We start from the raw sequence: 144,179 nt of genomic DNA, 5'->3' as shown, positions 1-144,179 counted from the left end.
AAGATGGCTCCCCCATGTGGACACAAGATAGTCTCCACAAGATGGTCAGCAGGGAGGGCAGTTGGGAGGGACCAGGCCTGCAAGGGAGGGCAGTTGGGGGCGATCAAGCCTGCAGGGAAGGGCAGTTAGGGGTGACCAGGCCAGCAGAGGAGGGAAATTGGGGGCGACTGGGCCTGCAGGGAAGGGCTGTTGGGGGAGACCCAGGCCTGCAGGGGAGAGCAGTTGGGGGGGACCAGGCCTGCAGGGGAGGGCAGTTGGGGGGACCAGGCCTGCAGGGGAGGGCAGTAAGGGGTGACAAGGCCTTCAGGGGAGGGCATTTTGGGGCAAACAAGCTGGTAGGGGAGCAGTTAGGCATCATTCAGGCTGGCAGTGGAGTGGTTAGGGGGTGATCAGGCTGGCAGGCAGAAGCACTTAGGGGCAATCAGGAAGGCAGGCAGGTGAGCAGTTGGGAGCCAGGAGTCCTGGATTGTGAGAGGGATGTCTCAGATTGGAGAGGGTGCAGTGAAGGCTGGGCTGAGGGACACCCCCCCCCCCCCGTGCACGAATTTCATGCACCGGGCCTCTAGTCAACTATAATTGAAAAAGAACAAAGTTATTTACCGATTTTTAACTGCATGAGGTGTTGTTGCCCCTGACCCCCAAAGTTGTTCAAGGGTCAACTGTACTTTCAAATTTTCTTTTATGAATTCCTCTTTGACCCATAGATTATTTAGAATTGTGTTGTTTAATTTCCCAGTGTTTGGATATTTTTCTTGGTTGATTTCTAGTTTGATTCCATTATGGTTGGAGAACATACTCTGCATGATTTCATTTCTTTTATATTTGTTCAGGTTTGTTTTATGAATGAGGATATGGTCTTTCTTAGTGAATATTCCTTGGGCATCTGAAAGTTGTGTTTTCTGCTGTTGGGAGGAGTGAACTATAAATGATAATTAGATGCTGTTGTATTTTTAGATCTGCTTTTTAAAATTTTTTTCTTCCTTTATCTTTTGTCTTCAGAAATTAAATATTGTGTGTACTATTCTGTTTGGGATTTGCTCAGTTTCTTGAATGGTTTATATCTTTTATCAATTTGTGAAGTTCTAAACCTTTATTTTTCAGATAACATTTTCAATTCCATTCTCTCTTTTTCTCTCTAATATATCATCCTCTGATGTTATGAATGTTACCTCTTTTATTACTGTCCTCCAGAGTCCTTGAGATTTATTTTCACTTTTTGTACCTATTTTCTCTCTACTGCTCTATAAATTTTGTTGATCTAGCTTCAAGCTCACTGATTCTATTCTCTGTCATCTCCCTAGTGTAAAACATTTCATGTGAGCTTTTTCAGTTATTTTATTTTTTCGTTCTATAGTTTCCATATGGTTACTTTTCATAACTTTTATTTCTTTGATAAGATTTTTCATTTGTTTCCAGAGGATTTATAATTACTGTCAGAGCATTTTTTGATGGTTGCTCTAAAACTCTTTTCAGATAATTTCAACATCAGATACCTCTCAACGTTAGCATCGGTAGATTGTCTTTTTTCGCGTGAGTTGAGATTTTCCTGGTTCTTGATATGACAGGTAACTTTCAATTCTATTCTGGACATTTTGTCTGTTATGTTGGTAGATCTGAGTCCTATTTTTTTTTTTCATCAGGCAGTCCTTTTGTTGAGGTGTAGTACAAGAGTTGGGTGCGTTTGCATCTTCAGCTTCCCATCATACCCTGCTCATACCATCCCAGCAAAAGTGGAGCACTGAATTCAGAGTGCCTCAGTGAAGATGAATGGTATAGAAGTTTAGCTCCACCTCTTCCCTGCTAACTCCTTCCCCATGTAAGAGGGGCTTTGTGTGCCATACCACTTTATTGCCTATAAGTGGGAATATAAGCTTAGCTCCCAGCTCAGCCCCCAGGTGCACAGAATAAGGGAACGTGGATGACTAACTCATACTGCTTAGTTGTTGCAGGGTAGAGGCAGAATTTCAGCTTCCTACTGAGCTTTACCTACACAAGAGAAGGAAGGAAGCATAATGTTAACTACTCTGCCTCATATTACTTTAGTCAGCCTCATTGATGCTGGGTTGGTATGGAAGCTTAGCTCTCTACTCGGCCTCTCTGACACAGGCTCTTGGAGAAGGGGACACAGTGCTAACTAGCCCTGCCTCATTGAGTCTTGGTTTTTCGAGTGGGTGTAGAGGTTAAGCTTTCCAGTGAGCTTTGCTGACACCCAAGGGTGGTAGGAATTGGAGTCCTTACTAGCCCATAATTTCATTATCTTTTTGTGTCTCAATGATGCCTGGTAGATAAAGAGGTTAGCTCCCCACTGGGTCCCACTGACACTGAAGACAAAAGTTGATGACTAACAGTACCTAATGCTGTCTCACTCTACCTTATTAAGCCTTGGTTACTGCTGGGTGGAGATTTTGGTTCAGTTTGTCACTGTGCTGAGATGACAGTAGCCTGGTAGAAGAATTGAACATTGCCTGCCTCTGCTGGGCATGGAATTGGTGATTATCTCTCCAACCCACCCTGCTGACATTTGCCCCAGCAGAGGAATCAGAACATTGTCTGGTTCCACTCATCAGAGGATCAAAGATCAGCTACCTGCTCAGCTTTTTTGATATCATCTGGTAGGGGAATGTAAATGTTGGTTGGTTCTCTGCCTAGTGAAGGATGGAAGACACCAGGTGCCTACTCAGTTTTGAAGGTACTGTTTAGCCTGGAATGGATCACCTTGACTGAGTCCCATCTCTTTGGCTACACCGATGCAGAATGGATGTATCATCATGCTGAGCTGAAGGGGGAGAACTTTAGGCATTCTTAATGATATTTAGTAGATTTTTTGAATAAATATGTATTTACTGTATTTCCTTAGGATAATTTCCATGCACTTTGAATAGCTGTTTTTAAAGTAATCTTTACCGGTTATAATGTTTTTTTTGGGGAAAGCAGGTCTGAGAAATTCCTTATGTACTATTTTCTTCACTAAGTCCTTTATGTTATCCATTTAAGATCATACTTTTTGAAAGTATGATCATACTGCATTCTTTTTTTTTTTAGTTCAATCATAATTCCTTTGATGACATATCATCAGCTGGACGACCTGATAAATAAATTGAACCTTGAATTAGAGGATCAAGAGAAGCACTTTCTTCATCATACCACCCAGGTCAATGCTTGGGACTGTACATTGATTGAGAATGGTGGAAAGGTTAGAAGATATTCTCATTAATCTAATACCTGCATTAGACAAGTATTTTCAGATGAACACAAGAGAATAGACCTGTGTTTAGTGGTTCATTTTCTATTCCAATATGTTATCACTTACAAACATTTTTCTTAGGTAATAAGTGCCCTGAATTAGGAACACTTTCATATTTGAAGCGTATAAAGAAAATTAATACTGCTTTAAAATTACAATATAAATTCAAATACTTACATTATTGTATTCTTATTTTCCTTTATAGATTACTGTTTCACATGGAGAAGTGGAAAAAGTGAAATTGCATAGAAAAAGGTAGAATCTTACATTCCCTAGGTTGACAGGTTAAAGATCTATCTCTTTAGTGTTTTTTCCTAATTGTAGTTGATTACAATGTACTTTGTCACTCCAAATTCCTTTCACCAGCCCATCTGTTGACTAATTTTTTTCCAGGCTAGAAAATGAATTGGATTTTGTCCTGTCACAGCAGAAGGAAATAGAAGATCCCTGGGTCCCTTTAGCGGAGTCTTTGAAGGACCAGAGTAGTTCTGTTTATCAGAAATATGAAGACGAGGAGCATGCGAGGATGTAAGTAATCGAGTAAAGATAAAGAATGGGGCAGGACTCAGCTACTTAAAAAGGGAAAAATAATTGAAAGGCCAGGAATAAAAATTGGTAGAAGAGGACAACTTCTTGTGGTTGCCATTTATCAGCTTATTTGACTTTTTTGTTTGTTTGTTTGTTTATCTGTTTAGGATTCTTGAAAATAAATTAATCATTCTGGCAATTTTGTTGTACAGCATTTTATAGACTTATTCATTTCAAGCTTGGTGCATGCTCTCCCTTCTGGTAGCATGCCTGTGTCTTTTCCTTCCCTCTCCTCTTCCTGCACAGGCTTCCTTCTAAACACTAAAGGACCCCCACAAAACTTGCAACCAGGGGAGCAATGGGCAGCAGCAGCTTGTGCTGGGCTAACCCCCTGAACCTATCTCCAAGACCCCATTTTCTCTGACTTTCCAGTGAGCCAAAGCCCTGCCTAGTCTCTCTCCTGCTGCTTCTTCTATCCTAAGCCCTTCCTTGTTTCACTGTCTCCAACTTTAATGAACATATTCTCAAAATTTAAACATTTCAAGCTTATATATGATCACTGTAAAGTTTTTATATTTGTCAACTTTGTTCTTAAATTATAAATATAAATTTTATGGCTGTGTTGTCATAGTATTGTAGGATATTTATGGTCTGCTATTTATATTGACTTACTCTTTTTACTTTTTTATTGAATTTATTGGGGTGACATTGGTTAATAAAATTATATAAGTTTCAGGTGTATAATTCTATAATAAATCATATGTATATTATATTATTTGTGCACCCCCTCCTTCTATTACCATTTATCCCCCCCCTTTACCTCTTCTACCTTCCTCTGGTTATCTATATTGACTCTTAAAATTAATGTTCATGCAATTGCTTCAGTGATAAAGTATTTGCTATTTTAAAGGCAATTTGTTAATCTGGGGGCAAACTGCGTAGCTTTAAAAATTGAATGGTTTTGTCAATGTTTTGGGCTGAATATGTTTTACTAGTATTTGTTTTGGGCTGGATATATTTCATTTGTGTACAATGCAGGCTATGCCTTCGATTGGTATATTGCCAGTGTTCCCACAGTAACTTATCCCTCTGGAACTGAGAGAAAATTAAGCCAAATTATATAGTGTTCTTATGAGAATTTGTTTGAATGTTCTATGTAAACTAGATTGAGATTCAATTGGACTTATTTTATCAATGACTTATTAGTGAGGTAAGACTAAGCTTATTTTTAAGAGTTTTGAAATTAACATTTTTGTAGGTTCATTAATCTGTATGGATCCTTATTCTGTTTCTGCTTTTGTTATTTCAGTTTTTGTGAATCTTTTGTGATTCTACTCATTCTGTCATTTTTTCTTTGAATCATATAGGATTGTATTTTTGGCCAAGAGATCCTAACTATAGTTTGAAGAAATAATTGAAACATTAGTGTTTTTTTCCAATTGCTTTTATGTAGTTAGATTTATAATGTGGTAGAGTCTGTACTAGAATCTTCAACAATCTAGGCAACCAATTACCTGTAGGTATTTGGGACAGAAAGACAGTACATAGTTATCAATAAATCTAATTGGTTTTTTTTAATTTTTATAAACATTAAGGTTGAAAAACCCTCTGGTCACTTTCATTCACATAAATATATGTTGACTAAGTTGTGTGTGTCTGTGTGTGTGTCTGTGTGTAAATAGTTTGGATGGAAATCATAAAAATAGTCAACTAATTTGTTGTGAACTTAGCAAATTTATCTTTCTTTGATTATTGTATTATTTCTCAAAACATCTTTTGTTGGATGATGGAACATATTTATATAAGGTTTTACTTTGCAAATTTATGTATTTGAAGTCATTGAAGTCATGTCTGCACTTACTGAATACTACTAAACACCGAATAACTCTTAATATGTCCTATGGGTTTATTTTGTCACCCAAAAGAATTCCTTTGTTTCAGAGCTCCTTTGTCTCAGAACATTAGTAAGAGGGTGAATATGTGACTGTAAAAATGGCAAGGTGGGTAAAAGCCTTCACCTATGAAGTCTTTTTAGAGTATGGTAATAATAAGGTCATGAATACTGCATCCATAAAAATGCGCCATTAGTCATAACTGAGACCCATTGAGAAGGTAGGGAAATTGGGGCAAATCCAGTTGGCAATATCATTGTTGTATGTTAATAATGATACATCAGTGGAGAAAACATTTGTTGCTTGTTAATCCCTTTTACTTTACTTGCTTTTTCAGTTATAAATTAGCAGAAAATATAGATGCTCAGTTGAAACAAATGGCACAGGATCTCAAGAACATTATTGAACACCCGAATATATTTGAAAAAACCTGCTTACACTACTGACCTGGTGTGTTAACTGCTTTATCTACTTAGACAACCAAGATTTAGTATGAATTTAGCATTCTGTGGTTCCTTTAGCTAGTCACCTTCTCCTGTCCTCTCTAGTTCTCCTTATCTGCCTCTAGAGATATGAAGCTCTTGGGTATAGTTAATGAGACAGGAAATATTTAAGGGCAGATAAGGTTGAGAGTTCTTTGTGATTATCCCAGGAGAGTAAAAATATGACTTACCTCCCTAAATTTTCAGGGTTTTCTTCCTGTTCTTCACATAACTAAATCTGTCCCTGTACTTATTTTCCTGTTCACTTACTCATTAGCTAATTCATTCTTTCTTTTATATATTTATCTACATATTCATATAAATGTGAGAATAGATGTTTGAATCTGTTAAATCTATCCAAGTAATCTTATAATTAGGTTATATCTTAAAAGTTTGATAAGTAAACTACGTGAAACTTAAAATATATTTTTTCTATAGAAACTTCGTTAAATATGGTCATTAGGTTTCCACCGGTCTCTACTTAACGCATAATATAAATGCATTATAGCATGGGAAAATACAGTCAAGGCTCCAATTAAATAGTTGAGAAGTTTTGAATTAATTTGGCAATAAAAAGGTTTATTTTTCCCCTTTATCTATACTCTACATAAAGAGCTTATTTTCTCTACCTTTCCCTGTTGTCTTAGCAGCTAAATGGAGTCCTTTTTACTCAATGCCACCCCATGGCAGTAATGGTAAGAGGAATCGCCCATTGTGAGAGCTCCCACTGTACTTTCTATCAGTTGATTATAATTAGGAGTGAAGCCAGGATTTGGGTAGGTGAGTATGAAAGACATAATACATGTGTAGTAATTATTTTTTTAGTAAGCTCTTTGTCCAATTATATACGGACACTTCTTTATCTATAAACATATTACTAGCTTTTTTAATTATGAAGAGATAGCAAGGTGTATTGAAAAAGCACAAGAATTTCATTTAAGTCACTTAATCTCTCTGGGTCTTGGGTCCTTCTTTTGCAAAATGTCAAGGATGGACAAAATAATCTTATAAAAATTATGCCATTCTTTACTTTAGTTGAATCTAAAGTTGAACAAAGGCAAATATAAATTAGTCTGGTATTATCCATGCTACCATCTCCCTGAGTCCATGCAGATGATCAAGAGTTGACATAACATAGGTTTCCTTTTTAGTGAAATATTAGATCACTATTGTGATTCCAAAATTAAAAATTGTTCTGCTGTAATAGAATTTTAATATACAGATAAGTATATGCAGATTTAGGCACAAAACAGAGCTGATATATAGTCTCTGTGTTAAATTAACGTGTTCTAACAGAGAAGTAAAAGGAAACTGCAATCCTATCGTTATCCTTTTTCTCTACTTAGCCTTGGATTAGTTTAGTTTAGTTTAGTTTAGTTTAGTTTAGTTTAGTTTAGTTTAGTTTAGTTTAGTGTAGTTTAGCAGTGGGGAGTAAATGGTTTGAGTCTTTTGTTTTTCCTAGCCATGGAGATTGAGATGTTTACAATGAGAGAATTAAAGGATAATTGCTGCTTTATAACAGGACAAAAGAAGTGAAAGATCAGCAATAATTCATCTCTTTTCTCAGATAGCATAAATCTTTAAACAGTAAGCACAGAACACATGTGTTGAACAATAATATTTTGTAGATAATTTATTCTAACCAGCTCAACAAAGCTTCATTACTATGGGCCATACACCAGGGTAGAAAAATAGCAACTTAAATCACAGTGATGAGATTTACCTCTCGATTTTGACTTTTCTTAGGGGGAGATGGGAGAGACTTCCTAATAGCTAAAATTTTTATTAAGCAAGTCCATATTATGGTCTATGATATTCAGTCACATTCACTTACAAAAACTCATTGTTCCTACTACAAATTATATTTGTTTGTTATACTAGAATACTCTACATTTGCTATTGTCATTACATATACTAGTCTTTTAAGTGTGAAAACATTTTCATTTCCTCTTAGTTTTAATATTATCCTGGACTTTGCTAGAAAATTCATCAAAAGTGTTCTAAAATTTTTTAAATGTTTAGTATTTTTATTACAAAGTTGATATACATACTTGTTTAATATATTAAGCTTAGAAAATATGGAGATCTTTAAAGAAAATTAAATCACCTGTATTACTAGTACTCTGCTAATATATTGGTTTATTTTTTTTCATTTTGTGCCCTGTTTTATTTATTTTTATTTTTTAATTTTTTTTCTTTATTGATTAAGGTATTACAAATGTGCCCTTATCCCCCTATTACCTCCCCACCCCCCAATCCTGCCCTCACCCTCACCCCCTGTTGTCTGCGTCCATTGCTTATGCTTATATGCATGCATACAAGTACTTTGGTTGATCTCTCCCCCTTACCCCCACCCTCCCTCTGAGGTTTGAGCATCTGATCAATGCTTCTCTGTCTCTAGATCTTTTTTTGTTCATCAGTTTCTGTTGTTCATTATAATCCACAAATAAGTGACATCATGTGATATTTATCTTTCAAGTCTTTTTACTATGCTGATAAAAAAAATACTTCTGTTTTGAACAGCATTGGAAACATATACACTAATAAATTAGTAAGATGCAAATTGACCGTACCTTCGCAACGCCCACCAACCAATCAGGAATGAATATGCAAATTAACCCAACAAAAATGGCAGGTTAAGTTGCATACACAGGTGCCGAGCGGCCGGGGGTGGAGCTGGACGCTTGTGTCGTCGCCATGGAGATGACGCAAGTGTTCCGCACCACCCCAGCCGCTCAGGGCCTCTGGGCAGCGTGGGAAGGCGGAAAGGCAGCTCCGGCTGGAGTGAAGGCAGTGCCGGCAGCCAGGGGAAGGAAGGCCCATTCTTGCACGAGTCTTCGTGCATCGGGCCTCTAGTATCTATATAAAGTTTTGTATTCTCTCTTCATTTAATATTCTTTCATGGTGTTTTCCCAAAATTATAACCATTCTTTGAAAACACTTTATTTTATTTTAGTTTAGTTTCAGGTGTACAGTATAGTGGCCAGCCAATTATATAATTTACGCAGTGATCCCCCTGATAATTCTAGTACTCACATGGCACTATACATAATTATTACAATATCATTGACTATATTCCATATGCTGTACTTTATATTCCGGTGACTATTTTGTAACTTTTTATTCCCTTCACCTTTTTATCCATACCCCCACCCTCCTTCCATCTGCCAACCCTCAGTTTGTTTACTGAATCTATGAGTCTGTTTCTGTTTTGGAAAACATGTGTTTTTTTGTGTGTTTTTTTAAAAAATAATATTTTTTTTATTGATTTCAGAGAGAGGAAAGGAGTGGGAGAGAGAGATAGAAACATCAGTGATGAGAATCATCAATCAGCTCCCCCCTGCACACCCCCTACTGGGGACCAAGCCCGCAGCCTGGGCATGCACCCTGAAGGGGAATTGAACTGTGATCTCCTGGTTCATGAATAGATGCTCAACCACTGAGCCTCACAGGCAAGGAAGAACACATGGTTTTAATGACTCTATAATGTTTAATCAGAGGTAACTTTACCATAATATATTTAATCATTTTTTTATTGATAGAGATACTATTTCCAGTTTTTTGCCATTACAAAATTGCTCTGCAATGATCAGTTATGTTTAGATTTGATAATTTTCTCTGGATAGGCTCCTAGAAGTAGAACATACTGAGTTAAAAAGTATGAATATTTTAGCCCATCCGGTGTGACTCAATGGTCGAGCATCAGCCCATGAACCAGGAGGTCATGGTTCAATTCCCAGTCAGGGCACATGCCCCAATTGTGGGCTCAATTTCTGGTAGGCGGCATGCAGGAGGCAACCAACTAATGTTTCTCATCAATGTTGATGTTTCTATCTCTCTATCCCTCTCCCTTCCTCTTCCTAAAATCAATAAAAAATATATTTGAAAAAAAAAAGTATGAATATTTTAGGATTATATATATTGTAAATTTTGCATTTTGAAGGGTTGGATCAAATTATATTTCTATTGGCTGTATATGAATGTACCTATTCCCCCCCACACACTTGACAATTGAATATTACCATTTATTTAAATTTGCTGATTTAGAAATCATGCCATTTGTGATAACATATGCTAAATGAAATAAGTCAGACAGAGAAAGACAGACACTGTATGATCTTGCTTATATGTAGAATTTAAAAACAAAAACAAACCAAGCTAATACATACAGAGAATAGATTGGTTGTCGGGGGGGAGGGGGCAAAATGGGTGAAGAGGTATACAAAAGGTACAAACTTCTAGTTATAAAGTAATTAAATCATGGAGATGTAATACACAGCACAATGACTATATTAATAGTACTATATTGCATAGTTAAAATTGCTAAGATTGCAGAACTTAAAAGTCCTTATCATACAAAACATTTTTTGTAACCATGTATGGTGACAGATGTTAACTAGACTTATTGTGATTATTTCACAATATATACAGATATAGAATTATGTTGTATTCCTGAATCTCATATAATGTTATATCTCAGTTATACCTCAATAAAAATGCTGATATGGATGAATAAAGGCAATATTTAAATTTTTCAATTAATTTCTTGTCTTCTGAAATGTCTCTTAATGTTCTTTACTTCTGTTTGTACTGTAGTAGTCAGTTTCTTATTGAATTCTAAGAATCAGATTTGTGACATTTGCAAAGTAATTAGATTAACTAATATATAGATGGAATGAGCATTAGAAATATGAAATAGCAAAAGAAGCTGTTAATGTTTAATACATTCACAATCCATTTCTTATCAGAAGAAATTAAGTCACTTTCTAATTTAAAAATTTCATTTATTTTTTGTTTACCATATCAGAAATTATAATCTAAATATCTTGTATTTGTTTTTAGCTCCAGCAGATCAGCAGAATTCTGAATGCTCACATGGATTCTCTAGAGCAGATTAGCCAGAATTCACGTGGGAGTTTTTTAAAAAAATTATTTAATAAATCTTTATTGTTCAGATTATTACAGGTGTTCCTCTTTTTTTCCCCCCATACTTCTCCTCCACCTGATTCCCCACCCCACCCTGCCCTCACCCCCCGCCACTGTCTTTATCCATAGGTGTAAGACTTTTGTCCAATCTCTTCTCAGAGACCCCCTTCCCCCTGAGAATTGTCAGTCCATTCCCTTTCTATGTCCCTGATTCTATTATATTCACCATTCCATTCTGTTCTTCAAACTTTTTATTCACTTGCTTTTTAGATTCACTCGTTGGTAGGTATGTATTTGATGTCTTTTTGTTGTTCATAATTTTATCTTTACCTTTTTCTTCTTCTGCCTCTTCTTAAAGAATACCCTTCAGCATTTCATGTAATCCTGGTTTGGTGGTGATGAACTCCTTTAGCTTTTTCTTATCTGTGAAGCTCTTTATCTGACCTTCAATTCTGAATGATAGCTTTGCTGGGTAGAGTAATCTTGGTTGTAGGTTCTTGCTATTCATCACCTTGAATATTTATTGCCACTCCCGTCTAGCCTGCATAGTTTCTGTTGAGAAATAAGGTGACAGTCATATGGGTGCTCCCTTGTAGGTAACTAACTGTTTTTCTCTTGCTGCTTTCAATATTCTCTCTTTGTCTTTTGCCCTTGGCATTTTGATTATGATGTGTCTTGGTATGGTCCTCTTTGGATTCCTCTTGTTTGGGGTTCTGTGCGCTTCCTGAACCTGTAAGTCTATTTCTTTCACCAGGTGAGGAAAGTTTTCTGTCATTATTTCTTCTAATTGGTTTTCAATATTCTGCTCTCTCTCTTCTTCTGGCACCCCAAAAATTTGGATGTTGGTACGCTTAAAGTTGTCCCAGAGGCTCCTTACATAATCTTCATATTTTTGGATCTTTTTTACTTTTTGGTTGGGTGTTTTTTGTTTCCTTGTATTTTTTGTTTTCTCTGGTTGCGTGTTTTTTGTTTCCTCATATTTCATATCTTTGGTTTGATTCTTGGGATACGTTGATCTACAGTTGAGTTTCTGTATATTCTTTATTTCAGACAGTGTATGCTTAATTTCTGACTGGTCCTTTTCCATTTTTTTTTACATTCTAATTGAGGTCCTTATCAAGTTTCTCCACAGTTTTTAGAAGATTCTTGAGTAACCTTATAAATGTGGTTTTGACTCTATATTGTCCCATAGTTTACTTTCCTCCATTTCTTTCATTTGTGAGATCTTTCTGTGCCTCCGTATTTTGGCTGTTTCCCTGTTAATGGAGCAGCTTTGTGTTGTAGGTGACCTATAGGGCCTCAGGTGGGAGTTTATTTGTATACCAAGCTATCTGTATTGCAAATAGAAAATGTGATACAAGTTAGGTTTTGTGTACCATAAACACACTCAAATAACAATTCACTTATAAGGGTATTGCTTAACTCATGGTATGTCTACATTAGTTCTGAAGAACTATAATTGCTTATTTTTGTAAAATGAAACAGAATGATAAACTAGAAACTAATGAAAATAGGGGATGAATATAAATGTGGTAGAGGAGATAGGGATAGAAGTAGGACTTCTCTGCGTATACCTTTTAATACAGTTTTGACATTTGGGCTCTATAAAAGTTTAAATGCTCAAACATTATAATTAAGCAAAAAATAATGGGAAGAAAAACAAATGTTAAAAATGGATACCAACTGAAACCAAACAAACCTGTATAACTAATTTATAACATTCAGTTCAGATAAATTTTGAACATAGTGTCCCTGATGGTGTATTCTTACTAGGATGTAATCTTTTTCTTTTTTTAAAAAAATATTTTATTGATTTTTTACAGAGAAGAAGGGAGAGGGAGAGTTAGAAACATCGATCAGCTGCCGCCTGCACACCCCCTACTGGGGATGTGCCTGCAACCAAGGTACATGCCCTTGACCAGAATCGAACCTGGGACCCTTGAGTCCGCAGGCCGACGCTCTATCCACTGAGCCAAACTGGTTAGGGCCTAGGATGTAATCTTAAGGATAAAAAGAACTGCAAAGAAATCTTAAATGTCCTTAATAGGTTTATTGTAGATTTCAGAATTATAACATATACATACATTATAATATTAGTATTATTTTATATATTTTAGGATAAAGCAAATGCATAAGTATATAAGTGATAACAGAAACCAAGATTTTCATTTAAAAATAAAAGATATATAAAATATTTTCTTTCTTTTATATTTGTATTTTAAATTTGTATTATAGTATGAATTCCTATTCCCTTGTTCTGTACATGGAAAGGGCCAAGAAGCAATGACAGATACCCCAGTAGCCATGAGTATATGCAGCACCTGGATCTTGGTTTCTAAATGCCATTCCCATTAAAAGGAATTAAGGCTACTTGAGGAAATATTTGATTTCAGGTCTCAGAAATATTTGATCCCAGAAAACAAAGATTATTCAAAGACTAAAGAGGTTATATCAGGACACAAGATTGTGCTTAACTAGGCTCCAACTGGCCAAATTAGAATGGTTCAAACATCAAAAAGAATAATGACATGAATGGATTCTAAGACAATGGAGGGGGGGTTGATGACCATGAGTTCACAGTGACACTCCAAAAACAGAGAGAGAAACTTTAGGTACAGGGAAAAGTCTTTATAGAAGATTTCACTACCTTGACTAATTTATAAAAATTTTCAACTGTCAGTCATTTCTTGGCAGAAAAAAAATATGCTAGCAGGAAATGGACTAAGTATATACTGTAAAAACAGTTTTATTGTTTTAATATAAAACAACATAATTTACATACCATAAATTTCACCATTTTTAATTGTACAATATAATGAGAAAGTCACCATTTTGCAGCCCCAGCATAATGATTAATCTAGGCAAGGATCACCAATGAATACTAAAACCATTGAGTTTAAGATTGTTGGGGAACACAATATTTACATGGTATCAGAAGTATCTCTCCAGAGATTACTTTAAAAAGGAGAAAAAGTATAGCTACCTGGCAACTACAACTTTAATCAAGTGATGGAATTTAATATCAGCTATAGTGGGATAATTTGACACTATGTGTCTCTTGGTAAGAAATACACAATACCACACATGTAGTATTCTTATTAAAAATGTTTAACCTGAATCTAATCATAAGAAAATATTCAGACATTCTATGTGTGAGATATCCTGAAAGGTAATGCAGTGTTCTGGTAAAAAAAATGTTTAATTGAATCAAATCACAAGAAAATGATCAGTTTTTGTGTGAGACATTCTGAAAGATAATTGACTTGGACTCTTCAAAAGGCAGTCATGGGAAAAAATTTGAAACAAAAGTATTAAGGAGATTGTTTTAGATGGAAAGAAACAAAATAATCAAGCTTATCATGTTAACTTTGATTAGATACTGGATAAAAATCAAGAAAACATTATTTAGAATATGTGGGGAAACTAAATATGGAATACATATTAAATGATATTAAGGATTTAAATTTTTTTCCTACAGGTGGTATTGTGTTTATGTAGGAAAATTTTTTTATTCCTAGAAACTGAATGCTACATTATTTAGAACAGTGTCATGTCTGTAGTTTGTTTTTTTTTTCCAGTGGTTCAGCCAAAACCATTATGAATAGAAAAAGACTGAGCAATTTTGGGCAAAATAATAACAGTGGGCTAATCTAGATAAAGGGTATACAAGTTTGTTATTTTTATTGTTCTCTCAGATTTTCTATACATTTAAAATAAAAGTTGGAGGAAATCATATTTATAAACTTTTGTCTAAATGTACAATTTAATGAGACCTCAGTAATCGAGACAAATGGGGGCTAGTTAGCCATTTGGAGTTACTATTTTTAAAGACATAGCATGAAAATGACACAAATTTTCTTATTTCGCATTCTAGATTCTTTATCTACATCAATAAAGATCATCAACCATGAACTTCTTTAGCTTCTTTTCCTTCATACCTATGTCATCATCCATCTTGACTCCCTTCTCTGCTGTATTAGAGTAAGAAATATTCTGTCCCTTTCTAAACTGTTTTTAGTCATCAGAGGGATTTTAAATTCTATATTACTTTGTATTAATTACTTAATGGTGAGAGGTTTCTAAGTCATCTGGATAGAGGTTCAAGTTAAGGCATTACATCTTTGTTATTGCTGTTGTTAATCCTCACCCGAGGATTTTTCCATTGATTTTTATAGAGAGTGGAAAGGGAAAGAGAGAAACAATGGTGTAAGGGAGACACATCCATTGATTGCCTCCCACATGAGTCCCCATCAGGGCCAGGCAGAGAATTGAGCCTGCCACTGAGGTACATGCCCTTTGACCGGAATCGAACCCGGGAACCTTCAGTCCACGGGCTGACACTGTATCCACTGAGCCAAACCAGCTAGGCCTAGGGCAAAGCATTACCTCCTAACAGTTTTTGTGACCTTAACTGGCTATCAGAGTTTACTCTGTGTGTGTGTGTGTGTGTGTGTGTGTGTGTGTGTGTGTGTGTGAGAGAGAGAGAGAGAGAGAGAGAGAGAGAGAGAGAGATCATTTGGTTCAAAGGTAGCTATTAAATTGTGTCTAGAGAAGGCAGTTCCAGGTCAATTATCATTGAAAACCACTTAGAGAAATTGTAAGAACAGCTGAGATATGAGAAACAGTCAGTGGCTGGAAACAGTGAGGAGTGAGATTATACAAAGTTTGGCTCAATTGTCTTACTGTCCCATATTTTCCCACAATGAACAATGTGCATTTGGGGGGCAATGCTAAAATGTAATTCGTGCTGTAAAGAAAGATTATAGTGATTTTTTTTCCCTTGGCTGGATCCTCTTTGTCTTAATGAAATCTCAAGGCTCTCAAGCAGTGTTTTCTTAATAATAAAATAAAGATTGTTAGCTCTGCAAAGAGCTTATTTTCTATAAATTAAAAACAAAACAAAACTGTGTCCCAGAGACGTTAAATGACTTTTCTAAGAACACACAACTAATTAGAGGCAGAGCTAAGAAGAGAATCAAAATTTCCTAATTACTAGAACAGCATTCTTTCTACTGGTATGTTCTTAAAAGAATTCTCTTGTGGGCATCACTGGATATAAAAATAAATTTTAATCATGTACCTAACAGTAGAGGATGAGGGTATGATAATGGTAGTGCATTGGGTGGGATATAAGTTTTAGGTTCTCAGTCAATGCAGGGTAAAAAGAGTAAGACAGCAGAGAGTAATTATGAGGAGTTAGTTTTATGCTAAAAATTCAATTGAGTTGGAGAGGCAGAGAGATCTCCTATAGAGTCAACTGAGATAGGTAAGCCATGCTGAAGAATGGAAAAAGGCCTGGTAATTCTTTTTATTTTTTTAAATATATGTTATTGATTTTTTACAGAGAGGAAGGGAGAGGGATAGAGAGAAACATCGATGAGAGAGAAACATGGACCAGCTGCCTCCTGCACACTCCCCACTGGGTATGCGCCTGCAACCAAGGTACATGCCCTTGACCGGAACCAAACCCACCTGGGGCCCCTGAGTCTGCAGGCCGAGGCTCTATCCACTGAGCCAAACAGGTTAGGGCCGTGTTCGGCAAACTGCAGCTCGCGAGCCACATGCGGCTCTTTGGCCCCTTGAGTGTGGCTCTTCCACAAAATACCACGGCCTGGGCGAGTCTATTTTGAAGAAGTAGCGTTAGAAGTTTAAGTTTAAAAAATTTGGCTCTCAAAAGAAATTTCAATAGTTGTACTGTTGATATTTGGCTCTGTTGACTAATGAGTTTGCCGACCACTGGGTTAGGGCAAGGCCTGGTAATTCTTTTTTTTTTTTTAATATATTTTATTGATTTTTCACAGAGAGGAAGGAAGAGGGATAGAGAGCTAGAAACACCAATGAGAGAGAAACATCGACCAGCTGCCTCCTGCACAACCCCCCCACCGTGGATGTGCCTGCCCTTGTACATGCCCTTGACCGGAATCGAACCCGGGACCCTTCAGTCCGCAGACCGATGCTCTATCCACTGAGCCAAACCGGTTTTGGCAGGCCTGGTAATTCTTGATACTGTGGGCTCCTTTTTGCTGTTCTCACACAGGGAACCATTCCCTTTCATATCAGGAAATGACATGAGCAAGTAATGGAGAATGGCAGGGTTTAATTATGCTGTATAAGAGTGATATATATATATTTTTTTGGTTGGTGGTTGTTTATTTTGCTTTTTTTTCTGGGCCTTTGATCATTTTTTTATGTTTAAAGTATTACAAATAGTAGTACATATGTCTCCTTTTTTTTCCCCATTGACCTTCGGGCTCCCCTACCCCCCGGCACATGCCCTCACCCCCCCACCCCACCCCCCCAGTGTCTTGCGTCCATTGGTTATGCTTATATGCATGCATACAAGTTCTTAGGTTGATCTCTTACCTGCCCCCAACACAACCCTCAACCAGCCTTCCCACTGTAATTTGACAGTCTGTTCGATGTTTATCTGCCTCTGTATCTATCTTTTTATTCAACAGGTTATTTATAAAACATAGCAACTGTTATGCCAATAGGATCATGCATTTAACTAAAAAAATCAACTTATTTTTAAAAGTGACTTGGAAATCATACATTATACTTTAAATGTTAAAATATCACACTGTCCAATCAACTTCTCAATATCCATGAGTAAGTTTTAGAGAAGTAGGTCCCTTTCTTCCCCTAACCTATATAGAACTGACTGTGATGGGACTGATCCAGAAAGGGATCAGAGATGAGTATTAAATTAGGAAGTGTCTGAACATGTGCCAGTATTGACCAATTTTCAATTTGATATTTATCCATCATTTAACATTGTGTATGCCCCTTTTTCTCCTGATTAGTATGGACAATTGAGAATTAAAAGTAATTCTAGTCAAATACCAGTTCCCTCTCTTATCTTTCTCTTTCTCTTTCTAAAAATTTGCATTATTTCCAGACTGGCTTGAAGGCAATGCTAAAGTCACATATCTGTCTTCTGAGTTGGCAGTCACTGAGACTGCAGCAACTCCAGCTCTTCTGGGACCACTTATTATAGAGTTGGCAATTGATCTAAGCCAATTTTGTTACTCATTTTAAATATATGGAGATACTTCTTTTAGAGGGGGAGCGGAGGGTGAAAGATAAGCATTTTTTGTTTTTTCATATACCAAACCATTGTTGTACCCATTAATATTTACCAAACATCACAATAAAGTGATGGGCAGTGGAAAATCTTATACTTGCCATTATCTGAAAGTTCCTTTAGTATTTTTATGGCATTTTGCTTCTTTCATGAAGTGTCTCAAAGCTTCACAACTAAAGTATATTTCATCCATGATCATTGCAGCCTTTAATGGGTTAGAACCCCATAATTATTTAATAGCTGCTCACTACATTTCAACTGCTATTCAGGGCAGAAAAGAATCCTTAGATTAACTAAAATTCCATAAGGAATTTTGTGATATTTCCAAAATATAGTTTCATTAGTACTGGTCTATGAACACATTATTATTAATATTATTTTGACATAGGACATTCTTAGTCATCCAGTGTGATCTAACTAACTCTTGGATAAAATGTCTTCAGGACCAGTTTAGAGGAGCACTTTTTTGTGCTATGTTGTAATCATGCTTCATTTTTACCCAATGTCAGTGTTTGTTGTTTAAGGTAATGATTTTAAATCGGATTTTTCAGGATTGGGTATTTTTAATTTTCTTTTTAATTGAGGCATATTTCACATATAACATTACATTAGCTTCAGGTATACAACACAATCATTGAATATTTGTATACATTGCAAAATGATCACCACAATAAATCTGGTTGACATCTGTCACCTTATACAGCTACAGATTTTTTCTTGTGATGAGAATTTTTAAGATCTACTCTCTTGGCTATTTTTAACACACATTACAGTATTATCCTATATAATAAAAGGCTAATGTACAAATTGACTGAACGGTGGAATGACTGTTCGCTATGACACACACTGACCACCAGGGGACAGACTCTCAACACAGGAGCTGCCCCCTGGTGGTCAGTGTGCTCCCACAGCGGGAGTGCCGTTCAACCAGAAGCCAGGCTCATGGCTAGCAAGAGCAGCGGTGGTGGCGGGAGCCTCTCCTGCTTCCATGGCAGTGCTAAGGATATCCGACTGACAGCTTAGGGAGCGGGCCTAAGCCATCAGTTGGACATCCCCCTAGGGCTCCCAGACTGCTAGAGGGCACAGGCCAGGCTGAGGGACCCCCCCCTCACAAGTGCACGAATTTCATGCACTGGGCCTCTAGTTAACTATAGTCCCCATGCTGTATTTTATTTAAGTAGCTGTGGCCCAGATAAGACATGCTTTAAAATATGTTATTAATTACACTAGTGACCCAGTGCACAGATTTGTGCACATTGAAAGAAATTAATTAGAAAGTGGCCAGTGGGGCGGGACTGGGAGAGACAGGCTGGACACACCCTGGAGCCAACCTCCCTGGCCGGCTGTACCTGGGGTGGTGCTGTGGCTCAAAGGGCATCTGCAGAGTGAGCAGGGTCCCTCTGGCAGATGGGGTCCCTCTGCCTGGCCTGCAGGGATTGGGCCAAAACTGGCTCTCCAACATCCCCCAAGGAGTCCCAGAGTGCAAGAGGCCACTCTGCAAAGTTGCTTTCGTACAGGGTGTGGAACGCAAATGCAGGTGTGCAGTAAACCAGATTTGGGGCTGACAGTGCCCCAGCAACAACATAACCCATGGCCGAGGGTGGAATCGCACAGCCCCGCGAGGAATCGGGCTCCCTCCTCTCTGGTTTCAGGGTGCATTACCAGAGAACTGCCTCTGCCAAGTCACTCCTGCATTGAGCATCTGCCCCCTGGTGGTCAGTGCATGTCACAACTACCGGTCGGATGGACACTTAGCATATTAGCCTTTTATATATAGATGCTTTCAGCCCTCTTATATCTGAAGAATATCTAATACTAAGATACCAAAAGATGACTTTGAATTCCAATTGAAGTGCTTTCTTCCTCTTTCATCTTCTAGAATAGAATCTGATTTACTGATTGAAGTGGTTTCTTTTACCTCCCATTTTTGGTTTCTTATTTTATGTATGTATGTATGTATGTATGTATTTATTTATTTATTATTTAAATTTATCTTTATTGTTGAAAGTATTACATATGTCTCCCTTTTTCCCCATTGACTCCTTCTAGCCTGCCCCCATCCACCACCCAAGGCCTTTACCACACTATTTCTTGTGTCCATGGGTTATACATATATGCATATAAGTTCTTTGGTTGATCTCTTACCACTCACTCACCCACCCCCACCTTCCCTCTGAGATTCTACAGTCTGTTCCATGCTTCTATGTCTCTGGATCTATTTTGTTCATCAAGTCATTTTGTTCATTAGATTCCACTTAGGAGAGATCACGTGATACTTGCTTTTCTCTGGCTGGCTTATTTTGCTTAGCATAATACTCTCCAGGTCCTTCCATGCTGTCTCAAAGGATAAGACATCCTTCTTTTTCACTGATGCATAGTATTCCATTGTGTAAATGTACCACAGCTTTTTTATCTGCTCATCTACTGGTGGGCACTTGGGCTGTTTCCAAATCTTAGCTATTGTAAATAGAGCTGCTATGAACTTAGGGATGCATATGTCCTTTCTGATTGGTGTTTTGGATTTGTAGGATATATTTCCAGAAGTGGGATCACTGGGTCCAATGGCAGTTCCATATTTAATTTTTTGAGGAAACTCCATACTGTTTTCCACAGTGGCTGCACCAGTCTGCCTTCCTACCAGCAGTGCACTAGGGTTCCTTTTTGTCCACATCCTCGCCAGTGCTGGTCATTTCTTGATTTCTTGATGGTAGCCTTTCTGACAAGTGTGATGTGATATACCTCATTGTCATTTTAATTTGCATCTCTCTGATGATCAGTGACTTTGAGCATTTTTTCATGTATCTCTTGGCTATTTGTATGTTCACTTTGGAGAAGTATCTATTTAGGTCTTTTGCCCATTTTTAATTGGATTGTTTATCTTCCTTTTGTTAAGTTGTATGAGTTCCCTATATATTTTGGAGATTAAAACTTTATCAGATATATCATTGGAAAATATGTTCTCCCATGCAGTGGGCTCCCTTTTCATTTTGTTGATGTTTTCTTTTGATATGCAGCAGCCTTTTATTTTGATGTAGTCCCATTTGTTTATTTTCTCCTTAGTTTATCTTTCCCTAGGAGATGTACCAGCAAACATATTGTTGCGAGAGATGTGTGAGATTTTGCTGCCTATGGTTTCTTCTAGGATTTTTATGGTTTCACAACTTCCAGTTAATTATTTTGCCATTTTGAGTTTAGCCTTGTGTATGGTATAAGTCGGTGGTCTAGTTTAATTTTTTTGCATGTACCTGTCCAATTTTCCCAACAACATTTATTAAAGATATTATCTTTACTCCACTGTATGCTCTTGCCTTCTTTGTCAAATATTGATTGAGCATAATGCATTGGGTCAAATTCTGGGTTCATTGTTCTGTTCCATTGATCTATATGTCTATTTTTGTGCCAGTACCAGGCTGTTCTCATTACAGTGGCTTTGTAATATAACTTGATATCTGGTCTTGTGATTTCCCCAACTTTGTTTTTCTTTCTCAAGATTGCTGTGGCTATTCAGGGTCTTTTTTGGTTCTACATGAATTTTTGGAGTACTTGTTCTAGATCTGTGAAATATGCTGTTGGTATTTTAATAGGGATTGAATTGAATCTGTAGATTGCTTTGGGTAGTATAGACATTTCAATGATGTTGCTTCTAATAATCCATGAACACGGTGTAATCTTCCACTTGTTTATATCTTCCTCTATCTTTTTTCCCAACTTCCTGTAGTTTTCCAAGTACAGGTTTTTTACCTTCTTGGTTAAGTTTATTCCTAAATATCTTAATTTTTTATTGCAATGGTAAATGGGATTGCTTTTTAGTTTCTCTTTCTGAGAGTCCATTATTGGTGTAATACCAATGATTTCTGTGTGTTAATTTTGTATCCTGCTACATTGCCAAAATCATTTATTAAATCTGGTAGGTTTTTGGTGGAGTCTTTTGGGTTTTTTATGTACAATATCATGTCATCTGTGAATAATGAGGGTTTTACTTCATCTTTCCAATTTGGATGTCTTTTATTTCTTCTCGTCTGATTGCTGTGGCTAGGACTTCCAGTATTATGTTGAATAAGAGTGGTGAAAGAGGACATCCCTATCTTGTTCCTGTTCTTAGGGGAAATGGTTTCAGTGTTTTCCCATTGATGTTGCTTGTAGGTTTGTCATATATGCCATATTATTTTGAGATATGATTTCCTCTATTCCTACTTTGCTGATTGTTTTTATTGAAAATGGGTGTTGGATTTCGTAGAATGCTTTTTCTGCATCTATTGATATGATCATGTGATTTTTTTGTCTTTCAATTTGTTTCTGTGATGTATCACATTTATTGATTTGTCAATATTGTACCAGCCTTGCATTCCTGGAATAAATCCCACTTGGTCATAGTGTATGATATTTTTAATGTATTGCTGGATCTGATTTGCTAATAATTTGTTGAGAATTTTAGCATCTATGTCAGTGATGGCGAACCTATGACACGCGTGTCAGCACTGACACGCATAGCCATTTCTGATGACACGTGGCTGCTGAGGTGGCCGCATGCCGAGGATGAAACATTTGCTACTCCTGAGGATGAAACATTTGTGAAATAATGTTTTTTTCCTCAAAGTGACACACTACCCGAGTTATGCTCAGTTTTTTGGCGAAGTTCGACACACCAAGCTCAAAAGGTTGCCCATCACTGATCTATGTTCATCTAGGGTATTGGCCTATAATTCTCTTTCTTTGTAGTGTATCTGGTTTTGGAATTATTATAATGCTGGCCTCTTGGAAAGAGCTTGCAAGTATTCCTTCCTCTTGGATTTTTTGGAATAGTTTGAGGAGGTTAGGTGTTAGTTCTTCTTTGAGTATTTGGTAGAACTCCCCTGAAGCAGTCCGGATCAGAGCTTTTGTTTCCTGGGAAATTTTTTTTTATTACTGCTTCAATTTCATCAGTTATGATTGGCCTATTTAGGTTTTCTGATTCTTCCTGATTCAGTTTTGGAAGATTGTATTTTTCTAGGAATTTGTCCATTTCATCCACATTGTCTAGCTTATTGGCATGTAGCTATTCATAATATTTTCTTACTATCTTTGGATTTCTGTGGTGTTAGTTGTTATTTGGCCTCTTTCATTTCTGATTTTATTTATTTGGATCCTCTCTCTTTGTTACTTTTTTAATGCTTTTATTGATTTCAGAGAGAGGAATGGAGACAGAGATAGAAACATCAATGATGAGAGAGAATCATTGATCGTCCTCCTGCACACTCCCTACTGGGGATCGAGCCCACAACCTGGGCATGTGCCCTGACTGGAAGTCCATAAGTCAAAGCTCAACCACTGAGCCATGATGGCCAGGCCCTCCCATTTTTCTGAAATTCTTTGGGAAACCTTCGTGACATTGGTTGATCGGTGAGGTCATCTCTTATGTTCTGGAGTATAATGTACCACTTCAGACACTTGAGAGGTGAATTTTCTTGATCTGACAGAGAAGTAACAATACACAAAGAGACCCTTTAAAGGTCTCTTAGGCTCAACAGAGACAAGTACTCACTTGCTTCTCACAATTGCAGTTAATTGAAATATGTCTTATGTCTTTCCATTGTTTAATGAGCTACCTGCTCATCTCTGATCCCCTTTACAAAATAGATTCATTGTCACACCATTGTTCCTTTATTCTGAAATTTTTCTTGTAGGTTAGATTAGGATATTAAAATTAAAAATGATAAAGTCTTCAGCTCCTTTTAGGAAAGAGTGAATGATATCTAACATTCTTAGAGCTCCTCTTCCCAAACCTCATTTTCTACTATTTGTAAATCCAGATTTGAAGCACACTGGATACATCTGAAAAATTAGATGTTTTATTAATCTTACTTATGTGCATTTTGTGCCCAAATGCATTTATTCAAGCTAGAGGGCCTCTCAGATGAATTATGTGTAACATGACTTAAATCACTCTCAAATAGCAGAATTTATATTGTTTTTGAGATATACAGATATTTCTCCAAAGCATTTTTTCCTATTAGTAACTAAAAACTAAAATGCTGTTTTTGGACTCAGTGTAAAATGGCCAGGTAGTATTTCACCAATGAAATCTCCCCATATAGGATTCAGATAGGCCTAACTTATTTTGAGCATTTCAGTGTTGAAAGGGACAACAAATAACATTATGCTCTGGTGCCCATTATTAGCTAAGCATGATACTTTTTATTTAAAACTAGAGGCCTGGTGCACGAAATTCATGCACAGAGGGGGGAGGTCCCCTCAGCCCAGCCTGCACCCTCTCCAATGGGACCCCTCGGGGGATGTCCAACTGCCGGTTTAGACCCAATCCTGGAGATGGGCCTAAACTGGCAATCGAACATCCCTCTCACAATCCGGGACCACTGGCTCCTAACTGCTCACCTGCCTGCCAGCCTGATCGCCCCTAACTGTTCCCCCCTGCTTGCCTGGTCTCCCCTAACTGCCCCCCCCCCCCCGCTGGCCGGGTCACCCCTTACTGCCCTGCCTGCCAGCCTGGTCACCCACAACTCCCCCCCCTCTGCCAGCCTGGCTGCCCCTAACTGCCCCCACCCACCTGCCTGGTCACCCATTACTGCCCCCCTGCTGGCCTGGTCACCCCCCAACTGCCCCCCCCCCCGCCAGCCTGGTTACCCCCAACTGCCCCCCTACTGGCCTGGTTGCCCCCAACTGCTCCCCCACCGGCCTGGTCACCCCATGCAGCCTGCTGTTCAGTCATATGGTCGTCCTTCACTAACCCCCTGCTGATCTGGTCACCCCATGCAGCCTGCTTTTCAGTCATTTGGTTGTCCCTCACTAACCCCCCTGCTGACTTGGTCGCCCCATGAAGCCTGCTGTTCAGTCGTTTGGTTGTCCTTCACTAACCCCCCTGCCGGCCTTGTTGCCCCACGCAGCCTACTGTTCAGTCATCTGTCTGATTGTTTCGGTTGTGATGGCCCCTGGCTTTTTATATATTAGGATTTTCATGGCATCAATAAATAGGTGCACTGTAAAAGAAAACATACTCTTAGATGGGACTCTGAAGATACTAGTCTTAGTTTTGGCTTTTAGTGATAATGGAGGAGAGAGTCAAAAAGTCATAGGTGACTCCTAGGTTTATGAGATCGATATTTTGGGTGTTTCCTTTAACCTCTGAAATTTCTTAAAAACTTGAACAATTTACAACTTACAACATACCCATTATTCAATACTAGTAAATACATTAGCTCTGTGCTACTACAATTCCCAGAGCCACACACTCCACCACAATCACTTAAGAGTCTGCCACATAGAATCCTGGTACTTGAAGTCCACAGCCTGTTTATCCACATTTGAGATAGAAGCCTGTCAGCATTTATCATACAACTTAGAGGCCCAATGCATGAAATTCGTGTAAGAGTAGGCCTTCCTTCCCCCAGCTGCTGGCACCAGCTTCCTCTGGCACCTGAGACCCGGGCTTCCCTCCGGCCGGCAACTGGAACCTGTGCTTCCCTCACAGCCCTGGCTTCATCCAGAAGGTCATCCAGAAGGATGTCCTGTCTAATTAGCATATTATGCTTTTATTATTATAGATATTGCAGTTATATACTTACATGTCTGTCTCCCTTACTGGAATTTGAGCTTCTTGATGATAGAGATTATATCTTAGTTATTTCTGTATCTTCAGAACTTAACAATGTCTGACATGAACTTGAGGACCAATATACTTTTAAAAAATGTGTCCCCTGCTATGTACACAGCACACTGTACTCAGTTTTTGATGGAAAAAGAGAGACTTAGCTAATAGAATGATATATGTGAATAGCATTCCATGCTATTTAATATTCTACATTTTCTTGGCTGCTAATTTCTTTATTATATGGATAAACCATAGTTTATTTAACTATTATCTCAATTTTAGGTATTGGTTAATTGTTAGGTATTGGCTTTCAACTTTTTGCTGTTTTAAATTGTGCTGCTGTGAGTGTGGATGTAGCTATGTTTTAGGGTAAATATATGGTTATTGGGACATAGGAAAAAATTGTCTAAGTTCAAATGCTGAATTAGGAGTAACATTGTTCTTAAAGCCTTTTGATTTGTAATTCCGTCAAGTACATTATACCAATTTATATTTTCACCACAAATTCATTAGGGTATCCTTTTTTTCTATACTCTTTCCACTACTACACTTCTATAATCATTACTACCACCATTACCATCTTTATCATTCCTTGCTAAAGTTTATAGGTGAAAAGAATTATTCCCTGTTTAATTGCATTCCTCTGGTTAGTAATGAACTTGGGTTTTTAAAAAAAAGTTTATAAACAATTCATATTTCATTTTCTAAGTTGCCTATTTGTGTCTTTTGGCTAATTTTGTCAAGATATTTTTTCTCTTACTGATCCAATCTTTTTTTTTTTCCTAGAAGGAGAATAAGAGGTGTGTGTACTACATTGTTTCTTTGATAGTGAATTTAATATCATCTAATAATATATGTATGACTAAAAATAATTACGCTAGAATGTTATGTTTTCTGTTTTCTTTTTTCAAAATATTTTTTGTATTGCTTTCAGAGAAGAAGGGAAAGGAAAAAAGAGATAGAAACATCAATGATGAGAGAGAATCATTGATCGGCTGCCTCCTGCACACCCACACTGGGGATCGAGCCTGCAACTCAGGTATGTACCCTGACCAGGAATCAAACTGTGACCTCCTGGTTCATAGGTCAACACTCAAACACTGAACCATGCCATCTGGGCGCTATGTTTTTCTTTGATGACCAAAGTTATTTTTATAACTTTGTGAAAGTTGTTTAATCTTTACCTGAAGTACTTGCAAGTAGGCTAAGGTAAAGAAAACATTTGGGGATGGCTAGAAGCAGTGTTACCTGAGTGTTGTTGTTTTTCAGGGAGGGAAGTAATTTTTAAGAACTATAAGGTGAGGGAAAAGTAGATTTACAGTTGTTTGTATAGAAAATCATACAGTAAATAAAAAAATGGGCAATGGACTTAAATAGATACTTTTTGAAAGAAGACATAAGGAAGGCCAAGAGACATATGAAAACATGCTCAAAGTCACTAATCATCCAAGAGATGCAAATCAAAACGACAATGAGGTACCATCTCACACCTGTCAGATTGGCTATCATCAACAAATCAACAAATGACAAGCGCTGGTGAGGATGTAGAGAAAAAGAACCCTCGTACACTGCTGGTGGGAATGCAGACTGGTGCAGCCACTGTGGAGAACAGTATGGAGTTTCCTCAAAAAACTAAAACCGGAACTCCCATTTGACCCAGTGATCCCACTTCTAGGAATATATCCCAGGAAACTAGAAACACCAATTGGAAAGGATAGATACACCCCTATGTTCATAGCAGCACAGTTCACCATAGCTAAGATTTGGAAACAGCCTAAGTGCCCATCCGCAGATGAGTAGATTAAAAAGCTGTGGTACATCTACACAATGGAATACTATGCTGCAGTAAAAAAGGAGTTCTTACCATTTGCAACAGCATGGATGGAACTGGAGAGCATTATGCTAAGTGAAATAAGCCATTCAGAGAAAGATAAATATCACATGATCTCACTCATTTATGGAAAGTAATGAACAACATAAACTGATGAACAAAAACAGATCCAGAGACAGAGAAACATCGATCAGACCGTCAAACCTCAGAGGGAAGGTAGGGGAGGGTGGGAGTAAGAGGGAGAGATCAACCAAAGGATTTGTATGCATGCATATAAGCCTAACCAATGGAAATAGACAAAAGGGGGGTGAGGGCATGAGTGGGGGCTTTGGGGGATAATGGGGAGATAAAGACATATGTAATACCTTAATCAATAAAGAAATTTTAAAAAGAAAGAAAACCATACAGTAATTAATAGATAATAATTCAAGAATAAGCTTTGTTTTGCATACTCACAACTGTAAACCTACATTTACTCCACCCTGTATTTTAAAAACACAAATATGCCATCTGAACCAATAGCAGTTTAATTCAAGCTATAGAGCTATGCAAACATCACACAATCCAGTTTAGAACATTTCCATTACCTCAGAAAGTTTGCTCTTGCCTGCTTGTGATTCATTGCTATTTATACCCATAACCCCAGACAACCACTAATCTACTTTCTGTCGTTATAGATTTGCCTTTTCTGGAGAGATTATATGAATTGAATCATATGATATTTGGCCTTTTGTGTCTGGCTTAATGTTTTCAAGGTCCATCTATGTTGTAACATGTTTTAGTACTGTATACCCTATTACTGCTGTGTAGCATTCCAGTGTATGGACTGGACTACATTTTGTTTATCCATTCATTAGTTGATTGACATGTGTTTTATTTTTCACATATAGTTTTAGCTCTTACTTTTAGATCAATAATCCACCCTGTTGATTTTTGTGCATAGTTAGAGGTAAGGGTTCAACTCCATTTGTATGTAGATATCTAGTTTTCTCCATATCATTTGTTGGGAAAGTCTGCTTTCTTCCATTAAATTGCCTTGGCATCTTTGTCAAAAATAAACTGACAATAAATAATAAAAGGTTTTTATTTCTGGATTTTCATTCTGTCCCATTGATCTCTCTGTCTATCCTATGTCAATACCACACTGTCTCAATTACTGTGGCTTTACCAGTAAATTTGAAAATTGGGTAGGGAAATTCCTGCAATTTCTTCTTCTTTTTTTAAGATTGTTTGGCTATTCTGGGTCCTTCGCCTTTCCATGTAAATTTTAAAGCTTGTCTCTTTCTACAAAAAATAGCTTGTTGGAATTTTCACAGGGATGACATTGAATTTGTAGATCAATTTGTGGAGAACTGCCATCTCAACACTATTGAGTCTTTCCATCCAGAAACATGGAATATCTCTTTATTTAGTTCATCTTTAGTTTCTTTTAGCAATATCTTGTAGTTTTAAGTATGGAGCTCATACTTCATTTGGTACATTTATTACTAAGTGTTTTAATTTTTGATGCTATTGGGGATGGAATTATTTTCTTAATTTCATTTTTATATTGTTCAGTACAATTATGTTTTAACTAGAGGCCTGGTGCACGAAATTCATGCACAGGATGGGGGTCCCTCAGCTTGGCCTGCACCCTCTCCAATCCGGGACCCCTTGGGGGATGTCTGACTGCCCACAGGGATTGGGCCTAAACCAGCCGTTGGACATACCTCTCACAATCTGGACCACTGGCTCCTAACTGCTCACCTGCCTGCCTGATCACCCCTGACCACTCTGCCTGCCTGCCTGATCGCCCCTAACCACTCTGCCTGCCTGCCTGCCTGCTCACCCCTAACCACCCTCCCCTGCAAGCCTGATCAGCCCTAACCGCCTCTGCCTCAGTCCCCGCTACCGTGGCTTTGTCCAGAAGGAGGACCGGATGACTGGAAGATGTCTGGTCGACCCAGTCTAATTAGCATGTTACCCTTTTATTAGTATAGATAATGTCAAAATCTGTATGGTATATTTCCCCTCCAAATTTTAACTGTTTACTAGCATTCAACTTATAGTAATGATATATAATTTATTAGGCCTACAGGAACCAATCACTGAAACCTATCATTGGACTAGCACTCGAGGTATTTAATTGCCTACGTGCAGTTTTTGCCCTTAAAGAATGAAATTCCTAAAAAATTTGAAGTATGTTAATACAGAAATAGTCATGGGAATTCAATTTGAATACATGACTAAATGTTTATAGTAAAGCTAACTTAATAATGCTGATTTGTGTTTCTTGATATTTTATTGATTCTTAAAATTTTTATAAAATGTACTGCTTTGCAATTAATATGTTGATTCTTTTGGCCTCAAGTTAATGGTTTGTTATAGTGTTCATTTATGTTACTATCACATTGAAAAATGTTATATACAGAGAAAAATTTCACCCTGCAGTTAGTTATTACTACAAAAAGGCGATGTATTTTGCCAGGCTCAATGTACATTGTTTTTCTAGCCAGCCATTATTTAAATAACTTGTTCAAAAAGTGTGATCTTACAGTGCCTATAAGATAGGATGAATTATTATACTTTAAAAACTGAATAATGTTTGGGCTTTTCTTATTGGCTGAATAAACTTAAAGTATATTGATTCAAATCTTTAGTTTTTCCCTTATAAAGTTTTTCTTAAATCTTTGGCACCAGTTATTGCTTATCAACTAACTAGAGGCCTGGTGCATGAAATTCGTGCATGGGGGTAGGGGGTGTCCCTCAGCCCAGCCTGCACCCTCTCCAATCTGGGACATCCCTCTCACAATCCAGGACTCCTGGCTCCCAACTGCTCACCTGCCTGCCTGCCTGATTGCCCTAACCACTTCTGCCTGCCAGCCTGATCAACCCCTAACCATTCCCCTGCCAGCCTGATTGATGCCTAACTGCTCCCCTGCCAGCCTGATTGCCCCTAATTGCCCTCCCCTGCAGGCCTGGTCACCCCTAACTTCCCTCCTCTGCCAGCCTGGTCACCCCTAACTGCCCTCCCCTGCAAACTTGATCACCCCCAACTGCCCTCCCTTGAAGGCCTGATCCCTCCCCTGCTGGCCTGATCGCCCACAACTGCCCTCCCTTGCAAGCCTGGTCCCTCCCAACTGCCTTCCCCTGCTGGCCATGTTGTGGTGGCCATCTTGTGTCCACATGGGGGCAGGATCTTTGACCACATGGGGGCAGCCATCTTGTGTGTTGTAGTGATGGTCAATCTGCATATTACCCTTTTATTAGATTGGATAGAGGCCTGGTGCATGGGTGGGGGCCAGCTGGTTTGCCCTGAAAGGTGTCCCGGATCAGGGTAGGGGTTCCCCTGAGGTGTGGTGCGGCCTGGGTGAGGGGACTGTGGTGGTTTGCAGGCTGGCAATTCCTCCCAGCGACCCAAGCGGAGGCCCTGGTATCTGGGATTTATTTATCTTCTATAATTGAAACTTTGTAGCCTGGAGTGGAGGCCTAGGCCGGCCAGGGCTGCAGAAGCTTGGCTTCCTCCATCGCCGGGGGCAACCCTAGCCTCTTGCTCTCTCCAGCTCTGTGGCTGCTGCCATTTTTGTTGGGATTCATTTATCTTCTATCATTGAAACTTTGTAGCATTGAGTGGAGGCCTAGGCCGGCAAGGGTAAGCGGAAAGCTTGACTTCCTCCATTGACGGGGAAACCCATGCCTCCCTCCTGTTCTCTGTGGCTGCAGCCATCTTGGTTGGGTTTATTTGCATATTTGCTCCTGATTAGCTTGTGGGTGTAGTGGAGGTACAGTCAATTTACATATTACTTTTTTATTAGATAGGATGAGCATTAATGAATACTAAAACAAATGGCCAAGTTTATTTGTGCATTTTAAAAGAAAAATTCAGATTATCATGTTTACTTCAAAAGCTTATTTTACTAGAGGAAGTTGCTGTTTTACATGGTAAAATTAATGGTATTTGTGTTGCTCTGCCCCTAAGACAATTTAAGGACCACCAAGTTAAAGAAATCATTAGACGGGAGTAGAAATGTGAATATACTCAGTGTATTAATTTGCTTACAGGCCACCAAAGACCTACAAAAATCTATACCCTCAATTTAATGACCACCTGTATGGCACTTTTAGGCTATAGTGTGTAAAAAAGCAGTTAACATATTTCTTCAACAAAACATAAATGTCAAGTAGATTGCTATATGCTGGAAAGCTAGGGAGAGCAAATCAAGAACAGTCTTGTCTACTGTTTTTATAGTTTCCAAACAGATAGATAAATACTTTTCTGTAATTTTATAATACTTAGAGCTGTAAAAAACAATATGTAAAGTTTTATAAATCATATGTTGAAGGGATAATGTAAGTTATGTTCCTGGTATTTTTTTGGTCTCAGATTAATGATGCATGACGTTTACCCCCTTTAGGCATGCTGCAAAAGAAGGCAGAAGAGATAGCACAGGTTTTCCAGGATCATCTTCACAAGGAGCAAGAACACAATGTCAAGATGACTTTGAACTGAATGACCATATCTTCAGCATGTTATTTTTGGTGTATACATTATCTACAAATTTTGATGTCATTAAATGTAGTAGTAGTTACAATAGGTATATAATTTTTGGTTGCAATAAAGTATGTATGTGTTTAGGGTATTTTTTCTATTTAAATATTGTGCTGTTGAGAATTATACTGTAGTTTGGCTTTTAGTATTAGCAAATCAAAGCTATATTAACCCTTTTGTCTAGGAAGCAGCCTATTGACTCAGTTTTGTAATTAGGTAATATATCCAGTATCACAGTATAGTGCTGTTTATATAAAATTTTAGTTTGCGTAAATTAGATATGTGCATGCTGCTTCTTAATTTAGGCAAGCCTTTATAAAGTTACAGTACCTAATCTGTTATTCCCACTTCTCCATTATTTTTGTGTATCTTAAAAAGTATATATCAAGATTTTCAAATTATCATTTAGAAGCAGGTTTCCCTTGTAGAAAAACAAATTTTCCTGCCATTTACCAAAAATAAACTCTTGGGAGGAAGAAAAAAACTGTATCATAGACAAATACTTGCCAAAAAATAAATGCCAGCTAGTCTTTGGGTGCCTGTTGTGAAGTAGTAGTATATATTGTAAAGTCTCTCTCCTCAAGGGAAGTTACTATCTAGCTTGAGATATAATTAATACCTATCTGTATAAAAATAATATAGACAATACAAGGGAGTGTGTGGTGAGTCACAGAAAGTGTGCTATAGAAAATTTGAGATGGGAGGAAGAGTTAGAGTGGATTTGGGACTCTAATTAGGTTATTTTTGAAAGGCCAAGGTTCAGTCAATTTGTTTATTTTTTATTTACAGTTATGCTGGTGTTTTACTTGGTTTTAGCATATGATTCATAGTTATTCATTTGTGTATTTGTTCATTTGTTTTTCAAGAAAAAAGCCTTGTTCTTAGCTTGAGAATAATCTGATCTCTTGTGTTTCATGTTTAACCTAAGTCACAAATAATGGTGATATTCTAAAAAATAAAAGTATAACACTAAAATAAACTACTTGAAAGTTTTTTAGTGGCTAGTACTTCGTTTTTTAGAATTACTGAGCTGAATTTCTATTGTACCGAATGTACATGACCATCCTGAGGGGTACATATTAAGGGAAGAAAATATTTTTCAAATCAGCAGTAGTGATTTTCATCACCTTATGAGTAAACTAAATATCAGAACGTACATAGCCTCTTTTTTTCTACCCAAACTTTTCAAATTAGCAGCTTATTAGGTAAGTTTTTGTTCCCACTCAAAAATATAAAATATGAAAATAATCTAGACACTAATTTTGTGAATGATTTCTGTGGGTAAAGTGCTTTTGAGTATAATCTTGAGTTATTTTATTTTTGAATCCAGTATTATTACATGCTATTATACCCTAGATAAAAGCATTTTAGTATTGTTTTTGGAGAGCCAACTCCAGTAAAATAGTCTGTTCATAAATTAAGTTCCACATTCAGTATTGGAGGAAATACTGGATTTTGTCTTTTTGCTTCTTAATTAACTAGACAATTTCATTTGGACATTATATTTTCTCTATAACATGAAAAAATTGGACCATGTTAAGTTTTTCCCAACTGAAAGAAATGACTTTTCATTTCTTCAAAGTTTTGTGATTCTTTTATGTCTTTTCACTACCAGTAAGTGCTTACTATAAAGTTCCTTAGTAAAATAAAGAAAGAGGAGGCTACAGTACTCCTATTGACTTTGTACTGTGAGTTCTGTGTGTTTTTTCCAGGACATAGAAGAGGACAGTGGATGGCAAGTGGCTTCTAGTTTAATACAGTAACAATGCAAAATTTACTGGTACTGTTTGGAATCTGGAGCCTTGGACTAAATTATCTTTAAGGTTCCTCCTGACTCTGGTTCAACATGACACTGTTGAACAAATATTAATTAAAAGATGAGAAATAACCTATTTTTGCCAGTAATTTTAAGGCAGCATTTATGTAAGGTGCTGAAATCTTGAGCCCCTCATAATCATTGTTAAAGACCAGCTAAAATTATATGAAGGATAATTTTTTAATTTGTCTATTTACACTTTCCCAGTGCTTGACTACTTTTTTGGTTTTTATTTATTTATTTATTTATTTAAATATATTTTATTGATTTTTCACAGAGAGAAAGGGAGAGGGATAGAGAGCTAGAAACATCGATGGGAGAGATACATCGACCAGCTGCCTCCTGCACACCCTCCACCGGGGATGTGCCTGCAACCACATCGACCAGCTGCCTCCTGCACACCCTCCACCGGGGATGTGCCTGCAACCAACGTACATGCCCTTGACCAGAATCGAACCTGGGACCTTTCAGTCCGCAGACCAACGCTCTATCCACTGAGCCAAACCGGTTTCGGCTTTGTTTTTTTTTTTTTTTTTAAAGATGCTGTATTTGTTCTCTATAACAGCATTTATACTATCTCATATTAGATGAGTGATCCTATCCTTCTTCAAGAAAAGATTTTTGGTTTTAGCATCTTCCATATCTGGAAATTGCTTCATAATGTATTCATCAGAAGTGTGCTATGAACAAAGCGCTCAAAAAGAACAAATCCTGAAAATATGTCTATTTTAAGGAGGAGCTTCTGGCTTAATTAAACTAAGCTTGTTAAATTGTCAGAAAGACAAATGAGGCATATTTTTCAGTTAGTCATAAATTCTTCTAGGGGTGAAATGACCTCATACTAATATCTCCATGCCTGTGAATAACATCTAGAAATCTCAAAGCTTTTTATATACTGTCTGGTATCCTTTTAAAGTAGGGAAAGGGGTGCCATGGGAAACAGAACAGCTATTATTCCACAGTTAATAAGTTTGGCAGAGCTAGAAATAGCCTGGTGTTCCACCTGGTGTAATTTTCTGAATGTTTGTCCCTTGGTACCTACCACTTGGGCTGGCTACAGTCATATGCAGGCACATAGAGTACTTTCTTATGACCTTGCTATCCAGTTGCAATTTCAGCCTATGTGAATATATCTTTTTCACCATTAATTCTCCACCCATCCCACTTAGTGCATTTGTAATGTAGTGTATATTAGAAGTTGTATACATGTCTGATGTGGTGGTTAGTGTAGTTTTGTTTCACCCTTTGCCACCTTCCCAAGGAATAAACACACTAGCAATCTTGGTGTATTTTTCCATTTCCTTATTGATTAATTTGTCAATTAGACATTTTGGTTGAGCGGCAGAATTCAGCCCCACCACCATATAGGATTTACTTGGTGTAGGCTATGATGTAACCCACACTACTACTTCCCATGAGATTTTTGATCTATTAGTAGTTCTCAGGATAGAAAGTACAATGTCTTTCAGAAGCTGCTCTTTGGTTTTATCTTCTAACTTGACCATGGCAATACAGCTAGTTTGAATATATCTGAACCTATTGGATAACGTATTGGAATATTTATTCATTGATGGCCATCCTGCCAAGTGATTTTAAAACCATACTTTTGTATATTACTTTATAGTCACTTTATTCTGAGATATTATCCCCATTTTCCAGATGAGGAAACCGGCCTATAGCAGTAAAGAAACTTACTAAAACTCACATAGTCTTGTAACTTGACAAAGCAAACGTTAAAATCCAGATTGACTACTATGCTATACTGTCAATAACTGTGGGAACTAAGAAATCCAAACAGTGTGACCCCACCCCAAACCCATTTTTTTCTTTGCTTTTTGTGATATAAAAATTGTTCCATTTAATTTTTAAAAAATGGTTGGTTAGGTAATATAATCATGTAGTTCAAAATTCAAAGCGTACAAAAATATATATAGATTGAAGAGTTTTTCCCACTTTTATCCCTCACCATCCAATTCTCCATATAGAACTTGGTCATCTTTGAGACTGCTAACTGTTTTCCATTGAATGGATGTATCAAATTCATGTATATTTAAGTTTTTTTTCAGTATTATTTTATTAAAAGCAATGTTGAGATATATATATATATATAGTTGAGACCACATAACATTGAGGATACCATTCATACACAATCAATTGCTATGCTAAAGGGAATGAGCATTTATGATTTCAATTGCCTTCCACAAAGGTTGTACCAATTTACGTTTCTACTAGCAATGTACTAAGAGTACCTATTTCCCCATGATCTCAACAAGTGCGTTCCCAAACTTATGGATGTTTACCAATATGGTAGGTAAAAAATGTTACTAAAGTGTACGTTTTAAAAATAAACTTTATTTTTGAACAGTTTTAGGTTTACAGAAAAGTTGCACAGTACAGAGTTCCATATACCTCCACTCAGTTTCCCGTAATGTTAACATCTTAACATAACTGGTATATTTGTCACAATTCATGAACCTTATTATTAAGTAAAGTGCAAGTTTATTCATATTTCCTTTGTTTTTATCTAGGGCTCTTTTTCTGATTCAAGATACCACATTGCATTTAATCATCACCATGTCTCTTGGTTCGTTTGGCTGTGACAGTTTCTCAGACTTTCCATGTTTTTTAACTTGACGGTTTTGAGGATTACAGGTCAGTTGTTTCATAGTCAGTGTACTTTGAAATTTCCATCTTGTAGGTGAAATTAAACATCTTTTTTTTCCTCCATATACTTAAGAACATCAGTATTTCCATTTCTGGGAACTAAGAGCCCATGCTCTTAACCACTATGCTGTATCCCTTTCTTGATTGACCATAATTAATAAAACGTTCACGGGCCTGAATACATATGGATTTCTGATTCTCCAGAAGTACATGTCTTTTAAGCCTCTGTTACAGATAGAGGAGAACCATTAGCGCAAGTGATGTCAAACTTGTGTCTGATCATTGTGGTTACACTGGACTGACGAGAGGCTCCCCTGGAAACAGCAGGTAGGCGGGATAATAAGACCTTGGAAGCAGAAGGACACGTTAAATTGGGGGCGCCAGGATTTGGTGATACCGAATGAGAAGGTCAAGAAGTCAAACGTTACTTCTAAGTTTATGAGCTGGATATTTTGGGTGTTGCCTTTAACCTCTAAACGAAATTTAAGAGAAATACTTGAACAATTTACAACATACCAGTTACTCAATACTTCAATTACTTTCTCTTTCCGTTTCTTTAGCTCTGCACTACTACAATTCCCAGAGCCCCGCACTCCACCACAATCCCCCTCAGAGTTGGCCGCGCAGATTTCTGGGACTTGAAGTCCGAGGCCTGTTGATCCAAGTTAGAGAAAAGGGCCTGTGGAAACATGAAGAGGTAAGGGCTTGTCTGAACAGACTGCGAAGGGAACTCTGTTTTACCTTTTAACTTAAAATGGCTTTTATTACTTTGTGTGGGGGGTATGTCACGTTCTCGGGATGAGGTTTCGTCTGAGAGGGAAGACAAAAGAGGGAGCAGAGGAGACTGGCTAGGCAGGCCTGCTGGGCGAAGTTCAGGAAGGGCCGCCGCCGCTGCTGGTTCCCACAGAAATGCCCTTCCAGCCCAGGCATCTAAGCCCAGCGCGGGCCACGGGAGCCGGACACATGCTGTGGCTTCTTCCTATTGCAGATGGACCCACCCAGGTGAAAGAGTCTTGGCCGACTAATGCCTCGTGCCAGAGAAACCCAGGCCAGCTCTCCCCCTACCTCCACCCTGTCCTCAGAAAGGGGGCCTGGGTAGGCGCCTTTATTTGCAGGGTTTGTGTATTAAAGAAAACGCGGGCATATAACGTTTTCAAATCTTAAAGTAAGTCATACTTTGTTTCTACAGATTTAGAAGGCAAAACCGATTCAATGTCATAGGAAAAGAAAGGCACTGGTGCGAGCAGTTCCCCCTACTGGTTCTGCAGGAAATGGCAGCTTTAACTTGACCCGTCATTGTTGAAAGCCTGAGCTTCCCAATTAGTCAACAAGCCTTTTCTAAGGATTCTCAAATTAGTTTTGTATTCACTCTGCAAGTAGAATAATCGCTCTGGATAGTGATGTGTTTTTACAATTCATACTGATACTATGCTGTCCTGCATTGTCAGTTTCTGCATCTTTTAAGAAACTGGTTCTGATTTTCCCTGCCTCAAAATGACTTTTAAAAAAGTGTTTCTAGTGATATATCTCATACATGCAAAATAATGTATATATAAAGTTTAAAGAATAATAGTATACTCATACCCACTACAAACTTTAGACCTGGAACATTACCAGTACTTTGAAGTCCCCAGTGTCCCCCTCCTAGATTACTTCTCTCTCCCTCCTCAGGGGACAATTATCCAGAATTTTGTGCTTATCATTCCCTTTCTTTTAAAAAAATAGTTTTATGACTTATGACTTTATCCCTAAACAAAATATTGCTTGTTTTATCCATTTTTCAGCTTTATATAAATGGGCACATATTGTATACATTTTTCTGTGACTTGCTTTTTTTACTCAACATTTTGAGTATTTAGCTATGGTTTACATATTTGAAAGCCACTTTAAACTTAGCAAAAACTTTCTGAATTCTAAATAATAAATAAAAATTAAGATACTTAAAAGGAATTTTTAAAACCCTGGGCCTAAAGATATTTTAACAAATGGGACTTATACCTATTTCCCAAAATAGGTACAAGTCTTTCTAGACCAGGCGTCCTCAAACTACGGCCCGCGGGCCACATGTGGGTGTTTTTGCCGTTTTGTTTTTTTACTTCAAAATAAGATATGTGCAGTGTGCATAGGAATTTGTTCATAGCTTTTTTTAAACTATAGTCCGGCCCTCCAACTGTCTGAGGGACAGTGAACTGGCCCCTTGTTTAAAAAGTTTGAGGACCCCTGTTCTAGAGCATGAGAATCTTGCTTATAATTATGAGGGATACGTTTCCTAGGCCCCAATAATAAAGGACTATTTTATAAGGTATTTTAATATTTATTTTCCTCATGGAGTTAGCTCATTTTTTTTGTCTTTTATAATCTGTTGTTGCCTACTTAAATAATTCTGCTATTTCTTTATACTCTAGTGTTTTAAGTTATTTATGGTTAGTTGGCTCATGTTAGCATTACCTAGATTTCTGTAAAGTAGTGCCTAGGCTATAAAATGTTATGACCCCTTTCACATTTGTTTCTATGCGTTTTCCTTTGTAGATCTCCTTTTCACAGCTCCAGATCCTGACACAACAGATGACTTGGTATTTCCATGTTCAGCCTAATACTTATCTGTGCGACATTTCTCCCGTATCTCACTTTCCTTTTAGCTAGTATCACTTATACTGTCACCTCAGACTCAATATGTCTTTGAATATTCCTGGTGTTTCCATTGTAATAGGTAGTTGACTCAACATGGCTAAAACAATACTGATGTTTCCTTTTCCCAAACTATTTCATCTGGAGCTTCCTCTTTCCTGTCATTGTTCTCTCAGTTTGAAATTTGGAAGTTATCTTTTACTTATCTTTTACCCCTACTAATCTATAAGGCATGTTATAACTGCATTCTTTTCCCTAAAGCATCACTTGTACCATGCCACTTAACTGCCTAATAAATTACTTTCTAATACCTATACATTACAATCCAGGCCCCTTAGTTGGTGTATTTAAGGCCACTCAAGATCTGAGTCTAATTACCCCTCCAAGATTATCCCCCAGTTATCCCATAGTTGAATGTCAGCTAAATTGAACTTCTCGTTAACCCCCAGAACATCTCATACTTGCTGTCCCTCTTCTTCCTTTCATCATACCCAGTCCTTTAAATGCCAGTTTAAGAAGTCTTCATTTACCCTCCTAACTCCCAGTTATTTCTTTCTTTTGTGAGCTCCTACTAATTTGGCATATGCTTCTTTGTATTGTCATTCTCCTCTCTCCTCCCTTACTGCCCTCCTTGCCAGGCACATGCACACAATACATACACACATATATATTTCCTCTCCCTAAATAAATTTCAAACTCTTTGAGGATAGGGACTATGAATACCTTTGACTCCATCAGTGTACCTTACAATGTGTTGTGTGTAAGTCGGTATTTAATAAATGTTTATGGAATGAATATAAAGTGCAACGGATTGTTAGAGAAGGGTCTTTGAACAAATGTGATCACTAAAGATAGATAATATAGGTAAAGAATCGATTTTGAGGTTTCACTATCTCTTCTGCTCTCTGTATGTATCCGTATATCTACTCCAGGGTAAACAGCTGTGTGAAGAGTGATGATCATGTCCTGGAAGAGTTAGAAACAGAAGGGGAGAGGCAGCTGAAAAGCCTCCTTCAGCATCAACTTGACACCTCTGTCTCCATTGAGGAGTAAGTATTGATTTTGCAAACAGGTAGAGTATCATAGACCTTCACCTTCAGGTGACCCCTTTTAAAGCCTGGATGCAGCACTCCTCTCCCACCCCCCTTTCCTTGGCAAACGTCTACGTATTAGGCAGGGTTTTGCTTCTATGTCTCTTCCTCTGCAAATCCTCCCATATTCTACTACATCTATGTTAAGTGTCTTTTTTTTCTATGTCTTCCCTTAACATACATAGCACTTATAATCCAATATCATCATTGCCTGTTTACTTGCCTCTCCTACTGTTCTTCCACAAAAGCAGAAACCATTTTTTGTCTTTTTAACTGTTAAATCCTCAATACCCAGCACAGTGTCTGATGTATGGTAGATACTCAATAATCAAATATTTGATTCAGTCATTTATTAGTCCTGAATGAGGGGACTGTTGGTGGAGTTCCATATTGTTACAGTGGCACTTCAGCCTAGAAATAGGACATGAGAGAGAAATTGCTGATGAGTTTCATTGTGCCTCTTTTCATGGTAAGCCCTATTTCTGTGAATTGTAATTTGAAGATGTTCTTACTCTCTTCATTCTTGGTTTGCAGATGTGTGTCTAAGAAAGAGAGTTTTGCTCCTGGTACTATGTACAAGCCCTTTGGGAAGGAAGCAGCTGGAACTATGTCTTTATCCCAGTTCCAAACATTGCATGAGAAGGACCAGGAAACTGCTGCTCTCAGGGAACTAGGGCTCAATGAAACAGAAATCTTGATCTGGAAGAGCCATGTTTCAGGTGAAAAGGTGAGCAGGGCAATTTTTTTTTCTGGAAAATGCAGAGCAATATCTCTTCATTTGGCACTGAGAACCTTTTTATTTTTAATTCTCACAAAACTAAGCTTTGTGTCGGAATCTTCTTTGATTCCTAGGACAGGGACCTTGGGAAAAGAGAAGCTATCCCTTGACTGATTAGCTACCACATCTATAAATGCTCATTCTGGACCCTGATCATCATTGCTCTTACTTTAAGTATCAGACCATCCCTTTCAGGGTATGTCCTCTATGATATATGCCCTCTCATTTCTCTGATTTCAGAGGACGAGACTGAGGGCAACCCCTGAAGCAATACAGAACTGCCTTCAAGATATTGAAGAAAGGATCTCGGAGCGTCAGCGCATCCTTTGCCTGCCACAGAGATTTGCAAAGAGCAAACAGCTGACCCGGCGAGAAATGGAAATAGAAAAATCTTTATTTCAGGGTGCTGATCGTCACTCCTTCCTTAAGGCTCTTTATTACCAAGGTATGTGATCACTACTAACGTTGATGTGTTCTTTCACTAAGAGAGAGGTTTACCATTAGCGCATTAAATATGAAGAGTTAGTGAAGTGGGTAGGGAAAGACAAACTTTCACTACTCTTGAGGAATGTGTGAGAGAGACAGATATGTTCAGAGTTAGTTGCAATTCAATTGCTCTTTGTAGACGTGTGAATAAAATGCTGAGGGAGCACAGAACATAGAGCATCAAGTCTAGTTGGGGTAGTCAGGAGTTGACATTTCTACTAAGTCTTGATGGGTTAACAAATTTGTCAGGTTAACAAGGTGGAGAGGACATTACAGATAATAGGTGAATAGGAACAGGATTGTGAAAGGACCTGGGAACAATGAAAAGGTCAGTGTGGCAGGCAGTATAGGTCTTGGCAGGGAATTAATTACAGGAGATGACACTAGAAAGATAGGTGAGGCTAGATTGTAAAAGTTTTTAGACTGAACTATAAATTAGCACAAAATCTATAGGGAAATGGTCTGTGTCTTAACCAGAAAGAATGAGTGTAACAGATAAGTTTTGCTAAGCACTGTGTAAGGTGCACAGAAGTTTAAGAAATAGTTCCCAACTTTAAGCCAATTACAGTCTGGTTTGAGAGAAACAGGATATTTTACTAACAATGCTAGATACAGTTGTTAAGTGCTATACGAGTTCAGAGGAGGAAAAGGCTACTGTGCATTGGCATGACTGAAGGCCTCTTGGAGGTAAGATTTAAATGTTCTTTTAATACTATATTCTTTAGGGTGGAGAGGGAAAGGCATTGCAGCAGATGTTGTGAGCACTATGGTGTGTTCGGGGATGTTGTGAGAGACAGGTAGCTAAAATTTTAGACCTTTCTGTGGTAGACAGTATAGACCTATACAGAATTATTTATTCAGTTAGTTTGGATATGGTTAAAGGTTTTTGAACCAGGAGTAACATGAGAAAAGCAGTATTTGAAAATGATTAATCTGGTGACCAAGAAATACAGGGTGGGGCAAAAGTAGGTTTATCTGGAAAATAATACAATACCTAATAAATAATAATACAAGAATAAATTGTGTTTTACATATTCACAACTGTAAACCTACTTTTGCCCCACCCTGTATGATGAGAGAGAGGACGAGATGGAAGCAGGGGAAATGATTTAGGAGGTAATACAGTTCTTAGACATGAAGATATGGACTAGAATGATGGCAGTGGAATTAGAAAGAGGTAGATATGATTGTAAGAGACATTACAAGGTAAGAATTGGTAAAACTTGTTGACTGAGGCTGAAGGAGGACAGTCAATAGAGAAAAGTGTATCAAAGATAATTCAGATGTTTCAAGGCTGTGTGACTTGTCAAAATTAAGACAGCTTTTATGGGGAAATTTTGAGGAAAATAATGACTGATTTTGAACATGTTAAATTAGTGAGAATGGCAGGTTCATTAATGCAGATATTGAGGAGGCAGTTAGAAATGCAACAGTGAAGCTCAAGGGAGAGGTCAGAACTAGATCTATAGAATTGGGAATCATCTATGCTTAGATCAGAAGTAAAGCCATGAGAATGAATGAATGATTTGTTAGATACCATAGACATGGAAGAGCAGTGGTGAAGGAAGGAAAAGAGCAAATGAATAGCCTTTTGTAGAGAGGCATTAATACGTACTAATTAAGGACATAGGTTCTAGAGGCAGATTCCTGGAGGCAGACTCATGGGAAAATTCTGGTGCCCCACTTAATCCTGGTGCTATAAGATTTTGGGCAAGTTACCACTCTGTCCTTCAGTTTCTTTGTTTGTAAAGTGACAATATTAATAGTAGCTATATCGTAGGATTGTTCAGAAGATTGAGGTAATACATGTGAATCAGAGCAGTGCCTGGTATTTGGGGGTGGGTGGGTAGTAGTATATGAATCTGTTCTGTTTCCTATCTTTGAAACTCCTTGCTTTAAACCTTCACAGCATACCACAAAAAGACAAGTGCAGACAAGTACATGACCTCAATGAAGAGGAAGATAAAATTAGGCACAAAAGGCAAGTTGAGAGTTTTCTTACAGTGTTAGATTTAGGAATGTAACCTAGGGTCCCAGACTTCTAAGTTGAGTGCTTATTTAATTCCATATCCGATATATGACAATGTTTATAGGAAATTATCCAGAGGGAGCATATTATTCTTATATAGAATATTAAAGAGAGGAGCTAGAAGAACTTGTAAAGCTTTTACATTTAGTGTTGTTGAGTTTTTTTCTTTATACCTTTAAGTTATTGTACCAGACATAAAACAACCTTAATATTTTTTACATCTTATTTCACAAGTAATTCTGAATATTTTTATTATTCAGTAAAGTATAGATATTGATGATGATGATGATGATGATGATATAATAGCTAATATTTTCTTTTATTTTTTAAATGAACTTACAATGATTTTTTGGGGGGTGTACAATTCTATGAATTGTAAAGCATGTTAATCATGTAGATTCATGTAATCACCACCACAGTCAGGATAAAGAACAGCTCCATCACCCTAAAACTTCTTCATACTGACCATTGGTAGTCACCCCAACTCCACCCATAATCTCTGGCAATCACTGATCTGTTTTCCATCACTGTAATTTTGTCTTTTAGAGAATGTCATGCATATGGAATCACAAGATATGTAATCTTTTGAGAGTAGCTTGTTTCATTCAGCGTAATGCCTTTGAAATTAATTCAAGTTGTGTGTATCAATAGTTCATTCATTTTGCTGAGTAGTGTTCCATTGTATGGATGTTCCAAAGTTTGTTTATCCATTCTCCCATTGAAGTGTATTTCAGCTGTTTTCGGTTATGGTGATTATGAATAATACTGATATGAACATTCTTGTACAGGTTTTTGTGTGAACATAAAATTTTTATTTCTCCAAGGTAAAATATCTAGGAGTGGGATTACTGGGTCATATGGTAAGTGTTTGTTTAACTTTATAAGAACCTGCCAAACCATTTTCCAGAGTGGCTGAATCATTTTGCATTCCCACCAGCAATGTATGAGAGTTCCAGTTGTTCTGCATCTTTGTCAGCATTTGGTATTGTTGGTACTTATTTTAGTTATTCTATTAGCTGTGAAGTGGTATCTCATTGTAGTTTTAATTTGCATTTCCTTAGTGGCTAATGATGTTGAACATCTTTTCATATGCTTATTTGCCATCCTTATATCCTGTTTGCTGACATGTCTGTTCAAATCTTTGGCTGTTTTTTAATTGGGTTGTTTATTTTCTTCCTGATGACTTGTGAGAGTTCTTTATATATTCTAAACACAATTCTTTGTTGTATATCTGATTTGCAAATATTTTATCCCAATATGTAGTATGTCTTTTCATTCTTTTAACACTATCTTCTGTAGAACAAAATTTTTATTATGGTAAAATATACCTTACTAAAATGGACTGTTTTAACCATTTTTTTAAGTGTTCAGTTCTGTGGCATTAAGTATATTCACATTGTTGTGCAACCATCACCACTATCCATCTACACAACTTTTTCATCTTCTCAAACTGAAACTGTGTACCCATTAAACACTAACTCTCCTTTCTCCCCTCTCCTCAGCCCCTGGCAACCACTGTTCTTTCTGTCTCTATGAATTGACTACACTAGGTACCTCATGTAAGTGGGATTATACAGTATTTGTCCTTTTTTCACTTTGCATAATGTCCTCAAGGTTATTCATATTGTAGCATATGTCAGAATTTCCTTCTTTTTTAAGGCTGAATAATAATCCATTGTATGGATACACTACGTTTTTTAATCCATTCATCTGTCAATAGACACTTGTTTTGCTTCTACCTTTTAACTATTGTGAATAATGCTGCTATGAACCTGGATGTATAAGTATCTGTTGAAGTCGCTGCTCTCCATTCTGTTGAGAAAATACCCAGAAGTAGAATTGCTGGATCATATTGTAATTCTGTGTTTATTTAATCTTTTGAGTAATCACCACTGGTTTCCATAGAGGCTATATCATTTTACCTTCCCACCAGCAATGTACAAGGATTCCAGTTTCTCTATACCCTAGCCAACACTTACTTTCTTTTATTTATTTTTTTAGACTAGCCATCCTAATGTGTGTGTGAAGTGGTATTTCCTTATAGTTTTTTAAAAATATAGTTTTATTGATTTCAGAGAGGAAAGGAGAGGGAGAGAAAGATAGAAACATCAATGATGAGAGAGAATCATTGATTGGCTGCCTCCTGCACACCACCCACCAGGGATCAAGCCCACAACCCAGGCATGTGCCCTGACCAGGAATCGAACTATGACCTCCTGGTTCATAGGTCGATGCTCAACCATTGAGCCACACCAGCTGGGTTCCTTACAGTTTTGTTTTGCATTTTCCTAATGACTAGTGATGTTGGTCATCTTTTCATGTGCTTTTTGAACATTTGTATATCTTTGGAGAAATGTCTAAGTCCTTTGCTATTTTTTAAATAGGTTGTTTGTTTATTTGTTGTTGGGTTGTAGGCTTTCTTTATATATTCTGGACATTGATCCTTTATCAGATTTATGATTTGCCTATATTTTCTCCAATTCCTTGGGTTGCCTTCTCTCTCTGTTGATAGTATCCTCTGGTGCACAAAAGTTTTTATTTTTTATGAAGTCCAGTTTCTCAATTTTTTCTTTTGTTACTTGTGTTTTTGCTGTCGTATCCAGTAAATCACTGCCAAATCTAATGTCATAAAGCTTTTCTCCTATATTATCTTCTGAGAGTTTTATATTTTTAGCTCTTACATTTAGGTCTTTAGTCCATTTTGAGTTACTTTTTGTGTATGGTATAAGGGGTCCAACTTCATTTTTAAAATGTTGGTATTTAGTTTTTCTAGTACTACTTGTTGAAGACTGTCCTTCCCCATTAAATGGACTTAGCACCCTCTCTGAGAATCATTTGACCATAATATGAGAGGTTCTTCATTCTATTCCATTGGTTTATATTTCTGTCTTTATGCCAATACCACACTGTTTTAATTACTGTAGATTTTAAATGAATAATTTTGTTCTTATTAAAAATTGTTTTCACTATTTGTGGTCCCTTGAAATACATACGAATTTTAGGATAGCTTTTCCTATTTCTGCAAAAATTGTCATTGGGGTTTTGGTAGAGATTGTATTGAACCTATAGATCACTTTGGGTAATATTGATATCTTAACAATATTAAGTGTTCAATCCATGAACATGGGATGTCTTTACATTTATTTGTGTCTTTAATTTCTCTCAGCAACATTCTGTAGTTTTCAATGTACAACTTTTTTTGCCTCAGCAAATATTTTATATTTTGATACATTCCAGTTTATCAAATTTTTTCTCTCATGGATCGTGGCTTGTTTTTCACATGCCTAAGAACTCTTTTTCTAATACCAGATTACGAAAAATATTTTTCCTTTGTTTTCTTCTAACAGTTTTATAGTTGTATATTTTTCATTTAGATCTATGATCCATTTTGACTTTATATAAGGTGTGAGGTTTAGGTTGAGGTTTACTTTTTTGCCTATGTATATCCAATTGTTCTAGCGCTTGTTGAAAAGTATTCTTTCTCCATTTACTTGCCTTTGCATTTTTATCAGAAATCTGGCTATATGTTTGTATTAATAATGAGCATCATAATTAATGGTGGAAGATTGAAAATTTCCCCCAATATCAGGAATAAGGCAAGAATGTCCACTCTAACCACTTCCATTCACAGTGGAATGAAATTAGAAATCAATAATAGAAGGACATTGCCCTGGCCACTGTGGCTCAGTTAGTTGAAGCATCATCCTGTACACCAAAAGATTGCGAGTTCGATTCCCGGTCAGGGCACATACCTAGGTTGCAGGTTCGATCCCTGGTTGGGATGCATATGGGAGGCAACCAATCAGTGTTTCTCCCTCTCCTTCTCTCTCTCCCTTCCCCTCTCTCTAAAATCAATAATAAAAAAATAATAGAAGGAAATTAATAAATCTAAAAAGATGTGGCAATTAAATAGCACTACTGAATAACCAGTTGATCAATAAAGTCACAAGGGACATTAGAAAATACTTTGAAATGAGTAAAAACAAACTTAACATATCATAACTTATGAAATGCAGTAAAAGCAGTATTTTAAGGGGATATTTAACAGGTGAAAATGCCCATATTAGTAAAAAAGAAAGATCTCAAATTACTAACCAAAACTTCTATCTTAAGAAGCTATAAAAATTTGGCCAAACCTATAAAAATGTACAACACCAAGAGTGAACCATAATGTAAATTATGGGCTGGGTAAATTATGATGTGCCAGCATAAGTTCATTATTTGTAACAAATATACCACTCTAATGGAAGATATTGATAGTGGATGAGACTATGCATATGTAGGGACAGGGGACTGTGTAGGAAATTTCTGTACCTTCCCTTCAATTTTGCTGCGAACAAATAACTTCTCTAAGAAAATAAAGTCTTAATAAAATAAAAAATAAACTACAAAAAGAAGAGCAAACTAAACTCATATCAAGCTGAAGGAAGGAAATAATACTAGTAAAGGTTAGAGGCAAAATAAGTGAAATAGAGAATTGAAAAAATAAAGAAAACCAACAAACCAAAGGTTGTTTTTTTTGTTTTTGTTTTTGTGTTTTTTTGGAAAGAGCAACAACGTTCACAATTCTTAAGCTAGACTTACCAAGGAAAAATGAGAGAATACTCAAAATTCTTATACCCTGCTCTACTTTTTTTTTTTTTCATTAAATAGCTTTGTCCGTCATTTTACTTTCAACCTTTTTAAAAAAATCTAAATTGTAGACAGCAAATAGTTAGATTATGTTTCATTTTTAGATTATGTTTCCTAGGTAGGATATTGTTCAGTTGAGTAGAGTGTTTACTTCATTTATATATATATTTTTGTATTGGAATTAGTTTATAAAGTAGGCTTTACAAAATCTGCCATTTTGCTATTTGTGTTTTTGTATGTATTGTATTTTTTTTTGTTTGTTTCTCTCTTACTCGGTTTATTCCTTAATGTTAAATAGATATTCTGTGTATATCATTTTGATTATGTTTCTGCTTCTTTTACTATTTTAAAAGTTAACCTCTTAATAGTTGCCCTGGGGATTATAATTAACATTTTAGCTTAAACAAATTAGTTTGCATTAATACAAACTTAATTTCAGTAATATTCAAAAACTTTGTTGTTGTTTAGATCTGTTCTCTTCTTCCTCCCCTGTGCTATTATTCTCATACAAATTGCATCTTTATATATTTTAAGCTCATCAACATTTTTATAATTATTGCTTTATGCTGTTATCTTATAAGTCAGATAGGACAAGAAAAATAATTACAAAGACAAAAACATTTAGGCCTAGCTTGTTTGGCTCAATTGATAGAGCATCAGCCTATGGACTGAAGGGTCCTGTGTTCAGTTTCAGTCAAGTGTACATTCCCAGGTTTCGGGCTTGATCTCCAGTAGGGGGCATGCAGGAGGCAGCTGATCAATGATTCTCTCTCATTGATTTTTCTATCTCCCTCTCCCTTCCTCTCTGAAATCAATTAAAAAAAAAACATTTATACTGCCTTTTACTAGTATATTTACTTATGTAGTCAACTTTATTTTTACTTGTTTTTGAATTTCAAAAGATATATTTCTTTTTTTAATTAAATCTTTATTGTTGAAAGTATTACATATGTCCCCCTTTTTCTCCCATAGACCCCTTCTAGCTCACCCTGTCCCCTACCCCAGGCCTTCATCACCCTATTGTCTATGTAGATGGGTTATGCATATATGCATATAAATCCTTTGGTTGATCTCTTTCCAAACACCCACCAACCTTTCCTCTGAGATTCCACGGTCTTGTTCCATGCTTCTATATCTCTAGAGCTATTTTGTTCCTCGGTTTATTTTGTTCAGTAGATTCCACATATGAGTGAGATCATGTGGTACTTGTCTTTTTCAAACTGGTTTATTTTGCTTAGCATGATACTCTCCAGGTCCCTCCATGCTGTCTCAAAGAGTAAGAAATGCTTCTTTTTCACTGCTGCATAGTATTCCATGGTGTATATCACAGCTTTTTTATCTACTCATCTACTGATGGGCACTTGGGCTGTTTCCAGATCTTAGCTATTATAAATTGTGCTGATATGAACATAGGGGTACATACTTTCTTTCTGATTGGTGTTTCTGGTCTCTTTATTCCTAGAAGTGGGATCACTGGATCAAATGGCAGATCCATATTTAATTTTTTGAGGAAACTGCACTAGTCTGCATTCCCACCAGCAGTGTACTAAGGTTCCCTTTTCTCCACATCCTCACCAGCACTTGTCATTTGTTGATTTGTTGATGGTAGCCATTCTGACAGGTATGAGGTGATACCTCATTGTCATTTTAATTTGCATCTCTGATGATCAGTGACTTCCACCATTTTTTCATATATCTCTTGGCCATCTGTATGTCTGCTTTGGAGAAATGTTTATTTAGGTCCTTTACCCATTCCATTTTTTAATTGGATTGTTTGTCTTCCTTTTGTTAAGTTGTATGAGTTCCCTATATATATTGGAAATTAACCCCTTATTGGGTGAATCATTGGAAAATATGTTCTCCCATGCAGTTGGGCTCCCTTTTCATTTTGTTGATGGTTTCTTTGGCTGTGCAGAAGCTTTTTATATTGATGTAGTTCCATTTATTTTCTCCTTAGTTTCCTTTGCCCTAGGAGATATATCCACAAACATATTGTGAGAGATGTCTGAGATTTTGCTGCCTGTGGTTTCTTCCAGTATTTTTATGGTTTCACAGCTTATGTTTAAGTCTTTTATATATTTTGAGTTTATTATTGTATACGGTGTAAGTTGGTGGTCTAGTTTCATTTTTTTTTTTTTTGCATGTATCTGCCTAATTTTCCCAACACCATTTATAGAAGAGGCTGCCTTTATTCTATTGTATGTTCTTGCCTCCTTTTGTCAAATACTGACTGTAATGGCTTGGATCTATTTCTGGGGTCTCTGTTCTGTTCCATTAATATATATGCCTGTTCTTGTGCCAGTACCAGCCTGTTTTTGATTACAATAGCTTTGTAGTATATCTTGAAATCTGGTATTGTGATCCCCCCCAAGTTTCTTCTTCTTTCTCAAGATTGCTGTGGTTATTTGGGGTCTTTATTGGTTCCATATAAGATTTTGGAGTATTGTTCTAGACCTGAGAAATATGCTGGTGGTATTTTAATAGGAATTGCATTGAACTTGTAGATTGCTTTGGGTAGTATGGACCTTTTAATGATGTTAATTCTACCAGTCCATGAACACGGTATATTGTTCCACTTGTTTATATCTTCCTCTATCTCTATTTTCTTTTCTTCCCCCATTTTTTTCTTTATTGATTAAGGTATTACAAATGTGTCCTTATCTCCCCATTGTCCCCCACCCCCACTTATGCCCTCACCCCCCTGGTGTCTATGTCCATTGGTTAGGCTTATAGTTATGCATACAAGTGCTTTGGTTGATCTCTCCCCTTTACCCCCACCATCCCCTACCTTCCCTCTGAGGTCTGAGCATATGAATGATGCTTCTCTGTCTCTAGATCTGTTTTTGTTCATCGGTTTGTGTTGTTCATTATAATCTACAAATGAGTGAGATCATGTGATATTTATCTTTCTCTGACTGACTTATTTCACTTAGCATAATGCTCTCCAGCTCCATCCATGCTGTTGCAAATGGTAGGAGTTCCTTCCTTTTTACAGCAACATAGTATTCCGTTTTGTAGATGTACCACAGCTTTTTAATCCACTCATCTGCTGATGGGTACTTAGGCTGTTTCCAAATCTTAGCTATTGTAAATTGTGCTGCTATGAACATAGAGATGCATATATCCTTTCTGATTGGTGTTTCTGTTTTCTTGGGATATATTCCTAGAAGTGGAATCACTGGGTCAAATGGAAGTTTCATTTTTAGTTTTTTGAAGAAACTCCATACTGTCTTCCACAGTGGCTGCACCAGTCTGCATTCCCACCAGCAGTGCAGGAGGGTTCTTTTTTCTCCGAATCCTCCCCAGCACTTGTCGTTTGGTGATTTGTTGATGATAGCCATTCTGGCAGGTGTGAGGTGGTACCTCATTGTTGTTTTGATTTGCATCTCTCGGATGATTAGTGAATTTGAGCATGTTTTCAAATGTCTCTTGGCCTTCCTTATGTCTTCTTTCGAAAAGTGTCTATTTAGGTCCGTTGCCCATGTTTTGATTGGGTTGTTTGTTTTCCTTTTGTTAAGTTGTATAAGTTGCCTGTAGATGTTGGAGATTAAACCTTTATCAGTGATAACATTTGCAAATATGTTCTCCCATAGAGTGGGCTTTCTTGTTGTTTTGTTGATGGTTTCTTTTGCTGTGAAAAAGCTTTTTATTTTGATGTAGTCCCATTTGTTTATTTTCTCTTTAGTTTCCATTGCCCTAAGAGCTGTGTCAGTGAAGATATTGCTTTGGCATATATCTGAGATTTTCCTGCCTGTGGATTCCTCTAATATTTTTATTGTTTCCCATCTTATATTTAAGTCCTTTATCCATTTTGAGTTTATTTTTGTGTATGGTGTAAGTTGGTGGTCTAGTTTCATTTTTTTTTTTTTTTGTATGTGTCTGACCAAATTTCCCAGCACAATTTATTGAAGAGACTGTCTTGACTCCATTGTATGTTCTTGTCTCCTTTGTCAAATATTAATTGAGCATAGTGGTTTGGGTTGATTTCTGGGTTCTCTATTCTATTCCATTGGTGTATATGTCTATTCTTGTGCCAGTACCAGACAGTTTTGAGAACAGTGGCTTTGTAATACATCTTGATATCTGGTATTGAGATCCCTCCTACTTTGTTCTTCTTTCTCAGGATCTCTGCAGCTGCAGCTATTCGTTTTTTTGTTTGTTTGTTTTATTGTTTTTGTTTTTATTCCAGATGAATTTTTGGAGTGTTCTTTCTAGATGTGTGAAATAAGCTGTTGGTATTTTAATGGAGAGTGCATTGAATCTTTAGATTGCTTTGGGTAGTATGGACATTTTATGTTGATTCTACCAATCCATGAACACGGTATGTTCTTTCAGTTGTTTATGTCTTCCCCTATCTCTTTTCTCAACATCCTATAGTTTTCTGAGTAGAGGTCTTTAACCTCCTTAGTTAAGTTTATTCCTAGGTATCTTATTTATTTTTGTGCAAAGGTAAATGGGATTGTTTTTTTAATCTCTTTCTGTGAGTTCACTATTGGTATAAATGCCATAGATTTCTTGGCATTTATTTTGTATCCTGCTACATTGCCGAATTCATTTATTAAGTCTAATAATTTTTTGATGGAGTCTTTATGGTTTTTCTATGTATAGTATCATGTCATCTGCAAATAATGACAATTTTACTTCTTCTTTTCCAATTTGGATGCCTCTTATTTCTTCTTCTTGTCTGATAGCTTGGCTAGCACTTCCAGTACTATGTTGAACAGGAGTGGTGAAAGCGGGCATCCCTGTCTTATTCCTTTTCTTAAGGGAAATGGTTTTAGTTTTTGTCCATTGAGTATGATGCTGGCTGTAGGTTTCTCATATAAGGCTTTTATTATGTTGAGGTATGATTCTTCTATTCCCACCTTGCTTAGCATTTTTATCAGAAAAGGGTGTTGGACTTTGTCAAATGCATTTTCTGCATCAATTGATATGATTATGTGATTTTTTTTGTCTCTCAATTTGTTTATGTGATGTATCACATTTATTGATTTGCGGATATTGTACCAGCCTTGCATCCATGGAACAAATCCCACTTGGTCTTGGTGTATGATCTTTCTAATGTAATGCTGGATCCAGTTTGCTAGAATTTTGTTGGGGATTTTAGCATCTATGTTCATCAGGGATATTGGTCTGTAATTCTCTTTCTTTGTGGTGTCTTTATCTGGTTTTGGGATTAGGGTAATGCTGGCTTCAAGGAAAGAGCTTGGAAGTGTGCTTTCTTCTTGAATTTTTTGGAATAGTCTGAGAAGGGTTGGTTTTAGTTCTTCTTTGAATGTTCAGTAAAACTCCCCTGTGAAGCCATCTGGTCCAGGGCTTTTGTTTGCTGGAAGCTTTTTGATTCCTGTTTCAATTTCATCAGTAGTTATCTGCCTATTCAGGTTTTTTAATTCTTCCTGATTGAGTTTTGGAAGGTTGTATTTTTCTAGGAATGTGTCCATTTTGTCAAGGTTGTCCAGTTTGTTGGAGTAGACTTGTTCGTAGTATTTTTTTTACAATCCTTTGTATATCAGTGGGGTCAGTTTTTACTTCACCTCTTTCATTTCTGATTTTGTGTATTGGGGTCCTCTCTCTTTACTTCTTGGTGAGCCTGGCTAGAGGTTCATCGATCTTGTTTATCCTTTCAAAGAACCAGCTCTTGGTTTCATTGATCTTTTGTATTGTTTTTTTGGTCTCTATGTCATTTATTTCTGCTCTGGTCTTTATTATTTCCTTCTTTCTGGATACTGTGGGCTTTTCTTGTTGCTGTCTTTCTAATTCTTTAAATTGCAAAGTTAGCCGTAACCGGTTTGGCTCAGTGGATAGAGCGTCTGCCTGTGGACTGAAGGGTCCCAGGTTCGATTCCGGTCAAGGGCATGTACCTTGGTTGCAGGCACATCCCTGGTAGGATGTGTGCAGGAGGCAGCTGATCGATTTTTCTCTCATCGATGTTTCTAACTCTCTATCCCTCTCCCTTCCTCTCTGTAGAAAATCAATTAAATATATTTATAAATAAATAAATAAATAAATAAATTTCAAGGTTAGATAATTTTATTACCAGTTTTTCTTGTTTTTTGAGGTAGGCCTGTAGAGCTATGAACTTCCCTCTCTGGACTGCTTTAACTGTGTCCCATAGATTTTGGATTGTTGTGTTTTCATTGTCATTTGTTTCCAGGATGCTTTTTATTTTTTCTTTGATATCCTTGGTAACCCAATCATTGTTGAATATCATACTATTTAGCTTCCAAGTGTTTGTTTGTTTTTTTATTGTTTTTATAGTAGTTGATTTCTAGTTTTATACCATTGTGATCTGAGAAGATGCTTGTTATGATTTCTATCCTCTTGAATTTGAAGAGACTGCCTGTGTCCTAATATGTGGTTTATCTTTGAAAATGTCTCGTGTGCACTGGAGAAGAATGTATATTCTGTAGCTTTGGGGTGAAATATTCTGAAGATGTCAATTAAGTCCATCTGATATAGTGATTCATTTAGGATTGCTGTTTCTTTTTGATTTTTTTTAGAGGATTTATCCAGTGGTGTCAGTGGGGTATTAAAGTCCCCTACAATGTCTGTATTTCTATCAATCTCTCCCTTTATATCCTCCAGAAGGTGTTTTATGTATTTGGGTGCTCCTGTATTGGGTACATATATGCTTACCAGAGTTATATCTTCTTGATGAATTGCTCCCTTTAGTTTATGTAATGGATTTCCTTATCTCTTGTTATGGCCTTTACTTTGAGGTCTATTTTGTCAGATATAAGTATGACAACCCCAGATTTTTTTCTCATTTCCATTTGCCTGAAAAAATTTTTCCCATCCCTTCACTCTCAGTCTGTGTTTATCCTTTCTTCTGAGGTGGTTCTCTTGCAGACAGAAAATATATGGGTCATGTTTTCTTATCCATTCAGCTATCCTGTGTCTTTTGATTGGAGCATGTAATCCATTTACGTTTAATGTTATTATTGATAAGTACTTGTTTGTCGTCATTTTTTTTCTCTTAATGTTTGTGTTTCTTCTTGCCTTTCTGTTTCATCTTTTTAAAGCAGTCCCTTTAGCATTTCTTGCATTGCTGGCTTGGTGGTAATAAACTCTCTTAGCCCCTTTTTGTCTGTGAAGCTCCTGATTCCACCTTCAATTTTGAATGATAGCCTTGCTGGGTATAGTATTCTTGGATTCAGTCCCTTGCTTTGCATCATTTTGTATATTTCATTCCATTCCCTTCAGGCCTGGTGTGTTTCTGTTGAGAAATCAGTTGATATTCTAATAGGAGATTCCTTGTAGGTAACTTTCTGTCTCTGGCAGCGTTTAAGATTCTTACTTTGTTGTTGGTGTTTGCCAATTTAATTATGATGTGTCTTGATGTTGGTCTTTTGGGGTTCATCTTCTTTGGGACTCTCTGTGCTTCCTGGACTTGCATAGGTTTTTTCTTGCCAATATTGGGGAAGTTTTGTGTCATTATTTCTTTAAACAGGTTTTCTATTCCTTGCTTCTATTCCTCTCCTTCTGGTACCCCTATTATGCGAATGTTGTTTCATTTTGTGTTGTCCCAAAGATCCCTTAGGCTCTCCTCTTGCTTTTTAAGTCTTCTTTCCAGTTGCTGCTGTGTTTGTGTGTGTCTTCTAATTTGCTGATGCACTCCTCAGCCTCTTCTAGTCTTCTGTTTAAGCCTTTCATTGTGTTCTTTATTGCAGCTATGTCATTCTTTATTTCCTCTTGGTTCCTTTTCATGTTGGTGACATTCTCATTCAGCTCCTTATAATTCTCGTTGAGTTGTGTGTATTTGTCATCCAGCCATTTGAGCATTCTTATAACCATTACTCTGAATTCTTTCTCTGACAAGTTACTTGCCTCAATTTCATTTAACTCCCTTTCTGGTGACTCTTTTTCTTCCTTTGGGGATTGCTTTTTTGTCTTCCCATGTTTTGCTGTAATGTTTCAGTTGTAGATCCAATTGTTTTGCTACCCAGGTTATTTTGGGGATGGTGCTACTGGTGTGATCTCCCAGGTCTCCTGGGCTTGGTAATCTAGCATAGCTCCCTACTTGAGCTATTGGGATTCTCTTGTTGTATGCCTGCAAGCTGGAAAGGCACAACTGTGGTGTCTAGAAGTCAGCATCCATGGAGGGGGCTGTCCCAATTTTTGCTATCTTGTGCCCTTGGTTGAAATCGCGCATGCCCAGTGGGGACTCACAGTGACACCCAGGAGCTTTCTGTTGGGATGGTGGGGTTCAGGAGGCCTGTGCTCTGGAAAGGTGTGACTGTGGTGTCCAGAGTTCTGTAGTTTTGGGGTGGGCAGACTCAGCTTTTGCTGCTGCCTCCGTGGTTGGATACATGCACCCCCAGTGGCAGCTCACAGTGGCACCTGTGGTGCGTTTGCCAGCAGGGTATACTTATGCACTATGAAGGTCCCTGGTGCTGAAGCCTCGCGATTGCAGTGTTTTGGGCAGGTATCCCAGAAGAGGGAATTCAGATTTTCTACAGCCCAGCTATGCACCCCTGTTTGTATAAGTGCGCACCCAGCGGGGCTCACAGTGGCACCCAAGGGCTGCCTGTGGAGCAGTGGACTTGTGAGCCCTGCATGCTGGAAAAGTGTGTGACTATAGTGTCCAGAGTTCTGCAGCTGTGGGGCAGGAAGACTCAGTTTTTGCTGCTGTGTCTGTGATTGGATACGCACACTCCCAGTGGCAACTCACAGGGGCACCCGCGGTGCATTTGCCAGCGCGGCGCACTGAAGCACTCTGAAGAACCCTGGCACTGAAACCGCGCAATCGAGGTGCCTATGGGCAGGTATCCAGGATGAGTGAATTCAGAATTTCTACTGCCAGGGGAGTGCATACCTGTTTGTCCAAGATTGCACCCAGCGGGGGCTCACAGCAGCTCCCAAGAGCACCCTGTGGATCGATGGGCTCAGGGGGCCTGCTTTCTGGAAATGCACGACTGTGGCAGTGTGTTTGCCGGTGCAGAGCTCTGACGCTCTCTGAGGGGCCCTGACGCTGAAGTTGCTCAGCTGGAGTGTCTGTGGTCAGTAATTCAGGAAGAGTGAATTCAGAATTTCTACTGCAGGGCAGCGCTCCCTTGTCTGTACAAAATCACACCCAGTGGGGGCTCACAGTGGCTCCCAAGAGTGGAATGTGGAGTGGTGTGCCCTGGAGGCCTGCGCACTGGAAACATGCATATGATTGTGCTGTCTGGAGGTCTGCTGCTGGGGAGGGTGAAGTCGCACTTACTACTGTGGTAGTGGTGCACCTTTGGAGATGGAGGTCCCAGGGTCCATGCGTCTGCGGGTGGGTCAGCAGCATTTTGGCTAGAGTGGCTGCCGGGTCACGGGCAGTGTCCATGGCCTATATGGGTGGTGGTGCTGATGAGTTCCTAGAAGAGACCACTCTCCCCTTCAAGATGGTGTGGGGTCCCTGCCCGAGTCCTGTAGTCCGGGGAGTGCCCGCAGCAGTGGTAGTCTCTCCCTGTCCAAAAGACCCTGGTCTGCCATCCCCTGCTCCTCCTGCCGGATTTAACTGTCCTCTCTCTCTATTTTCAATGCCCTGTAATTTTCCAAGTACAAGGCTTTTATATCCTTGATCTAGTTTATTCCTGGGTATCTTAATTTTTTGTTGCAATGGTCAATGGGATTGTTTCTTTCTTTTCCCTTTCTGAGAATTCATTATTGGTACATAAAAATGCCATTGATTTCTGAGTGTTAATTTTGTTTACTGCTACATGGCTGAATTCCTTTATTAACTGTAGTAGTTTTTGGTGGAATCTTTAGGGTTTTCTTTGTACAGCATCGTGTCATCTGCAAATAATGACAGTTGTACTTCCTCCTTTCCAATTTGGATGCCTTCTGTTTCTTCTTATTGTCTGATTGCTGTGGCTAGGATTTCCAGTACTACGTTTAATGACTGTGGTGAAAGCGGACATCCTGTCTTGTTCCTGTTCTTAGGGGAAATGGTTTTAATTTTGCACATTGAGTATGATGTCGGCTGTAGGTTTGTTATATATGGCCTTTATTATGTTGAGATATGATCCCTCTATTCCAATTTGCTGAGAGGTTTTATGAAAAATAGGTGTTGAATTTTTTTCTAAAAATGCTTTTCTGCACAAATTGATATTATCATGTGATTTTTGTCTTTCAATTTGTTTACTTGATGTCGCACAGTTAATTGATTTGTGAACATTGTACCAGCCTTGAACCTATGGAATAAATCCTGTTTAGTCATGGTGTATGATCTTTTTAATATATTGCTGGATCTGATTTGCTAATATTTTTTGAGGATTTTAGCATCTGTGTTAATCAGGGATATTGGCCTATAGTTCTCTTTTTGTAGTGTCTTTATCTGGTTTTGGAATTAGGATAATGCTGGCCCCATAAAAAGAGGTTAGAGAACTCCCCTGTGAATTCATCTGCACCATAGTTTTTGTTTGCTGGGAGTTTTTTTTTTATTACTGCTTCTATTTCATCAGTGGTTATTGGCCTATTCAGGTTTTCTGATTCTTCCTGATTCAGTTTTGGAAGATTGTATTTTGCGGCGGGGGGGACTTGTCCAGTTCATCCACATTGACCAGCTTATTGGCATGCAGTTGTTCATAGTATTTTCTTATATTCCTTTGTATTTCTGTGGTGTCACTTGTTACTTCACCTCTTTTGTTTCTGATTTTGCTTATTTGGGTCCTCTCTCTTTGTTTCTTGATGAGTCTGGCCAACAGTTGATCAATATGGTTTACCTTTTCAAAGAACCAGTTCTTGGTTTCATTGATTTTTTAAATATATTTTTTTAGCCTCTATATCATTTATTTCTGCTCTAATATTTATTATTTCCTTCCTTCTTCCTATTTTGGGCTTTTCTTGTTGTTCTCTTTCTAATTCTTTAAGTTGTACAGTTATATAGTTTCTTATTAATTTTTCTTGTTTCTTGAAGTAGGCCTGTAGTGCTATATAAACTTCCCTCTCAGGACTGCTTTCACTGTGTCCCATAGATTTTGGGTTGTTGTGTATCTTTTTCATTTGTTTCCAGGACGTTTTTGATTTCTTTCTTGATCTCATTAGTAACCCATTCATCTATACCAGTGGTCGGCAAACTCATTAGTCAACAGAGCCAAATATCAACAGTACAACGATTAAAATTTCTTTTGAGAGCCAAATTTTTTAAAACTTAAACTATATAGGTAGGTACATTGTTATTAACTTAATTAGGGTACTCCTAAGCTGGCCTTTGCTAAAAATTCAAGGGGCCAAAGAGCCGCATGTGGCTCGCAAGCCGCCGTTGGCCAACCACTGATCTATACTAATAAAAGGGTAATATGCAAATTGGTCAGGATGCCCTCACAGTAACAACCAAACAGCAGGCTGTGTGGGGTGACAAGGTCGGCAGGGGTGTTAGTGAGGGACAACCAAACGACTGAACAGCAGGCTGTGTGGGGTGACCAGGCTGGTAGGGGGGGCAGTGAGGGGCAACCAAACGACCGAACAGCAGGCTGTGTGGGGTGACCAGGCCGGCAGAGGGGGGCAGTGAGGGGCAACCAAACGACCGAACAGAAGGCTGCATGGGGCAACCAGGCCAGCAGAGGGGGGCAGTGAGGGGTGACCAGACCAGCAGAGGGGGCAGTTGGGGGCAACCATGCTGGCAGGGAGTGGCAGTGAGGGGCGACCAGGCTGGCGCAGGGGGGTAGTTGGGGGTGAACAGGCCAGCAGGTGGGCAGTTGGAGGTTACCAGTCTGGCAGGAGGGGGCAATTGGGGCGACCAGGCCGGTAGGGGGGGCAGTTGGGGGTGACCAGCCTGGCAGGCAGAGGTGGTTAGGGGTGATCAGGCTGGCAGGGGGGGGCTGTTAGGAGCTATCAGGCAGGCAGGTGAGCAGTTAGGAGCCAGCGGTCTCGGATTGTGAGAGGGATGTCTGTCTGCCGGTTTAAGCCCGATTCCGGGGACATCCCCCGAGGGGTCCTGGATTGGAGAGGGTGCAGGCTGGGCTGAGGGGACCCCCCCACCCATGCACGAATTTTGTGCACCGGGCCTCTAGTTGTTTAATAACATGCTATATAGCCTCCATGTGTTTTAATGTTTTTTAATGTTTTTACTGTAGTTGATTTCTAATTTTGTTCCTTTGTGATCTGAGAAGATGCTTGATATGATTTCAAGCTCCTTCAACTTTTAGAGACTTGTGTTGTGTCCTAAGATGTGTGGTCTTTCTTTGAGAATGACTCATGTGTACCTGAGAAGAATGTACATTCTGCAGCTTTGGGGTGAAATGTTCTATATGTGTCAATTAAATTCACCTGATCTAGTGTGTCATTTGGAGTGTCTGTTTCCTTGTTAAGTTTTTGTCTTGATGATATCCAGTGTCATCAGCAGGGTGTTAAAAGTCCCCTATGAATGTATTGATGGTCTCTCCCTTAAAATCTTCTACAAGTGTGTGTGTGTGTGTGTGTGTGTGTGTGTTTTCTGTTAATCCTCACCTGAGGATATTTTTCCTTTTTTTTTTTTTTTTTTTTAGATAGAGAGAATGGAAGGGAGAGGGAAAATCAGAGAGAAACATTGATGTTAGAGAGACACATCAATTGGTTGCCTCCTTCACACACCCCAACCCCAGGCCTGGGAGCCTGCAACCAAGGTATGTGCCCATGACCGGAATCAAACCTGGGACCCTTCAGTCTGCGGGCTGAGGCTTTGTCCACTGAGCCAAACTGGCTAGGGCTAGAAGTTTTTTAATATATTTAGGTGCTCCTATATTTAGTGCATATATGTTCACCAAGGTTATATACAATTGTTGGATGGATCCCTTTAGTATGATATAGTGACCTTTATTATCTCTTGTGATGGCCCTTATTTTGAAGTCTATTTTGTCACATATGAGTATTGCTACCCCAGCTTTTTTTTTTTTTTTCCATTTGCCTGGAAAAAATTTTTCCATCCCTACTCTCATCCTGTGTGAGTCTTTTGTTCTGAGGTGGGTCTCTTGTAGATAGCATATATTGGGCCATGCTTTTTTTATCCATTCAGCTACCCTATATCTTTTGATTAGAGCATTTAATCCATTTAAATTTAAGGTTATTATTGATAGGTACTTGTTTGTTGCCACTTTAATTCTGTATGCCTCTCTCTCTCTCTCTCTCTCTCTCTCTCTCTCTCTCTCTCTCTTTCTTCTTCTTCTCATTACAACAGTCCCTTTAGCATTTCTTGTGATGCGGGTTTGGTGGTGATAAACTCCTTTGACCTTTCTTTTTGTCTAGGAAACTCTTTATTTCACCATCTGTTAAGAATGATAGCCTGGCTGGATATAGTAATCTTGGTTTCTGATCCCTGCTTTTTGTTGCCTTGAGTACTTCATTCCATTTCCTTTTGGCCTGTGGAGTTTCTGATGAAAAATCAACTGACAGCCTTATGGGAGCTCCTTTGTAGATAACAAATTGCTTTTTTCTTTTTGCTGCTTTTAAGATTCTCTGTTTTTTGTGTGTTTTGTTTTGTTTTTTAATTTTGGCATTTTAATTATGATGTGTCTAGGTGTGGGCCTATTTGGGTTCTTCTTGCTTGTGACTTTCTGTGCCTCCTGTACTTGTGTGACTTTTTCCTTCACCAGGTTGGGAAACAATCAAACGTGCTTCCTCAGGGAAGTTTTCTGCCATTATTTCTTCAGACATATTCTCTATCCCTTGCTCACTTTCTTCACCTTCTGGCACACCTATTATGCAAATATTGTTACATTTCATATTGTCTCACAACTCCCTTAGTGTCCTTCCATTTTTTTCTTTTTGGTTTTCTCATTGAGTGATTTTTTTCCTACCCTGTCTTCTAATTCACTGATGTGATCCTCGGCTTCTCCTAATTTGCTGTGTATTCCTCTCACTGTGTTCTTTATTAATGCTATGTCATTTTCCATAATTACTGTATCTTCTCATGCTGTTGAGCATCTTTGCCATCCTTATTCTGAACTCTGTGTCTAATAAATTTCTTTCTCTATTTAATTTAGCTCTTCTTCTGGAGAATTCTCTTGTTCTTTCATTTTGGGCTTTTTTTTTTTTCTCTCCATTTTGGCTCCTTGTTTGGGTTTGTGTCTGTGTATTAGGCAGATCTGCTAGGAGTCCCAATCTCTAGTGCAGGACAATGTCAGACACTGTTTGTGACTGGCCCTGAGTGTCCTGTTTGGAGCTATCTGCAATCCACAGCTTGTGGCTCCCTCTGCTGGGGCTGGGTGCCTTTGGAAAGGACCAAGATGTCCACCAGGGACTGCTTTTTGTAGCCTCTGGCCCCAGATTAGATCAGGCAAAGACTCCAAGCCTCGAGACACCAGTCTCTGCCTGCAGTTCCATTGATAATCAAACTTGATTAGCCTCAGGCTGTCAACCACAGGGTGGGCAAGAGGTCTTCCAACAGGGTGGGGTAACTTCCTTCCCCCCAGGCAAAAACCACCTGGTTGGCAAAAGTCTTTAGGAGAAAAATGTCCTCTACAACCAGAGGGAATGACTAAGCATAGGAAATCAGGGTGGCTGCCCTCCTAGCTCCAACCCCAAAGCCTCCACAGCTGCTCACACAGCTGCAGTCCACTCTGCCCTCCTTCTGCTGGAACCCACAGTGAGCAGCTGCATGTGAAATTTTATGTGTTGGCCCTTTAAGATGGTTCCTGCATTTCCAGCTGTCTCAGGATGGCTGACAGCAACTCTGTTGCTTTTCATAGCCAAATGTTATGTAGGCACCTTTCTCAGTTCTTGTGCTCTGTGCTGGGGAGCCCAACTTTGGGTTTAGATCCCAGAATTCTCAGGTGGAACCCTCCACAGATGAAATATCCCTCCAGTCTTCACCTGCTGTCTGTGGGAGCCTGGCCAGCCCTTTTGCGTCTTCACACTTCCTATCAGTCTCTATGCGGTCTCCACTTTCCATCCTTGGTTATCAGGATTCTCTCTAGCTAGTCTTCAGTTAATTTCAGAGTGGTTGTTCTCTATTTTAGTTATTACTTCCAGTTTTATGTTGGGAGAGTGTCTATGTAGCTTCCACTTAGTCTCCCACCATTTTGAGAATCCTGTAGTCAACTTTAGTAATCCTCTTTCTTTGTGTGTATTTGAGTTACTGTATAGTATCCTTTTTATTTCAGCCTGAAGAACTCCCTGTAGTTTTTCTCATAGGTCAGGTGTTTTAGGGATATCTCTGTTTGTGTTTATCTTGGATTGTTTTAAATTATCATTTAGTTTTAAAATATAGCTTTTTGGCTGGACATTCAATTTTTGGCTGGTAATTTTTTCTTTCAGCATATCAAATATGTCATTTCATTGCCTTTTAATCCCTGTAGTTCCTGATAAGAAGTTAGCTGTTAATCTTAGGATTCCTTGTCCATGATGAGTTTTGTATCTCTTTCTGCTTTCAAGATTTGTTCTTCATCTGTCTCTTTTGACAATTTGGCTACATGTCTAAGTGTCTCTTTGGACAGATTTAAAGTAAATCTCTTTGAGTTTATCTTACTTGAAGTCTGTAGAGGTTCTATGATGTGTAAATTAATTTTTTCCATCAATTTGGGGAAGCTTTCAGCCATTAATTCTTTAAATATTATTTTTGCCCCCTTCCTCTCCTTCTTCTGAGATTTCCCTTATGTATCATATGCTTATATGCTCAATGGTCTCCCATAGGTTTCTAAGTCTCTGTTGTTTTTTCATCATTATTTTTTCCCCACTACTCAGATTAAGTAGTCTTTCTTAGATGAGGTCATCAACCCATCTCAAAGTTTGCTGATTCTTCTGTCAGCTCAGATCTTCTATTGAGACTCTCCAGTGTTTTTTTTTTTTTATTTTTTATTTTTATTTTAGTTTCTGTACTTCTCAACTCCAGAATTTCTATTTGGTTCTTTATTATAATTTCTTTCTTTTTATTTTTATTCCCTATTTGGCAAGGCATTTTGAAACACTCTTTTAGTTCTTTATACATGATTTCCTTTGATTGTTTGAAGAACTTATAATAACTGATTTAAAGTTTTGCCTGAAAAGTCAGATGTGCTTCCTCAGGATAGTTTTGATCAATTTCCTATGTCTGGGGCCATACTTTCCTTTTTTTTTTTTTCCAGTGTCTACATTTTAGCTCAGGCTGTTTTAGCAAAGTACCATAGAGTGACTTATTAAAAACAGAGGCTTATTTCTCACAGTTCTAGAGGCTGGAAGTCTGAGATTACAGTTCCAACATGATCACGTTCTGGTGAGAGCCCTCTTCCAGGTTGCACACTGCTGACTTGTTATTGGATCCTAACATGGCAGAGAGCAGAGAGCAACAAGCTCTCTCTAATGACTCTTATCAGGGTACTAATCTCATTTCTGGAGGGATCCACCCTCATGACTTCATCTAATCCTAATTACCTCTAAAATGACCCCACCCCCTATTACCATTATTTGAGGGTAGAGTTTCAACAAATGAATTTTGAGGAAGAGGGACACAAATAGTTTATAACGGTCTTATAATTTTTGTTTCAAATTAGACATCTGACTGTCCAACCATCCGACCAGTAGCTATGATGTGCAATGACCACCAGGGGGCAGACACTCCGACCAATAGCTCTGACGTGCACTGACCACCAAGGTGGCAGACGCTCAATGCAGGAGCTGCTGAGCTGTGGTGACTTGACAGCTGTGGTTCTTGGGTGATGCACCCAGAATCAGAGAAGAGAGAGCCCAATTCCAGGGTGCCTCACCCAAGAACTGCCCTCTCACAATCTGGGACCCCTTAGGGGATGTTGTTTTAACCCAATCCCCGCAGGCCAGGCCTAGGGACCCCACCTGCCACAGGGACTCCGCTCACTCTGCAGACGCCCTTTGAGCCCTGGCGCTGCCCCAGGTGCTGCCAGCCGGTCGGGGCGGGGGGTGGAGTAGAAGGTTGGCTCCAGGGCATGTGTGGCCCATCTCGCCCAGTCCCACCCCACCAGCCACCTTCTAATTAATTTCATTTCAGTGTGCATGAATCTGTGCACCGGGGCACTAGTTTAAAATAATATAATGTGACAACTTTGAGAATCAACCAATTACCCCCATCCAGGTGGCTGTTTGTTTAATGACTTTACTGGGCCAATTTTGTAAATTTTGAATTCTTTCTCATGTGCAGCCACCAAAGTCTCTGTTCAGTTAGCATAGTGGTCTGCTTGGAGAGAGTTTTCCTTAAATACCTTGAACCAAAAACCTACCAGCCTTTGTCATGGGTGTGTATATGTGTGTGTGGTCACTCTTTCAGTGCAGATAGTTTGCAGCTGTTCCTTAGACTTTACTTTCTGCTTGTTTAGAACCTCAAGGTCATCCAGAAATGAGAAATTAGTGTCTTCTCAGGCCCTAACTTTCCTGGGCATACACATAGCCCTGCACACATTAATTACCTTCTAGAGTCTCAGAAATATATGTCTAAACTTTTCAAAGATTGCTATGGACATCTCATTTTCTATTATTCTTTCTTTTATAAAATTAAGGTAAGAACTTAACATGAGATTTACCTGTTAACAAATTTTAAGTGTACAATACAGCATTGTAAACTATAAGTACAATGTTGTACAGCAGATCTCTAGAACTTATATAACTGAAAATTTATAACCATTGGATAGTAATTCTCTATTTCCCCTTTCCCCCAGCCCCTGGTAACCAGCATTATACTTTGTGTGGGATTATTTTTCTACCTCAGATAAGTTGTATCATACAGTATCTTTCTCTTTATGACTGGGTTATTTCACTTAGGATAATGTCCTCAAGTTCCATCTATGTTGTCACATAGCAGGATTAACTTATTTTTTAAGGTTGAATAATATCTAATACATGTATATACCAAATTTTCTTTGTTCATCCATCTGTGGACATTAGGTTATTTCCATATCTTGACTGTTGTGAACAATGCTGCAATGAATATGTGAATGAGATTTCTTAAGTCTTTTGGATAAATGCTTAGGAATAAGATTGCTTTATCACATGGTATTTTTGTTTTTAATCTTCTATGGAACTTTCATACTGTTTTCTGTAGCATTCTCACCATTATACATTCCCCAAATGTGTACAAGTGTTCCAGTTTTTCCAGATCCTTGCCTACACTTCTTTTGTTAATAGTCACACCATAATCTCATTGTGGTTTTGATTTGCATTTCCCTGATGATTAGTGATGCTGAGCTGAACATCTATTCATATACCTGTTGGCTATTTATATATCTTCTATGGAGAAACATCTATTCACATACTTTGCCCATTTTTTTTTATCAGATTTTGTATTTATGCCATTGAACTGTAAGAGTTTCCTTGATGTTTTGGATGTTAACTCCTTATCAGATAAATTGTTTCCAAATATTTTACCCCATTCTATAGGTTGCCTTTTTACACTATTATTTGTCTCTTTTGCTATGAAGAAACTTTTTAATTTAATGTAGCCCTACTTATCTGTTTTTGCTTTTGTTGCCTGTGCTTTTGGGGTTATATCCAAGAAATAGTTGCCAATACCAGTGTCAAGAGTCCTTTCCTCTATGTTTTCTTCCAGGAACTTTAGAGTTTCAGGGCTTTTTTTTTTTTTTAATATATTTTATTGATTTTTTACAGAGAGGAAGGGATAGAGAAACATTGATGGGAGAGAAACATTGATCAGCGGCCTCCTACACACCTCCCACTGGGATGTGCCTGCAACCAAGGTACATGCCCTTGACCAGAATTGAACCTAGGACCTTTCAGTCTACAGGCCGATGCTCTAGCCACTGAGTCAAACCAGTCAGGGCAGGGCTTATTTTTAAGACTTTAATCAATATTTTTAATTGTCTAAAGTTTTTTTTTTAAATTATATTTTATTGATTTTTTACAGAGAGGAAAGGAGAGGGACAGAGAGCTAGAAACATCGATGAGAGAGAAACATCGACTAGCTGCCTCTTGCACACCCCCTACCGGGGATGTGCCCGCAACCAATGTACATGCCCTTCACCGGAATCGAACCTGGGACCTTTCAGTCCACAGGCTGATGCTCTATCCACTGAGCCAAACCGGTTTCGGCTAATTGTCTAAAGTTTTACATATGTCTCCTTTTTCCCCAATTGACCACCCCCCCCCCTTCCCTGCCAGCCATTCCCACCCTGGGCAAGCCCCCACTGCCCCAGTGTCTGTGTCCATTGATTATGCTAATTTGCATGCATACAAGTCCTTTGGTTGCTCTCTAACCACCCCCCCGCCCCTACCATTTGTTTCTAGATCAATCTATTCTTGTTTATCAAATTATGTTGATCATTATATCCCACATATGAGTGAGATCATATATTTATCTTTCTCTAACTGACTTATTTCACTTAGCATAATATTTCCAGTTCCATCCATGTTGTTGCAAATGGTAAGAATTCCTTCTTTTTTAGTGCAGCATAGTATTCCATTGTGTAGATGTACCACAGTTTTTTAATCCACTAATCTGCTGATGGGTACTTAGACTGTTTCCAAATCTTAGCTACTGTAAATTGTGCTGCTATGAACATAGGGGTGCATATATCCCTTCTGATTGGTGTTTCTGTTTTCTTGGGATATAGTCCTAGGATTGGGATTACTGGGTCAAATGGGAGTTCGATTTTTAACTTTTTAAGGAAACTCCATACTGTTTTCCACAGTGGCTGCACCAGACTGCATTCCCACCAGCTGTGCAGGAGGGTTCCTTTTTCTCCACATCCTTGCCAGCACTTGTTATTTGTTGATTTGTTGATGACATCCCTTCTGACAGGTGTTAGATGGTACATCATTGTTGTTTTGATTTGCATCTCTCAGATGATTAGTGACTTTGAGCATGTTTTCATGTCTCTTGGCTTTCCATATGTCCTCTTTCAAAAAGTGTCTATTTACATCCTTTGATCATGTTTTGATTGGATTGTTTATCTTCCTTTTGTTAAGCTGTATGAGTTCTCTGTAAATGTTGGAGATTAAGCCCTTATGGGAATCATCATTGGCAAATATTTCTCCCATGCAGTGGGCTTTCTTGTTGTTTTGTTGATGGCTTCTTTTGCCATGCAGAAGCTTTTTATTTTGATGTAGTCCCATTTGTTTATTTTCTCCTTAGTTTCCATTGCCCTAGGAGCTGTGTCTGTAAAGATATTACTCCGACATATGTCTGCTATTTTGCTGCCTATGGAGTCTTGTAGCATTTTTATGGTTTCCCGTCTTACATTCAAGTCCTTTATCCATTTTGAGTTTGTTTTTTGTGGATGGTGTAAGTTGGTGATCTAGTTTAATTTTTTTACATGTATCTGTCAGAATTTCCCAGCACCATTTATTAAAGAGACTATTTGACTTTATACTATGCTCTTGTCTCCTTTGTCAAATATTACTTGAGCATAATGGATTTGGTCGATTTCTGGGTTCTCTGTTTTGTTCCATTGGTCTTTATGTCTGTTCTTGTGCCAGTACCAGGCAGTTTTGAGAACCGTGGCTTGGTAATACAGCTTGATATCAGGTATTGTGATCCCTCCAACTTTGTTCTCCTTTCTCAGGATTGCTGTGGCTATTCAGGGTCTTTTTTTTTTAATTCCAGATGAATTTTTGGAGAGTTTGTTCTAGATCTTTGAAATATGCCATTGGTATTTTAATGGGGATTGCATTGAATCTGTAGATTTCTTTGGGTAGTATGGACATTTTAATGATGTTGATTCTACCAATCCATGAACATGATGTGTTCTTCCATATGTTTATGTCTTCCTCTATCTCTTATTTCAATGTCCTGAAGTTTTGTGAGCACAGGTCTTTTATGTCCTTAGTTAAGTTTATTACTAGGTATCTTAATTTTTTTGGTGCAATGGTACATAGGATTGTTTTGTTCGTTTCTCTTTCTGTGAGTTCATTATTGGTGTATAAAAAGGCCATGGATTTTTGGGTGTTAATTTTGTATCTTGCTACATTGCCAAACTTATTTATTAGGTCTAGTAGTTTTTTGTTGGAGTCTTTGGGGTTTTCTGTGTACAGTATAATGTCATCTGTGAATAAGGACAGTATTACTTCTTTTCCAATTTGGATGCCTTTTATTTCTTCTTCTTGTCTGATTGCTATGGCTAGCACTTGCAGTACTATATTGAACAACAGTGGTGAAAATGGGCATCCCTGTCTTGTTCCCGTTCTTAGGGGAAATGAGTTTAGTTTTTGCCCATTGAGTATGATGTTGGCTGTAGGTTTGTCATATAAGGCTTTTATTATGTTGAGGTATGATCACTCTATTTCCACTTTGCTGAGAGTTTTTGTCAAGAAAGGGTGTTGGATTTTGTCAAATGCTTTTTCTGCATTGATTGATATGATTTTTGTCTCTCAGTTTGTTTATGAGATGTATCATATTTGTTGATTTGTGGATATTGTACCATCCTTGCATCCCGGGAATAAATCCCACTTGGTCAGGGTGTATGATCTTTCTAATGTAATACTGAGTCCGATTTGCTAGAATTTTGTTGAGGATTTTGGCATCTATGTTCATCAAAGTTATTGGCCTGTAGTTCTCTTTTTTTGTGGTGTCTTTATCTGGTTTTGGGATTAGGGTAATGCTGGCTTCATAGAAAGAGCTTGGAAGTGTGCCTTCCTCTTAAATTTTTTGGAATAGTCTGAGGAGGATAGGTTTTAGTTCTTCTTTGAATGCTTGGTAGAACTCCCCTGTAAAGCTATCTGGACTAGTGCTTTTGTTTGCTGGACTATTTTTGATCACTGCTTCAATTTCTTTGGTAGTTATTGGCCTATTCAGGTATTTCGATTTTTCCTGATTGAGTTTTGGGAGCTTGTATTTTTCTAAGAATCTGTCCGTTTCATCTAGGTTGTCCATTTTGTTGGAATGTAGTTGTTCATAGTATTTTTTTATAATCATTTGTATATCTGTGGGGTCAGTTTAGTTCACTCCTTTAATTTCTGATTTTGCTTTTTCAGGTCCTCTCTCTTTTCTTCTTGGTGAGCCTGGCTAAGGTTCATCAGTCTTGTTTATCCTTTCAAAGAACCAGCTCTTGGTTTTATTGATCTTTTATGTTGTTTGTTTCTTTTTTTTTTTTTTTTTGTCTTTATGTCATTTATCTCCCCTATGATCTTTATTCTTTCCTTCCTTCTGCTTATGTTGGGTTTTTCTTTCTTTTTTTTTTTTTTAAATAGGAAATCATTTTCTTTATTTTTTATATATATATATATATATATATATTTAATTGATTTTTTACAGAGAGGAAGTGAGAGGGATAGAGAGAAACATCGATGAGGGAGAAACATCGATCAGCTGCCTCTTGCACACCCCCTACTGGGGATGTGCCCGCAACCAAGGTACATGCCCTTGACCGGAATTGAACCTGGGACCCTTCACTCCTCAGGCCGACGCTCTATCCACTGAGCCAAACCAGTTAGGGCTGGGCTTTTCTTGTTGCTCTCTTTCTAACTCTTTGAGCTGTAGGGTTAGATAATTTATTACCATTGTTTCTTGTTTTGTGAGATAGGACTGTAGAGCTATGAACTACCCTTTCAAGACTGCTTTCGCTGTGTCTCATAGATTTTGGGTTGTTGTGTTTTCATTGTCATTTGTTGCCATGATGCTTTTTATTCTTTGATCTCTTTGGTAACCCAATCATTGTTTAGTAGTATGCTATTTAGCCTCCAGGTGTTAGATTTTTTTCATTATTTTTATTGTAGTTGATTTCTAATTTTATGCCATTGTGATCTTAGAAGATGCCTGATATGATTTCTATCTTCTTGAATTTTCAGAGACTTTGTGTGTCCCCATATGTAGTCTATCTTTGAAAAAGACACATGTGCACTTGAGAAGAATATATATTCTGTGGCTTTGGGGTGAAATGTTCTGTAGATGTCAATTAATTCCATCTGATCTAGTGAGTCATTTAGGATTGATGTTTCTTTGTTGATTTTTTGTTTAGAGGATTTTTCCAGTGGTGTTAGTGGGGTATTAAAGTCCCCTACTATGAATGTATTGCTGTCAATCTCTCCCTTGATATCCTCCAGAAGTTTTTTTTATGTATTTGGGTGCTCCTGTATTGGGTGCATATATGTTTACCAGAGTTATATCTTCTTGTTGGATTGCTCCCTTTAGTATTATGAAGTAGCCTTCCTTATCTCTTGTTATGGCCTTCACTTTGAGATCTAATTTGTCAGATATAAGTATTGCTACACCAGCTTTTTTATTCATTTCCATTCGCCTGAAAAACCTTTTTCCATCCATTCACCATCAGTCTGTGTGAGTCCTTTGTTCTGAGGTCAGTTTCCTGTAGACAACAGGTATATGGGTCATGTTTTCTTATCCACTCTGCTATCCTATGTCTTTTGATTGGGGCATTTAATCCATTTAAAATCAAAGTTATTATTGATAGGTACTTGTTTGTCCCCTTTTTTATTCTTTATGCCTGTGTTCCTTCTTCCCTTCATATTTCTCCTTTTTACATCAGACCCTTTAGCAGTTCTTGCGTTGCTGGTTTGGTGGTAATAAACTCCCTTAGTCCTTTCTTGTCTGTGAAGATCCTGATTTCACCCTCAATTTTGATTGATAGCCTTGCTGTGTACAGTATTCTTGGATTCAGACCCTTGCTTTGCATGACTTTGTGTATTTCATTCTATTCCCTTCTGGCCTGATGTGTTTCTGTTGAGAAATCAGTCGCTAGTCTTATGGGGGATCCTTTGTAGGTAACTTTCTCTCTCTCTTTCTGGCAGCCTTTAAAATTCTTACTTTGTCATTGGTGTGTGCCAATTTAATTATAATGTGTCTTGATTTTGGTCTTTTGTGGTTCATCTTGTTTGGGACTCTGTGAGCTTCTTGGATTTGTGTGAGTTTTTTCTTTCCTATATCAGGGAAGTTTTGTGTCATTATTTCTTCAAACAGGTTTTCTATTCCTTGTTCAGTTTCCTCTCCTTTTGGCACCCCTATTATGCGGCTGTTGTTTTGTTTTGTGTTGTCCCAAAGTTCCCTTAGCCTCTCCTCCTGTTTTTTTTTAATTTTCTTTTTTCTAGATGCTGCTCTGCTTGGATATTTTTTCCTACCTTGTCTTCTAGCTAACTGATGCGGTCCTCCACTTCTTCTAGTCTACTGTTGATGCTCTCTGTTGAGTTCTTTATTGCAGCGATGTCGTTTTTCATTTCTTCTTGGTTCTTCTTCATTTCCTCTTGGTTCTTACACATGTGGTTGAATTTGTCTTCCATCCTTTTCAGCGACCTTATTACCATTGCTCTGAATTCTTTCTCTGACATATTGCTTGCCTCCATTTCTTTTACTTCCTTTTCTGGTGATTTCTCCTTTTCTTTCATATGTGGACTGTTTCCTTGTCTCCCCATGATCACTCCTCTCTGGGTGTCTGGTTATGTAGCTCTCTCTCTCTCTCCTGCATTGACTTTCCCTAGATGATATCTGACCTGTGTTTAATTTGCCAGTTCCGGGTGCATGTAATCGATTCAGCTGTTCCTTCTACCTGCTCTGTGAGAAGGCACAGGGTTTATCTGCGTATTCATGTCACTTTGTCTCCTTCTGGACAGACTTTTTAGGCACCCGTGGTCAGAGAGGCTGGAGTCTTGGTGTTCCTGGGTTCGCAGCTGAGGCAGCTCGTCCCTGGGATTGTCTTTGTAGGGTCCTGGGATGTATCCAAGGTCCCCAGTTGAAGTTAAGGCTGGGATTCAGATCACTGCCACTCTCCCCTTCAAGATGGTGCAGTCTCCACGGCAGAGCCGGCTGCTCCAGGAGAGATTTCAGCAGCACTAGAGGCTGCCTGGCCAGGGGAGCCCGGTCCAGCAGTCCCCAACAATTCCTTGGAATATAACTGTTCCTCACTCACAAATACAGACACTGCCACACATCCACGCACTCTTCTTTTGTTCTTTCACTCACACACTATCTTGCAGCATGCCGTCCCATCAGCAGCCATCTTGGATTTCCTGTCTTTAATCAGTTTTGAATTGATTTTTGTGAATGGTGCCAGATTGGGTTCCAATTTCATTCTTTCACATGTGGATATCCAGTTTTCCCAGCACCATTTGTTGAAATGACTGTCCTTTCTCTATTCTGTATTCCTGGCACCCTTGTCAAAGATCAGTTGACCATAAATATGTGGTTTATTTCTGAACTCTCTGTTCTGTTCCACTGATCTCTATGTCTATCTTTAAGCCAGTACCATACTGTTTTAATTGCTGTATCTTTGTAGTCTTTTGTGAAATGAGAAAGCATAATGCTCATTTCCTATGTTTCTTTTTAAAAGTTTTTTTGTCATACTCTTCTTACCCCAACTAGTAATGCCATCTCAAGCAGCTACAATATTAAACAATATCCATTGACTAGTTTTTGACAAATGCCTTAGGGATGAGATGTTATCACAGAGTGAGATGTGAACTGAGTCTAAAAAAAACTAGCCCTCAGAATATAGCTTTTCATTAAAGTGCTAGGCAGATCAAACAGCGACACTTCTAGGATGGGGTTTTGGGAAGCTCCAGAATTGCTCTGCTTTCTCTAGCATTGGTTAGTCTGCTGTTTTGTTGGTTTTTTTACAACTACCATAGTTGTGGATTATTGGTTTATAAGGCTACTGCAAAGCTGGAGAGAGGGAATGGGATTATGGAAAGTTGGAGTACAACAAATATTTCTATTCTTACTGAGACTCAGCTATTTTTCTTGAATAACTTCCTCATCTTGTTGCAAAAGTAAGTTTCTTTATAGAATGTTGTTGGATCATTTTTTTCACTTCTTTATATAGTTATCATTTACATACCATAAAGTTCACTCATTTTAAAGGTACAACTCAGTGATTTGTAGTAAATTTACAGAGTTGAGCAACCATCGCCACAATCCAGTTTTAGAACATTTTCATCACTCCAGAGATTGTTCTCAGTTCCTGTTTCCGCTCCCAACCTAGGCAACCACTAATCTATCTGCCTTATGGATTTGCCTATTTGCCTATTTTGGACATTTCATATAAGTGGAATCATATAATATGTGGCCTTTATTAACTTAGCACAATGTTTTTATTATGTCTAGAACTTTTACCATTATTGAAGGAGTTCCTAGTACTGAGGGATTTTGTGTCCAAACTGAAGATATCTTCACCCATCAGCCAGGCAGTTTATAATTTCATTTTAGCCTTCACTTCCTATTTGCTCAGAGACTCAAGATTAGTCAGAGCTAAGAGCTGAGGGCTTTTTCAGATCTTTCCTGAATATTCACAAAGCTCTGGCCATGTGGACAGCCTATTATGCACGTGTGTGGTCTTCTGGTTTCCTAGAAATAACTTTGGAGCTTTTCAGAGCTCCTTAAGGACATTTAATTCCTCAGGATTTCTTTTTCGGCTTTTTGGCTAGCCTATTATTTGCCCCAACTTCACCACTTCAGATAACTAAAATTCAACAAGTGCCTCTGATTGTTTTTCACAAAAGTTGTGGGAGAAAAGGCTGTTGGCACTGAGTTAGCTTTGAGTCAGGTTAAATAAAAACAGCATTGCCTGTGGGATCTTACAGAGAATCAGTAGACATGTCAAGTAATGAAAACTCTGAGAATGGCTCATTTAGGGAGCTTTAACCCTGTTTTTCCTTCTCCAGTGGCTGCCAGGCTGCTGGTTTTCACTGTGATTTGGCGTTGTTGGTTTTCAGGGTTATCACAGACCTTGGAGAAAAGGATGAGAAACGCCATGTTAAAATGCCACAAAACGTATTATTCTTACTGAGATTCAGCTCAGCAATAAATGTTCTTAAATTCTTCTTGAATAAATGTTCCCCGGATTGCTGTAAGCCTTTGGTTAATTTTGAGTTCTGAAAAAGTTGGTTCTGACAGTTTCTGCCAGTGTTATTATTGCTTTTATGGAGGAGAGAGTTTTATGGGATCCTTACTCTGCTGTTTTCACTGATGTCACCTCTCTGGAGGTGAAGCTTAAAAGTTTGTGATTTTGATGAAGTCTAACTTTCTAATTTTTTGATTTCTGCTTTTGACCCTGTAACTAAGATTTATTTCTAACCCAAGGTCAGAAATATTTTCTCACATGTGTTCGTCTAGCAAATTCATACTTTTAACTCACACATTTAGGTCAATGAACCATTTTTAATTAATTTCTGAATAATATGTTTGGTGTAGGGTTTGGGTTACGTTCTTTGCATATGGATGTCCAATTGTCCTGGCACCTTTAGTTGAAAAGACTACCCATTCCCAATTAATTTGTCTCTTTTTACTCTTTCTGTTTACTTTTCAGCAATTTGATTATACTGTGTCTGTGCATGGGTTCTTTCTTATTTCAAATTCTGGGCTTCTTACCTATTCCACCTGCTACTATATACTTTTCACAGTCTTAAAATGCTCCATGTATTCTCTCTAGGTTTTATAACTGTATTCTGTGAGAGAGGGTGAAGTGTACTTACTTCATCTTATCCAGAAACAGAAGTCTTAATAGCTAATAATTTTTGAGGGCTTATTTGTACCAGTCCTTGTGCTAAGCATTTTGCACATTAACTTATTTGAGCCCTATGAGATAGTGGCAGTATTATACCTATTTTACAGGTAACAAAATTAAGTTTGTAAGGGAATAGTGACTTTCTCAAAGTCAATTATTAAGTGGCCATGCTAGGACTTAAATCTGGATCTGTTCTTACATGTTAGTCTGTGATATTGATCATGGCACTTGTATATGTGATTCAAAAAGATTTTTTTGGTTTATTAAATGTGATTTTACTATATCTTGAGATAATTTTTTGGGGGGCGGTGTGGAATCCCTTGTCACATCCTGCGTGTTTCAGGGTTCCCGTTCAGGTCCGGTTTCTGGAGAAGGCCTCAATCAAAATGAAAAGAAGCTAGAAAAGAATCAATTTGGGTAAATGGGGGGTCAGGCGGGAGCCCACCTCTAGTGGGAGGACTACTCACTACTCTGGCCTTTGCTATCCCTTTTATTGGGGTTCTGAGATACACCCATATCCTTTAGGCAGGAAATTCCAATAATAGACAATCAGCAAAAATTTACATATGATTAACCGGTGAGAGTTGCTTTAACTACCAATGTCTCAACTAAACTACCAATGTCTCAACTAAGATCCCACAGGCAATGTTGTTTTTATTTAACCTTCAGAGTGATTAAGGTTGACTAAAGCATTCCGGATTCCCTTTTCACATTTAACTTCCAATGTCTCAATGTTTGGTTTCCGGCAGGGCGGTAACATATTTCCTATTTTCTAACCATCTGTGGGAAAACAATATACATTATCTCTAGAAATGTACTTGCTTTGAAATTTTAAACTCCAGTATATTACTCTGTGACCATAACCTTTTCCTAATCTTTCTGGCTCTCACAATTCTCTTACCTATACCATCTTTTCAACCCTGTCAAAATCTCTAATTCCTTGACCTTTTTCTTTTCTCCCAATATGTCATTTCTTGTCTCCTTTTCTTTTCACATCTCACTTAGATTCTAACATCTATTATTTACCCATGCTCTTGCCAGTGAATCATTCCCCTTGCTTTCTTGTCTTTGAATCATACCCACCCAGCAAAACCTCAACTCTGAATCAATCCAAATAATTGTCTTCTTTATTTCTGCATGATGGCTTTTGAACACTACTAGAGAAAAATCATAAAACTTTGTTGACTAGTGCCTCCACTGGTTTCTCATCTCTAGTATAGAGCCTTCTTCCTTATTCAGCAGTCTTTCTCCTAGTCCCTAGTAAGCGGTCTGTTTTATCCCTTTACAAGTAGTGTTTTAGATCTTCATTACTCCTTTCTATTCTACTGTTTCTTTTCTTTTGTTTTTTAACAGATAATCTTCGTTCTGCTTCAAAGGAAACATTGCCATCGGCAAGAACCTTCATCCACTTCTTCCTGACACTGTGCTAACTTCTGCATCCTAAATTTTTCTTTTTTTTTTTTTTCATCTCAGCTCAGTGCTAGGGACAACTTTCCTGCCTAAAGTTAATCTTTATACCTTTGTGCTGGATCCAATTCCTCTTCTCTCCTGTGGGGACCTCAATCAGTTATTCCCAGTATTGCTTCTTTTCTTTTAGGATTTTAACATGATTTGCACTATCTGCCAGTTTCCATGGTGTACATACTCCTACTATGAACTGTCTTTAAAAAAAATTTTTAAATGCCCTTCAATTGTTTAGCTACTTGAGTAAATGATACATTTAGATTATCTCCCTTCATTATTACCATAAGTAGCAATTGGTTTAAAAAATGCTATGTAAAAATTGAAGCCCTGAAAAGATAGAATTAGTACATATGTTAATATTTTGATAACCAAATGGGAAATTTTTTTTCTAATATTTAATGAAAATTTTCAAAGACAGAGAAGCTGAAAGAATTTTATCACAAGCATTCATTAGGTAATTGACTAGATTCAACCATTAATATTTTACTTTATCATATATCTATCTATCCCTCTATTATAATCTATCTTACTTTATTGATGTATTTAAAATAATCAACTCAAATATGTGCTCTCCCTAAATACTTCAGTATGCATATTGTTAGTTAGAATTAAATATTTACTTTTTATTTGATGTAGAATTTGCATGCAATGAAATGCATAAATCTTATGTTCATTTGTTGACTTTTGATCAATGTGTGCATCTTTGTAGTAATGTGTTGGCAAATGTTTAACACCCAGCTCTTCAGAAAGAAAAAGGCTTGTGATTTTTATCATTTGCCAGTTTCTGTGGTTTGCATACTCTACCATGGCTGATTTCAAGCTACCAATGTGTTATCACTGAAAGTGAAGTTGGCAGGAGATGTATAAATCGTTGACCCATCTCCAGCACTCCAGCACACCACTGCATCTGTATAACGTAACCTCTGTCAACACAAAGATGTTTATCACTCCAGAAAGTTCCATAATACTTCTCAGTAATGCCCTCTCTGATGCAACTAGTGTTTTAATTTTTTTTACTGTAGGTTAGTTTTGCCTGTTTTAGAACTTATATAACTGAAACCATATATACACTCTATATTCTTTTGTAAGGCTTCTTTAACTCACCATATTTTTTAGATTCCTTTATATTATGTGTATGAAAAATTTTTCCTTCTCTCTACAACAAAATTTCTTGGAAGAGTTTTCTATATTATTTTTCTAGGGTTGCCATAACAAATTACTAGAAATCTAGTGGCTTAGAACAACAGAAATTTATCCTCTCATGGTGGCTAAAAGTTTAAAATCAAGGTGTTGGCAGAGCCATGCTTTTTCTGAAGGCTGTAGAAGATCATTCCTTGTCTCTTGGCTTCTGGTGGTTGCCAGCATTCCTTGGCATTATAGATGTATCATTCCTGTCTCTGCTTTTGTCATCATGTGGCAGTCTCCTTGTGGATCTGTGTCTCTGTCTTCTAATGGCCTTCTTATAAGGACACTAGAGGCCTGGTCCATGCACTTGGGGGAGGTCCCTCAACCTGGCCTGTGCCCTCTTGCAGTCTGGGAGCCCTCGGGGGATGTCCGATTGATGGCTTAGGTCTGACTGCCGACATCCTTAGCACTGCCACAGAGGCAGAAGAGGCTTCTGCCACCTCCGCTGCGCTCGCCAGATGTGAGCCTGGCTTCTGGCTGAGTGGCACTTCCCCTGTGGGAGTGCACTGACCACCAGGGGGAAGCTCCTGCATTGAGCATCTGCCCCCGGTGGTCAGTGCATGTCATAGTGACCGGTTGTTCCACTGTTCTGTCAATTTGCATATTAGCCTTTTATTATATAGAATTGGTCTTGGATTTAGGACCAACTTAATCCGGTATGACCTCATCTTAACTAACTACATCTACAAAGGCCCTATAAAGTCACATGAGGCTTTGGATGGATATTAATTTTGAGAGTATGCTATTCCATCCAGTAAAATCTCATATCCATCTCACATGCAAAATACATTCACCCCATCACAATGTCCCCAAAAGTTTTAACCTATTCCAGCATCAAATCTAAGTCCCAAGTCTCATCTAAATATCAACTCAAAAAGTCCCAACTCTCTTTATTTAAATCATCTAAATCAGGTGTTTGTGAGGCTCTGAGTATGTTCCATCCTAAGTTAAAATTTCTCTGTGTCCAGACACCTGTGTAACTAGACAAGCTATCTGTTTCCAAAATACAGTGGTGAGACTGGCATGGGATAGGTATCCCCATTTTGAAAAGGTTAAAAAAAAGGAAGGAATAAAGAGGTTACTGGTCTAAAGCAAGTTAGCATCCCAGCATGGCAAATTCCATTAGGTTTTAAGGCCTAAGAAAAATGCTCTGGGCTCAGTATTCTGTCCCCTGGCCCCAAGGGTAGTGTCACTATCTGTGCCCTCTGGAACAGCCCCACCTTTTTAGCCTCCCATCCTATCTAGTTTTTGCATCTGTAGCTTTGCCCTTGGAGTCACCATTCCTTCCCTTTGTCTTGTCTCTTTCACTTTCTCACCAGGCTGGCACTCTTTCTGGTGCTAGAAAATACTTCTTTTTTTAAAATACTTTTATTGATTTCAGAGAGGAAGAGAGAGGGGGTGAGAGATAGATCATTGATTGGCTGCCTCCTGCATGCCCCACACTGGGGATCAAGCCCACAACCTGGGCATGTGCCTTGACCTGGAATTGAACTGTGACCTCCTGGTTCATAGATCAATGTTCAACTACTGAGCGTCGTCGGCTGGGCTGCTATACAATTCTTAAAAACCTTGTCAGTCTCTCGTGTATGTCAAGATTTCAAAACATTAGATATGAGTGTTTTCTACAGATACTTTCTGGATAGCCCTTTTTCTCTCTATTCCTGGCTTCTACTGATATGGTTAATTGGATCCATGAGTCATATACCTAATCTCTTAAGTGTAAGTTTTGTCCAGCCATACCAACTGGCTGTTTCCAGATCAAAGTGCTTGTTCCTGTGTGTGTGTGTGTGTGTGTGTGTGTGTGTGTGTGTGTGTGTGTGTGTGTGTGTGTGTCTGCTGTCTGTCTTTCAGGACATTGATATTTTTCAGGAGTCCAAGTCTATATTGTTTGTTTCATTGTGGTTTTAATTTCATTTTCTTGATATCTAATGAGGTTGGAAACATTGTCACATATTTATTGACAATTTGGATAAGCCTCCTTTATGAAATGGCTACTTAATTCTTTACCCATTTAGCAAATGTGGAAATGTCTGTTTTCTGCCTGAATATCTTTTCATCTGTTTGTATCTGTGTCCAGATGCAGTTTTGGTCTGAGGTCACTTAGGCATGTAACAAAGCAGTAGCTCAACCCCAAAGCTTTTGGATATGACAGATCTCAGTAATTGCTACTTACCTTCAGTACAGCTACAAAGAAGAGGGAGCTAGGAAAGTATTCTGGTTTTATGTCCTAAATATTCTGTCTTCAAATTTCTTCTCTAATCTTACATGTATTTTTTATAAATTTGTACAAGTTCTTTATTATTGTGAATATTTTCTTTTTGTTGGTTATATGTGTTGAAAATGTCTTTCGTTTGTGTTAATCATTTCACTGCTTTTATGGTGTCTTTTGATGAATAAAATTTCTTCATTTTTATGTAATAAAATTTATTAATTTTTCTTTCTACTTAGTGCTTTTTGTACTTTGATTAATAAATCCTTCCCTACATAAGTTCAGGAAGATACTGTTCTTTTTCAAAAAACTTTTTGTTTTTTCCTTCACATGTAAATCTTTAATCCACTTGGAATTGATTTATGTGCATGATATGAAGTGGCATTTTAGATTGCTTTTCATGTAAATAATCCTTTATTCCAACACCATATATTGAAATTGTTTTCCCTGCACTGTTATTATATTGCCAGCTCTATCATATATCAGATGTTCATATATGCATGGATGTTTTCCTTGGTTCTCTCTTTTGTTCCTTGGGTCTTTTTTGGCTATTGCAAAATCAATATCAAACAGTTTAGCTTCTTAAATGTTTTGCTATCTGGTACAGCACAAGAACAATTTCTTCTACCTTGCTCTTCAAAGGTGTTTTGTCTATTTTGAACATTTTGCTTTTCATGAAAATTTTAGAATCAGCTTGTCAAATTTCTGTCTCTATAAATAGATAGATAGATATAGAGATTCCATCAAGTACCTAAATCAATGACATATTTGCAATATGAATCCTCAGATCTTTAGATGTGAGTACAGTATATATTTTTATTCATTTAATTTTTTCTTTAATGTCTTTTAATGTATTTTCTCTATTTTCTGTTACTTCTAACATTTTGTGACACTAAATAGTTTTTCTTAATTTTTAAACAGCTTTATTGAGGCATATAATTTACATATGATAAACTTCACCTGTTGTAAGTGCTCAATTAGGTGATATTTATTTTATTGAATAATTCAATTCAATTTTAGGACATCTCCATCACTCTACAAAATATCCTTGAGCCTATTTGCAGTAAATCACTCCCACATCTACCCCAAGCCTTCTGTCTCTATAAATTTGTTGTTTCTAGATATTTCATATAAATGAAATCTTCCATTGGAATCTGGATTCTTTCAGGTAACATACTGTGTTTGAAGTTTGTTCATATTTTAGCATGTATCAGCAATTCAGTGCTTTTTATTACTAAATAGTTTCCATTGTATAGATATACCACATTTTGTTTATCCCTTCACCACTTTGATGACATTTGTGTTGTTTCCAATTTTTTACTATAATGAATAGAGCTATGATCATTTCTCTTGAGTGAATGGAATTTCTGGGCCATCTGGTAACTCTCTGTATAATCTTTTGAGTACCTGCCAAACTATTCTCCAATGTGGTTATACCATTTTACTTTCTCAAGAGCAATGCATGAGCATTCCTACTTATCTGCATCTTTGGCAATACTTGTTATTGCCTTTTTAAAATTGCAGCCATTCTAGTGGGTATGTGCTGATATCTCATTGTGGTTGTAATTTGAATTTCTATAATAACAAATAATCTTGAATGCTTTTTCATTTTTTCATTAGTCATTCACATGTCTTCTTTGATTAAATGTTCTAGTCAAGTATTTTACCAATTTTTATTGGGTTGCTTGTTTTCTTATAATTAAGTGGTAAGAGTTCTTTATATATTCTGAATATAAGGCCTTTATAAGATATAATATGATTTGTAAATATTTTGTTTCAGTCTGTAGTTTGTCTTTTTATTTTAATTAAAAATTATTGATTTGAGAGAGAGAGAGAGAGAGAGAGAGAGAGAGAGAGGCAGAGGCAGAGATTTGTTATTCCAATTATTTATGCATTCATTGGTTGATTCTTGTATGTGCCCTGACCAGGGATCGAAGCCTTGGGGTATCAAGATGAAGCTCTAACCAACTGAGCTACCCGGCCAAGGCCTTATTTTCTTACTGGTATCTTTTAAAGCATAAACGTTTCTAACTTAAATGAAGTTAAATTTATCAATTTGCTTTTTTATGACTGGTGCTTTTGGTATCATAGCTAACAAATCTTGGGCTGAATTCAAGGTCAGAATGACATCCTTTATTTTCTTCTAGAATGTTTCTAGTTTTAGATCTTAAAATCAGATATATTATCTATTTGGGGTTAATTTTTGTGTGTGAGATAAAGGGCCCAAGTTCATATTTTTGTAAATGGTTATCCAGTTGTCCTAGCACAATTTATTGTAAAGACTATTATTTTCCCATTGAATTGTCTTGGCACCTTTATGGAAAATCAATTGACCATAAAAGTAAGGGTTTATTTTTGGACATTATTTTGGCTTCATTGATCTGTATACCTATCCTTATGTTCTGAATCTCTTTATCTTTATAGTAAGCTTTGAAATTTAGTAGTGTAACTTCTCCAAATTTGTTCCTTTTCTTCAAAATTGCTTTGACTATTCTAGGTCCTTTGCATTTCCATGTAAATTTTAGAAGAAGCAGCTTGTTAATTTTTCTACAAAGAAGCCTGCTAGAATTTGATAAAAATTATGTTACCTTTGTAATTCAATTTGGGAAAAATTAACATTTTAATAATATTGAATATTCTAATCCAAGCATGTCAAAGGCCGCATGCCTTGTTTATTTAAAGTTTGACATGCTTGTCCTAATCCATGAATATTTAGATCTATAATTTGTTTCAGGAATATTGTATATAGTTTTCAGTTTATAAATATTATACTTTTATTAATTTCTAAATGTTTAAATGTTTTTTTCATTTTATGCTCTTGTGAATAGTACTGTTTTCTTATTTCATTTTCTTATTTCTTATTTCATTACTGATTGGTGCATAAAAGTATATAGAAATGAAGTTGATTATCGATCTTATATTCTGTGACTAAACTCTGATTAATTTTAGTAGTTTTGTTGTAGATATCTTAGGATTTTCTATACAAATAATCATGTTACCTCTGAATAAAGACAGTTTTACCCTTCTTTTGCAATCTGGAAGTCTTTTTTGTCTATTTGCACTGTCTAGAACCTTCAGTACAATGTTGAATGAAAGTGGTGAGAGCGAACATCCTTGTCTTGTTCCCAGTCTTAGGGGGCAAACCGTGACCTCCTGGTTCATAGGTCACTACTTAACTATTGAGCCACACCAGCATTATATTACTTTCCTGTGGGTGCTGTAACTTGTTACCGTAAGCTTAGTGGCTTAAAGCAGCACATTTTTTTTTCTTACTGTTCTAGAGGCCAAAAGTCCTAATATCAAGTTGTGTATTCGTTCTGGAGTTCTCTAAGACAGCGGTTGCCAACCTTTCGGACCTCACGGACCACCCGTGGTCTGCGGACCACCAGTTGGCGACCACTGCTCCAGAGGAACTTTTGCCAGCTTCTAGAATCTACCAGCGTTCGTTAGTTCATGGCCCCTTTTTCACATTATTTCAACTTCTACTTTCATCACTACATCTCCTACACTCTGTCCCTGACCCTCCTGCCACCTTTTTATAAGAACCATTATGATTACACTAGTGACCCGGTGCACGGATTTGTACACATTGAAAGGAAATTAATTAGAAGAAATATTTTAATATCACTATTCATTCTTTCTCTATAATAGAAGTGTCAGAGATGAAAGAAAATTAATAAAATGTATATGAAAATAATATGTAAATTGACTAATAAACAATAACAACATGATATAAAAACAACGAAAACATGATATAAAAACAACATTGATAAAAACAATGACTGTTAAATTGATTAAACTTATTCTAATATCTCCCTATATACCACATGAAGAGTAAAAACACTTTCAGAGTGCTTGACTAATTTCCCTTGTGATGAAGTATTTACAACTTTAACTTTAACATCACATTCTCTTTGGTGCAAGCGAAAGCTTTATATGTATCGTGCATATGCAAGTCAACATTTATTTTTAATTGCCAGTGCACGTTATATGTACCGGCCGGTTGGTTGGATGGACAGATGGTCAGTCACATAGCCTTTTATTAGTAAGGATTTGGCCTATCTACATAATGCAGGATAATTCCCCTATCTTAAGAGCTGTATCTTAATCACATCTGCAGAGTCCTTTTTGCCATTAATATTTTTTACTGATCCAAGGGATTAGGAAGTAGACATTTTTGGGGGCAGGAGGAAGGGAAGAAGCCATTATATTCAGCCTACCATATGCAGATTGAGGATGTTCCCTTCTATATCTAGTTACTTGAGGGTTATTGTTTTGTGTGTAGTGTGTGTTTTTAACCATGAGTGAGTGTTGGATTTTGCTTATTGCTTTTTTTGCACCTATTGTGTTGATCACATGGCTTAGGGTTTTAATATCCTACCTAATAAAAGAGTAATATGCAAATTGACCCTAACTCCACCACACCCACAAGCCACGCCCACCAGCCAATCAGGCGCAAATATGCAAATAAACCCAACCAAGGTAGCTACAGCCACAGAAAGCAGGAGGGAGGCTTGGGTTTCCCCGGTAACAAAGGAAACCAAGCTTTCTGCCTGCCTTTGCCAACATAAGCCTCCACTCAAGGCTACAAAGATTCAATTATAGAAGATAAACAAATCCAAACAGAAATGGCAGCAGCCACTGAGCTGGAAAGAGCAGGAGGCAAGGGTTGCCCTCGGCAATGGAGGAAGCAAAGCTTCTGCAGCCCTGGCTGGCGTAGGCCTCTGCTCCAGGCTACAAAGTTTCAATTATAGAAGATACACAAACCCCAAAAGAAATGGCTGCTGGCCACGGAGCGAGCAGGAGGCTTGGCTCCGCTCCAGGCTACAAAGTTTCAGTTGTAGAAGATACATAAATCCCAGATACCAGAGCCTCCACTTGGGTTGCCAGGGGGCGTGGCTGGCCTGCAAACCACCACAGGCCCCTCACCGAGGCCGCACCACGCCTCAGGGGAACCCCCACCCTGATCCAGGACACCCTTCAGGGCAAACCTGCTGGCCCCCAACCATGTACCAGGCCTCTATCCTATCTAATAAAAGAGTAATATGCAGATTGACCATCACTCCAACACACAAGATCGCTGCCCCCATGTGGTCAAAGATCCTGCCCCCATGTGGACACAAGATGGCCAGCAGGGGAGGGCAGTTGGGAGGGACCAGGCCTGCAAGGGAGGGCAGTTGGGGGCAATCAAGCCTGCAGGGGAGGGCAGTTAGGGGTGACCAGGCCAGCAGAGGAGGGAAGTTGGGGGTGACCAGGCCTAAAGGGGAGGGCAGTTAGGGGCAAACACACTGGCAGGGGAGCAGTTAGGCATCAATCAGGCTGGCAGGGGAGTGGTTAGGGGGTGATCAGGCTGGCAGGCAGAAGTGGTTAAGGGCAATCAGGAAGGCAGGCAGGCGAGCAGTTGGGAGCCAGGAGTTCTGGATTGTGAGAGGGATGTCCGATTGCCACCAGGATCGGGGCTAAACGGGCAGTCGAACATCCCTCTAGGGGTCCCAGATTAGAGGGTGCACGCGGGCCTGAGGGACACCCCTCACCCTCACCCCCCCGTGCATGAATTTCATGCACTGGACCTCTAGTATTAATATAATATATTATGTTATATTCATTGATTTTTAGATGGTAAGCCAATATTTCACTCCTGGGATAAATCCTACTTATATGTATATAATTTTTATATGTTGATGGATTAGGCTTGCAAATATTTTATTAGAGATTCTTTTGTCTATGTTCATGATGAATATTGATTTGTGGTTTCCTTTGCTTCTGATGTCTCTTTATTTAGCTCGGGCTTCTGTCTAATACTGACCTCATAGAATAAGTTGAAAAATATTCTCTCCTCCTCTGTTCTCTTGAGTGTTTGTGTAGGATTGATATTATTTTTTTAAATATTTGGTAGAATTCGTTAATAAAGACACTTGGACCTGGACTATTCTTTGTGGGCAATTTGTTGATTACTAATTCAACCTCTTTACTACTTATTATAAGTTTCTTCATTTATTCTCTTTCTTCTTGAGTTTGCTTTGGTAATTGGAATCTTTCTTTGAATTTGTTCATTCATCTAAGCTAATTGGTTGGCCTAAAGTTATTTATAATATTACTAGAGGTCCGATGCATGAAGATTCATGCAAGTATGGGCCTTCTTTCCCCTGGCTGCCAGTGCCGCCTTTTCACTCCAGCCTGGAGCCGCCTTTCTGCCTTCCCACACTGCCCAGAGGGCTGGAGCGGCCGGGAGCGATGCCGAACGCCTGCGTCCCGCCCTGCCCCCTGCCGCTTGGCGCCTGCATATGCAAATTAGCCCACCATCTTTGTTGGGTTAATTTACATACTCCTGATTGGCTGGTGGGCGTCGTGAAGGTACGGTCAATTTGCATCTTACTCTTTTATTAGTGTAGATCTTAAAATTTTTTTCCATGTCTATACAGTCAGTAGTGATGTTTCCTCTTTAGTTCTTTTTTTTTCAATTTTTTTTATTAAGGTATTATATGTGTACATATCTTACCATTGCCCCCCCACCCCACTCCCATATATGCCCTCACCCCCCAGAGTTTTGCGTCCATTGGTTATGCTTATATGCATGCATACAAGTCCTTTGATTGATCTCTTATCTTCCCCACCTCTCCCTAACCTTCCTGCTGTAATTTGACAGACTGTTTGATGCTTTACTGCCTCTGTGTCTATCTTTTTGTTAAAGTTTTTAATGTTCTTTATTATCCATAAATGAGAGAGATCATGTGGTATTTTTCTTTCATTGACTGGCTTATTTCACTTAACATAATGTTCTCCAATTCCATCCAGGTTGCTGCAAATGGTAAGAATTCCTTCTTTTTTATGGCAGCATAATATTCCATTGTGTAGATGTACCATAGTTTTCTGATCCAGTCATGTGCTGATGGGCACCTAGGCTGTTTCCAGATCTTAGCTATTGTAAATTGTGCTGCTATGAACATAGGGGTGCATATATCCTTTCTTATTGGTGTTCCCAGTTTCTTAGGATATATTCCTAGGAGTGGGATTACTGGGTCAAATGGGAGATCCATTTTCACTTTTTTGAGGAAACTCCATACTGTTCTCCACAGTGGCTGCACCAGTCTGCATTCCCACCAGCAGTGCACGAGGGTTCCTTTTTCTCCGCATCCTCGCCAACACTTGTCGTTTGTTGATTTGTTGATGATAGCCATTCTGACAGGTGTGAGATGGTACCGCATTGTTGTTTTGATTTGCATCTCTCACATAATTAGTGACTTTGAGCATGTTTTCATGTGTCTCTTGGCCTTCCTTCTGTCTTCTTTGGAAAAGATTCTATTTAGGTCTGTTGCCCATTTTTTTATTGGATCATTTATCTTCCTTTTATTAAGTTGTATAAGCTGCCTGTAGATGTTGGAGATTAAACCTTTATCAATGATGCCATTTGCAAATATGTTCTCTCATGCAGTGGGCTTTCTTGTTGTTTTGTTGATAGTTTCTTTTGCTGTAAACAAGCTTTTTATTTTGATGTAGTCCCATTTGTTTATTTTCTCTTTAGCTTCCATTGCCCTAAGGGCAGTATCGGTGAAGAAGTTCTTTTGGCATATGTCTGAGATTTTGCTGCCTGTGGATTCCTCTAGTATTTTTATGGTTTCCCGTCTTATGTTTAAGTCCTGTATCCATTTTGAGTTTATTTTTGTGTATGGCGTAAGTTGGTGATCTAGCTTCATTTTTTTGCATGTATCTGTCCAATTTTCCCAACACCATTTATTGAAGAGACTGTCTTTATTCCATTGTATGTTCATGCCTCCTTTGTCAAATATTAATTGAGCATAGTGGTTTGGGTCAATATCTGGATTCTCTATTCTATTCCATTGATCTATATGTCTGTTCTTGTGCCAGTACCAGGCTGTTTTGAGAATAGTGGCTTTGTAATACAGTTTGAAATCTGGTATTAAGATCCCTCCTACTTTATTCTTTTTTTTTTTCAATTTTTTAAATTAAGGTATGATATGTGTACATATTTTACCATTGCCACCCCCACCCCACTCCCATATGTGCCCTCACCCCCCAGAGTTTTGCATCCGTTGGTTATGCTTATATGCATGCATACAAGTCCTTTGATTGATCTCTTATCTCTCCCACCTCTCCCTAACTTTCCCCCTGTAATTTGACAGTCTGTTTGATGCTTTACTGTCTCTGTATCTATCTTTTTGTTCAAGTTTATAATGTTCTTTATTATCCATAAATGAGTGAGATCATGTGGTATTTTTCTTTCATTGACTGGCTTATTTCACTTAGCTTAATGTTCTCCAATTCCATCCAGGTTGCTGCAAATGATGAGAATTCCTTCTTTTTTATGGCAGCATAATATTCCATTGTGTAGATGTACCACAGTTTTCTGATCCAGTCATCTTCTGACGGGCACCTAGGCTATTTCCAAATCTTAGCTATGGTGAATTGTGCTGCAATGAACATAGGGGTGCATATATCCTTTCTGATTGGTGTTTCTAGTTTCTTCGGATATATTCCTAGGAGTGGGATTACTGGGTCAAATGGGAGTTCCATTTTCAGTTTTTTGAGGAAACTCCATACTGTTCTCCATAGTGGCTGCACCAGTCTGCATTCCCACCAGCAGTGCACAAGGGTTCCTTTTTCTCCGCATCCTCACCAACACTTGTCGTTTGTTGATTTGTTGATGATAGCCATTCTGACAGGTGTGAGATGGTACCGCATTGTTGTTTTGATTTGCATCTCTCGGATAATTAGTGACGATGAGCATGTTTTCATATGTCTCTTGGCCTTCCTTCTGTCTTCTTTTGAAAAGATTCTATTTAGGTCTGTTGCCCATTTTTTTATTGGATCATTTATCTTCCTTTTATTAAGTTGTATAAGCTGCCTGTAGATGTTGGAGATTAAACCTTTATCAGTGATGCCATTTGAAAATATGTTCTCTCATGCAGTGGGCCTTCTTGTTGTTTTGTTGATGGTTTCTTTTGCTGTGAAAAAGCTTTTTATTTTGATGTAGTCCCATTTGTTAATTTTCTCTTTAGCTTCCATTGCCCTAGGGGCAGTGTCAGTGAAGAATTTCTTTTGGCATATGTCTGAGATTTTGCTGCCTGTGGATTGCTCTAGTAGTTTATGGTTTCCCGTCTTATGTTTAAGTCCTGTATCCATTTTGAGTTTATTTTTGTGTATGGCGTAAGTTGGTGATCCAGCTTCATTTTTTTGCATGTATCTGTCCAATTTTCCCAACACCATTTATTGAAGAGACTGTCTTGACTCCATTGTATGTTCATGCCTCCTTTGTCAAATATTAATTGAGCATAGTGGTTTGGGTCGATATCTGGATTCTCTATTCTGTTCCATTGATCTATATGTCTGTTCTTGTGCCAGTACCAGGCTGTTTTGAGAACAGTGGCTTTATAATACAGCTTGAAATCTGGTATTGAGATCCCTCCTACTTTATTCTTCTTTCTCAGGATTGCTGTGGCTATTCGGGGTCTTTTTTTATTCCAGATGAATTTTTGGAGAGTTCTTTCAAGGTCTGTGAAATATGCCATCGGTATTTTAATGGGGAGTGCATTGAATCTATAGATTGCTTTGGGTAGTATGGATATTTTAATGATGTTGATTCTACCAATCCATGAACATGGTATGTTCTTCCATCTGTTTACGTCTTCCTCTATCTCTTTTTTCAGTGTCATGTAGTTTTCCGTGTATAGGTCTTTTACCTCCTTAGTTAAGTTTATTCCTAGGTATCTTAATTTTTTTGGTGCGATGGTAAATGGGATTGCCTTTTTAGTTTCTCTGTCTGTAAGTTCACTATTGTTGTATAGAAAGGCCATAGATTTCTTGGCGTTAATTTTGTATCCTGCTACATTGCCGAATTCATTTATTAAGTCTATTAGTTTTTTGTTTTTTTTAATTTATTTATTGATTAAGGTATCACATATTTGTCCTCGTCCCCCCATTTCCATCCCACCCCCCTCCCCACACATGCCCCCACCCCCCTGTTGTCCTTAACCACTGCTTGGGCTCATATGTCTGCACACAAGTCCTTTGGTTGATCTCCCCCTTTTCCCCCACCCTTCCCTACCCTCCCCCCGAGGCCCAACAGTCTGATCCATGCCTCCTTGTTTCTGTGTCTGTTCTTGTTCATCAGTCTATGTTGTTCATTATTTCCCCTAGATGAGTGAGATCATGTGCTATTAGAAATACACTTATAAGAACTGAAAATGAGACGAGCAATAATGGTTATGGTGACAGGCAAATGAATCGGTCTGTAGTGAGTTTCTTTCTGGGCCAACAGTTCTTTTGAGACCCAATTTCAATGTCCAACAGTTCCTTGTGTGTACATGTCAGCACTGAAATTTCAGTTCTGGATGGTGGACAACTGGTGGTAATGCAGGTCCGACTCTGTCTGGTTTGGTCCTGGGCAATCTGCAGTGATGCACAGCTGCTAACTGATAGTATGGGAAGGCCACAAGGTCTATTAGTTTTTTGACGGAGTCTTTCGGATTTTTTATGTACAATATCATGTCGTCTGCAAATAAAGACAGCTTTACTTGTTCTTTTCCAGTTTGGATGCCTTTTATTTCTTCTTCTTGTCTAATTGCAATGGCTAATACTTCCAGTACTATGTCAAACAGGAGTGGTGAGAGTGGGCATCCCTGTCTTGTTCCTGTTCTTAGGGGAAATGTTTTTAGTTTTTGTCCATTGAGTATGATGTTTGCTGTGGGTTTATCATATATAGCTTTTATTATGTTGAGGTATGAGCCTTCTATTCCCACCTTGTTGAGAGTTTTTATCAAGAAAGGGTGTTGGATTTTGTCAAATGATTTTTCTGCATCAATTGATATGACTATGTGATTTTTATCTCTCAATTTGTTTATGTGATGTATCACATTTATTGATTTGTGGATATTGTACCATCCTTGCATTCCTTGGATAAATCCTACTTGGTCATGGTGTATGATCTTTCTGATGTACTGCTGGAACCAATTTGCTAGAATTTTGTTGAGGATTTTGGCATCTATGTTCATGAGGGATATTGGCCTGTAATTCTCTTTCATTGTGTTGTCTTTATCTGGTTTTGGTATTAGGGTGATGCTGGCTTCATAGAAGGAGCTTGGAAGTGTTCCTTCCTCTTGAATTTTTTGGAATAGTCTGAGGAGGATAGGTTTTAGTTCTTCATTGAATGTTTTGTAAAACTCTCCTGTGAATTCATCAGGCCCCGGGCTTTTGTTTGCCAGAAGCTTTTTGATGACTGCTTCAATTTCGTCCATAGTTATTGGCCTATTGAGCTGTTTAGATTCTTCTTGATTGATTTTTGGAAGGTTATATTTTTCTAGGAATATGTCCATTTCCTCCAGGTTGTCCAGTTTATTGGAATAGAGTTATTCGTAGTATTTTGTAACAATCCTTTGTATCTCAGCGGGGTCTATTGTTATTTCACCTCTTTCATTTCTGATTTTGTTTATTTTGGTCCTCTCTCTTTGCTTCTTGGTGAGCCTGGCTAGAGGTCCATCAATCTTGTTTATCCTTTCAAAGAACCAGCTCTTGGTTTTGTTGATTTTTTGTATTGTTTCTTTGGTCTCTATGTCATTTATCTCCGCTCTGATCTTTGTTATTTCCTTCCTTCTGTTTACATTGGGCTTTTCTTGCTGCTCTTTTTCTAGCTCTTTGAGTTGTAGGGTTAGGTAATTTATTACCATTGTTTCTTGTTTTTTGCAATAGGCTTGTAGATCTATGAACATCCCTCTCAAGACTGCTTTCGCTGTTTCCCATAGATTTTGAATTGTTGTGTTTTCATTGTCATTTGTTGCCATGATGTTTTTTATTTCTTCCTTGATCTCTCTGGTGACCCAGTCCTTGTTTAATAGCATGCTGTTTAGTCTCCATGTGTTTGATTTCTTTGGATTGTATTTATTGTAGTTGATTTCCAGTTTTATGCCACTGTGATCTGAGAAGATGCTTGATATAATTTCTATCTTCTTGAATTTGAAGAGACTTTGCCTGTGACCCAGCATATGGTCTATCTTTGAAAATGACCCATGTGCACTTGAGAAGAATGTATATTCTGTGGCTTTGGGGTGAAATGTTCTAAAGATGTCAATTAATTCCATCTGGTCTAGTGAGTCATTTAGGATTGCTGTTTCTTTGCTGATTTTTTGTTTAGAGGATTTGTCCAATGGTGATAGTGGGGTATTAAAGTCTCCTACTATGATTGTATTGCTATTAATCTCTCCCTTGATATCCTCCAGGAGTTTTTTTATTTATTTGGGTGCTCCTATATTGGGAGCGTATATGTTTACCAGAATTATTTCTGCTTGTTGGATTTCTCCCTTTATTATTATGAAGTGGCCTTCCTTATCTCTTGTTATGGCATTTCCTTTGAGGTCTATTTTGTCAGCTACAAGTATTGCTACCCCAGCTTTTTTTTCATTTCCATTTGCCTGAAAGATATTTTTCCATCCCTTCACTTTCAATCTGTGTGAGTCTCTTGTTCTGAGGTGGGTCTCTTGTAGACAGCATATATATGGGTCATGTTTTTTTATCCATTCAGCCACTCGATGTCTTTTGATTGGAGCATTTAGTCCGTTTACATTTAAAGTTATTACTGAAAGGTATTTGTTTGTAGTCATATCTATTTTTGTGTCTGTATTCCTTCTTACCTGTGTATTTCTTCTTTTTTACAGTATTCCCTTTAGCAATTCTTGCATTGCTGGTTTGGTGGTGATAAACTCCCTGAGCCTTTTTTTGTCTGTGAAGCTTCTGATTTCCCCTTCAATTTTGATTGATAGTCTTGCTGGATATAGTATTCTTGGATTCAGTCCTTTGCTTTGCAACACTTTGTATACCTCCTTCCATTCACTTCTAGCTTGTTGTGTTTCTGTTGAGTAATCATTTGACAATCTGATGGGTGTTCCTTTGTAGGTAACTCTCTGTCTCTCTCTTGCCGCCTTTAAGATTCTCTCTTTATCATTTATATTTGCCATTGAAATTATGACATGTCTTGGTGTGGGTCTTTTGGGGTTGATCCTGCTTGGGACTCTCTGTACTTGCATAACTTTTATCTTTCCCATATCCGGGAAGTTTTCTGTCATTATTTCTTCAAATAGATTTTCTAATCCCTGCTGTTCTTCTTGTCCTTCTGGCAGCCCTATTATACGCATGCTACTTCGTTTCATGTTGTCCCGAAGCTCCCTTAGGCTTTCCTCCTGCTTTTTAATTTTTTTCTCCAGTTGCTGTTCTGATTGAGCTTGTTTCTGTACCTGATCTTCTAACTCACTAATTCGGTCCTCTGCTTCTTGTAGTCTACTGTTGAAACTTTCCATGGTGTTTTTGATTGTAGCTATATTACTTTTCATTTCTTCCTGATTCTTGCATAAGTTGTTGATTTTCTCATCCATCCGATGTATAAATTCCATGACCATTACTCTGAAGTCCTTTTCAGTCATATTGCAAGCTTCAGTTTCACTGATTTCCTTTCTTGGCGACTCCACATTTTCTTTCCTCTGTGAGTTATTTCGTTTCCCCATTCTGGCTATCACCAGAAAGCTCAAGCTTCCGTTTGCGTGGACCTGGGCCGTGTGCTGTGGGGACTTCACTCCACCCGAGTTTCACTGAAGTGCTCTGACACTAGGACGTGTGGCTACCTTTGGTTGGTGGGAACCAGACTTGCCCAGGGTCAGTGTCCCCGGTGTTCTGTGTGGTCTCGTGTGCACACTTAGAATCAGGGGCCCTGTCTGCACCACACTGTTGGTATGTGCCGAAAATGAGATCCTTAGCATGTGCCAGGAGTCAGAGTTTCCCTGTGTCTGCACCAAGAATCGAGTGTCAGAGTCTCTGTTGCCTTGTGCAGTTTCTCGTTGAGAATCAGGGTCCCTGTGTGTGCATGTACCAGCAATTGGGGTCGCTGGCTCTTAGTGTGAATGCGCTGTGAGTCAGGGATCCCAGGCAGCTGTGTCTGGCGTGCCAAATTCCCTGAAGTGGAGCTGCGTCCTGTGTGTGCTCTCTCTACTGAGCCAAACCGGCTAGGGCGCACACTCTCAATTTCCTGAAGGTTAGCTGCCTCCGTGCACTCTCGCAGATTCCCCAAAGGAGGCCAGAGTCCGTCCTGCGCGCCAAATTCCCCAAAGGGAAGCCCCTCTGCACGTTCTAAGATTCCCCGAAGTGGAGCTGTGACCCGCAAGCCAAATTCCCCGAAGGGGAGCCCTCTGTGCGCACTAACAGTTTTCCCTGAATGGGAGCTGCTTCTGTCCCGAGCGCCAAATTCCCTAAGGAGGAGCGCGTCCCTGCGCAAAGCTCTGCAGCTTGGACGAGGGGCGGGTCTATCAGTTACTATGGCGCTATCTGCGTGCCTACAGCGAGGGGAATAGGCTCTTTGACTCACGGAAATCTGCAGGGAAGTCTGGATTCTTGTTGTTTGTTGGTCTGAAGCTGTGATAGCAGTACTCTGTCCCCAGTGGCTGCAGGGTCCTGGTTTGTGTCAGAAGCCAGGATCCGAGTCTCAGGCAGCTCTGTTTCTCAAGATGGCGTGGTCTCCGCATCCGCACCAGCTGCCGAGAAGTGTCCGCTTTGTGCGCGGGGCTCCGCTGTCTAGGACTGCCCGGTTAGGCAGCCCCTTGGAAGGCCTGCAGAGTCTAACTGACCCTAGCTCATACACACACACACACCACACACGTCTACACTCTCCTCTATGGTTCCTCACTCACACTCTCTCTCTCCCTACCTTCCTGCCCGTCGCCATCTTTTTTTTCCTTTCCCCTCTTTAGTTCTTTGTTTTGGTCATTTTTGTCTTCTGTCTTATTTTCTCGGTTGGTCTAGCTAAGGGGTTGCCATTTTGATAACCTTTTCAAATAACCAGCTTTTGGTTTCATTGATTTTTCAGTTTTCTATTGTGCTAGCTTATTCCCTAATCTTTATTATTTTCTTCCTTATGCTTATATTGTGTTTAGTTTGCTTTTTCTACTTTTATAAGTTGCAAGCTCTTATTATAAGTTTGAAGCCATTATTATCAATTTTTAAAATTAAATCTTTATTATTGATAGTATTACATATGTCCCCATTTTTCCCCCATTGACCCCTTCAAGCCCACCTCCGTCCCCCACCCTAGACCATCACCACCCTATTTTCAGTGTTCATGGGTTATACATATGTGCATGCAAGTTTTTTGGTTAATCTTTGCCCACCCACCTCCACCTTTCCTCCCAGATTCCACAGTCTGTTCCATGCTTCTATGTCTCTGGGTCTCTTTTGTTCCTCAATTTATTTTGTTCATTAGATTCCACATATGAGTGAGATCATATGCTACTTGTATTTCCTTGACTGGCTTTTTTGCTTAGCATAATACTCTGCAGGTTCCTCCATGTTGACTCAAAGGCTAAGGCGTCCTTTCTTTATCACTGCTGCATAGTATTCCATCGTGTAAATATACCACAGCTTTTTTATGGGCATTTGGGCTGATTCCAGATCTTAGCTATCATAAGTTGTGCTGCTATGAACATAGGGGTGCATAAATTCTTTCTGATTAGTGTTTCAGGTCTCTTAGGATATATTCCTAGAAGCAGGAACACTTGAGTCAAATGGCAGTACCATATTTAATATTTCCAGGAAGCTCCATACTGTTCTCCACAGTGGCTGCACCAATCTTCATTCCCACCAGCAGTGCACGAGGGTTCCTTTTTCTCCACATCCTCCCAGCACTTGTCATTGGTTGATTTGTTGATGATAGCAATTCTGACAGGTGTGAGGTGATACCTCATTGTCGTTTTGATTTGCATATCTCGGATGATTAGTGACTTTGAGCATGTTTTCATATGTCTCTCCACCTTCTGTATGTCCTCTTTTGGAAAGTGTCTATTTAGGTCCTTTGCCTATTTTTTGATTGGATTGTTTATCTTCCTTTTATTAAATTGTATGTGTTTCCTGTAAATGTTGGAGATTAAATCTTTATCGTAGATAACATTGGCAAATATGTTCTCCCATGCAGTGGACTTTCTTGTTGTTTTGTTGATGGTTTGTTTTCTGTACAGAAGCTTTTTATTTTGACGTAATCCCATTTGTTTATATGTCCTTTGCTTCACTTGCCCTAGGATATGTATCGGACAACACATTGCTTCGAGATTTTGCTGCCTATGGTTTCTTGTAGAATTTTTATGGTTTCACCGCTTATATTTAAATATTTTATCTATTTTAAGTTTATTCTTGTGTGTGGTGTAAGTTGGTGGTGTAGTTTCATTTTTTTTGCATGTGTCTGTCCAATTTTCCCAGCACCATTTTTGGAGGGAGTATCTTAACTCCATTGTATGTCCTTGCCTCCTTTGTCAAATATTAATAGAGCATAATGGCTTTGGTAGATTTTTGTGGTCTCTGTTCTGTTCCATTCATCTCTGTCTGTTCTTGTGTGGGTTTGATTACAGTGGCTTTGCAGTATGCCTTGATATCTGGTAGTGTGACTCCTCCAACTTTTTTCTCTATTCTCAAGATTGCTGCAGCTATTTGGGGTCCCTTTTGGTTCCATATACATTTTTGGAGTATTTGTTCTAGATTTGTGAAATATTGCTTTGGTATTTTAATGGGGATTGCACTGAATCTGTAGATTGCTTTGGATAGTATGGACATTTTAATGATGTTATTTCAACCCATCTATGAGCACGGTATATTCTTGCACTTGTTTATATCTTTTTCTATCTCCTTTTTCAATGTCCTGTAATTTTCCGAGTACAAGGCTTTTACGCCCTTGGTTAAGTTTATTCCTATGTATATTAATTTTTTTGTTGCAATGGTAAATGGGTTTTTTGTTTAGTTTCTCTTTCTGAGAATTCATTATTGGTGTATAAAAATGCCATTGATTTCTGGATATTAATTTGGTATCCTGCTACATTGCCAAAATCATTTATTAAATCTAGTGGTTTTTTGGTGGAGTGTTGAGGGTTTTCTATGTACAATATCATGTCATCTGAGAATAATGACAGTTTTACTTCTTCCTTTCCAATTTGGATGCCTTTTATCTCTTCTTGTCCAATCATTGTGGGTAGGACTTCCAGTACTATGTTGTATAAGAGTGGTAAAATCAGACATCCTTGTCTTGTTCCTGTTCTTAGGGGAAATGGTTTTAGTTTTTGCCCATTGAGTATGATCTTGGCTGTGGGTTTGTTATATATGGCCTTTATTATGTTGAAATATGATTTCTCAAAAATGGGTGTTGGATTTTGTCAAATGCTTTTTCTGCATCTACTGATATGATCATGTAATTTTTGTTTTTTAATTTGTTTATATGATATATCACATTTATTGATTTGCAAATATTGTATCAGCCTTGCGTCCCTCGAATAAATCCCACTTGTTCATAGTGTATGATCTTTTAAATATATTGCTGTACCCGAATTGCTAATATTTTGTTGAGGATTTTAGCATCTATGATCATCATGGATAATGGCCTGCAGTTCTCTTTCTTTTTTGGATTTGGAATTAGAATAATACTGGCTTCATAAAAAGAGATTGGAGGAGTGCCTTCCTCTTGGATTTTTTTTGAATAGTTTGCAAATGATAGGTGTTAGTTGTTCTTTGAATGTTTGCTAAAACTCCCCTGTGAATCCTTCTGGACCAGAGCTTTTGTTTGCTGGGAGTTTTTTGATTACTGCTCCTATTTCATCTGTTGTAATTGGCCTATTCAGGTTTTCTGATTCTTCCTGATTCAGTTTAGGAAGATTGTAGGTGTTTTTGTTTTTTTAGGAATTTGTCCATTTCATCCCCATTGTCCAGCTTGTTGGCATATAGTAAGTCATAGTATTTTCTTTCATTCCTTTGTTTTTCTGTGGGGTCAGTTGTTACTTCACCAATTTTGTTTCTGATTTTGTTTATTTGGGTCCTCTCTCTTTGTTTCTTTTTTTTTTTTTTTTTTTAAATATATTTTATTGATTTTCCACAGAGAGGAAGAGAGAGGGATAGAGAGTTAGAAACATCGATGAGAGAGAAACATCGATCAGCTGCCTCTTGCACACCCCCCACTGGGGATGCGCCCGCAACCAAGGTACATGCCCTTGACCGGAATCGAACCCGGGACCCCTCAGTCCGCAGGCCGACGCTCTATCCACTGAGCCAAACCGGTTTCGGCTCTCTTTGTTTCTTGATGAGTCTGGCTACCAGTTCATCAATCTTGTTTATCTTTTCAGAGAACCAGCTCTTGGTTTCATTGATTTTTTTGTATTGTTGTTTTTTAACCTCTATGTCATTTGTTTATGCTCTAATTTTTATTATTTCTTTCCTCCTACTTACTCTGGGCATTTCTTGTTGTTCTCTTTCTAATTCTTTAAGTTGTGGAGTTAAATCATTTAGTATTAATTTTTCTTGTTTCTTGGGGTAGGCCTATAGTGCTACAAATTTCCCTCTCAGGAATGCTTTTGCTGTGTCCTATAGATTTGGGGTTGTTGTGTGATCATTTTCATTTGTTTCCAGGAAGTATTTGATTTCTTTCTTAATCTCATTAGTAACTCATTCATTGTTTAATAACATGCTATTTAGTCTCCATGTGTTTAAATGTTTTTAGTGTTTTTACTGTAGTTGATTTCTAATTTCATTGCTTTGTGATCTGAGAAGATGCTTGATAATTATTTAAATATTCTTCAACTTATAGAGACTAGTTTTGTGTCCTAACATGTGGTCTATCTTTGAGTACTTGAGAAGAATGTATATTCTGCAGCTTTGGTGTGAAGTGTTCTATGAATGTCAAATAAATCCACCTGATCCAGTGTGTCATTTAGAGTCTCTGTTTCCTCGTTAGTTTTTTGTCCTCAAGTTCTATCCATTGAAGTCAGTGAAGTGTTAAAGTCCCCTACTATTACTGTATTGCTGTAGGTCTCTCCCTTAAAATCTTCTAGAAGTTTTTTTTCATATATTTAGGTGCTCCTGTATTGTTTGCATATATGTTTACTAGGGTTATTTGCTCTTGTTGGATCAATCCCTTTAGTATTATGTAGTGATCTTTATTGTCTATTGTAATGGCCTTCATTTTTAAGTCTGTTTTGGGCATTGCTACCCCAGCTTTTTTTCCCCATCCCTTCACTCTCATCCACTGTGAGTCTTTTGTTCTGAGGTGGGTCTCTTGTAGACAGCATATAATTGGGTCATGTTTTTGTATCCATTTAGCTACCCTATATCTTTCGATTGGAGCATTTAATCTATTTACATTCAAGTTTATTATTGATAGGATCTTATTTATTGCCATTTTAATTCCCTATTCCTATGTTTCTCTCTATATATTTCTTTTTCTCATTACAGCAGTCCCTTTAGCATTTCTTGCAGTGCTGGTTTTGTAGTGATAAACAGCCTTAGCCTTTTTTTTTTTTTCTGGGAAGCTCTTTATTTCACCATCTATTTTGAATGATGGTATTGCTGGATATAGAAATCTTGGTTTCAGATCCTTGCTTTTCATCTCCTTGGATACTTCATGCCATTCCCTTCTGGCCTGTAGAGTTTCTGATGAGAACACTGATGATAACCTAATGGGAGCTCCTTTGTAGGTAACAAATTGTTTTTCTCTTGCTGCCTTTAAGATTCTGTCTTTGTCTTTAATTTTTGGCATTTTAATTGTGATGTATCTGGGTGTGAGCCTGTTTGGGTTTTCTTGCCTGGGACTCTCTGTGCCTCCTGAATTTGCGTGACCTATCCCTTCATCAGTTTAGGGGAGTTTTCTGCCATTATTTCTTCAAACATGTTCTCTACCCCTTGCTCACTTCTGACACACCTATTATGCAAATATTGTTACTTTCGTATTGTCCCACAGCTCCCTTAAGTGTCCTCCTGTTTTGTTTTGTTTTTCTTTTTGGTTCTCTGATTGAGTAATTTTCCCTATCCTGTCTTCTAATTTACTGATCCGATCCTCTGCTTCCCCTAATCTGCTGTGTTCTTTATTAGTGCTATGTCATTCTTCATAACTACTATATCTTTTCTCATGCTGTTGAGCATCTCTGCCATCCTTATTCTGAACTCTGTGTCTAATAAATTTCTTTCTCCATTTCATTTAGCTCTTCTTCTGGAGAATTCTCTTGTTCTTTCATTTGGGGCTTGATTTTTTGTCTCTCCATTTTGGCTACCTGTTTGGGTTTGTGTCTATGTATTAAGTAGATCTGCTAGGAGTCCCAAACCCTAGTGCAGGACAGTGTCAGACACTGTTTGTGACTGGCCCTGAGTGTCCTGTTTGGAGCTAACAGCAATCCACAGCTTGTGGCTCCCTCTGCTGGGGCTGGGTGCCTTTGGAAAATAACAAGATGTGCACCAAGATTTGCTTTTCCTAGCCCCTAGCCCAGTGGTCGGCAAACCATGGCTCATGAGCCACATGCGGCTCTTTGGCCCCTTGAATGTGGCTCAGCGTTAGAACCACTTCTTCAAAATAGACTCGCCCAGGCCAAAAACTGACTTCTGTGCATGTGCCACGAAGTTTCAATAGCCCGCACGTGGTATTTTGTGGAAGAGCCACACTCAAGGGGCCAAAGAGCCGCATGTGGCTCGCAAGCCATGGTTTGCCGACCACTGCCCTAGCCCAAAAAGAGATCAGACAGACTCCTGGCCTCTAGACACCTGCCTCTGTCTGCAGTCCTATTGACACTCAGACTTAATTATCCTCAGGTTATAGACCATAGGGTGGGACAAGAGGTCTTCCAACAGGGTGGGGCAACTTCCATCCCCCCAGGCAAAAACCACCTGGCTGGCAAAGGTCTTTAGGAGAAAGATTTCCTCCACAACTGGAGGGAATGACTCAGCACAGGAAATCAGGGTGGCTGCCCTCTGAGCTCCAACCCCAGAGTCCCCAATCCTGGCTTCTGCTCATATAGCTGCAGTCCACTCTGCCCTTCTTCACTGGAACCCAAGGTGAGTGGTTGCACATAAAATTTTGTGTGTTGGCCCTTTAACAGGGTTCCTGCATTTCCAGCCCCCTCTCACTGGCGGACAGCAACCCTGCTGCTTTTCACAGCCAGTTGTTCTGTTTTGGGGAGCCCAGCTTGGGGTTTAGACCCCAGAGTTCTCAGTGGGAACCCCCCACTACCAGATCTTCATCTGCTGTCTGTGGGATCCTGGCCAGCCCTTTCACACCTCCATACTTTTACCAGTCTCTATGTGGTCTCCATTTTCCATCCTTGGTTATCAGGGTTCTCTCCAGCTAGTCTTCAGTTGATTTCAGAGTGGTTTTACTGTATTTTAGTTGTATTTCCAGTTTGCTCCTGGGAGAGTGTCAGTGTAGCTTCCCACTTATGCTGCTGCCAGTTTAGAAACTGTCATTTTTTTTTTATATAGGTGTTTAAAGCTACAAATTTCTCTCTGTGTACTCTTTTAGCTACATCCATAAATTTGGGTATGTTGTCTTTTCATTTTCACTTAATACAAAATATTTTTAAATTTCCTTTGTGAATTATTTGACCTATGGGTTATTTTGAAGTTTGTTGTCTAATTTTCAAATATTTGTTTTCCCAGATTTCTTCCAGTAGTGGATCTCTAAATGTGATTTGTTTGTGGTTAGAGAAACACATTGTATGATTTCAGACTTTTTAAATTTTTTGAGACATACTTGGGACCCTCACTCTAATAGCATGTAGCTTCCCTCACTTTCATTGTCTTCTCTTAAATGTACCCTCTCAGTGAGACCAACCCAGTTCAATATTAAAATTGCAACCACTAATACTACCATCTCTTAGCCCTTCTATCCTTTATACTGCTGTATCTTTTTCTTTTTCAAAGCACACATAATCTTCTCACATAGCCTTCTAATATAATTTACTTAGCTCTCTGAAGGCAGAAATCTTTGTTTTATTTATGGATGTATCTCAAAAAGCTAGAATAATTGCTGGATCATAATAGTCACTGAATAAATATATATTTTTGAGTGTATACATTAGGGTATTTCATCTACTTAGTCATATGTAGCTGAAATTTGTTCACTTTTTTAAAGTATATTTTTTATTGGTGATAGTATTACAGATATCTCCCATTTTCACCCCCTTCATGTTCACTTTCATTGGAATGTAGTATTTCATTATATAATCTTACTACAATTTAATAATTGATTCTTCTTAAATGGACACTTGTATTTTTGCTAGTTTCAGGCCATTGTATATATATCAGTGATCTATCCATTGTTATTGTTGTATCCTGGTACCCATATACCCAAGTTTTTCTAGTGTAAATATGTAGGAGTGGAATTGATGGGTCATGTTATGAGCATATATTGCACATTAGTAAATAATGTTATAGTGGTTTACAATATGGTTGCACATTCCTGTCAGCAATGTCTGAGGGTTTCATATGCTTTACAATCTCACTGATATGTGATATTGACATTCTTTTTAATTTTTTGCCAATATGGCAGTTTTCTTTTAGTATTTTCTTCTTAATTAGCATTTCCCTGAATTCTATTATGGTTGACTAATTTTTTATATATTTATTAGCCATGTGTATTTTATCTTTTGTGAGGTGCCTTTTCAATCTTTTGCCCATTTTCCTAATGGTTGTGTTCTTTATCAGCTTTTTGTGCACAAATATCTTTTCCCATTCTGAGACTTCTCTATGTCTTTATGATATTTTTGATGAACAGAAGTTTTTATTTTAATGTAGTTGAATTTGTCAATATTTTTTTAATAGTTAGTGCCTTGGGGAACTTAAGAAGCCTTCCATACGTATTCTTATACCTTGCTGGTATAAATGCAGAATAGCACAACTTCTACAATGTGGAATTTAGCAATATAGAGAAAAGTTACATACACATTTGATCCTTTGTCTCATCAAAGCCACCTCTTTTAATCTACTTCAATAGTGTACTGGAAAAATACAAAATCCTAAATGCACAAGGTTGTTTTTCATGGCATTATTCATAACAGCAAATAAGACTAAGATACAATACCAGTGTGCATCAGTAGGGAATAGTTGAATAAACTATAGTACATCCACACAGAGGAGTATTATACAGCTATCAGAAGGAAGGGAAAGAGCTTTACATATTAATAGGGAGTTACCTAAAGTATATATTGCTAAGTGCAAAAAAAGTAAGTTGTGCACTGGCCAGTGTGGCTCAAGTTGTTGGAGCGTTGTCCTGTACACCAAAAATGGCGGGTTCAATTTCCGGTCAGAGTACATACCCAGGTTGGGGGTTTGATCCCGTCAGGGCAACATGCAGGAGGCAACAAATCCAAGTTTCTCTCTCTCTCTCTCTCTCTCTCTTTCTCTAAAATCAATTTTAGAAATTTTAGAAATGTAAGTTGTCAATAGTGTATAGTAAGTTACTGTTTATGTAAGAGAGAGGTATAACTAATGAATCATAGTGTGTGTCCCAAAAATGTATACATACTTTAGCAACTGATAGCTCAGTTTTGAAAATGAAATGTATTTTAATAAATACTGCCTTTATAATTATTCAAAATGTGTATATACATTTTTGGGAGTATATATATATATATATATATATATATATATATACACACACACACACACACACATACACATACAAATGCACACACACACACACACACACACACACATATATATATATATATATATATATATATACACATACATACATATATGTGTGTATGTTTATTTGCTTATATTTTCAAAAAAGAATCAATGGAACCATAAAACCTAATAAAATTATTATTTATGGGGAAGGAAAGGAATGGGATGAAGGGGACAGAGATGGAAGTGAAACTTCTGTGAAGGTACTGTATAACACAGTTTTTACTCTAGACCTATTTAAATGTTTTTGCGTAATTTAAAATAATAAAGGGAAACATCCATCCCTAGAATTCATGAACAACCTGAAACAAATGAATCTAAACTATTAAAAAAGTTGGTAGCATAAAAATACAGAAGAAACAAATACTTAAAATGACTTTAAAACAATATTTGTACATTTTTAATGGGATATATTATAAATATAACTGCATTGAGATGTAAATCTCTATTCAGTAGTTTCATTGTTGATAGTCATTAGTATTGTTATTGACATTTAAAAATTCTATAAATACATTATAAGAAAAAGCAAATAAATAATGTTGTTAATATTAAAAGACAATATTTTAAGCATATGTGAAAAGAGATATACAAGTCTAAAATCAAAAAGTTTGAGTAAAAAACCTTATAATCTTACATTTGAAGTGGAAATACCAATATGATTTCTTTTTCTCTTTAAAAAAAAATTTCCTGGTTTTGTCCACTGAAAATGTCTAGAAGCAATAACTACTTAACAGCAATGAACACACCTAGCAACAAATTATACTTTTTAAATACTATTTCCCATTAAAAGGAGCCAGGGGTCCTTGGAAAAATAGTCTAGGTTTGAGTCAAAAAATGTGCAATATGAGCTTGGGATATCTTGCTGTGTCAGAAAACTGAAAAGCATAATAGTAGTCAATTTGAAAGGACTCCTACTGGTTCTAAGTGGGATAATTTGACCACTAAAAAGAATAATGACTATATTTATTTTTTATTTATTTATTTATTTTTTTACAATACCATTTATTTTTTTTTTATTTTATTTTTTAAATATATTTTATTGATTTTTTACAGAGAGGAAGGGAGAGAGATAGAGAGCTAGAAACATCGATGAGAGAGAATCATCGACCAGCTGCCTCCTGCACACCCCCTACCAGGGATGTGCCCGCAGCCAATGTACATGCCCTTGACCGGAATCGAACCTGGGACCTTTCAGTCCGCAGACCGACGCTCTATCCATTGAGCCAAACCGGTTTCGGCGAATAATGACTATATTTAATTGAAGCACATCAAATATAATAAGAATACACAATATCACAATTATACTAAAAATAATCATTGGTCACCACTGACATTTGTAAGGTACCAACTCAGTATTCTCATAGTGGTAAATAATGGGGGAAATAGTGCATTTATCTTGCCTTTCCTGTATGAACTGGATATAAGGAAACTAGTTGATGACGGTAAGTTTATTAGAGAATTCTAAATAATAAACACAAAGAAATAGTGGAATTAGGGGAGCTCCATTTCAGAACTCTTAATAAATTAATAGATCTAGACAGTAGTCATCACTGGATGTAAAACCCATTAGGTGAAAGATGAAAGAGAAAACTTCATAATGGAGGGATCCGATACCACCTGAACACACTGATCAATTTTAGCATCACTAAAAATGGGACCACCAAATATTATGTGCCTTGTGATGTAATAGGAAGTATACAGCCATTTATGGAGGATTCTTGCCTAAAAATATGAAACCTGAATCTAATCAAACCTCTAGATCAGCACTGCCCAATGTAACTTGTATAATATTGTAAATGGTCTCTATATTTTTTTGCCCAATATAGTATCCACTAGCCACAGGTGGCTGTTGAGCATTTGAAATATGACTAGTTTAACTGAGGAACTAACATTCAAAATATTAATTTGAATAGGTTTGTGTAGCCAGTGGATACTGTATTAGATAGAATAGCTCTATATTTAGCTGCCAGTTTGTAAGAAATGGAGGGGATTAAGGAAGAAATTAAACAATACCATGAAAAACAATCAATCAAATTTATTTGTTCTGTGAACAAATATGGTTCTTCTAATAAATCAATGGGATGGAGTAAAAAATGGATTGGAGGGGTGGGAAGGAATGGGTACTATTTTAAAATAAAAGAGGCTTAAGAGATGTAATAGCCAAAGGCTGGTTTAAACAACCAAGTTTAAAAAGATATCTTTGTGATAACCAGGACCCCCTCCATATGAACTTGGTATTAGATTATATTAAGAAATGATTAATTTTGTGAAGTGTGATAATGCTATACTGGTTACATTTTTAAATGTCCTTATCAGTTAAGTGCATGTACTTGCATGACCCTGAGAGTGGGCACCTCCTTAAATTTTGTACCCCAGGGGCCTCACTTGCTTCAACATAGTTTCAGCCTTGCTTGAGATGCACTGTAATAAAATAGCTATATACTATTATTACTTGTTGCAGGTTGTAAACACCTGCCCCAGCAGAGTTTCTAAATCTGAGATCAAAGATTTAATTTTAATTAATTTGTCAAAGGTTGTATTGGTAGGCTTTGTAGAACTTCCCTATCTCTTTGTCTTAATCCAGATGAACCCCAAAAGAAGAACAAAGGTGATCCCATGAACAACCTGGAAAATTTTTACCAAGAGATGATAATGAAAAAACGTCTTGAAGAGTTCCAACTTATGAGAGGTGAACCCTTTGCTTCCCACTCACTGGTCTCAGCTACATCAGTGGGAGATAGTGACACAGCTGAGAACCCGCCATTACTCCAGGACAAGGGAGAACAGGCAGCACAGGGTAAAGGTCCCAGTCTCCATGTGGCAAAAGTTATTGATAATTCACCTGAGCAGTGTTGGACGGGGCCTAAGAAGCTGACGCAGCCAATAGAATTTGTCCCAGAAGATGAGATCCAGAGAAATCGTTTGTCAGAGGAAGAGATCCGAAAAATTCCTATGTTTTCTTCATATAATCCAGGGGAGCCAAACAAGGTATAGGCTAAACCAAGACAAAAAACATGGGTTGTTTTCATTTTAATTTACCTCTAACTAAAGTAATACTTTTAAATTCACTTTAATTACTAGTATACCAAACAATTATGACATAGGCATAGTGACTGTGTTTTTCCTTGTCCTTCACTATTCTTTCTCTGCATACTATATAAGTAGCATATTTCTTGTGATGTTCCTTGTGCATTTCTAAGGTCCTAAGGTACCCATAGAATTTTAAAGAAATCTTGAAGAGACTGTAGTCCAAACCTACTAAAAGACCTGAATTGAAGGGAAAGCAACCTCCAATTTCTTAGGCTAGTAATCAATCAGGTAGTATTCATAGAACCTCCATATCTGGTAGCCATGGTGCCTTCGGAACTAGTCAGTAAACAGTTGACCTCCTGGTTGTGAGTAGGGCTTGCTATTCTCACGTGTGTTTTCTCTTCAGGATGCTCCACATGGCTTTCATATTACATATGACTTAAGATGCTGGTAGTTAAGAGCAAAGTGAAAGCACAGGTCCTCTAAGTCTTGAGAAATTTGTAAATATCTAAGTAAACTTGTAAATAATCTTTTTATATTCTTACTACATAGCTGTATATTAATAAACAACATATAGTTTTACATATTTTTAAACTATAGATAAAATCATGCTCTACATACCTTTCTATAACTTGCTTTTTAAACTCAATATACATAATGTTTTGAAATTTATTTCTAATGCTATAAGGATCTATGTATTCCATTGTAGAAATATAGTATAATTCATTTGTCCATTCTCATGAAGATTTTTTCTTTTCAATTCTGCAACAAACATTATTGTACAATTAGTAGGTCACAGTCAGCAACTTTTTAAGGAGATGAAACAGAATAGAATAGAAAATATCAATGGGTGTTTTATAGAGTAAGAGTAATTACTGTTTATCGAAGGTTTTGTTTTACATATGTATGTACACGCACATTAGAGAAGGGGGGGATAGACATCTGTGGGATAAAAATGTATGTCTTCCTATAGATCTTAGTCCAAAACATTGGAAAAATATTGCTTTGTTGTAGTGATTATCAAATGTTAGATTATCACCTGGCAGGCTTGTTAAAATAAAGATTGCTGGGCTCTGTCCCCAGAATTTTTATTCAGTAGATTTGAAGTAGGGCCTGAGAATTTGGATATCCAACAAGTTCCCAGGGGATGCTATTGCTGCTGAGAGACATTTTAAGAATCACTATCGTAGATTACATACCTAGGAGTGGAATTACTGTGCTATATAGGATATGTATATCTTCAACTCCGTGAGTGGTATTTCAGAGATCTCTTCCACATTCTTGCCAAGACTTTGTAGTATTAGACTTTATTTTTGCCAGTCTAATACATTTGAAAGGTATCTCATTGTTTTAATTTGCATATTCCTGATTTCCAGTGAAATTATGTATGTATTCATGCATTTATTATTCTTTTATGAACCTTCTGTGAGTTGCCTGTTCCTTTTTACCCATTATTTGGTTGCTTAGTTTTTCATATTATTTATAGAGATTATTTTAAAATTCTGAATACAAACTATTTTTCTTTATTTAGCAAATATATTATTTCAGTGAGTGGCTTATCACTTTAACATTGCTTCTGATGTCTTATGTTAAGCAGAAGCCTTTCATTTTAATGTAATCATATCATCAGTATTTTACCTGATGGTTTCATTTTTGGAGTCACTTTAAGGAAATTTCTTCCTATAAATCAATAAGAAAAATACAAACAACCTAATAAAAATGGTCAGAAGATGTGAATAGGCAATTCACAGAGGAGAGAATAGTAATGGCCAATTAACTTACGAAGTCTCATTAGTAATCAAAGAAATGCAAAATAAAACTATAATGAGATAACATTTAACACTCAGGATGTTGGCATAAAGACATGACAATGCCAAGTGTTGGTGAACATATGGAGCACTAAGAACGCTAATATACTTCTGGCTGAATATAAATGAGTACAACCACTTTCAAGAACATTGGGGCAATATCTAGTAAAATCGAAGATGCTCATACAGTATAAATCAGCAGTCCCACTCCTAGATGTCTATCCTAGAAGAATTCTTACATATGCACATTAGGAGATGTTATAAGGATGTTCATTATAACATTATTTGTAAATAGCATACATGTTCATGAGCAGGAGAGTAGATTAAGCATGGTATAGTCATAAAGTAGCATACTGTACAGTAGAGAAAAATGAATAAAATATAACAACAGGTATCAATGTGAATGCAGCTCACAAACATAATGTGAATGAAAAAGCCAGTTGCAGACTTCTGGTTTCAGCTTCAACATACAAAGTGCTTGGAAGTTGTCACTTCTGTCTTACAAGAAAAACAGCGGAACAAACTAAATCAATGACTTTTTCTTGGACCCATCAGTGAATTGAATTCACAGAGCAAACTGCAACCCTGAAATTTGGAGAGCAGGCAATTAAAGAGAATCACAGCCCAGATCTACTTATTAGGAGCAGAAAGCCACAGGAGCCATAAACTGGTAGGAATACTTAAGTGGTAACTTTGACAAATCGCTTGAGTCAGAGTGTAGATTAGTGTTTGAACATAACAGTTTCTCAGTTTGAAGAGCCAAGAAAAAAATCTGTTCCTGGCTAGTAATAAATCAGATAGTATTCATAGAAGCACCATATATGGTAGCCATGGTGCCTCTGAAATTAGTCAATAAATACCTCCAGGAACCCCACTAGGTTCTCAAGTTGAAGAGCCAAGGAAAAAAATCTGTTCCTGGCATGGGGAGCAGAAAAGTAATCATTTTGAAATACACCCAGAGCTTCTACCTAACAAAGGACTATCCAACATGTGAAACAATTTTACTAAAGCCTTCTCCACTGTGGGAGAAGGGAAATCATCTTACTTCAGGCCCCTCTAGTCTTCCTGTCCCACCTAAGCATATCATGTTCAAATACAGAAGACAGAGAAAATCTTGAAAACAGCCAGAAGAAAACCACTTGTGTCTATAGAGAAACAAAGATAACAATTGCATTGGATTTATCATCAGAAGAGAGAGAGAGAAAAAAAGAAAGCTGTGAAACACTTTTGAAGATTACACTCTAGGGACACAAGCACATTGAAAGACTGAGGCTTAATTATAGGATTTCCCTTACCCTACACCTTACCACCACATCAATAGGGCTTTAGGATAATAACTATGGTATAGCTGAAAAACCTGCAAGGCGCAGACTCTATTTAAGAAGTTTTCAGGGATACCCAGAGAAAACATGGGAGACAAAAACAAGGACATTACAAGAAATTGAAACCTGTGACACCTACAGCTAGAATAAACATTAAACACAGCCCAACGCCTGGGAAGATTAACCAAAAAAAATCACACTAACAGCCTGTTTACCTCAGTTCCTATTATGTTATACATCATGTTTGATTTTCAACATAGAAGAAATTGTAAGGCATAGTAAAAGAAAAAACAGTTTCAAGAGACAAAACAAGCATCAGAACCAAAGTAAGATATGGCTCAAGTTTTGGAATGATTACATTTATGGAATTTAATGTAATTATAATTAAATGCTAAAGAGTCTATTAGAAATAGTATACAATATGCAAAAACAGATATGTGAAGTAAACAGAAATAGAAATTCAAATAAATAATTAAAAGGAGATGGTAGAAATAAAAAGCACTATAATAGGAATAACACTTTGATAGGCTCATTAGTATACTTGTTATGGCCATGGAAAGAATCAGTAAGCTTGAAGACATGTCAGTACAAACAACCCAGACTAAAATGCAAAGAGAAAAAAGACTTTTTAAAAATGGAACAGAATGTCCAAGAACTATGGGACAGTTTTAAAAGGTGTAACGTACACATCATTGGAATACCAGAAGGATAAGAGAAAAAAGGAACGGAAGAAATTTTTGAAGTAATGATGGCTGAGAATTTTCCAAAATTAATGACTGATACAGGATTTGAGCAGAGAACACCAAGCAGGATAACTACCAAAACAAAAAACACCTAAGCATATCATGTTGAAATACAGAAGACAGAGAAAATCTTGAAAACAGCCAGAAGAAAACCACTTTGTCTATAGAGAAACAAAGATAACAGTAGCATTGGATTTCTCATCAGAAACCATGCAAACAAGAAGACAGTGGTGTGAAATTTTTAATATTTAAAGTATTGGGGGGAGGGAACCCCACCTACCTAGTGTTCTGTATCTAGCAAAAGTATCCTTCAAAAGTGAATGAAAAATAAAGATTTTATCAGACAAACAAAAACAGGGAATTTGTTGCCAGTAAACCTGCCTTGCAAGAAAAAAATTTATGTTCTTCAGAGAGAAGGAAAATGATACAGGTTAGAAAATCAGATCCCTATAAAGAAAGGAAGAGCATAAAAATGGAATATCTAAAGGTAAAATTTTTTATTTTTTATTTTAAGTGATTAAAAGATAACTGTTCAAAATAATAATAGCATGGTGTTAGGTAATTATAGCATATAGATAAGTGAAATGAATGGCAAGAATGTTATAAGGTATAGGAAGGAGGAATTAGTATTTAGTATACATAAGGTATGTGCACTACCTGTGAACTGGTATAGTGTTAATTGAGAGTGGACTTAGATTAGTTGTAAATCTATATTGCAAACTCTAGGGCAACCACTAAAAATTATAAATAGAAGTCTAATTTGTATGCTACTAGATGGGTAAAAATGGAATCATATAAAATGATACTCATTTTCTACAATCTTTCCCAGAAAATAGAAGCAAAGAGAACATTTTCTGATTCATTTTATGAGGACCAGCATTATCGTTAATACCAAAACCAGATGAAGATATTACAATTTTAAAAAATAATAATTACAGACAAGTCTCTCTCATGAGCATAGATATAAAAATCATAAATATTAGGAAAGTCATAATAGTTGATTGAGATACTTTTATTTAAAAATTAAAATATTAGGAAATGAAATCCAACACTATATCAAAAGAATTCTATATTATGAACAAGTAGGATTTATTCCAGGTATCCAAGGCTGGTTCAACAGTTGAAACTCAGTTAATATAATATACCACATCAACAGACTAAAGAAAAATAATCATGTTATTATTTCAATTGCTGTAGAAAAAATACTTGGCAAAATTCAATACCCATTAATGAAAAAAATCTCTCAGCAAACTAGGAATAGAGAGGAACATCCTCAACTTGGAAAAGAATATCTACAAACCCTACAGCTAACATCATACTCAATGGTAAGAAACTGGATGTGTTCCCCTTTGATCAGAAATATGGAATAGATATCTCCTCTTCCTACTTTTTAAAATATTCTATGGAAATGCTGGCTAGTAAAATAAAATAAGAAAAGGAAATAAAAAGCACACATATTGGAAAGGAAAATATAAAACTGTCTTTGTTCATAGATGATATGTATATCTAAATTGAAAATCCCAAACAATAAACCTAAAACAACTTCTGTAACTAATAAGTATAGTGTACTTGGAGGATACAAGGTTTATATATAAAAGTCTATTGTTTTCCTGTAAACCAAGAAATGAATCATTGATATCGAAATACAAACAACACTATTTACAATAGCACCAAATATAGTGAAATAATTAGGTATAAATCTAACAAAATTTGTACAGGATCTATATGCAGAAAATTACAAAACCCTGCTGAAAAATTAAAGATCTAAATAAGCCCAGCTGGTGTGGTTCAATGGATTGAGCATCATCCCATGGACCAAGAGGTTCCCTGTTTGATTCCCAATAAGGGCACATGCCCAGTTCACTGGCTTGATCCCCAGGAGGGGGTGTGCAGAAGGCAGCCTATTGATGTTTCTCTCTCACTGATGTTTCTATCTCCCTCTCTCTTCCTCTCTATCTAAAAACCAATAAAAACATAGATTTTTAAAAAGATCTAAATAAATGCAGAGATGTCCTGTGTTTGTGGATTGGACAACTTAATATTGTTAAGATGTCAGTTTTCCCAAATTGATATGTAGATCTTGCAATCTCACCAAAATCCCAGCAAGCTATTTAGTGGATGTAGATACATTGATCCTAAGTTTCTAGGAAATGAAAGGGTCCAGAATATCTAATACAGTACTGAAGAACAACAAAGTTGAAGAACTGACACTACTCAACTTTAAGACTTACTGTAATCAAGTAATCCAGTGTAGGTGAAAAAAAAATACATAGATCAGTTGGGCAGAATAAAGACTACAGACATACCAGACTCACACTAATATAGTGAACTGATCTTTGACAAGGGAACAAAGGCAATTAAATAGAGGAAGGATAGTCTTTTCATCAAATTGTGCTGCAACTACTGGATATCAGCATTTAAAAAAATGAATCTAGACACAGATTTTGCAATCTTCAAAAAAATTAACTCTATAAAATAGATTGTAGATACAAATATAAAACAATACCATAAAACTTCTAGAAGAAAACAGGAGAAAAATCTAAGTGGCCTTGTGTTTGGTGATGTATTTATAGATGCAACCAAAAACATGATTTATGAGAGAAAAAGTTTGATAAATCAGACTTAATTAAAAATATAAACTTCTACTATGTGAAAGATACTTTTAAGAGAAAAAAAATGTGCCACAGACTGGAAGAAAATATTCTCAAAACATGTGTCTAGTAAAGGACGTGTATCCAAAATATAAAAAGAACTGCTAAAACTCAACAGTAATAAGATGAACTACCCAATTAAAAACGGGCAAAGGAACAGACATCTCCCAAAAAGAAGGTATTTACATGTCAAATAAGCATATACAAAGGAGCTCACCATCATTTGTCAGCAGGAAACTGCAAAATAAAACAATAATGAGATGCCATTATACACCTATTAGAATGGCTAAAAATCACAATAAAATTGACAGTACCAAATGCTATTGAGGATGCTAAGCAACAGGCACTCTTGTTCATTGCTGGTGAGAATACAAAATAACACAATCTCTTTGGAAGTTAGTTTGACAGCCTCTGACAAAGCGAAACATTGTTTTACCATATGATCCAGTAATTGCGCTTCTAGTTATTTACTGCAATTGATTTGAAAACCTATATTTATACAAAACCCAGCATGTGAATGTTCATAGCAGTTTTATTCATAATTACCAAAAACTTGCAATCAAGATGTTCTTCTGTTTCCATTCACCTGTGCTACATCTATACAATGGAATATAACTCAGCAATTAAAAGAAATGAGCTGTCAAACTATAATAAGACATAGAGGGACTGTAAATGCATTTTAATACGTGAAAGAAGGCAATATGAAAAGACTGCATATTGTATGATTCCAGTTATATGACATTTTTAGTAGACACAAAACTATAGCAACAGTAAATGATTGATGATTGCCAGGAGTTTGGGGGACATGGGGGAGAGAGGAATAGATGAAGTACAGAGACAGAGGATTTTTAGGGCAGTAAAATTATTCTGTATGATAATGTAATAGTGGATACAAGACATTCATTTGTCAAAACCCATAATACTACACAGCACAAAGAATGACCTTTGATGTATACAAATATTTTTAAAATCATTTAGGAGGTTAGAGAACCTCAGGAAAAAAATGCAGATTGTGACAAGAGAATCTGTTACAAATATATTAAGCTATGGGGGAAAGGGTGCTGGCCTAAGTATCTTTGGAAATGTGTGGAATGTGGAAGCAACAGAGAGGTAAACAGAACAGTACATAATCCCTGTACCCTAGATGATAAGATTTTGTAACATGAGGGTACAGGTTAACAATTCTTATATTGATATACATGTATAATGAAATGGAGCAATTAAGTAAATGAATGGTAGATGGTGGGAGCCAGGTTTCTCACCCTTGGAATTTATAGATAAGCAAAGGGAGAAAACTAAAATGATCCATGTTGCCCTAACTGGTTTGGCTCAGTGGACAGAGCGTCGGCCTGTGGACTGAAGGATCCCAGGATCAATTCTGGTCAAGGGCATGTACCTTGGTTGCGGGCACATCCCCAGTAGGGAGTGTGCAGGAGGCAGCTGATCGATGTTTCTCATCGATGTTTCTAACTCTCTATCCCTCTCCCTTCCTCTCTGTAAAAAATCAATAAAATATATTTTAAAATAAATAAATTAATTAAAAAATAAAATGATCCATGTGGTAATGGTTTATAGTTGCAGACATCAGTATGAACTCATGTTTAACTTAATATATGGATGATTACATATAGAATTATTTATAGATAAATGTATATGCACAGGTTAGCATTAAATGTAATTTTTTCTGTCAGCTGAGAGGATCTAAATGAAGTGATACTCCAGTAGTAATAAGCATGTTCAGCACCCAGGTCTTTGTTTTTAAATACCATTCTTTAATAAAAGTAACCAGGGCTCCTTAGAAAAATGGCTGATTCTAGTACTGGGGATAGGAAATACACAAGATGAGCCCTGGGCATTTTGAAGTGCCAGAAAATAAGGAAGTGCTAAAAATAGCAACATAAAAACATTGTCAAAGAAGAACAGGAGCCAACTGAAAGTTTCCCATGACCCAAGCTGGAACAATTTCTGTAATAAACTAAGTAAATTAGTATTGGACTGTATCCCAAAGTATAGAATGAATATCTATGAGTCCATACTGATAATAAATAGAACTGTTAAGTTGATAAATTGAAGAGAAGAGACAAAAATCCCATGCAGAAAAATTCTTAAAAATTTTGTAATTGCTCCACCTCAAGGAGTGGAGTGCATAACTCCCCACTAATTCGTTTTGAGCTACTTATAGTGACTTCTTTCCAAAGAGTACAGTATGGGAAGGCAGGAAAAAAATATCATTACAGAATAGAAACCTAAAACTGCCTCAGCCAGGTTATCAAGGCCAACATCAACAGTCATAAATCATATTGATAGTGTGTAGGTATGCTTGCAAGATGATCAAAATTGTACTTTTCGTCTGTGATCTTTTTCCTAATAATCCATAACCCCAATCTAACCATGAGAAAAACACCAGAAAAATTATAGTAGTGGGCCATCCTACAAAGTACCTCATCAATTTTCCTTAAAGCTGTAAAGATCATTAAAAACAAAGTCTGACTAACTGCCACAGCCAAGAGGAGCCTGAAGACACATGAAAACGAAATGTACTGCAGTATCCTGGATGGGATCCTGGAACCGAAAAAGAACATTAAGGAAAAACTAAGGAAATCTAAATAAATATGGACTTCAAATGATAATGTATCAATATTTATTTGTTTTAACAATGTGCCATAGTAATGTACAATAATAACAGGGGAAACTGGGTGTGGGGTATATGGGAACTCTTTGTACTAGCTTCTCAGTTTTTTTGTAAATGTGTAAGTGTTTCTGTTCTAAAAAATAAACTATTTTTTAAAAAATTTAAACAGGTAGCTGAAAAAGAATGTATATAGTATAATACCATTTATATAAAGTTTTAAAAATACAAAACAATACCATGTATTGCAGAGGAATACCAGAGGCTCATTCTCTATTATCACTTGGAGTTTGTTTTTCTGTTTCCCAGAAATGTTTATCTTGTCTTCGAACCTAGCTGTATCTTTGTGTTTATCTTTTTATATATGCATATATATGAATATATATGTATTTTGTAGATATGTACATATGTACATACCTGTGTGTGTATATGTATGTACGTATGTATGTATGTATGTTTTTGGAGCAGAGAAGATGCAGCCAAGCAAGAAGTGACCGAGCCACCTCGACCAGAAGTCATCTTAATTTTTAAAAAGTGTTCATATCAAAGGGAGCAATCTTAGTGTGGATCTTTTCTACTTGGTGAGAAACTTGCCATATATTTCACATACCCCTTTCTATGGTCATTTAACTTTTTTAAAGCTTGTTTTAAAATATATTTTTATTAATTTCAGAGAGGAAGGGAGAGGGAGAGAGATAGAAACATCAATGAGATAGAATCATTGATTGGTTGCCTCCTGCACATGCTACACCCGGGATCGAGCTCGCAACTCAGGCATGTGCCCTGATCAGGAATCGAACCATGACCTCCTCTCCTGGTTTATAGGTCGACGCTCAAATACTGAGCCATGCTGGCTGGGCTAGTCAATTAATTTTATGATGTTTTCATGATAAGTATTTCAGAACCAAAACTCTAGATCACCTAAAATTACTTCAGTGAACCACAAATCAATTATTCTATGTCCTTGTCCAAGATAAAAGTATAATTAAATGCTAAATATGTGGATATTCAGCTTCTAAAGACTTTGAGAAATACAAAAAAATCTGCTTGTTACAATATTTAATATATTTATTCATACATTTCAGTGGTTAAGTAATTTAAGTGGGCTCTATTTTCTAGCTCTTTGCTTTTGCTGCTCCTGTCTGAATTATTCTCAAGGTCCTTCAAAATACTATAGGATATAACTTATGCTAGTAAATATAGAGATCTCTTTTTTTCTCTCCACCTTTTTTTGATTTTAATAAAATACACATAACCTGAGATCTACCATCTTAACAAGATTTTAAGTGTACATTACTGTATTCTTAACTGTAGGCACAATGCTGTACAACAGATCTCTAGAACTTAGTCATCTTGCATGACTGAACTTTATATCCGATGAACAATAACTCCTCCTTTTCCTCTTCCCACAGCCACTGGCAACCAACATTCTAGTTTCTGCTTTGATGAGTTTGACTACTGCAGATGCCACAAGTGATATCATGCAGTATTATCCTGTTGTGACTGGCTTATTGCACTTAGCATAATGCCCTCAAAATTCATTCATGTGTATGACAAGATTTCCTTTTTCTGACTGAATAATATTCCACATTTTCTTTATCCATCCATGATGGCCATTTAGGTTATTTCCATCTCTTGGCTATTGTGAACAGTGCTGCAATGAACATGTGAATTCAGATATCTCTTAGAGATCCTGATTTTAATTCTTTTGAATAAGTACCCAGAAGTAGCATTGCTGGATCTTATGGTAGTTCCAGTTTTAATTTTTTTAGGAACCTCCATACTGTTCTCTACAGAGGCTGCACCATTTTATATTTCTACCAACAATGCACAAGGGTTCCAATTTCTTTACATCCTCATCAACACATACTTTCTGCATGTGTTCTTTGAGGAAATGTATATTTTGCCCATTTTTAAAAATCGAGTTGTCTTTTTGCTATTGAGTTGTAGGAGTTTCTTATATATTTTAGATATTAGCCTCTAATCAGATAGATGGTTTCCATATATTTTCTCCCATTCTGTAGGTTGCCTTTTCACTTTGCTATTTCCTTTGCTGTGCAGAAGCATTTTGATTAATGCAGTCTCACTTTATTTTTGCTTTTGTTGCCTATGCTTCTAATGTACTATCCAAGAAATCAGGGTCATGGATCTTTCCCTCTAGGTTTTCTTGGGAGTTTTAGAGTTTCGGTTCTTATGTTTAATCCATTTTGAGTTGATTTTTCTGTATGAGAGTCCAATTTTATTCTTTTATATATGGACTAGAGGCCCGGTGCACAAAATTTGTGCACGGAGGGGGGTTGTCCCTCAGCCCAGCCTGTACCCTCTCCAATCTGGGACCCCTCGAGGGATTGTCCGATTGCCCACTGGGATCGGGCCTAAACAGGCAGTCAGACATCCCTCTCACAATCCAAGACTGCTGGTTCCCAACTGCTTGCCTGCCTGCCTTCCTGATTGCCCCTAACCGCTTCTGCCTGCCAGCCTGATCACCCCCTAACCACTCCGCTGCCAGCCTGTTTTCCCCCAACTTCCCTCCTCTGCCAGCCTGGTCACCCCTAACTGCCCTCTCCTGCAGGGTTGATCACCTCCAACTGCCCTCCCTTGCAGGCCTGGTCCCTCTCAACTGCCCTCCCTTTCAGGCCTGGTCCTTCTCAACTGCCCTCCCTTGCAGGCCGGGTGCCTCCCAACTGCCCTCTCCTGCTGGCCATCTTGTGGTGGCCATCTTGTGTCCACATGGGGGCAGTATCTTTGACCACATGGGGGCAGCTATATTGTGTGTTGCAGTGATGATCAATCTGCATATTACTCTTTTATTAGATAGGATAGAGGCCTGGTACAGGGGTGGGGGCCAGCTGGTTTGCCCTGAAGGGTATCCCTGATCAGGGTGGGGTTCCCTTGGGGTGTGGGGTGGCCTGAGCGAGGGGCCTGTGGTGGTTTGCAGGCCAGCCGCATCCCCTGGCAACCCAAGCGGAGGCCCTGGTATCTGGAATTTATTTTCCTTCTACAATTGAAACTTTGTAGCCTGGAGCGGAGCCAAGGCTGAGGCTCCCTCCGCGGCCGGCAGCCATTTCTGTTGGGGTTATAATTGAAACTTTATTGCCTTAACCAGGGTGTGCGGAAAGCTTTGCTTCCCCTGTTGCCAGGAGCAAGCCTGGCCTGCTCTCTCAAGCTCCATTCTGCTGCCATTTCTGTTTGAATTTGTTTACCTTCTATAATTGAAACTTTGTAGCTTGAGTGGAGGCTTAGGCCTGGCAAGGGCAGGCAGAAAGCTTGGCTTCCTCTGTTACCTAGGAAACCTTGCTCTCTGTGGCTGTAGCCATCTTGGTTGGGTTAATTTGCATACTCACTCTGATTGGATGGTGGGCGTGGCTTGTGGGTGTTTTGGAGGTATGGTCACTTTGCATATTTGTCTATTATTGGGTAGGATGTCAGTGTTTCCCAACACCAGTTGTTGAAGGGACTGTCCTTTCTCCATTGTGTTTCTTGCCCTCCCCCCTTGTCAACCAGTTGACTATACTAGTATACTTGTGGATTTATTTCTGGGCTCTCTATTCTGTTCCATTGGTCAATATCTCTGCTTTTATGCCAGTATCATACTGTTTTGGTAGATTTGTATATGTTTTGAAATGAAAAAGTGTGAGGCATCCAGTTTTCATTTCTCAGGATTGCTTTGGCTATTTGGGGTTTCTTGTAGTTCCATATGACTTTTAGGATTTTTTTCCCTATTTCTATAAAAATACTGTTGGGGTTTTGATAAGAATTGCATTAATCTATAGATCATTTTGGGTAGTGTGGACATTTTACCAATATTGTCATTCAGTCCATGGAAGCATTTATTTCAGTCTTTAATTTCTTTGAGCAATGTTTCATGATTTTTAATGTACAAGTCCTTCATCTCTTTCGTTACTTTCTTTTTTAAATCGATATATGATTGACATACAAAAAAGCTGTACATAGTTAATGTATGCATCTTGATGAGTTTAAAGATAAATATACACTGTGAAACTGTCACCATATACAGTGCCCTAAACTTAGCCATCACCTCCAGGATTTCTTCCCTTCCTCTTTTTTCTTTTGATAACATTACTAGTAAACATAAAATCTAGTCTCTTAACAAATTTTTAAGTATCCAATACAATATTGTTAACTATATGCATTATGCTGTACTCTAGTTCTGTAGGACTTACTCATCTTGCATAAGTGAAACTATCTACCCATTGATGAAAACCTTTCTAATGATCCCAGCCCCTGGTAAATACAATTCTACTCTCTACATCTATCACTTTGACTATTTTCGATTCCTGATATAATTGGGATCATATAGTATTAGTTCTTCTGTGTCTGGTTTATTTCATTTAGCATGTCTTCCAAGTTCATATATGTTGTAGCGAATGATAAGATTTATTTATTTTTTAAGGCTGAATAATATTCTGTTGTATTAATACACCATATTTACTTTATTCATCTGTCAGTGGATATTTAGGTTGTTTTCATGTCTTTGTTATTGTGAATAATGCTGCAGTGAACAAGGGAATGCAGATATTTCTTCCCGATTCTGATTGCAGTTCTTTTGGGTATGAAAACCCAGAAGTGGGATTGCTGGATTATATGGTGGTTATATTTTTATTTTTGAGTAACCTCCATACTGTTTTCCATAGTGGTTGTACCAATTTACATTCCTACCAACAGTGTACAAGGGTTAACATTTCTTCACATCCTCACCAACACTTTTGTTTTTACGATAGTAGCCGTTGTTGCTGGCATGAGATGATATCCCATTGAAGTTTTGATTTGCATTTCTCTGATGATTAGTGATGCTGAGCATCCTTTCATATACCTATTGGCAATTTGTATGTCTTTTTCGAAGAAATGCCTATTTAGGACTTTTGCCCATTTTTAAAATTGGGGGGGTTTAAGTTCTAGGATACCCTTATATAGAGATATTAACCTTTTATCAGATATATGATTTGCAAATATATTTACTCATTTCCATAGGTTGCCTTTTCACTTTGCTGATTGTTTCCTTTGCTGTACAGGTTTTTTATTGATATAATCCTATTTGGGTTTTTTTGCTTTTGTTCCTTGTGCTTTTAATGTCATATTCAAGAAATCATTGCCAAGGTCAATAAGCTTTTTCCATGTGTTTTCTCCTGGGAGTTTTAGAGTTTCAGGTCTTATTTTCAAGTCTTTAATCCATTTTGAATTATTTTTTTCGTCTATGGTATATAAGCACCCGATTTCATTATTTTACACTGGATATACAGTTTTCCGAACACCATTTATTGAGGAGACTATTATTTCGCTATTGTGTATCCTTGCCCCCCTTGTTGAAGATCAATTTACCATAAATGTGTGGTTTATTTCTGGGCTCTCTATTCTGTTATACTGGTCAGTATGTCTTTTTTTTAAATATATTTTTATTGATGTCAGAGAGGAAGGGAAAGGGAGAGAGATAGAAACATCAATGATGAGAAATAATCATGGATCAGCTGCCTCCTGCATGCCCGCCCCCCCCCACCCCCTGCCCCACAGGGGATCAAGCCCACAACCCTGGGCATGTGCCTTGACCAGGAATCGAACCGTGACCTGAGTCATAGGTTGACACTCAACCACTGAGCCATGCCGACTGGGCAATATGTATTTTTTAAATATATTTTTATTGATTTCAGAGAGGAAGGGAGAGAGAGAGAGAGATAGAAACATCAGTAATGAGAGAGAATCATTGATCAGCTGCCTCCTACATGCCCCCTACTGGGGATCAAGCCTGCAACCCGGTCATGTGCCCTTGACGGGAATTGAACCCAGAACCCTCTGTCTGCAGGCCAACGCTCTATCCAATGAGCCAAACCAGCTAAGGCTCAATATGTCTTTTTTATGCCAGTACAATACTGTTTTGATAACTGTCATTTGAAATCAGGAAATGCAATGGCTCCTGATTTGTTCTTTTTAATAGTGCTTTATCTACTTAGGGTTTCTTGTGGTTCCATATGAATTTTAGGATTTTTTTTACATAAATTGCCATTGGGACTTTCGTAAGAATTGCATTAAAATCTGTAGATAGCTTTGGATAGTTTAGACATTTTGACAATGTTAATATTTCCAGTCCATGAGTATGGAATATCTTTTCATCTATATGTATTTGTTTCTGTGTTTTGTTTTTTTCAATTTTTTCCTCAGTATTAATTAGTTTTCTGTTTATTAGCCTTTCAGCTCCCTGGTTAACTTTATTTCTAAGTATATTATTCTTTTTGATGCTTATGTAAATGGAATTATTTTCTTGATTTCCTTTTCAGACCATTTATTGTTTTAAAAAATGCATCAAACCCTGACAGATTTGGCTCAGTGGATAGAGCGTCGGCCTGCAGACTGAAGGGTCCCAGGTTCGATTCTGGTCAAGGGCATGTACCTTGGTTGCGGGCACATCCCCAGTAGGGAGTGTGCAGGAGGCAGCTGGTCGATGTTTCTCTCTCATCGATGTTTCTGACTCTCTATCCCTCTCCCTTCCTCTCTGTGAAAAATCAATAAAATATATTTTTAAAAATAAATAAAATTAAAAATGCATCAAATTTTTGTATGTTGATTTTGTATCCTGCAACTTGACTGAATTTATTACTTTTAACAGTTTTATTATGAAGTCTTTAGGGTTTTCCACATATGGGATCATGTCATACAGAGATGATTTTACTTCTTCACTTCTAATTTGGTTGCCTTTTATTTTATTCTTGTCTAATTGCTCTCACTAGGACTTCTAGTACTACTATGTTGAATAGAAGTGAGAAGAGTGGGCATCCTTGCCTTGTTTCTAATCTTTGAGGATCAGATTTAAGTTTTTCACTGCTGAGTAAGAGGTTTGCTGTGGCCTTTTCATATATGGCCTTTATTGTGTTAAGGTAAATTCCTTCTATTCCTAATTAATTGAGCATTTTTATCATGGAATTTGTCAGTGCTTTTTCTGCATCAATTAATATGATCATGTGATTTTTATTCCTCATTCTGTTAATGTGGTGTGTCACAATTATTGATTTTCATGTGTTGAACCATCCTTATGTTCCAGAGATAAACACCCCTTGGTCATGGTGTAAAACCCTTGTAATGTGCTTTTGAATCCAGTTTACTAATTTTATGTTGAGGATTTTTGCATCTGTATTGATCAGGGATATTGTCCTGTAGGTTTCTTTTCTTGTAATATCTTTTTCTGCTTTTGGTATCAGGATAATGCTGGACTCATAAAATTAGTTTGGAATTGTTTCCTCCTCTTTGATATTTTGGAAGAGTTGGAGAAGGATTGGCATTAGTTCTTTAAGTGTTTGATAGAGTTCACCCATGAAGCTATCTAGTTCTGGTGCTTTCTTTGTTGGGAGGTTTTTGATTACTGATTCAATCTCATTACTAGTTATAAATCTGTTCACATTTTCTATTTCTATATAATTTAGTCTTAGTGTAGGTTGTATGTTTCCAGGAACTTATAGTATTATCTTCCAGTTTAATCAATGTGTTGGCAAAGAATTGTTCATAGTAATCTTTTATAATCCTTTTTATTTATATGGCATTAGTTGTAATGTGTCCTCTTTCATTTCTGATTTTATTTGAGTCTTTTTTATTCTTAGTACTGTTAAAGGTAGTCAATTTTGTTGATTTAAAAAAAAAAAAAACTAGCTCTTGTCTTGATCAGTTTGGCTCAGTGGATAGAGCATCAGGCCATGAACTGAAGGATCCCAAGTTCGATTCTGATCTAAGAGCATGTACCTTGGTTGCAGGCTCAATCCCCAGTAGGGGGTGTGTAGGAGGCAACTAATCGTTTCTCTCTCATCAGTGTTTCTAACTCTCTATCCATCTCCCTTCCTCTCTGTAAAATCAATAAAATATATTTTTTAAATAAATAAATATGTTTTTTAAAAAACTAACTCTTGCCTGGCCAGTGTTGCTCAGTGGCTGAACGTCAACACAGGAACCAAGAGGTCACCAGTTTGATTCCTGGTCAGGGCATATGCCTGGGTTGCAGGCTTAATTCCCAGTAGGAAGCGTGCAGGAGGCAGCCAATGGATGACGTTTCTCATTGATGTTTCTGTCTCTATCCCTCTCCCTTCTTCTCTCTCTAAAAATCAATAAAACATTTTTAAAAGAATATTCTCTTTTTTAAAAATTAACTTAATTTAGTTGATTTTTAAAAATTGTTTTTGTAATCTATGTTTTATTTATTTCTGCTCTAAACTTTATTATTTTTTTCTGCTAACTTGGGGCTTAGTTCTTTCTCTAATTTCTTTAGGTATGAAGTTGTTCATTTGAGGCTTTGCTTCTTTTTTAATATAGGCATTTGTCACTATAAACTTCCCTCTTAGTACTGCTCTTGCTACATATCACATTTTATATTGTGGTTTCATTTTTTAATCTCAAGATATTTTCTTTTTTTATATGTGTGTGTGTGTGTGTGTATTGATTTCAGAGAGGAAGGGAGAGGGAGAGATAGAAACATCAATGATGAGAGAGAAACATTGATTGGTTGCCTCCTGCACACCCCACACTGGGGATAGAGCCCACAACCTGTGCATGTGCTCTGCCTGGAATCGAACCATGACGTCCTGGTTCATAGGTCAATGCTCAACCACTGAACCATACAGGCTGGGCTTTCTCAAGATATTTTCTAATTTTACTTTAAAATTTTTCTTTTACATATTAGTTAATCAAGAGTAATTTATTGAGCCCTCGTTGGTTTGGCTTAGTGGATAGAGCCTCGGCCTGTGGACTGAAGGGTCCCAGGTTCGATTCCGGTCAAGGGCACAAGCCCGAGTTGCTGGCTCTATCCCCAGTAGGGGAATGCAGGAGGCAGCTGATCAATGATTCTCTCTCCCAATCCCTTCTTCTCTGAGGTCAATGAAAATATATTTTTTATAAAGTAATTTATTGAATTTGCACGTATTTGTGAATTTTCTAGTTTTCCTCCTGCTATTGAAAGCAAGATATTGAAATCTAATAGTATTGTGTTGCTATTTTCTGTCTTCAGTTCTCTCAATGTTTGCTTCATATATTTAAGTGTTCTGAATGTTGGGTGCATATATATTTATAATTGTTATATCTTCCTGATGCATTGACCCTGTTAGCATATAATGTCCTTTTTTGTCTCTTACGACGGTTTTGACTTAAAGTCTATTTTTTTCTGATATCCCTGCTCTTTTGGTTACCATTTGCATGAATATTTTTTTCTATCCTTCCAATTTTCAGCCTATATGTGACCTTAAATCTAAAGGGAGTTTCTTTTAGATAGCATACATTGATCTTGTTTTTTATTCATTTGGCCACTGTATGTGTTTGACAAAGGAGTTAAACCCATTTACATGTAATTATTGATAGGGAAGGACTCCCTATTGCCATTTATTAGTTGTTTTCTGTCTTGTAACTCTTTTATCCCTCTTTTTTTCTCTTAATGTCTACCTTATTGTTTCATTGATTTTTGTTGTTGTTGTTGTAGTGATATGCGTTTTCCTCTCTCATTTTCTTTTGTGTATCTTCTGTAGGTATTTTCTTTAAGCTTACAGTCCGGGCTTACTTAAACTTTTAACAAGTTTCTTAGAGTTATAACAATCTATTATAAGCCAATAAGAATTTAACTTGGATCACGTTAAAGAGCTTTTTAAAATTTTCTTGAATATATAGAATAGTGTCTCTTATTTCTCTGAGGGTATTCGTGATAATTTTTGAAGATTTTTTTTTTCTTTGCATGGTCTCAGTTTTCTCCTATTTGCTTTCTTTTCTGTTTGTTTGTTCTGTTCTCCGTCTTTCACGTTAGAGTCTTTCCTCAGATGACTGATGATCCATACTCATATTTATGAGTAGGAGCCAAAAACAGATTAGAAGCTTTGAGTACATGAGTGGTTCTTATTGACTTTGAGCTTCACTTTAAAGTCATCTGGCTGGTCCATTTGTTAGAGAAATTCCCCATCCCAAATTAGTATTTTTAGATCTTTCCTCTTGGGGCTAGTCAAATTCTTCAGAGAGGACACAAACCACTGCTTGGGAGGGTACTACCAGCAATGTAGGAGCCAAATAGGGGAAACTGTCTGGGGTATCCTCAGTATTCAATATTAAGTATTTATATTAATTATCTTGCTTTCAGAAACAGTATTCACACCTTCAACTGTATCTAGCATTCCCCATATTCAGAGAATAAACCTCCAATATTCACCAGGATTGGGAGTGGCCTTTACCCAGTAGCATTATTGTAAGTGGGGGAGGGAGGTGGGATATTTTAAAGTCTAGTTGGTTTTTAAACAGCTTTCAACCAAACACCTTATTTTAACCCCGCCTTTACATCCATCTCCAGAGATACCTAAAACTATCAAATATCTGAACTGTTTGAGAATTCTTAGGTGTAGATTGGGTTGGTTTTGGCTTTCCCCACTGCTAATTGAAGATTCAATTTTCTTGAGTATGCTTATCCAAGCTTCCAGCTTCCAGAATATAGTTGCTATTGCTTCTTTTCCTTGTTTTTCCTAACCTTGCAGAGTTGTGTGTGTTTTTTAATCCTACAGTTTTTGAGATTTTTCTAGAGAGAGTGAAATTAGATGCATGTGTTCAATCCACCATCTTTATCTAAAGCTAATGAATTCTAACCACAATGAAATAGTTGCCTTATTTCCCTTATGTGATATTTTTGTTGATCTTCAATTTATATTAGGTGTTATACCTGAAGAACCTTAGCCCTCGGGTGACCGAAAGAGATCTTGTATCATTGTTCGCTCGGTTCCAGGAGAAAAAAGGACCTCCAATTCAATTCCGAATGATGACTGGACGAATGAGGGGGCAAGCTTTTATCACCTTTCCCAGTAAGTAGCTTTATCTGAATAATTACTCAGTTGTAGCATCAGCATTAGAGACTATGTATACCCTTTCTAATTTAGATACAATCCTTTGATTTACCTGTAACACATGAGAAGCATGTGCTTAAATAAGCACATGGGAAGAATGGAAGAGAATTAAGCAAAATGTTTTCAATATTCCTTTGTCCTGCCTTCTGTGCTTCCTCTCGTCCATTGACTGTGCATGACCACCTTACTCCGTTGTCTTCAATTTTCCCCGGTCTTGAAACTTTCTTCTCACTTTATCAAAATTAATTTTACCTTTTTTAAAAAATATTTTTATTGATTTCAGAGAAGAAGGAAGAGGGAGAGAGATATAGAAACATCAATGATGAGAATCATTGATTGGCTGCCTCCTGCACACCCCCAACTGGGGATCGAACCTGCAACCTGGGCATGTGCCCTTGACTGGAATCAAACCCGGGACCCTTCAGTCTGCAGGCCAATGCTCTATCCACTGAGCCAAACCTGCCAGGGCAAAATTAACTTTACCTTTAAAAAATTTATTTTACCCTTGCTAACAATAATGTTTGTAGTCCATTATAATTATGTTACTTTTTGGATTCTGATCAGAACACACTTGCTTAATGCCCTATTCCTTTAGGATTAAAAAACTGTAAGGTAATATGCTAATTCACTAGTACTTCATAATTAGGGGATGATGGTATATTCTTATAACTAGTTTACATCTTAATTCATGATTTCAGTATTCTAATCTAAAGGGAGCAAATAATACAGGAATTTCAGTTTCTCCGACAGACCAGACTATCTTTTTTTTTTTTTTTTTTTTTGTGGTGCAGGCTGGTTATTAGCTCTTCCTTTATTATTTCTAAACTATCATCATTTATAAACAGCCTAATAATCTATATACAGACAAGCAATTTACACTTGAGCAGTTCCAAACTCTACTAGTCTTGTACCATCTTTGCTATCTTGTAGAAGGTTTGTGGCTATTCTTCAGTAGTGGTTTTTAGACTTTTTAAGTGTGAGGACTCTTTTTAAACTTAATATGATACATTAATTGAGAAAAATATGTAATAAAAAGGCTTTATAAACTAAGTACTTTCAAATGGATAGCTGTTTTACTAATCATAATAGCAGCTACCCACATTTTAAAATTTGTAGTACATACATAGATTGGTTCAGTCTAAAGATATTGCTTGTCTGCTTTTGATTTCACAGACTCTGGTCAATAATTGCACTCCTTCCTGATTTCCCACATCAAGGGTCTGAGACACATAGTTGAATACTACTACTGTACACTATGTACTGTTACTCTGCAAATCTCCATATCCTTACAAGGTTTATTACATTTATTTATCTCCATGAGGGCTCTCTCAGTCACTCTCCCATCAAAAGGTAAAAGTAGCAAAATGACCTTGATACCATGATAACCTCTTTTATTTGTGTTGCCCATTTTGAAAATGACTCAATTCTCACAATACCTATAATCTGTTATCTAAGATAGAGGCTTGTGTATTAGTAGTTATAGTTTAGCCTTCTTTTGCACACTATATATTTCTTTATATTTTTAAATTATGAGGCACTCTCAAACAGCCACTTTAAGTTTTTCTAGTCATCATTTTTAGCCATTAGTTTAATCTTGCTGAATTATAAAAATATGAGATTATGGAAAAGATAATAAAATCAAATAGCTATATGGCCTCGTAGCCTACATTTAACTCCAAGGCAAACAAACAAACAAAAAATAAACTGGAAATAGAATTGTATTATTAAACCCTGTGTAAATTGATTTTTTTCTTTCTTTTAGATAAGGAGATAGCATGGCAAGCATTTCATCTAATAAATGGATATAAACTACATGGGAAAATATTGGTGATAGAATTCGGAAAGAACAAAAAACAACAGTCTGATCTCCAGGCTGCTTCTCTCAGATCGTCTGCTACAGAAAACACTACAAAAAACAGTGGCAGCTAGAAGATATGTAGATTGTGAGTCCCAGGAAGTCTTTCTTGCATCAGAATCTTGGATCTAGGATTTCTATATAGATAACAGTATGTTTGGAATTGAAGAGAAACTGAGGAAGAAAAATCTAATTAAGATAATCCCTTTAGCTTTTGGAAAGAATTGGTAGAAAACATTTTCTATAATCAAAGACTATACAGGACAAATAAGATACCAAGTATGAAGGGTAGGGTACAAAGAGTATCATTTTCTCAGGATAAATTAACAAAGAATTATTTCCAAGCATATTTTAAATCTTTATACTTTATCTGTGGTCTTAAATACTCATCCCTAAAGATAACATTATTTCCAAGACTGCCACCTATATACAGAACTAAAAAACTAAATGTTGAAATATTTATTTATTAGAGCCCATTTGTCCCTAATTGTGTTCACATAGTAAATGAATGACTAGGCCCCGGGCCTAAACATCAACAAATGCTGTTAAATGAGAAATATCAGCAATAACAGTAGGATCTGAGACACATGTCAGTACACATATTTAATGAATACTTTCTATTAAGTTATCAGTGTCTTCAAAAAGCCATATATTTTTCTAATGAAAGCATCTAGATCTCTATAGTGATGTTCCCCTGGTCATTAAACTAGCTACCATTGAGTAATCATTGAATCCCAAGCAATAAACATCAAATAAGCATCTAATATATGTTAGGTATTAGAAGAGGAACATACTAGAAAAAATACTAAAGGGGATATGGGAAGAAAGAGTTGCATTTTAGAAGAGGAACATACTAGAAAAAATACTAAAGGGGATATGGGAAGAAAGAGTTGCATAGAAGAGAGGAGGCCACTCCCAAATTCCCCACTTGTTTGTTTATAGTTGCTGGAGAAATGAAAGACAGTATAGTATAGAGGAAGTGGTACAAACTTTGGACTCACACCTGTGAACTTCATAGCCACACTTACCACTCCATGACCTTGACAAGTCACTTAGTCTGAGCCTCAGTTTTCTCATCTATAAAATGAAGATAATAATACTACTTACCTCATTGGGTTGTAAGAATTAAATGAGATGGTATTATCCATGCTGAAGAACAGAAAAAAAAAAAAGAACAGAGTATATAATCATTAAGTACTCCAACATACTTGCAATGAGAGTACAAAAAAAAAAAAGAGAAGAGAAAGAAACAGAAAAAATATTCTAATAAATAATGGCTGTAAACACCCCAAATTAATGAGAAGCATTATCTTCACATCCAAGAATCTCAGTGAACTCCAAGTAGGGTAACAAGAAGAAATCTACAGACATATTATAATAAAAATGCTAAAACACAAAGACAGAAAGTCTTGGAAGCAACCTGAGAAAAATTAAACATGACTCAATGGATTGCCAATAAGATTAACAGCTGACTTCTCATGAGAAACAATGGAGGTGGCAGTGGGATAACATATTCAAAGTGCTCAAAGGAAAAATATGTCAATATAGAATCCTACATCCAATAAAACAATTTTTCAAAAACGATGAAACAAAGACATTCCCATGTAATCAAAAATAGAGAATTTGTTGTTGGCACACCTGATTTACAGGAAATAGTAAAGAAAGTTCTTCAGGTAGAAAGCAAGTGACCTCAGACAGTAATTTGAATCTAAGCATACAAAAAATAACATGGGTAAATTTAATTATCCTATATAATAAAAGGCTAATATGCAAATAGACCAAACAATGGAACGACCGGTCGCTATGATCCACACTGACCACCAGGGGGCAGACACTCAATGCAGGAACTACCCCCTGATGTTCAGTGCGCTCCCACAGGGGGAACACCACTCAGCCAGAAGCTGGGCTCATGGCTGGCAAGTGCAGTAGCGGTGGTGGGAGCCTCTCCCGCCTCTGTGGCAGCACTAAGGATGTCCAACTGCCAGCTTATATAGGCCCAGGGAGCGAGCCTAAGCCATCAGTCGGACATCCCCTGAGGGCTTCTGGACTGTGAGAGGGCGCAGGCCCTCCCCCCGCCCCCCCGGAGTGCACAAATTTTGTGCACCAGGCCTCTACTGTAATTATAAAAGCCAGTTTAAGTTAATTTCCCTTTTAATTGAAAAGTTTTATAGACCAGTATGTATGTAGTTGCATTTTGGGGCCTACAACATATGAAACTGTACTATGTTTGCCAATTATAGAACAAAGGAAGTGGGTGGAAGCAAAACTATTGAACTGAAGAAGTGACTCCAGATGGTAACTCAAATCCACTGGAACAAATGAAGAAAACAAAAAAATGGGAAATAAGGTTAATATAAAAAGCTATAAATATATACTAGCTCTGCTTTCTTCTCTCTCTGCTTTAAAAGACAAAATTATGTTAAGTAATAATTATAACAATGTATTATGTTTATAACATGTAGAAATAATATATATAGCAATAATATCATAAACAAGTAGGAAATGGAGTAGGTTTATATAGGAATAAGTTTTTTATATCTCATTGGAATTAGGACATATCTGAAGACAATTTAGTTAGAATATGCATGGTAATTCTTAGAGCAACCAAGGTAATAACTGAAAATACATAGTGAAAATATTTAAAATTTAAGTGTTACATTTGAAAAATTTCAATGTAAAGTAATGCAAAGGGAGAAATGGAGAAACAAAAATACAAGACATAGAAAACAGTAAAATTGCAATCCTAAATACACCTATATGAATAATAATAATTATGAATGGATTAAAAAATGCAATCAAAAGGCATAGATTGTCAGCCTGGGGGTGGGGGTAGCAAGATTTACCTCTATGCAATTTATCAGAGTCATACTTATAGATTCTGAGATACAAACAGATTAAAGGTAAAGGGATAGAAAGAAATACCAGGCAAACGGCAACCATAAGAAAGCTGGAGTGACCATACTAATATCAGACAAAATGCACTTTAAAATGATGACTGTTACTAGAGATAATGAGTGACATCTTATAATGATAAAAGAATCAATACATCAGAAAGATATAAAAATTATAAATATGTATGCACCAAACAACAGAGCACCAAAATACATGAATCAAAAACTGAACTAAATAAGGGAAGAAATATGCAAATCTGAAATAAGAGTTGGGGAGTTTGCTACCCCATTTTCAATAATAGAATAACTATACAGAAGATAAACAAAAAATTAGAAAACTTGAGAAATGCTGTCATGTATATCTTAAAGAGATCTGTAGAATACTTTACCCAACAAGATCAAAATGCATATTCTTCTCTGGTGCATGTGAAACATCTACAGGATATACCATAAAACCTCAAATATAAGTGGACTGAAGTCATATGAAGTATTTCTCTGACCACATAGAATGAAACTAGAAATCAATAACAGAAAGACAACTCAAAAATATGAATTAAACACACTTTAACATGACTACTGGGTTAAAGAACAAATCACAAGAGAAATTAGGAAATCTTTTGAGGTAAATGAAAATGAATACACAACATACCAAGACTTTTGGGATGCACTTAAAGCAATACTTTAAAAATTGTAAGTACAAATGCCTATATTTTTAAAAGACCACATATCACTAACCTCACTTTATACCTTAAGACAGTGGAAAAAGAGGAGCAAACTAAGAGTAAGCAGAAGGAAGAAAAAATGTTTAAATAAATGGAGAATACAAAAACAGTAAAGTCAATGAAACCAAAATTGGTTTTATAAAATGCTTAAGTGACAAACCTTTTGGTAGATTGACCAGAAAAAAATGAAAGCCCAAATTAAGGAGGGACATTAATATCAACCTTATAGGAATATAAAGCATTATGAAGGAACACTGAATAATCATTTGCCAATAAATATAATACCCAGACTACTGAAGCCAATGAAAAAAATCTGAAAAGACCTGTACCAAGTAAAGACGTTAATTAGTAATGTTTTTAAATACAAAGAAAAGTCCAGGCTCAAATTGCTTCTCAAATGAATTCTAGTAAATATTAAAGAAGAATTAATACAGATTCTTCACAAACTCTTCCAAAAAGTGAAGGAGGGAACACTTCTGATATGTACTACAACATGAAAAAACCTGAAAACATGCTGAATGAATTAACAGTAACAAAGACTATATATTATATGATTCCATTTATTGGTATGTGAAGTGTCCAGAATTCGCAAATATAAAGACAGAAAATGAATTAGTGATTGCTTAGGACTGGGAGTGATAACTGAAATGTAAGATTTCTTTAGACGATGAAAATGTTCTAAAATTGATTGTAGTTATAATTGTACAATACTGAATATACTACAAACCATGATTGTAAACTTTAAATGGGTAAATTTTGTGGTATGTGAATTATATCTCAGTCACACAAAAAAGAAATTGAATGCAATCCAAATGTCTAGCAGTAAGAGAATGGATGAATAAATTATGGAATATCCATTTAGTGGAATACTATACAGCCATTAAAATAATGGGGCATTTCTAAGAATACATTCTGAATTGTATGGTGTCCACGGTTTCATATCAGGTTAAAGAGCAAGAAATATGTACAGATGATCCTTAAACAACATGGCTTTTAACTATGCAGGTTCATTTGTTCATGATTTTTTTTTTCCAATAAATACCTGTGATGTTTCTATCTGTGGTTGCGAGTCCATGGAAGCAGAGGGCTGACTATGCATTAATCTACACCATTTTATATACGGGACTTTAGCATCCACAGATTTCTATTTTTTTTATTTTATTTTTTTTATTTCTGAGCATCCATGGATTTTAGTATTTGCAGGGTGTTCTGGAACCAATCCCTCATGGATACCCAGAGACAACTAGATTTCTGGGGAGTCAAAAGTTACATACATGTGGATTTCTGACTGCGTGGGATATCGGTGCCCCTAATTCCCACGTTGTTCAAAGGTCAACTGTATAATATGAATACATTTTTGTAAACAAAAGCATTTGTATATATAATATATGTATATATAGCTATTTCTAAATAAATTTAGGAAAAAACTGGGAAATATACCAAATTGTACCAGGTGTACTGGTTAATAATGCGGTTTTTTTTTCAATAGATGGAGTTACACATATGTTGATATATATGCGATTTGATATGTATGCTATTTTGTTGTATTGACAGCAAGCTTCAAAACTTCATATGTCAAATTTGCTAAAGGTGTTAACATCAGAGATATTTTTACACTTAAAAATGTCAAATTTCATGCCAAAAAAAAAAAGCATTTGCAGGAAGTTTTAGTTCATTACTTTATTTTGAAGAAAAGTGCTGCTGAAAGTTATATACTCTGGGAAACTTATGGTGAACATGCTTCATCTCAAGATCCTTGTGAACGCTGGTTTAAATGCTTTAAAAGTGATGATTTCTATGTGAAAGACAAAGAATGTCCAGGTAAACCAAAAAAGTTTGAAGACAAACAATTACAAGTATTATTGGATGAATATGCATGTCAAAAACAACTTGCAGAAAGATTAAACGTTGCTCAGCAAACAATTTTGATGGTTTACAAGCAATGGGAAATTTTTCAAAGGAAGGAAAATGGGTGCCACATCAACTGAACGAAAGACAAATGGAAAATCGAAAAGTCATCAGTAAAATGTTGCTTCAACGGCACGAAAGAAAGTCTTTTTTGCATCGAATTGTGACTGGCAATGAAAGGGGATTTATTTTGAGAATCCCAAACACACAAAATCATGGGTTGATCCAGGTCAACCATCAACATCTACTGCAAGGCCAAATCGCTTCGGAAAGAAGACAATGCTCTGCTTTTGGTGGGATCAGGAAGGTGTGGTGTATTATGCGCTTCTAAAACCAGGTGAAACCGTTAATACTAATAGCTACTGACAGCAAATAATCCATTTGAACCATGCTTTGATCATGAAATGACCAGAATGTTCCAGAAGACATGGCAAAGTAATTTTGCTTCATGATGATGCACCATCACACACTTCAAAACCAGTTAAAGACACGTTAAAAGATCTTGCCTGGGAGTATTAATCCATCCGCTGTATTCACCAGACCTTGCTCCTTCAGATTACCACTTGTTCCCATCGATGGCACATGCACTTTCTGAGCAGCACTTCAAAACGTATGAAGAAGTGGAAAATTGGGTCTCTGAATGGTTTGCCTCAAAACAAGAAAAGTTCTATTGGGATGGTATCTACAGATTTCCTGAAAGATGGGGAAATGTGTAGCTAGTGATGGACATTACTTGGAATAAAGCAATTTTGATGTTTCTCTTGAAATTATCGTGTTTTCTTTGATTACAGAATTTGCATTATTAACTGGTACACCTGGTAAATCTTTTAGAGGTGGGATTGGATGGGCTGAAAGGGGACTTTTGCTCTATGAAATTTTTTAAGTGGTATAGTTTGAGGTGATTTTTTTTTTTTTTTACTATTTTCAGCATTTTTTTTTAATTTACAAACTTTTTTTTTAATACTCTGCCAATGATGGCTTCCAGACTATTTGTCAGACCTGTTCTGAGGATATCATCTAGCTATACTCAGGGCAAACTTCTATTTCTTTGATATATTGCTCACTTAGGATTAAATCTCCAATTTTAAATATAGTTTAAGGGACAAGAAGTAGGTTATCCTGTTATAACCTCTTGCACATGTTACACAGGGTCATACTTCTAACCTTGACTTTTCAGGAGGAATTTATTCCTATTGAATGGAAAACCTCACCTATGCCCTTTACTAGATCTATGACCACTAACAATAGAGGAAAATAAAAGAAATAAAAGTGGAGGATGAACCTCCACTGGTGCATATATAAACTGGTATATCCATACAATGGAATCCTACTCAGCAATAAAAACTATGATGAACAGTAATACATGCAACAACTTGGACAAATCTCAAATGCATCTTGCTAAGTAAAAGAACCAAACTTAAAATGCTACTTACAGTTTGATTCCATTTATATGACATGCTGGAAAAGAAAACTGTAGGGGAAAAAAAATCAGTGGCTGCCAGGGGTTAATGGGAGACTGATTACAAAATGGTAGCACAAGGAATTTGTTTTAATAATGGAATTTTCTGTATCTTGATTATATTTACCTGAGTGTATGCATTTGTCAAAACTTACATAATTGTATACCAAAAAGGATGAATTTTACTGTATGTAAACTTTAAAATAAATGTAGTTTTTAATGGAGAAAAGAAAACGTTTCTCAAAGTCATTTCCATAACATAATGTTCCTATTCTGTGGTCTTGATTACAGTTGAAGACTGAAAGCCACTTGGCTATTTCTTATTTTCTGCCCACAGGTCAGCAGAAATCGTCAGTTAAAATCACCCTATAAACACACACACACATACAAACCTACCATTTAAAAAATCAACAGAAAGAGGAAAATAATTTGCTACACACGGGATTTATGTATATAATTTTCTTAATATACAAAAGTCAACAATCCAATTAAAATGTAGGTAAATGAAAATATATATAGAAACTGAAATATAAATTACTGATAAGCTAAGAAAAAACATACACATTAGGACAACGAACTCTTAAAAGTCACAAAAAAAGTAAGAGTTCCCATATATCCTTCACCCAACTTCCCTAATGTTAGCATCTCATATAATAGTACAATTATCAAAACCTGAAAATTAATATTGATACAATAGTGTATAATTTACTGTTGATTTTTCCATTTGTCCCACTAATGTCCTTTAATGATCCAAATCCAGGAACCTTTAATTGTTTTAATTACAGTTTACATGCAGTATTATTTTGTATTAGTTTCAGGTGTACATTATAGTGGTTAGATCATTTTAGGATCAAATCCAGGATTACACATTGCATTTCGTCATCATGTATCCTTATTTCATTCCTATCTGTGACAGTTCGGTCTTTGTCTTTGATGACCTTGACAATTTTGAAGAGTACTGGTCTGTTATTTTGTAGAATGTCCCAAATAAGGGTTTGATATTTTTTTCTATAATTAGATTGAGGTTATGTATTTTTGGTAAGAATACCACAGAAGTGATGTGCCCTTTTTAGTGCATTATATAAGGAGGTACTTGCTGATGTGTCTTAGTACTGGTGATGTTAATCTTGGTTATCACATGGTTAAGGTTGTGTCTACTGTATCTCTTCACTGTAAAGTTACTATCTACATATATATATGGTAAAAGACTAAGTGACTGTCCAACCAGCCGGTACATATGACAGGCACTGACCACCAGGGGGCAGACACTCAACACAGGAACTGCCAAGCTACAGTGACTTGGCAGCAGTGGTTCTTGGGTGAAGCACCCAAGAAACCAGAGAGGAGGAGCCCGATTCCTTGCAGGGTCTCGCAATTCCACCTTCGGCTGTGCCGATTGGTAAAATGATAATACTTCCATCATCTTTTGAGGGTAGTCCCAGAAATATGCAGCAGCAATATCAGGATGCTATGGCAATTGTAATGATTATGGCAAGCCCAATTTAGTCATAACCATGACGTGCAACCCCAAATGGGCAGATATCCTATATAATAAAGAGGTAATATGCAAATTGACCATTATTCCAACACACAAGATGGCTGTCAGGGGAGGGCAGTTGGAGGTGATCAGGCCTGCAGGGGAGGGCAGTTGGGGGCAATCAGGTCTGCAGGGGAGGGCAGTTGGGGGCGACCAGGCCAGCAGGGGAGGGCAGTTAGGGGTGACCAGTCTGGCAGGGGAGGGCAGTTAGGGGCAATCAGGCCAGCAGGGGAGCAGTTAGGTGTTGATCAGACTGGCAGGGGAGTGGTTAGGAGGTGATCATGCTGGCAGGCAGAAGCAATTAGGGCAGTGGACAGCAAACTCATTAGTCAACAGAGCCAAATATCAATAGTACAACGATTGAAATTTCTTTTGAGAGCCGAATACCGACTTCGGCGCATGGGCCACAAAGTTTCAATCGCACTGTATGTGCGTGCCCGCACATGGTATTTTGTAGAAGAGCCACACTCAAGGGGCCAAAGAGCCGCATGTGGCTCTTGAGCCACAGTTTGCCAACCACTGGGTTAGGGGAAATCAAGCAGGCAGGCAGGCGAGCAGTTGGGAGCCAGCAGTCCTGGATTGTGGCTTCAATGGGCAGTCGGACATCCCTCAAGGGGTCCCAGATTGGAGAGGTTGCAGGCTGGGCTGAGGGACACACACACACCCCCTTCACGAATTTCGTGCACCGGGCCTCTAGTTATAAATAATTTAAAATGTTGGCAAAAAGTTGAAAACAGACCTAACTTGTTAGCCAGGGTTTTTAATATTAAGCTGAATGCTCTTTTAAATTATATATGTAAATTTGATTTATTTGGCAAAGTAATAGCTAAAATTCATGTCATCAAATTTCAGAAATGTTATATCATGTTGTTATTTATTTATTAACCAGTTTATAATTTTTATATACATTTTACTAATTTTCTTTCATCTCTGACACTTCTATTATAGAGAAAGGGCAAATAGTGATATTAAAATATTTCTTCTAATTAATTTCCTTTCAATGTGCACGAATCTGTGCACTGGGCCACTAGTTTTCTTTATAATAAATATCTTGTAGGAAGATATATTGAGACCATTCAAATATTCTGTTTCTAATCATATTTTTCCTCACTAACTTTAGCATTCTTTTTTGTTGTTAATCCTCACCTGAGGATATTTTTCCATTAATTTTTTTAGAGAGAGTGGAAGGGAGGGGGAGAGACACAGAGAGAGAAATATCATGCCCTGACAGGGGCCAGGGATTGAGCCTGCAACCAAGGTACAGGCCCATTATGGGAATCAAACTGTGACCCTTCAGTTCACAAGCCAATGCTCTATCCACTGAGCCAAACCAGCTAGAGCTTGTGGGTTTTTCTTTATTGTTTTGTTTGTTTTTCTTTTCATTTTTCACATGAATGAGAGCAATAATAGTATCTAGCTCACAGGGTTGTTATGAGGATTAAATGAATACATGTAAGGTGTTTTGAATATTACCTGGTACATAGTAAACTTAATAAATGTTATGTTATTATAATGGGTAAAGTATCCTTTCTCCTATCAAAGGCCATCCCCTTCATTTGTACTTTGGATTACAGTCCCCTGATTTCTCTCTGCGTCACCAATCTATAATTTCCACCAGCATAAAAATGTGTTCTAGTATGTCCTATTTATTTTTTGAAAACTTCATGACCTCATGTTCCCATCAAGCTATTGCTCTTCACAGCAAAATTTCTTAAAGTACTCTGTTATCACTGTCTCCACTTGTATTTTTCTCCTAAATCTGCTTTAATGTGGCATTGCTTTTGATGGAGTCTTCGGTAACCCCCATTATCCAAAGAAATGGTAATTTCTCTGTCCCTATACTCTATCTCAACTGCTCAGCTGCATTCAATGCAGTTTACCACTCTTTCTTTTCTTTAAACACTATTCTCTTGAGTTTTGTACCACCATAATTTTCCTTCCTACTTCACTGATAGATTTTCAATCTCCTTTATGTCTCCTTCTCTGCTTCTTTAAATCTTATAGCACTCCAGGGCTCCCTTCTTCCTAGTCTGTTTTTTTCTGACTTTACTCTCCCTTAAAGCTCTCATCTAGTTTCACAACTTTACTATCTATAGGCTTATGACTTCTAAATCTACTGTTTATTTCCAGCTCAGACCTTTATATTGAGCTCCAGATTCCTATATACAATGACTCCCTAACAAAGCCCACAGAATGTCTAAATCCATCTCAAATGAAACATGTTCAAAATAGAAGACTTGAATATCCACCAACCCATCATTTTTCTAGCCGTTCCCTCATCAGTAAATGGCACTACCATCCAATTTATTTCTAATTATGTTCTTCATTCCTAGCTTCCTCTCACTTTCTACATATATCCATAAGCAGTCCTGGAGATTACCTGGCGGTAATCTGCAAAAATATACCAAGAATCACCCATTTTTCTCCAACTTTACTACTAATTCTATTTACCCTAGATTCTAGGGCCTAGAACAATTCATGATTGGATTGACTCTTTTCACTCTTGTCTCTTTAACAATTGAGTCTCACCCTCTCTGGTTTGGCTCAGTAGATAGAGCATCAACCTGCGGACTGAAGGGTCCCAGGTTCAATTCCAGGCAAGGGAATATGCCTGGATTGAGGGCTCGATCCCCAGTTAAGGGCGTGCAGGAAGCAGCCAATCAATGATTCTCTCTCATCATTGATGTTTCTATCTCTCTCCCTCTCCCTTCCTCTGTGAAATCAATTAAAAATATATATATAGTCTCCAAAGAGCATAGAGAGGAATATTTTTAAAAATATAAAATTTATCCTAATCAGTTTGGCTCAGTGGGTAGAGCATCAGCCTTCGAACTGAAGGGTTGTTGTGGAGTGGATGCGAGTGAATGACCACTGGAGCCCAGACCAAATTAAAATTTAGGGAGCCTTTATTAGCCGGGCGGCCGGGCCGAGCGACTAATAGCCGGGTGACTGCTCTGCCATTCTCCACGCAGGGAGACCAGAGAGCAGCAGTGACCCTTTGTGTAGGACTGCTTTTAAGCACATTAACCACATCCGGTTTTTGCAGAACAAGTATCCCAAGACAAAACAGTTTTTCCCAAGCAACGTCAGGATCATGCCAATGACGACCATGTTATTCACAGGGTCATCCTGTTCTTCAGAAAGCTGACAGTGTTCTATGAAAGAAGGCTACGTGCTGGGAAGGGGCCATGAGACCATATCTCAAGGCCTGGCCTAGTGTCAGCACTGACATCTCTATCTGGGGCATAGTCCACGGCCTCTCTGGAAGCATGCTCAAAAATTCCTACTCTCTAAGAGGGTCTGAAGTTCAATTCTGGTCAAGGGCACATGCCAGGGTTGTAGGCTCAATCCCAGTAAGGGGTGTGCAGGGGGCAGCTGATCAATTATTCTCTCTCATCATTGATGTTTCTATCTCTCCCTCTTCCTCTCTGAAATCAATATATATATATATCCCCAGAGTCTTTATTACCTGCTTTTCTACTCAGCCCTGCAGGCCTTCTACATCTATGTAGTCATTTACTTTGCATGAAACCCCAACGGATCTGGGCAGATAATATTAATGAGCCAACATTAATGGAAATCTACCTGTCCTCTGCCAGACAGACTATTGAGTAAATCTTTTTAATTATCACTGACAAAATCTCTCAGGGTTTAACAGGGTCAAGTCTCTATAGCACTTGGAGGGAAGTACTGTGGTAGAATTTTTATAGTATCATGGGTTATGGCAGGCACAGCGATCCTACAATCTAGACAATGTAAGAACTCTCAGAGTAGGAGTTCACCCTGTCAGTGTGGATCCTAGAGGGGTTCAGCAGAAATGGCACAGACATCATCAAATGAATAGGAGACACACAGACTATAAAATATTATGCAGAAGTCCAAGGTACAAGACAACTAGGACCGTGGTCAGCAAACTGCGACTCACGAGCCACATGCAGCTCTTTGGCCCCTTGAGTGTGGCTCTTCCACAAAATACCGTGGCCTGGGCGCGTCTATTTTGAAGAAGTGGCGTTAGAAGAAGTTTAAGTTTAAAAAATTTGGCTCTCAAAAGAAATTTCAATCATTGTACTGTTGATATTTGGCTCTGTTGACTAATGAGTTTGCCGACCACTGAACTAGGAGGTGAAGGGCACTCTAAATTTACCTCAAACCATTAGTCCTTCCATTTACTGGCTAGTACCTTATTTATGTTAAGAGCATTTTATCAAAACCCTCCTCTATCTATAAACCCCTTTACTCTGTTCTCTCCTCTGGACACCCGAGCTCTATTTTTCTTTTCTGCTCCTTTTCCTAGGTTGAGCAGTCTTGCCTGCTCCCGAATTCCTAGGCATATCCCACCCCAACCAGGTCTTTGGAGACATCATCATCCAGTAAGGTTTGACTTCCTATCCTCTGAGATTATGGTGAGATTACATGGTCTCATCCCCGCTAGACCACTGAGACATCAGACTCTATCCCTCGAGTGCTGGGATACCAGGCTCTGAAATTGACCTGAGGATGCTGAGCTAATTCCTAGTCTCCAACTGGGGAATTGACATTCTATGCAGGATGGAAGTTCCCTGGCCTATATTTTGGCTAACTGGGCACAATTTTCTACCCCAAAACCTTAAAAAAAGAAAAGACCAGTAATCTGGTTTAACCACAACATAAAATCCTCGGTGGGGAATCATGGCCTCCCTGATGAGATATTAAAAAAACTGTTCTTGTTTTCACAAGGCCAGAGGTGTGCCTCTAGAAACAATTCAAAGCCCACCAACTCCTTTTACCTTCCCCAAATCTCCCCTATTTATCTCAAGAGAGTTGTAGATAATTGGCTTTATGAAACCAAAGTTCCAGAACATTTGAAATGCAAAAACCTGGACTTCACTAAGAACTCTTATTTGGGACATTTTAAAAAAATACAATTCTCTGGAAGGTAAATCTTATCAAAATAAATCTAGATATTAAATACTAAAACATTTATTGCTAGACAAGTTTTAAGTTTGCCTGCTTTTGACTTTTTTATTGCAGAAAGTCTGTAAGGGGATTTGAAACTGTTGATGTAATGTCTTGTGTATATGAATGGAGAATAATTATTATTCTTAACACTTTGTTCAAAATAATGCTGATTTAAAAAAAAACAACTTTTGTTTTCCAGATATAAGGAAACTTGGTTGTTTTTCTCTAAAGCAATTTGGTAAGCTATACTCTCATAAGCAATATTGAGACATTTAATAGTTTTCTCCCTACCTAATCCCTCCAGAATTTGGCAACTCGCAATGAGTGGATATTATTTTCATGACAATATGTTTATTTGCATAAATCCAATAAGAATCTGTTATCTTTATAATAGGACACATAAAACCAGGTCCCAATTGTGGTTTTATTAACCAAGTCTTTGACTGGAATGTCATGGTCAAGGGAGACATGCCAGGACTCTGGATGTCACCAAAAAGACTTACGGAATTAAGATTGACTTTGAAGCCAATAAATGTCCCTTGAAAAAAATGGCATGGCACCTTGCTTATTCACATGTTTCATGGCAGTCTTTCCAGGTAAGGGATGAAGGCTACTTTCCTGGGAGATGCCAAAGAAAGAACCTCAAGACAGTTTGGGGATCTCAAGAACTTGAGCAATTCACCCAAACCTATAGGTATTGCAGGCAAAGCTGGATGGAAACTGTGTGGCTTGGCTTCTGTGCCCCATCTGAAGATTTCTTGTGAATGAAATTCTAGCAAAACAGATTTTTAAAAGCCCATGTAATCAGTTACTATTCTTATTGTGTTTATGCAAATAATCAGGTCAGATTAAAACTAGATTTAATGCAATCTCTTAGATAAAAATGAAGGCAATTTTAGGGAGAAAAAATTGTGTTTCCATGGAAATCACAATGTCCAAATGTGGATATTGTACTCTAGTGCAGTTGATTGTCTTCAAAGTTTAAAATTTTATTTTTACCTATAAACTAAACTGATTCCTTAATTCTTCTGGTTGTCTTCAACCTTCCAAGCTAATTTTCATTTTTTCTTCCATCCTTTGACTTGGAATTATTATAAACTCCTCATACAATATCAACCATACAGAATTTACCTGAGCATCTGATGCTGTCAAATTGTCACTGCTTGCTTTCATTCCAGCAAAGAAACTATAAGCCTTCTCGACTGACAGTCTTACAGACTCAGAAACTGGTTTATAATTTTTTATGCTCATTAACCATTGTTTTGTCTTCTGTTTTCATAGACATACTCATTATTAAATGCATAATTACTTGTTTACACAATATACTGTCTACATCACCATATCCTGAAGTGAGACTCCATGTCAAAATGATGACCCTTCTGGAATTCCAGCCCATCCCTACTTTAGAAGAATCAACCAATGGCCTCTCTATTTCAGTCTCAACTCCCATTCCCTTGTCCCCATTATATCAGGCAGGGAGAGAAATTTCCATACCCTAATGTAGGCAGGGAACACACCCATTATCAGCAGGAAGCAGTTACTAAAGACAGACCATCTGCCCTCATCAACCCTAAAAGAGTTTATGGGTGGAAGTCTCTGAGGGGGGTATGTTATAGAATAGTAAGAGGCTAGGAAAATTCCAGGACAAGCAAAATAGGGAAACTAAGGCATATAGTTAAACAGGGATTTGCAGCCACCTAGTAAATCTTATCTTCCTTAACCCAGGAACACTTAAGAGTAAATGTGAGGGGGTAAGAGATCAACCAAAGGACTTGTATGCATGCATATGAGCATAACCAATGGACACATATTTGGGGGTGGTGGTGAGGGCATGTGCTGGGGGTTGGGGGCAGCGGGGGAGAGGTCAATGGGGGAAAAAGAAGACTTATGTAATACACTAAACAATAAAGAATTTAAATTAAAAAAGAAGTAAATGGTTTTCACTTCCCACCAGTGGGTAAATTGCTTCAATCACACTAC

The 144,179-nt window shown here is 37.5% G+C and overlaps 2 protein-coding genes across 2 annotated transcripts; both read left to right on the top strand.

Moving 5' to 3' along the window:
• The first annotated feature begins 2,655 nt into the window (after positions 1-2,655).
• Positions 2,656-6,110, top strand: NUP62CL (nucleoporin 62 C-terminal like). Its single transcript, XM_054719237.1, has 5 exons — positions 2,656-2,669; positions 3,043-3,193; positions 3,450-3,499; positions 3,638-3,772; positions 6,002-6,110. Exons 1-5 carry the CDS (start codon positions 2,656-2,658, stop codon positions 6,108-6,110), a joined length of 459 nt encoding a protein of 152 aa, XP_054575212.1.
• Positions 6,111-37,225: 31,115 nt separating this feature from the next.
• RBM41 (RNA binding motif protein 41) lies at positions 37,226-130,964 on the top strand. Its single transcript, XM_008156320.3, has 7 exons — positions 37,226-37,277; positions 40,141-40,257; positions 40,834-41,026; positions 41,318-41,522; positions 106,432-106,835; positions 126,700-126,847; positions 128,652-130,964. Exons 1-7 carry the CDS (start codon positions 37,270-37,272, stop codon positions 128,816-128,818), a joined length of 1,242 nt encoding a protein of 413 aa, XP_008154542.2. The 5' UTR covers positions 37,226-37,269; the 3' UTR covers positions 128,819-130,964.
• Positions 130,965-144,179: the final 13,215 nt, after the last annotated feature.

Source organism: Eptesicus fuscus, chromosome 1 (assembly GCF_027574615.1).
Source record: "Eptesicus fuscus isolate TK198812 chromosome 1, DD_ASM_mEF_20220401, whole genome shotgun sequence".
NCBI lineage: Eukaryota > Metazoa > Chordata > Mammalia > Chiroptera > Vespertilionidae > Eptesicus > Eptesicus fuscus.
The sequence above is the reverse complement of the archived record's forward strand: the minus strand, read 5'-3'. Positions and strand labels throughout refer to the sequence as shown.

What these genes read in the sequence shown, in the direction of transcription:
- NUP62CL (XM_054719237.1), top strand. An exon ending in TGATTGAGAATGGTGGAAAG is followed by an intron (nt 3,194 to 3,449) that starts GTTAGAAGATAT and finishes TTTCCTTTATAG; the next exon opens with ATTACTGTTTCACATGGAGA. An exon ending in GACGAGGAGCATGCGAGGAT is followed by an intron (nt 3,773 to 6,001) that starts GTAAGTAATCGA and finishes TTGCTTTTTCAG; the next exon opens with TTATAAATTAGCAGAAAATA.
- RBM41 (XM_008156320.3), top strand. An exon ending in TAAGGCTCTTTATTACCAAG is followed by an intron (nt 41,523 to 106,431) that starts GTATGTGATCAC and finishes GTCTTAATCCAG; the next exon opens with ATGAACCCCAAAAGAAGAAC. An exon ending in AGCTTTTATCACCTTTCCCA is followed by an intron (nt 126,848 to 128,651) that starts GTAAGTAGCTTT and finishes TCTTTCTTTTAG; the next exon opens with ATAAGGAGATAGCATGGCAA.